At 37.1% G+C, this 144,179-nt stretch overlaps 3 protein-coding genes and 1 long non-coding RNA gene across 5 annotated transcripts; 2 read left to right on the top strand and 2 right to left on the bottom strand.

The window, feature by feature from the left end:
• The first annotated feature begins 7,073 nt into the window (after positions 1 to 7,073).
• On the top strand, positions 7,074 to 23,648 carry ASIC5 (acid sensing ion channel subunit family member 5). Its single transcript, XM_053940372.1, has 10 exons — positions 7,074 to 7,113; positions 9,307 to 9,613; positions 11,490 to 11,721; positions 12,845 to 12,964; positions 13,891 to 14,040; positions 14,598 to 14,745; positions 16,245 to 16,301; positions 18,372 to 18,540; positions 21,904 to 21,995; positions 22,619 to 23,648. Exons 1-10 carry the CDS (start codon positions 7,074 to 7,076, stop codon positions 22,816 to 22,818), a joined length of 1,515 nt encoding a protein of 504 aa, XP_053796347.1. The 3' UTR covers positions 22,819 to 23,648.
• A 12,588-nt stretch (positions 23,649 to 36,236) lies between these two features.
• GUCY1B1 (guanylate cyclase 1 soluble subunit beta 1) lies at positions 36,237 to 78,351 on the bottom strand. Its single transcript, XM_053940371.1, has 14 exons — positions 78,289 to 78,351; positions 77,941 to 78,014; positions 62,238 to 62,338; positions 61,118 to 61,236; positions 56,526 to 56,723; positions 47,708 to 47,938; positions 47,173 to 47,289; positions 46,428 to 46,561; positions 45,529 to 45,726; positions 43,599 to 43,836; positions 42,612 to 42,752; positions 41,311 to 41,465; positions 40,876 to 41,002; positions 36,237 to 37,555 (listed from the first exon to the last, which is right to left on the bottom strand). The coding sequence occupies exons 1-14, from the start codon at positions 78,289 to 78,291 to the stop codon at positions 37,532 to 37,534; spliced, it is 1,860 nt and encodes a 619-aa protein (XP_053796346.1). The 5' UTR covers positions 78,292 to 78,351; the 3' UTR covers positions 36,237 to 37,531.
• On the top strand, positions 71,117 to 74,005 carry LOC128786770 (uncharacterized). The gene is made up of 2 exons (XR_008430467.1): positions 71,117 to 71,166; positions 73,704 to 74,005. It is a non-coding gene; the product is annotated as an uncharacterized LOC128786770 (long non-coding RNA).
• Positions 78,352 to 86,168: 7,817 nt separating the features above from the next.
• GUCY1A1 (guanylate cyclase 1 soluble subunit alpha 1) lies at positions 86,169 to 120,615 on the bottom strand. Of its 2 annotated transcripts, none has more exons than XM_053940351.1 (9): positions 120,547 to 120,615; positions 98,049 to 98,446; positions 95,374 to 95,435; positions 93,715 to 93,773; positions 92,207 to 92,916; positions 90,282 to 90,767; positions 89,617 to 89,760; positions 87,586 to 87,740; positions 86,169 to 86,411 (listed from the first exon to the last, which is right to left on the bottom strand). In XM_053940351.1, the coding sequence occupies exons 2-9, from the start codon at positions 98,295 to 98,297 to the stop codon at positions 86,210 to 86,212; spliced, it is 2,067 nt and encodes a 688-aa protein (XP_053796326.1). In that variant the 5' UTR covers positions 98,298 to 98,446; positions 120,547 to 120,615; the 3' UTR covers positions 86,169 to 86,209. The 2 variants fall into 2 exon arrangements, with proteins under 2 accessions (XP_053796326.1, XP_053796325.1); XM_053940350.1 differs by lacking the exon at positions 120,547 to 120,615 and adding an exon at positions 118,618 to 118,772.
• Between the last annotated feature and the right edge of the window lie 23,564 nt (positions 120,616 to 144,179).

Genomic DNA, 144,179 nt, shown 5'->3' with positions numbered 1-144,179 from the left:
AGGGTTTATCTTGCCATTCCATTCACCTGAAACATCCAGACTGAGCCTGCGTAATGAAATCAAGCTGTTATCTTTTCTCATGGCACAAAGAAAGAAAGAAGGTGAAACTAGTAAAAATAAGGACAGTTGGAAAATATTGAACGTTTAACCTCACAAAATATGTTAATGTGTGTTTTCCTGTGCAGTTTTATTTTCTTTTGTGAAATACAGAGCATTATAAACTTCTGGTGCAATGAACCTTTACGTGGCCTACCCACTAGGCAAAGGACTTTGAAGTATCAGAGCCCTTTTACACTCTGTACTTAACAAAACATTAACTCCCTATTTTGGAAGTAATAGTACCATCAATTCGCTCAGGGTTAGCAAACTCACTTGAAATCTAGCTGGGGATATTGTCTAAGCAACAACTGTACAAACTCCCCTTCCAATTCAGCAACAGACAGGCTTCAGTCAAATAAATCAGCCAGACAAGAGCAATTTAGACAGTTTTTTCCAGTGTTACCAACATGTCAAACTCCTTGTTTAAGGACCTCATAGCTGATTGCTCCCAAAGCTGTAAACTGACCAATTCCTAAAAAACTGGGTAATATTATGGATAATATTCGCATCCATTCATTTAAGAAAATTTAATCTCACACTAGCTGAATTCAGCTCTCTAACCATTGCAACAATAATAGATCTCAAACTCTCCAAGATCAGTGGAAAAAGATATCTTGACGAGGACTTGAAAACCCCTGAAATAAAATCACAGACAATGATTTTCAGACATAGACAAGATCATAGACAAGGTCATTCCTCTTACTGGCTGCCTTCATCTGATCTTGGTAAGGCTTCAAAGTATGTAATGAACTTGGTAGTAAAATAATTTAAGTGGCTTGTATGACCTGATTATGAAACTGTATGTTGGCAGTGTAGATGGTAGCACAGCTTACAAGAGCCCTCAGATTTGGATCAGCTCAGAGCCTTGAACACTGGCATGGCTTCAGACACCCTTAAGAATAAATGTGCTTTTGCCATGCTGCTCAAATTTGGGGGTCACTGTAGGAACCTGATTTTTATTTGAGTGTCCTTTACATCCTGATAGAGATTTATAGCCACTTTGTCATCTCTCCCTACTAGCATGATCATAAACAAGTCTTGATGAAAAAAGTTCTTCAATGTGAATATATCTGAAAGCAAAACATAACCTTAATTTTAAATTATTGTATTGCTTTTTTCTCAAAATGTACCTTCATTTCCCTTTTTCATGTTGAACACTCAAAACCACAAAGAAGCAGATCTAACCACACACATAACTTGCTGCTCATGCTGCAAATGACTGAGCAAGGCTGTGAAAACCAAGAGTGTGTGTGCCCTTGAGCTTTCATTTAGTTATTTGTTAATTTACTTTTAACACGTGAAAGTCAGATAAAAAGCCTTTTTTTCATCACAGAGGACTCTAATCTTCAGCAGACAGTGAGAATGTTCTGTTTTGTGACTGGGCTGAATACAAGACAAAAAACATACAACAGAAAAAAAACCCAAACAACCAAAAAACCAAAAAAAACCCACAGCTTCCTAGAACTCCTCTTTGTGGCCTTCAAATGAACTGTCATGCTTTCATGACCAAGCATGGGAATTGTTAAGCACCCCTCTTAATTCACCTGGCCCCCTTTCTGTTTACCTCCCCTCCTCAGGGGGATGTAGGGTGGCTGGACTGGCTGCAGTAGGGCTCCAGAGCAGAGACAAACTGAACTTACTTGGGCTGAGAGAAGTGATTCACGTGGGCAAAAGGGAGCCTCTCTCCAGCCTGGCTGAGGGAGGCTCAGTGTAAGGCAGAGGTGGCCTGCAGCATGATTTATGGATACAGCCAGAGCCAAGAGTTTGCATGTTCTCACTGTGGAGCTCCCTGTCTGAAACATTATGGTCTGATGAGGACAGGTAAGTAAAACTGACCTACATACTGTATTGAATCAAAAAAAAGTATGAATTGGAAGTGACCTGTTCACCCAAGCCAAATCTCAAGTTTTCCTACATGAAATCACATATGGAGAAGAAAAAGTACACACACAAGTGGTTTGGACAGTGTCACCCATTCTACTGCTCAAACTCTCATCCTGATTACAAAATCATTACAAATCAATTTGTTTGTCTACTGTTTGCTAACTTGAAGACAGAGCTCAGAGAGCTTCTGACTGCAAACAAATGACGCTTGAAGCTTCCCAACACTCTTGTCCAACAGTTGCAGACTAGCAGCTACCCAGCACACATGGCTTCTACCTATGTAACAACGCCTGCAGTGAGTCAAAGATCCAAGTAGGTCATGCCATGCTGAAAAGTTTTAAAGAGAAAGTAAAAGATTTCTTGGGAAGAGCTATTAGAACAAAAGAAACAAACATTAAAAAACAAAACACCATCAGCAAAAAAAAAAAAATCCAAAATAAAACAAAAAACAACCCCAACAAACTAAAAAGCAAGCTTACAGTGCAATAATTTCCCCAGAATATTCATGTAACTTTCAAATTCTGATAGCCCAGTACTTCCTAAGATATCTGTGGTCTTGCATTTTTGTGGATTCTGTGACTTCACAACCTGCAGCAATGAGTTTCACAACTGAAGTACATATCATGTGAAAGAGTATTTCCATGTGCAAGTTTCAAACTTCCTGCCAAATAATCAAGTAATTTTAATTTCTCTTTGGTACTAATTCATGGCTAATGAGAAATAGGTGCACTATACCTTTGTTGTCCCAGTCACCCTGTTCTGCATTTGTGCAGGTTCTGCTGTGACCTTCGTGAGACAAAGTACTCAGAAGGAAAATACCTTTTCTACATACAGATGTTGCATTGTTAATTTCATAAATTTATAGTGATGAAATAATTTTGATAACAAAAACACAACTATAATAGTGAAATACATACAGCAGCTACTCTTTTGGTTGACAAAGTGCAAGTCAAATTGCAGAGGCAAAGCCCCTCTGTGCTGGCTACTCTGCCAACACTGAACAAAAATCACTTCATCACCCAATTTAATAACATAGCAAGAGATAAGTGAATAAAGACACATAAAATGAAGGTGAAGAACAGAAGATAAACTTGCAACCAAAAAGTGTCCTCTGCATGTTTTGTGATTGTCCAAACTGGACTTACCATCTAACTAGCACTTGAAATTCACAGTTGGTTTTAAGAAAACTAAAATTTGGTGACTCCAGGCTAAAGCAAACAAGCTTAAAGTTGATGCAATATTAATAATCCAATCAGACATTTGTACCTAGGGGAGGAACAGAGATCAAGGTCTTGCAAACTACAAACAAAGAGATGAGATAGTGCTGGAAAGATTATTTTTTTTTCTTTCTAAATACTGCATTTGTTCAAATTCTTAGACACAAAGAACTGTGTCATCACTTCCCAGCATACTTTTAACTTCCATTTATGTTTCACACATCCCAGCACAACCTTCTCCCCACTGTCTCTCATTTGTGGCTCAGCAGAATGTAGCAGTATTTCTTTCACATGCTGATAATTTTTGTCTGATAACTATTCCCCAAGTATGGAGAAAATGTTCTTTCACTTCTATTGCCCAAACACCCCGCTTTCATTAATGTAAATGGATCAATGCCAGCCAGAGCTGTAAACTTAGGAGAAACAACATATCTTGAACACATTCCACAGCCTTGTCCCAAGGCAAACCTATCCTCTACTAATGCCTTGCAGCCACACATTGCAGGGTGCAATTCTTTAGTATATAAAGTATATAATTCTTTAGGCTGTTTTTCCCCTCCTGAACACCCCAATCCTGGTTACCTGTCAGGTCCAGTGAAGCACAAACCTGGAACCATAAGCTACTCCCATGCCTCCACGTGGCTCAGCTCGTGCTGCTGTTTACTCCACGGTACAGTTGTCTGGCAAGTGCAAAGGGTTGGTTTAGGATAAACGTGGGTAAAAATGTGCTCATCTCATCCTATTTAGCATTATCATTAATGGATGGGGTGATGGAATAGGTTGTGAACTTCTTAAACTGACAAATGAGAACAGCCTGGAAAGTCTAATAACAGGCTGGCAGATAGGAGCTAGAATTCAAAATGCCCTTAATGCACTGAAATTAATAATGTGCAGCTTCTGTGATGCAAAGAGCAGTACTTTTGAAATTCAGCCGTGATAACCAAACTTGCAAATAAGAAATTCTTTAGGGCAAATCTTATACTGGAATTTTTAAATAGCAACTTTCTACATGGCATGGAATCCCTCATTTCTATCCAGCATCAGAAAGACTTTATCTGCTATATTGTGTCTTGGGCACCACTCTTCAAGACAGATGAAGACAATGTGGAAAGGGTTCAGAAGAGGATGGCAAGAACAACTAATGTTTGATGTAGAAAATATGGCCCCTTAAGAAAGATGGAAAGAATTGACCTGTGTAACCAAGAGAAGATTGTGGATGGAAAAGTGAGAAACACTTTCCTTCCTTCCAAAAGGAAGGGCAATAAGCAACTTCCAGTACACCACAGGATGGGAAAAGCAGTGACCAGATTAAATTATGGCAGTATAACACTGACATAAGAAAACAAAAAGTAAGAAAATTCAAGTATCTTTAAGCATTAGAAAACAATGATGAGAGCTCATGATTTCTCCAGCCAGAACTGATTCCTTGTCAATGTAGAGGCTCAGTGAATCCTCAAACTCTCCTTGAGTACCTTCTGCTGCAGCCCCTTCTGCCCCCCATTGCTGAATCCACTTTGAGTACATGCTTAAAGGAAGGAGCAAGACAATGCTTGCATATACTATTAGTTACCAGCATTCCATGAAATGGCAATGACAATACATTATAACAATCCAGGTAGTGATCACTCCATTGTTTTTTTCCTGTTTTGCCTTTTTCTGCTAATATTTTTGTATGAATTGAGTAAAAGTATTTGTAGTCTGCCATATTAGCAAATACATTACTTCTGTCTTAAAAGTAGATAATATTTGAGATGCTTCTATTAAAAGAAACATCAGAAGCATTAATCTCAAAAAAGCACTTATAGAGGGTCATGCAATGTAATAGGCATTGGAAATAAACACTTTAATATATTCTAAAAAATACAATATTGTCCAAAGAAAGCTAAATATATACCAAATACATACTTGTGTATGCATGAATTTTATCTCAGCAACCCGTAAGAATTCTCAGAAGACATTCTGCTGCAACTAGGCTATAAAGAATTAACTTTATCAGAAACATGTTATCTATTTGTCTCAGGAAATAGCTATGTAGTTACGCTGGCTGCAGCATTACTTGTTAATTTAGCACCATAACATAAGAACTGAACAGCATTTAAGATTGCTTTCAAATAATAGAGTACAAAATTTGCATTATGTGTGAACACAAAAAGTGGTGACCACCTCTGTCAGTACTTGGTTTTCTTAATCTTTACCGCATTAAATATTAGGGAATGTGTGGTTTTAATAACCAGATACATATGCTAGGAATGAGTGGACAGAGCAAGCTGCCTGTGACCAATTTAAAACCTGGAACCTGTTTGTCCAAGCCATTTGGGAAGGATGAACAAACATAAGATGGTTGGTTTTCGCCCCTTAGTGTTTGCTTAAGAATTAACATAAAACAACCATAAAAGAAAGAAATTTTTCAAGATCAATTTCTTATATAAAACACAAGAGGACAACATAAGCCTTGTTCATCTAAAGTATTGCATAAGTATAACAACTCTTTGTAAGGCAGCATCACAATTAAAAAAAAAAGTTCAATCACTTGCTGTATAGAGAGACAAGTAACTTACAATTTGTACTTCTTAATTCTATACATGTAACAGTATAAAAGATGGACATAATTTGTTTTATGAACTCAAGCAACTTGGGCAAGTGGTGTTTTCTGGGTGCTGTGAATTACAGTGGTTTGCATTAATAGGAGTCAATGGATCTGCAGGGCTTGGAAACTGCTCAGCAGAGCATCAGTTGGGCTCAAGTTACAAACATCTTAAAAACTACTTGAATCAACACAAGTGCTGTGCAAAGCTTGCCCTGGCAGAGAGTTCCACCAGTGAGGCAACAGTGACAAATGGAGCTGGGAATTCCAAGCCATAGACTACAGAATCTTGTCAGGAATAATTAAATAGATTTCAGTGCTTTACCTTGTCGCTTGTAGAGTTAACAACACAGCCAGAAAGCAGCAAACAACCAGGCAGTGAGGCACCAAGGATCCAAGCTGACAAACCTGGTAACCCAAAAACTCTGTAAGTGACCAATGGGACAATTACTAAGAGAGGGAAAGAAGTAAAGATATCAGAAAGAGAATGTGAAGTTTGTTTTTTTTTTTCTTATTTTTTTCCTAAAGCCTTAATCAAGTACATCCCAGATTTGAATCGTCTAGTATTTTTATTTGCTTTTATTAGATGTTTGGCTCTTTTCTTGAAATAAATTTCAAACTAGATAATTTTGCGCACTAAAAAAAAAAGCAGCCTCTGTACTTTTGCATAAGGCCTTGCTGGAATGACTGACCCTGCATGTATATTCATCCTTGCCTACAGGGTCACTTCTTAGGAGTAATAGCTCATTTTTGCTGAAATTTCCACAAGAACATGGAATCTAGAGCTGGTTATGAAGACAGCTATTCAAAGTGTGGATGAACTGCATCCTGTTCCTGGTAGAAACCTAGTGAGAAACATTTACTGCCCTCCACACCAGGAAGGGGATCCTTATTTATTTCAAGATAAGCTATTCAGTTCTGAACAGCACAGTATTTTAGCAAAGATCAAAGGCCTTTCTAAAACAAAAGGAAAATATATGAAAGAAATTTGTAAGGTGATGCAATACACAAGTGCACTTGTACTACTATTAGCATAAGTAATTGAAAAGCATATAAATGTGTACATCTGATCCTGTATTCAGAATTATCTTCTCCCTCACATTGCAGACCATTGCAATGTGTTAATAAAAGGCAAAACATAGCAACCCCAGCAGGTAAATTACCCAGTCCCATGTGTCATTGAGAATCACCTCCCATTTAGTGTTCTATAAAAGCCATTACCTAGCAGTGATTGCAGTGGTAAGGCAGCTTCTTATCCATCCCTTCCTTACTGAAATAAGCACAGCCTCATGGATCAGCTCAGGAGAGTCATTCAATCAGATGCCAAAGGTACGTGACTAGGTTTATTAGAGTACTTTACCAAGAGCTTTGTTATTTGTCATCTTGTCCAAAAGTAGCAATGATGTACCTTTTCAAGATACAACAAAGAAGGGAGAGCTCAAAAAAGCTTGCAAAAAATTTTGTATGCTTACTTAAGAAATTTTAAAAGTCTTTAGCTATTGGCCCTCTGTGTATTTAGAATAAAGCTAATACAGTTTTAACTAGGCAATTGCTAAATAGCATTTTCTAAAGAAATCTGGAAGTAGAGTAAGCATCCTTCAAGACATTCACAAAGCAGTGCTAATGAAAGCAGCAGCATGCTATTATTAGATAATCCTACACATTAAAAGCAAAACTTTTAGTGTTTTTCTCAGATGAAATATAATTTTTACTTACTGCTATTTACTGTACTAGATAGTTAGCACAAGAGCTGAAATACAGCTTAGCTTTGTGTTTGCTTAGATTCAAATTACACCTCTGCTGATTAAGATAAGTAAAGTTTTTTGATGGCTCTGGACTTTTATGCAGAGGCGTGCTATCATTCTTATACCTAGCACAGTGCACACAGGAGAAATGAACATTCACAGCACTATCCTTGGAGAAAAGGATCTGACTTGCCTATGATCTCTTGTTGGAGTCTACAGGCAGCAGATGTAGACGTGTTAGGAATGTACTTCTCCCTCTGCTCTTTTTTGGGGAACATGCAAAGAACTCATCCCACTGCCCATGTGCTAGTGAGAGAGAAGCCTACAGCAAAACCAGAAATCTTCTCCATTCCAGCACAATGTACAAAACCACACATGGCTGAACAGATTTGCAGTGGGCTCCAATAGTCACTAGAGCTAGGAGAGAAACTTTTGAACAGTTTTGTAGCAGAAAACTGTCTGATGATAGAACGAGGTCATAGTAAATTACATAACATTGATCAAAGTTCTTACACAGACCTTAAAATAACAACATAAAGTAAATTCTTTCCCTTCAGAAACATTTTGAAATCCAGCACCATCTGGGATTTCATTATCGTGGTCCAGAGGCTGTGGACCAAAGAAACGCCCCAGAGTACTGATGTGGTCACAATGTGGCTGATGTGGCTCTGGCAGATGACTCTTACATCCCTTTGTTCCTTTGCCCAACTGTAACAGCCTCAAGGTACTCAGTCTTAAAAAGGCTGTATTCTCTTCCTACCACATATGCAAACTATTAAACCTAATTTTTGGATAAAAACAGAAGAACGGAAGCATTTAATTGCTGTTAAACACTGATTTAAATAATACATTTTCAGATCTTAATTACTGTCACACAAACTCTCTTCAACTGACTGTTCTTATGGACTTAATGCCAAAATAAAGTAGTGGATAGCAATCCATAAAAGAAGCACTTTGCAAAAAGAGTGATCCAATTATGGTATTGGATACAAGGTACAAAAAAGGTCTAACAAAGTTTCCCTCATTTGGATATTTTGGGAGAGAAAATGATGTTTAAATCCATGTCCAAAAGATTATTCAGCATTAAGCATAGGAAAGTTACTGCAGTTCCAGGTATTTTTACATTTATTATTGTTATAGTCCTTAAACTTAGCTTTAAAAATTGCTTGGTTTGGTTTATTTTAATATCAGTTTATAGAAAACGTAACACAAATGAAAACTAAACCCATCCTATTTCAAAGTTATGGAATCAGACAAGTGTGAACCTAAGAAAATTACATTAGATATTCTTTTGAACCTGTAACATTCTTATCTTGAAAACTTTAACAGTGAAAGAGTGAAATTCTCTTTCATATCATTCCATATCATTCATTTTAAACCTAATTTTATCAGAGCATGTGTGAAGGACCACTCCTTTATGAAGTTGTTGCTGTAAAAATGAGATGTTCAACTTTTCACATAAGCTCACAGCAATGTATGGTTATAGAGCCCTGAGGTATGTCAAAATCCTATCTTTTTCCCAGAAGTGGAACTCCTCTTTTAAATTAAAGTGCTTGAACATCCATGGACTTGAAATACTGCAAGATATACTTTATACTCAGGGCAACACTGAGCCCATCTCTTAGCACACAACTCTTCCATCCTCAGAAGCAAGTTCATTACTTAAAGAGAGAAATTACAATTAAAGGGAAAATTTGCATCAGCATTATGTGGATTCTTTTTTTAAGTGACAATTAAATGCTAATTTTTAAAAAAATAAACTTTGTTCCACATTCAGGAGCACTGGAAAAGATACAATTGTGTTTAACAAAGAAACTGCTGCCAGATTTGGAAGACAGAAGGAAATATCATGAGGAGTTTGCCTCATCCACTTCACTTCATGGCGTGCATAACATTGTCCACACGCAGAGCAAGGCTCGCAGGGCGCTGTGGCTGCTGATAGTCGCAGGCTGCCTTGCCATTGTTGTTTGGCAGATCTGCAGTCGCTTCATCTACTACTTCAGCTGGCCAACCACAACTACAGTGGTGGTTCAGTACATGGAAAAAGTCAAATTCCCCGCTGTGACCTTCTGCAACTTGAACCGGTAAAAATGATGTTTGTTGTTTGCTCTTGAGACACAACCCATCTTTATCTGAAAGTAGTCAGGTTTCACAACCTGTTTGGACAAATCACATAAACCAAGGAAAATATGGCTATGAGGGACATGTCTTCCACACCACCACAGGGTACTTAAAAGAAGATGAAAATACAAGAATCAAGAAAGGGAGGTTGCTTTTATAATCTTCCCCTTCCTTCAGATGACATGATTTTTAAGTTTCACAATAGAAGATGGAATAGAAAAACTCTGGTGGTAGTCTTCTATGTATGAGTGTTGCTTTTCAGTGTAATTAAGGGACAGCCATCGGCCACATTCAAGTTCAAAATAAAAGACAAGTTTAACAAATGATTTTAAATAGAAACCTCATGCAAAGGTAAAAATCTTAGGTAAAACAGATACTCTTTTTTCAAAGGCGCTCAGCTTTTACAGCTCCAGCTGATGTCTGGAGTTTTTTGCAGGAGGAAAGCATTTGGGTTGTTTGGAAATCATGTGTCTAAGCAAGAACTTCACTACAGATTTCTACATTTGAAAACAGTGGACAACATTCAGCGCAGCCACTTCAAAAGTAATTTAGTGAAATTGTGGCCTGATTTTTAGAGCAAAAACATGGTTTAGAAACAGTTTTAGAAACACAGAAAATGTATCTACATTTTTTTTGTTTCCTCAAAAATTAGTAAATTTTCTCATTTCCTACCTTTTGCTGGCAGAATCAGCCAGAAGTCCAAGTCTCAAAGACCTGGAATCATTCTGCTTCCCTATGCCACCTTCTCATTACCTGCATAAAGCTACCCTGGGTTATACCACATGATGTGCACTGCAGACAGAAGTCCCTCTGGTTGCAGTGGGCTGGCTGTTATAGACATGCCTCAGTTCTTGTAACTATAGCAGCAGCACGCTGTAAAGAGTCAGCTACGGAGCACAGTGTTTTTCCATCTAAGAAACAGTTTGCTGCCGTATCCATCTGCCAGTCACGCTGTGCATATCCTCCCCTCCTGTTTTTATTAACTGAGTTTTTTTCATTAGCAGGACAAAGAGGCACAGCACTCCCTTTGTCTTTATTTTTTTTTTGACTCAAATTCAGTTGTGAAGAGCTGTTCCTACTAATCTTCCCTATACTGGGGCATTAAGATCTATTACACAAATTTGTTACATTAATAAATTTTTAAAAATAACTTTATAACTTCTGTAAAACCTTACTTTACTTCAATAAAGAACTTCAATGCTGTACATAAGGAAAGCACCACCAAAGTCTCATCCTGTTTTTGAGACTTTTCAAGTGGATTCAAAGCGTAAAGATCACCTTTGATTTAAACCACTGTGCCACCAGCTCATGGGAAGGTACACTGTCTACAGTGGGGTGTAGTACCTTAGTAAAGCAGGTACATGAGACTACTGCAAATGTGCTTAGAATTCAATTTTCCAAATTAAGGAAGACAGCTTTTTTTCTGAAAGGGACAGCTCTTCTCAGCTCGTTTCCCACACGTAAACACAATTGTTCAGCTTGTCATCGGTTCTGCTAATCTGGTTGTTGGCTTATGTGAATGGTTCATCTGCTCAGGGGATTTGGTTTTTAATGTTTAATAAACAACCACACACAACAGAAACATTGCCTATATGACTGACCAGAATAGCCATGGGAAGGTGTCTATTTGCTGTTTCCAGATATAGAAGATACAATCCTAGAGATAGGGACTATATTGTTTATTCATGTTGTAGAGATCAAACTGCAACCTGTTGGGCAAGAATCAGTAATAGTTTGTGAGTGGACAGCAAATTGTGTTACAGTTTTGTCAAAAGCAGCCTTGAGATCAGTCCTATAACTACAGAATCCCAAGCAATTCTTTCTCCTTCTCACTGACAGGTTTCAAGCTCATGCAGTGAGCAACCTGAAAGTAATTTTTTTAATTTGGAACATTGTATCTGCAATTCTCCAAAAATTTGCTATGGAAGATAAATATTCCCAGGAGTTAAATGATTTCCTTCTTGGGAACAAGAACTTCAGCATCAAAGACTTTACAAGGAAAAATGGGTTTTATCTGAACAGCAGCACATTGCTAGAATGTGATTTTTTTGGAAAGCCATGTTACCCACAGGTAAATATGTTTATTTTATTAAAAAAATAGCACAGAAAGGAAGGGGATATATTCTTATACTCAAGACATCTAGCTTTGCCACCTGCTCCCCTATGTTCCTTTGCAGTCAGAAAATAGAGAACAAAAGTCCTGCTCTAAATTACCCTGAGGGTCTCGATTCTCCCACTGACTACAGAGGCAGCCTGCTGGACTCTGAGCCGTAAGATGGGATTTCAGTTTAAATTGCTCTCTGCCTAATGCCACTTCTGCACAGACAGCAGCCGTTGAAAGCTGTCATACCTCCAGGCTGTATCTAACAGCCTTTTCCATCAGTAGCCTATAATGAAAGACAGTTTGAACGAAGTTTTTTACATGACGTGATTCTGTAGTTTTATTCTTGAGGTCAAGAATATAGACAGCCAGGGTAACAGGAATTTTAATATTGAAAAGAAAATAGCCCATCTTTGGGAATTTTGGACAGCAGCCAAGAAATATGATCATACCATCTTTATATCAATTCTTCCGTAAAGGAATTCCCAACTTAGACAGAAAATATGAACAAAGAATTCAGGTCTATATCCTTTCAGTTTAATCTAGCCTTTAGATATGCTGTAGTTTCTAAAATCGGGCATTAGAGACCTCTCTTAACTGGAAGACACTAGTGCTAAGAACTAAAACTAAAGTACTGAGATGCAGTCATATTAAATTATGAGGTGGTTTCGGGAAAAAATGCAAATATTGTACTTTCATATGTAACATGACATTTAGTTTTGAAACAGTCTTCACTAAGCAGCTAATGGAAAAAAATTTAAAAGTTCTTTTTGAATATACAATTTCTATATAATGTAACAGGTATAGAATAGCACAGGACCTCATAAAATTATTCTGAGCAGCTCATAAGTATTAATAAACAATGTGAAATTTCTCCTTTAAACTTTATTTTCTATAGAAAGGGCTGAAATACTTTTGAATATTTCATCAAAAAGCACTTTTCTGATTGTAATATTGAGCACTTTCGAGGAAAAAATAAAACAGAATAACCCAACAGCAACCCCAGTAGTCCCTTTCTTGCACTGTAATTAACTAAGAAAACTGCAAGTGTTCTTTCTTTCATTTCACTCTTACCTATTTTCCTTTATTGAAGGATTTTGAACATGTTTTCACTGAATATGGAAACTGCTTTACTTTTAATCACAATGATCTTTCAGCAAGAAGAGTGAGTTTGTCTGGAAGAGGCTTACATTTGCTTTTTGATGTCCAGCAGGTACAGCTATCCTAAGGATTATAAGCAATGAATCACATATTAATTTATAAATTAGTGGAGGTTTTTTTTTTGTTTGGTTTGGGATTTTCATTTGATTGGGTTTACACAGGCCTCCAGAATTTCATGCACAAAATTCAAAATCAAGACTATTTCCAAGTGAGAGGGTATTTTAACTGAAATATCCAAATAGAGATTTAAAAGGACAGAATTATTAGTGACTCTGTCCCCAGCTAAGGGGAAGAAGGTTATGAGTGAGCATATACATGCACTGCTCACCCACAACTGAAACACGTCATCAGAAGAGCTATTTAATTTTATACAAGCTGTTCATTTTAATAAAGGGCCCATTAGGGAGGGTTACCTCGTGCCAGTTTCTAAGTAGCACCAAATTTTAGTTACAGCAGCTACAGCAGCTGAATGCCAGCCAAGACCTTTGCACTGTAAATTGTTTCTGACATTAGAATTGTCTTTGACCAACAAAAAGCAGAAAACAGGGAATATCACCTTGTGAGAACAGGGGAAAAAACTAACAGATTGATAAATTACTTAGACATTGGCTTTTGTTCTCTAGGAATTATGAGTCAGGAGTGAAAGGTTCTGAAGAGAATAATGGAAAGTTTAGTGAAATGTGACGGGGAGTTGCAAGTAAAAGGAACAAATCTCCAAGTTAGGAGTAAATGCTCATCTATGACTTCTTCTTTTTAAAACTGGAGGATGACAAAAGGAATAAAAAGGTTAAAAGTTTAATAGCAACTGGAAGGAAACCCACAGAGGTAATGAACAAAGGAAACAATTCAGTTTGCTTCTATACTTTCCTGTAAACTGCCAAAAATTACTAAATAGCATAGTACCACGATAAATATAGCTAAAAGTTCAGATGGCAAGCAAAGCCAAAAACTACTTTAAACATTTTTTTTTTGTGTCAGGACAAATTCACTGACGAACCTACTCTTGGTTATACTGATGCTGGAATAACTTTCGTTATCCATTCACCCCAAGAGCTTCCACGTTTTGATGGTTTAGGTTTACTGACACCAGTGGGGATGCACGCACAGGTCGCAATCCGCCAGCTGAAGGTAAGGACTTGGACATGGACTGGAAGTGGTATTTTTTTACTGTCTCTAATTCTCTTCTGAAGCACTAACAATGAATCAGACATTTTGGAATGTAAAATATTTATTATGCCTTAGTGACTCCAAAAAATAACATTTCCTCCAGACACAAATGAAATTACTGCTGTTTGGGGAGGATATAGTTGATTTTCCTAATTTGTATCTATCAAAGTCAGCCTTTCTTTCCTGTAACTTTGCAACCTCATTGACAAATAATGATAGAATTTCCCTATCAACACATTCTGCTATCATTAAGGGGGTCTCATATTCCTAGTGGAATTCAAGCAGAGCGGAGTACCATTTTACACTAAACTGTCTAATCAGGCCCTACTCTTGCTGTGAGAGAGGGGAGATGAATTTTTAATCCCAAGAGCATGAACTGTAATTGCCTCTAATTAAATCACAATGTTACAGCTTATGTCTTCAACAGGCTTCCTGCAGCACTTTAAAATGTGAAAAAGCAATACCAACGTTTATAACAGACCCAAAAATTTATATCTTTTGTTATTATTACCCTGCAGTCAATTATCCAAGAATATCCATGGGGAGAGTGCAAGCCTGATATAAAGCTTCAGTACCACAAGATTTATAGTACTAATGGATGTTTGCTGGAATGCAAAGCCCGGTACATACAGGACTGGTGTGGCTGTTTGCCATTCATTCTTCCAGGTATTTCTCAGGAGTCTCATCATACCACACACTGATCATCTTCCTGGAAGACCTCACATGTTACTGAATAGCCAAGGAGATAGACCGCATATTTGAGGGAAATCTCCAGTTGATATTAATTAAAATTCCAAGGAAACAAGCAAGATATTTGGTCAAGGCTAGACCTAGCATCTGGGTCATTGTCTATTCTTAGGAGTGTGAGAAGTATGCCTCAGGAGTGTGAGACAGGTCTGTAGTCTTCAGCCTGACTTCCTAAGGAGCTGGAACTAAATCCATAAGAAGGCATACGTTTTCACACATAATCCAGACAACTTACTTTGCAGACAGGTGTTCAGCAACCACAGCAGAAGAGCTTGCTTGAAGACAGAATCTCAGGACTCCCACATGAGCCACAGAAAGAGCCTGGCAGCAGCAAAGGCTCTACAAAAGCCAAAAAGCTGTATGGAGCCTTCTAATCAGCCTCAAATGTGGAGCACCAGGTGCATGCTGTAATATTCCCCTAATGTATCCAGGCTTCTTAATCACTCTAGAAATGTAAAGCAGTAACACTGAGCTCTCACACCTTTTCAGCATTAATGACAATACTGTCACCTAAAGCAAGAGCTGGAACCCAGATCTCTGCTCTTGCACCTCTTTTTTTCACAACTGGTGGGCAAGAAAGCCACTAGACCACAAGAAAAGCCACAAGAAAGCCTGGACTTTCTGACTCATTGTATTTTTTAAATATGCTCAAGCAAGGCAGAATGCTCTTACTAAAGTAGACCCATTAATGTGTAATCTCTAGCCTGTTTGTTTGAGAACCCCTGGGAAAGGAGGTTAGCAGTCTTCTGCAAACTGTCATGGAAAAGAGGTTGCCAAGGCAATTAAGTCTGGGTCTCCCATGCCTGGGGTGACAGCTTTATACAACTTTATACAAGGACAATTACTTAAAGGAGAGCAATGCCTTCTGGAACCATGTGCTAAACTGCTACACAACATTTCCATGTGATGGAAAAAAATTTAAAAATGTTGTGAAACTGAGGCCATCTGAAAATTTTGCTCTAGCTCAGCATACTATTTTACCCCTTGGGTCTCCAAAAAACTCCTGCATGAAGTTCAAAATTTCTGCAGAAACACATGGGATGTAATGTCATATCAAATCCACCTTACTTTGGTTTTTTTTTTTTTTTTTTTTTCATTTCCACTAGGAAAAGCAGAAATTCCTGTCTTTAGCAAGCAAAGAGTGAGCCACAAGCTTACAAGCAGTTCAGGCTGGTGCACATAATGAAGGTGTTTGCTCCAACAGCAGCCTCCTGGCTTGGTCTGTTGTGTCTCTTCAGCCTGTACCCCTCCTGGTGTTGGCAACTGCACTGTGCCCAATTGAATTGATTTCTCAGTTGTGTAATCATTAACGTGAAGTGATGAGCAGGCTTTGATGACATTACATTTCAGTTTAGTACAAATAGAGCTAAGGGTTAGATGGTTAATTGAGGCCCCTAAATCTTGTTATTTATTTTTAGGAAATGGAACAGAATGTGACTTGCTGAAGTTTTACAAATGTGTTTATCCAGCAGTCTGTAAGTAATAACTTCATATTCATGATTTCCAAGCCAATTCCAAATAGTAGACAATTTCAATAATGAAAATCATTTGAAATGGAGTATATCCCAGTTCATTTAATATTCTAAAAACAGAGACCAGACAGAGCATGAAATATATGCCCATTAAAAAACAAACAAACCACACAAAAATACTCAAAAAACAAACAAACCACACAAAAATACTCAAAATTAAGTATAGATATATATATATAATAGAAGAATTCATTTTAGCATTTAAAATGGAAGAACATCCAACTAATCTATTTTCAGTTACCAAGCCACTGGCTAGCATTTTCACATCTTCATGGTATCCTTCTAGATCCAATGTTGTATTCTTTGTGCAAGAAGAGTGAACAGTACAGTAATAACAGGTTTGTTAACAGGTAAAATATAAATCACTGGCTTTAAGGTTTTATAATTTTAAAAGTAAATTATAAATTTTGAAAGCACTTGAAATGCAATTCTTTTCCATAAACAAATAATCTATGCACAGTGGGTATGAAATTTGTAAGTCACTGCAATAGACTGGAAAATACTTAAAATGGTAATCTGGGAAGTAACTATTCATGACCTTCAGAAAGCTTTCTTTTTTAATTGGTTTGATTTCTATTGTGTAACGTGACTCTCTCTGAGTGATTAGTAGACTCAGAAGTTGGTGGGGGGGATTGTTTTGATAAGGTGTGTGCAACATTCAGGCCAGATCTACTACTGTGAACAATTACTCTTTTTCCCTGTAGCGATTTTAAAATGGATTCCACTAAGTTCACATTCTTATATAACCATGATCTTTAAAAGCCTGTCATGAGGGAAGATGTGTATTATTTTGCTTAATAGATATTCAGTGTCAAAGAAACCACAGAGCAATAAACAAAAATGACCCCAAATTCCTCTGAAGGATGGACAGGATTCAGAGCTGGATCCCAGAAGGTTTTGTAGATATATGGTCCCTGGGATTTCATTTTAGGTGCTGACTCTCCTTTGACAGTGTTGGAGAGGTAAGACATCTCATAACAAAAATCTCAAGTAACAGCACACTTACTTATCTGCAGCACCCACTAAGAACATTATTTTAGGAGCTCTAACAGCTGCCTCTCCAGAATAAAATCCACAATCCCAGCATCCCTGGAGACTATTTCAAATCATCAACTAACAGGCTGAGATATCTCCTTCTCTGTGCTTTGCAAAAGTGAGAAGCCCACAAGCAGAGCAAACAGACACAACTTCTGCCACCCCAGAAACAGGACAAATAGAGCATCACAAGCAGATCACAGTACTCATCTCACAGTGATGGCTTATGATTTAGGAAACATTTATGCCTTACAATTTTTCATCCACATTGTTTTTCTCTAGCCTTCCCAGATTTCTGTAACAATTATTTTTTGTAATTCCCTGTTAAAATGAATGGCTCCCCACTTTCATGGCAGCCAGACCTGCAGAATTTTATGACTTGTCTTCAGTATTCGAAGAGACAAAGCTTTCCTTAAGCCTTGTTAGTTGTCTTGGGCCCAATTATCAAATGGCAGGCAGGGGTTAAGGTAAAGTGAACTTAGCTTACCAAGGTTTTTATAGTTATCAGATGATAGCAAACTACAGTTGGAATTGCTCTGGAAGCTGTTTCTGTGCACTGAAATGAGCTTGGCAGGCACTAAGGCATCAAGACCAAGGATTCATACCTAAGAATTTAATTAGAAAAATAGCACAGAATGTGGAAAGTCCTCTGTTGTCTTTTTGTTTAACTGCGGGTGAGAAATAGTAAGCACATAAAGCCCCAATGAAGGCAGAAAGAGGTACTTAGAGGTGCTGTATTTCTTTGGAAAAAGTGAGAAAACTATCTCAACCCTTGTTTCTGTGCACCAGTTTCCCAAATGACAATTGCAAATACTTATTTGATCCTTCAAATCTGGTAAGTATCCACTTTTCCTGGGATAATTAATCCACACATTAATTGAAGACAATTAAAAGTAATATAGTAAGGGTTTTTTTAAGTTTTTAACCTGTGTGTTTTTTTAGAAATAATGCATAAAATTATTTCTTCTGAAATTGCAGATGATATAGAGATAAAAGGATTATGTACAGTAGGAACACACAATTCCACTTGTCCTGCCCCATGTGAAGAAACAGATTATCCTACCACTGTCACCTATTCAAATTTTGGAGGAGAAAAAGCCATAAAATATTTTTCTACAAAACTGAAGAAAAGCTCAGAATACATCAGGTAATCTTGCTTAACACCTTGTCTAAGAAAGAAATTATTGATTCCTTCTAACCATGCTAGCAGAGCATATGATGAAAATATGACCTTAAAAAGCTATTCTTATGTGGGTATTAATAATGTTATCTGTGAGATAACATAATCTCGTGGACAAAACTGGCTAAGATTTATACAAATTCATATCTATATTCACATATATATGTATTATACAGATAGATACGTTATATATATATATATATAAAATATATAGTTAGATACACCTAAGACTGGATAACAAAGAATAGATAATGCAATTACAAAGTAATATTCTCAATTACCTTCTCTCTCACTAATCTCTTATGACAAAGTTTTTTGATCACTGTTTCGATTAGGAATATAATATGTAGGGTTATCAAAGCTATTCACAATCGATCCAGTAGAGAAGACAAATCTTCACGCTTCCACAAATTAAGGCACTGGAAAACCACAAATAGATGCTGTATAAAGCTTTTCTCCTTTTAATCTATTCCCAAAGGAAGTTTTGTAAGTACTGAAGACCTGGGTTTCATTGTAGCAGCAATGCCAAGCATTTAATAATATTTTCTGCTATTAGCAGAAGTCCCTAACACTATTTATGTTATAGAAGTTATTTAGAAAATCTTTGGTACTGCATCAATTCTCACAAGGTAGCAGAAGAGTGAAACAGGATGGTTGTGTGTGACCGAAAGCACTACCCAGAAAAAGGAGGAAGAGAATTTAATACAGTTTCATACACTGAATTGCCTCTTTCTCATAGCCAGAGATGTCAGCAGTACAATTAAGTATTAAGGCAGGTACTACATGAACTCATAGTATATACAACATCAAAATACATTTTTAAACAACTGTAGAATATTTGGTTCATTAAATATCTATGAGTTTCATTGTCTCAGTGACTTTGGTTTTCTCACTTTTGAAGCCATCAGTCTGCAAATGCTGGCATATGTTTATACATGCACAGGAACTATGCAAATCAAAATGGTTGGGTTGGATGGGACCTTTAATGGTCATCTAGCCCAACTGCCCTGCAATGAGCAGGGACATCTTCATCTACATGGGGTTGCTCAGAGCCTTGAATGTTTCCAGGCATGGGTCATTCGCCACCTCTCAGGGCAACCTGTTCCAGTGTTTCACCACCCTTGTTGTAAAACTGCCTTCCTTACACTTAGTCTGAATCTACCCCCTCTTAGTTTACAACCATTACCTCTTGTCCTATATCTACAGGCCCTATTAAAAAGCCTGTTCCAAATGAACATTATGAAAATTAAACCTGTTATATTCAAACAATATTAATCCCTTGAGGACATTTTATCTTCGTTGATTATTTTATTGTCTGTAAACATCATGCACAACTCAGTAATTATTCAATTAAGCAAGGGAACATACGGGAAATTCCCCTGTTACCAGGCCTTAACCAATAGGAATTCTGCCAACATATTAATGAGTACACATTTCAAACTATAAAACATAGAGATGTAATTATTCCTGGAGATGCAAGAAGGAAAAAGTTAAATATTTATCAGATAGTTCTGCTAGCAAATCCATTACAAGGGCAGGGGCCTTACTAACAGAATCTAGGAGAATAAGATTATTTTTATACATTAGTGCTGAGTTTTAGAATTATCACCCAAAGAGATAGAAGTGATGATTTTGTATAAAAATACTTTATTTTCATGAATATTGTTAATGAGCTCTGTCACTGTCAAATGTCACTGTCAAACCAAAAGCCTGTAACTGTTAACCCTTCTGAAGAATCATAGAAGGGTTTGGGTGCGAAGGCACCTTAATGATCTGCATCATCTGATTCTAGCCCCTGTGGGCAGGGATAACACCCTCTACATCAGATTGCTCAAAGCCCCATCCAACCTGGCCTTGAAGACTGCTAAGGATGGGGCATCCACAACTTCTCCGGGCAATCTGTTCCACTGCCTCACCATCCTCACAATAAAGACTTTCTTCTCAATATCTAATCTAAACCTACCCTGTTTCAGTTTAAAGCCATTCCCCCTTGTCCTATCCCTACATGTCCTTGTAAAAAGCCCCTTCTGTGTTTTTTGTAAGCCCCCTTTAAGTACTGGAAAGGCTGCTATATCTCTCCAGAGGCTTCTTTTCCAGGCTGAACAGCCACAAGTCTCTCAGCCTGTCCTAACAGGTGAGGTGCTCCAGCCCTCTGATCACCTTCATGGCCTCCTCTGGACTCTCTCTACATCCTTTTTATGATGGGAGCCCCAGAGCTGGACAAAACGCTCCAGGTGTTCTATTCTGCCCCTCGAGTCACTCCACTTTTGTGGACCTTCCCTCTATGTTCTGGTCACTTTTCTTTTGGTGCAGTCCAGGCTGACTCTGAGGGCTGCAAGTGCACATTGCTGGTTCTTGTTGAGCTTCTCCTCAATGAACACCCCAAGTACCTCCACTTAGGGCTGCTCTCATTCTATTCTCTGTTCAAGCTGTACTTGGGCTTGTGCTTGCCCTGATCCAGGTTCAGTACTTAGCACCTGGCCTTGCTGAACTACGTGAGGTTCACACAGGCTCACCTCTCAAGCCTGTCCAGGTCCCTCTGGACGGCATCCCTTCCCTCCAGCATGTCAGTCACACCCACAGCTTGGTGTCATCGACAAACTCGCTGAAGGAGCCCTCAGTGCCACTGTCCATGTCACTAAAAAGATGTTAAACAGCACTGGTCGAAATATTCTACTTGGACATTGAGCCATTGACATTACGTGTGCAGTCAGTTTTTGTGTCTGTTTGCTTCCAAACTAATTATTTTTATATTCAATTTAAGACTTAGGCAGGGTCTTTCTGTAGACAAGATACCATAAAGAGGAGTTCTTTAGTCAGTCTTGCTTCACAGGTCTTGCTCCAACTGAGATTTACCTACTCTTCCACTTCAGCAGCAGGCAAGAATATAATTAGGTAAGTGAGGCTACTAGCAGAGGGTAGAACTGAACATCCAAGTTTAGGACAAGATTGCTCTGCACAAACATGACAGTTGAAATTAACACAATTAACTATGCAGTTGCACATAATCAAGAATGGTAGGCTACACTTTGCTTGACATTTCCATTCAATTTTTTCTCAGTGACCCTTAAAATATATGAGTCTGCCCCACAGTACAGATCTAGAGCTACCTTTTCAACAGAGCAGGAAGATCTGCTCCTGATAAACTGCTGTTGTTATTACAATTTAGGATTTTCTCCTTCTCTCATTTAGCTGATTTTGATAAAATTCATCTAACTTTTCACTAAAGACACAATCCCTCTCCCTGAACTCAGACCATGCTGACAGATGATGGTAAAAATGAGCAGAACTCCTGACTGTCTCAAGTAAACTCTACGTATTTGTCATTAGGCAAAATCTTGTGCGTATTGAGATTAAATATCATGATCTGAGCTACAAAATAACACAGCAGCAGAAGGCCTTGACTATCTCTGAGTTGCTTGGTAAGTGAATGCTTAGTGTTTATTATTAATAATTAATCTAAAAATAGTAATTGAAAGAAACCACCAGACAACAAAAAACACCCATTTTTAAAATTCTCTCACCTCCTCAGTATGTGGGCTTCTGAACAGGAAGCCGTAATTTTTATACTAGAATAGTAAGGATCATGTTTGTCTTGTGGTAATTTTTGGTACTGTCTCCTGTCATTCCATCAAAGAAGCTGTGGTATGGACAGCAGCTGAGAGTAAGAATTAAGTTTGGCACTAGTTTATGGTTCTGTCACAGACAGGACTGTAAGAACAGTGACATTTTAGGGATTTGGAGAGGAGAGGGAGAACATGAGGATGAGAAGCAAGGGAACAGCTAAAAAGGCATAGAAGCAGTAAATATTTTAAGTATCTGTTTCACAGTAGGATGTCTTGTGTTGTACTTGCTTTATTTGGAATTTTCAAAACCACATTAGTCTTCTTCAGTAAACTTTCTTAAGAATATTAATTCTGTTTTCCTAAAGTGATGGATTATGTATATTGAATTAATGTAACACTTGAGCCTGGCAGGGTTTTGTTTGCTTGCTAGACTAAACCAGATGCTTTGTATGACATATGTTTATTTCCTTCTATTACAGCCGATGTAGGTGGCCAGCTTGGATTGTTTTGTGGTGCCAGTATGATTACAATCATAGAACTGCTAGAGTATATTTTTACTAACTTCTGTTGGATGTGCATCTTTCTTCTTTTGAAAGCTCCTGAAATGCCTCAATGGAACAATCCATCCCAGAACCAACCAACACATAAGGGAAAAAAGAGGGGAATACAAGAATGTTAATGGCTCGTAGAGGTCCAGAACTTACTGATTTCTTTTTAAGATACAAAGGAGACTGTAGAATTTTACACTGCTCCCTTCTCTGCTCTCCTTATTCTCCGTATTATTCCTTAAAATGATTTAACTGTGCTAAACAACTTTAAAGAGTGCATTTCACAAAGTCTCACTTTCCTTCTCATATAAAGAAAAATGCAATCTTTAAATTTTATTTTTAAAAATTATTTTAGAATATCATAGCAAGTGATGCTGACATATGATACAATTTAGCATTCATAACCCAGATTTTATCTTTTGTTTTGAGCGATGAGAAGTAATACACATGCCAAATTATCTCACAGACATTTCTTGACTACCATAAATATGGAACATTGCTATTCTTAAAATGCTGGTTCCTTATTAACAACTCTTCTAGTAGGTTATCATTGTAACATATTCCAGTGAAGAATATGGTAACTTCACCTAGAACAATTAGGAATGTGCCTAATAGCACAAAAATTTACAGTACTATCTGTCTGAAACACATCAAAAAAATCTCATCAGTCTGCCAGCTACTATAGAGAACCACAGGGCATCCAAGTGGATGGCAAGTGAGCAAACATGGGTTGAGTACAGTGTTTAATGTCATGAAAAATGATAATAAAGGCTAAAGGCTTCATCTAAGTCTTACTAAATATGAGTCAGTGTAAGAATTTTGTGGCTTTGGTACTATTTCAGGCTTCCTGAACATTTAATTCTTTAAAAGTGTTCAGAAAAGCTTCTGTCATTTCCTGCATCTGTTTGGGCCTATAGAGCAGTAGTGGTTTAGTCTTATGTTTTTTTTTTTTTTTTTAAGAAGACTGCAGTGATTAAATAAAGTAATAAGTGTATTTACTGAAGAGCCAAGTCCTTAAGGTCTGATATAAAGTAATGAAAATGCTACCATTTGGCCATCACTGGCAACAGCTTCCCTTCAACATAAGCCCTAGGATTTGCAATTCAGAAAACACAGGAAATGGTTTTGCTACCTAGAAAGAGATGCCTTGATTTCTGTCCCCTAACCTTAAGTATAACTCAAAGATTTTTTTTCTCAATTCTTATTTATTCTCCACTTCTGCTGGGACTTCTCCCCCTCACTGTTACCAAGCACAGGCACATTTAGCTCAGCACCCCTATAAAAGGTTATTCTAACCCCACTGTCCAAGGTGTGCATTAGCCAACCCAGAGGAAGAATGGAAAGAACAGAGCAAACATACTGCAGTATTTCTCCAAAAACTTCTCCCAGCCTCAAACAGTTTCTAACTGTGGAATTCTTAAGCCAAAAGAAATTATAGGTTTGGAAGTAGGAACCAGCTATTATCTGACTCGTGGATAAAAAGAAAAGCAGGGTAAAGTTTAAACATAGTAATCAAGCACACCTTGTATTTCAGAGATCAAAGTGTTTTGTAGCTATCAATCACAATGATTTGTTTTGTTTGCTTCTATTAATAAGGGCTAAATAAAATAACATTAGTATTGTAAGGACTAAAGAAAACAAAACTGGTATTGTTTCTGTCCAAAGGTTCACGCGAAATGAAGCACAGAACATGCTAAAAAATCAGCCAAAAAAAGCACCAGTCCCCAGAAAGGGAATGTACTGAAATCTTTGCTTTGTTTAACAAGGCTAAAAAGACTTTTGCTTACTCCACTGACTTCACTGAAATCACTGAAATCACGGCTTGGTTTCAGATTCTTTTAACATACGTGGCAGAAGGAGTTCTGAAGAAAGCACAAAGACTTGTTCTGCCCAAGGTCAAGTGACAGACTTGGATGGTTTTTTTTTTCAGCAATGGTTTGTGATAAGATTATATAAAGCAAATGATTCCCCAGCACAGCTAAATTTAGCAAGTGTGCTGTGCAGCAGAGCAGAAGTAAGGGTGCTTTTGTATTTTGATGTATGACTACTCCTCTATTATGGCAATACAATTTTAAAAAGTGTTAAGGAAATGTCTGGCTTTGCTGACTGGTTGACAATGTCATATCTATAAGGACAGCAGAAGCAAGGTATTTTAACAGTTTGAACAGATCACCTCCGAGTTTAGCATTACTTTGCCACTTATTTATTCAGTTTTCCTTTTCACAAGTGCACATCCATGCTCCAAGTAAACATACTGGCAAGCTTTTCCCATACCAATTGATTCTAAAATGGTAGTCCTAACAATGAAATTAGTTTACATGATTGGGAAGGCCCCCTTGGGCTCCTCCCAAGTCCTTGTATAATTTGCAAAAAGAGATGCAATATAGAATTTTGTAAAAAAAATTAAAAATACATTTTTAAATGCATTCTGCAGAAGTCATTAAACTTTAATGCTCTAGAGAATCTCACACTGTTGCACACATTTTCTGAAAAACAGAGGAAGGCAATCTAGTTATGTGGATAATGACCTGTGTTTGGGAGCTCTAGATATTATAGAATAGTGTTGCATTCACTTATGAATTTTATAAGTATTTTTCATAGAATATTGTTTATATATAAAGTATTATTTATACATAGTATTCATTTTCAACCCCTGGTCAGAGTGTCAGAGCTCCTGGTACAAGGAAGACAGACTTAAACTATCAGAGAACTTGCCATGAGAGAATGGGGTGGGGGAAAGTTGGAGATAGCTAAAGACATGAATCATACCTTTTGACAAGTTTCTTTAGCTCATTTCCCTTCTTTTAACTGTCTCACAAGACTACTATTCAATTTCTATGGCAGACATCTCTAAAGGAGTGTCATAAAGTAAGGAATTATTCAAAAAGAAATTGCATTTTTCCCCAAAAAAAGTTCAGGAAACAGATCTGGCACTTTCTTATTTGGCAAAGCAAAATGTAGAATGTACAGAATGATCTGTACAGAAGGATTTGGAGCAGACTCTCATGGCATAGATGAATTCACTGCAACATTTCACCAGTAGATGCCTCACTTACCTTAGGCTGCTGTTCACAAGGCTTGTCTTGCACAGTTGATTTCTCAGCACTTAGAGAATTTCTCGGTGTAACTGAAGTCAGATTGTTTCCCTCTGGTTAATGATGTATCAGCTGGGGAAATATTTCAAAGGAGCTCCTGACAAACCTGCCATTATTTAGACTGAACTAAGAGACATCATCTTTGCAGCACTATGTTTACATTGATTTCTGAGGAAAACAAACAAAAGTATACAGCCATCCCCACTCTGCATCAAAACAAGCTACCAAGCATTTCTTAAGAAGCATATACAAGCCAGCTATCTAATGTTGCTTAAGAAAGTGTTGGTTAAGGTAAAATAATTATCCTCACCAACTCATTAAGCTGAAACTATGCAGGGCAGGGGGGAAAGTATTTCCCTATATAATTACTCAAGTTTGAAGGTAGTTACCTGTGCCTACACCCTAGCCCGAATACAAGTGTTTGCACTGGGTAAGAATCTGGTACTGGCAAAACTTCAGAGAAGAACTTTTCCTCACCTGAGCAGTACCTCATAGCAACATGAAACAGCCAAGTTTCTCACAAATAAACATTGCCTTACAGTTGCTCAGTACTTTGGAAATCCAAACATCATCATGCAATTCTAAAAACTCCCAGACCAACATAAACCATAGTGTTTCACTCACACTGTCTCTCTAAGTATGAAGTGTTTCCAGAACTTCGTACTTCTGTACACAGAAGTGAATATCCCTTATTAGGCTATAAACATTAGTACATCTTGTCATACTAACTGTATCCAGAGTTAAACACATTTTTGTGTTGGCAGTTGGTGTGCTTAATAAACTCAGGATACAGGAACTATTTACAACTTTGCACCATATTAATTACTTAGTGCAACACTGAAACATGACAGGGTTATAAATGATAAATTCTGTATAGTGAGGATACTGCTGCAGATGCAGGGTTAGCATCACATCTTGTTCATGTTGCATATGGACATCCTGCACTGTTAACCCTCTTGCATTCTGTCCCTTTATCCAGCAGGAGATGCTCACCTCTGTTCTCTCCTCACTAAAAGCAGTCACCACAAGAAGGAAAGCTTCTTTAGAACACAAAAACTTCCAAATGGCTCTTCCCACTACACATGCAATTGATGTTTAAACAGGGAATCCCCACCTATCTTGTCTCAGGACAGAAATGCCCAAGGTGGTGGGCGTTTTGTGGTTATTGGTTTGGTTTGATTATTTTTTAGCATCTTTTGGGATCAGGACTACTTCCACAAAACTAGGAGAAAGAGGTTCACACATGTAGCTATTCCTTCCCAAGTGAAATTCTAAAACGCTTCTATCTCCAGAGAAGAATGTCATTTTGCAACAGGAAGCCTGGTTAAGTGCACATTGAGTTTTGTCTTGCTAATTCTTGGGGGTTACTTTCAAAGAAATAACCCTGAGCTCTAGAAAATTTAGTACCACTTCCAGTACCCTTCAAGGTCCTTAATGGAAAGGATGATTGCTCACATAATAATTGTTAGTGTTTCTGCCTATTTTGTGACACTCAAAGCCACTCTCCCCTTAGCCAGTCATTTTGAGTTAAAGAGATGAGCACTAAATAAATGCAGGCTTGTCCCTTGTGGATATCAATCTCAGCACAGCATTGGGTTCCGTTATCCACTTCTACCTATTTAAGACTTGGCAAACATGTGTGCAAGGCAGGATTGATGATTACACACTTCCTGAGGTACCCCTCACATACTGTGAATCAGCTGAAGATAAGAAATGGGAACAGTTACAACGAGGAATGCTCTCATGCACAAGCTGTAAAAAACGTAGGTTTGTCAGGGCTGCACACATACCACAGAACATGCAAAAACAGTTCATTAAAAATGAAAATTTTCTTCTGCTGTTTTTCAACTGAACCCATATGCCCCCCACAACAATGACTCAATTCTTTTGCAGTTTCTATAACTGATACTCCAAATAACTTTAGCGAAGAATTTTAAAATAACCCCTTTTCCTGAGGTAAACAACAGGTCTTTGTGTACAGTAGCTGCAAAGAAAACATGCTTAGAAGGCCTATTGTGAATCCTGGCTAATAGGACTAGCCCAGGAATATTTCCCTGTTGGTCACCTGGCCTGCTACATTTTTAATCCTGAATCACACCTGAATGTTTCCAGCCCCATTGCATAGGACTCATATTACTTGCTACACACTTTGATCCAGAGTTCAGCTGAAATTTTCCAACCTTAAAATGCCAACAACTTCAGACGATGCCCATGTAAATATACAGTTCACTTATAGATGGTGCATGCTCTAGTCTGGAAGTGCTGCATCACATCTTAATCTTCTCCTGCAATCTGAAGAAATGGAATTTTCTGGGGTTGTTTTAGTCCATACATCTAAGCAATGTATGAATAAAAATGGCAAACAATATCCCACATTAAACAAACAAGGTATGAGAAAAAAAGCCCTATCTGACTGGAGAAATATCAAAAAAGTCTGTTTTAAAACTAATTATAAGAAGCTGCTCACTGTTTAAACATGGAAGTCAAGCAAACAGTAACAAGTAGGAGGAAAAAAAAATTTAAAAAGGCAATACTATTACTAAGAGACCTACATAATTCTAAAAAAAAATACCTGAAGGAAGTGAAGTCATAGAGTACAGTACAGCACCAGATTTTAGAGAATTCATTTATCCTGAAGCAGAAGTTGCTCCTTGTTATTTTTTTTTCCCAGTATTCCAGTTCAGACAAGGACTCTGCTGTGTGAAGTACCTCACAGACCCTGTTTCAAAGGTCCTTCAGCTTTAGAAAACTGTAAGGCACCTGGTTTGCTCCTCAGTTCAAAGCACCTGTGTGTTTGGGAAGCCACTTTACATGGTCAGATAAGTGTGGTTAGGTAGGCAATGGCAATTACCTTTTCTCTCATTCTTACTTCTTGCACAGAAAAGATGTCTCAAAACAAATGGCCTTAATAGTAAGCAGAGAACAGCAAACACGCTGTTATGTGATAGACATGACTCTTCCTGAGCCTCCCTTGTGAAGGCAAACATGTTATGTACCTAGTGTATGAAAAAGGGTGGAGAAACAATGGTTTTGAGTTTTGTGGACAGAACAACTTCCTGTCACACAGTTGTTTTGATGACATCTTTGGGTTTGCTCCAGCAAATACTCACCTACATAAGCTGTGCTGGTGACACTAGCAAATACTGCATGATGAGGTTTATATCTATATTTGGAAACAATCTATTTGTTCTATATTGCTGACACATGGCTGATTCTCACTGGCTGGCATTGCCAGTTTCTGCAGACTCCATGGGAGGTTTTTAGTACAACAAGCCAATAAGAAACTTCTGCCAGAAAACTCTATCTGAAAATCAAGAACATTATTAGCAAATTAGTAATGATATTCAATTCCAAAGATGCATCCAAGGGTGAAAACCACCTCTTTAGGAAACAGGAAGGGGTAGGTTCCAACTGAAAAAGAGAGTATTTCTCGTGATGGTATAGTTCATATCTCTGAGGAAAATCAGGAGGGCTGAGTTGATGTGGTAAGGGAAACACTAGACTTTTGATTTCTCAACCTGTGTGTCTTTCATAATGCCAAACAGGAAATAAACCTTCTAAAGGTATAATCTTCTACTGAGTTCGCACCCAAACCAGCAACAGAATTCAGCTCTTCAGCTCCATTAATTAACCCTTATATAAAACATTCATCACATTTTCACAGTGTAAAGTCAACAAATATAGTTCTGAATTCAACTGCATATTTCTGACATCTTTGCCTTAATAAAGAATATAAACAACTCCACAAATTGATCAGTAATTTACATGATATCAAGACCAGACCTAGGATGCCCTGTAAGGAAAATATGCAACAGCTACTTATCAATATGAATGTCATTAACAAACTCTATGGAATAGTGGTTGAAGCTAGCAAAATTCTCCACTGTTATACAAGGACAAGGTTTGACTATTTTTTTCTTCAGTCTCCCTGTCTTGATTTATAAATACTATGTTTTCTATCTCAAAAGTTTTCTACCTTCAAATAATCAGCAGAAAGATGTTGAGGGTTAATTTCTGAGATTGTTCAGCAATCAGCTGAACAGAATGACTCTCCTGCTGAGAAAGCTACGAGTGGAATGCATTTTTATCATGTATTCTGAATGCATGCATTTGGTTTTGTATTACTAAGAGCAGGTTAATTAAATAAAGCATATATAGGACTTGATAATTAAAATGAATGCACAGTTCACATGCATCAATAGATGAGTATTTGCCCTAAGAAGGTGAAGGACAGCAGATCCAGATCCATAAACCAGAACAATTCTTTTGGCCATGCTTACAGAATCTGCTAGTGTCCAAATTATTTTCCTCTTTTTCTTGTTAGAAATGGAAAAGCAGCAAAATTGCTTGTTACTGTTGTTTCTTTGGATGCTGATGGAAGATAAAGTTCTCAGCAAGGACCTGGGCCTCCAGCACCTTGCCCAGGTCCCCTGCACCCACAGAGCCACACCGCCTCTGCTACAGAGCAAGGCAGGTGCATCCCAAATGCTGCTGCTTGTGCAAGTGTCCAGACAATGAGAGAAGCCCAAAGAGAAGAGGCCTTGTGCTCAGGAAGCAATAAATCTATTTTTCTTCACCTTCCTGATTATTTGCTCCACCTCTCCCTGCAGGAAGGAAAGCACCATAGTTGAAAAAGCCATGGCAGTGCTTAAAGTTATTGCCCAACTAATCTGTGTGCTGGTGGGTGGGACTATTCCTTTCATAGCCTAATTTCCCACTCAGAATCCTATTCCACTGATTACTACTAATTTTTTTTTGCACCAAGCTGTGCACTGATGGAGTTCACCACTTGCATACCAGCCAGAATAAAGCTGCTTTTTGTTTTTCCACAAGCAAGGGGCTTTCCAGCATATGTTCCTTGTTTAGGAGCAGGAGATGTTCCAACCTGACCTAGCGGCTGCAGTTAGTAACTCTAATGACCTGTGGATGGTTTTGAGTAGACTGAACAAGTAAAACGGCTCTGACAAATGCAACTCAAAGTTCAAATCTGCATTACTGAGATGCATAGCAGGGAAAGGAAATTGTTACAGACACAGATGAGGGAAAGAAGCAAGGACTCTTTAATATCAGTCCCTCCAGTTTGTCCACATCCTCATAATTAACAATGGAAGTAGTTTGAAGGCTGCAGAACTGCAGAACAGAATAGAAGCAGATCCAGAGAATTTTGGCATCCTCTAGGTATGAGCAACAGCCTGTAAATAATATATTAGTTCTTCCTGATTTGCAAGTATTTTTAATTCCTATCTTCAATTCAGAGACACTTTCAGTAGCACTTGTCTCAATAGAACTTTCCCTGTGTATTTATCAGAGAGCTGCAGAGAAAATGAACATAAGGTACAGAAAAAGATGCGTAAAATTGCCTACACTGCATCAGGAGTGATACTGTTGGTCAGCAGAAACTCCTAGCAGAAAAGTGAGCACTCTACAACAGAAGCCACTCCTAAGGTGCTGATGAGGTCTTTCAATTAATTAACAGACCAGATAAAATTTTTTGCAGCAGTGTTACACTTGCCACAGGCTTCCACATTCATGGGGGCAATAAAATCAGTCACTATGCAAGCAGAAATGACCCAATAATCTTTGTATGAGAAATTATACATGAATGATGAATTTGAGTGTTTATAAAGACTTGTCAGTGTAGTGTCTTTGGCTTGTAATTCTTAAATAGTTAAAACAAACTATCTCTTCAAATATACCTACGTTGGAACAACCTTTAGTTATTTCTAGGATGCTTTCCTTCTAAGAGCCTCATGTAAATGTAGCTATAGGAAAGCTGGGTGCTGCTTGGGCAAAGTTGAACTCCTTTTCTTGAACTAACTCCTTTTCTTCTGAAGTAACAACACTGTTGTTAAATAATCCTTACCAAAATGTTACCAAATATCTGTGCCATTGTAACCATGTCTTATGTTATATGTTGGAATATTATATCTTCATTTAAAATTGTAGATTATGTTACATGCCTTTTACACGAGAGATGTTACAATACAAAGTACTGACACATCCATTAGAGAAAAAACACCTGATTTGTGTACTCCTGAACTAAAATGTAATGAGCTACGTGATGTATGGATTTTGGATAGCATCAATAGCACCAGTAATACATGAAACAACCATAAATATTGGACTGACTTTTGAAGTCCAAAGCAGAGTCAGCAGAAAAGAAGGAAAAGGCTTTTGATTTTCTTCAGGGTGCCAGGGGCAGTCAAGGGTAAGGTGAAAATGTAGCACTTAGTAAAAACAAAACCAATGAACTAAAAGGATGGACAGTGTTCCTTGACAGCTATGCAGCATGGCTTGGAAAATAAGGTTCATGTGAAAATTGAGATTGAGTCTCTCATAGAGATAGAAATGTTATCATTAACCCAGCACTTTTGCCCAGATAGCCTCTCCTTTCAGACTTACAAAATGAGCAATGGAAGGAAACAATTGCTTTCAAAACTAAATACTTATCTATATAAAAAATTGATCTTTCTTTTCTTCCAGTGATGAAAGCAAAACAGTAGTTATTTCCATGGTCTTCCTTTGGAGAATTGAGTACCTCAAGAAAGCAAGTTCTTCCAACAGCTGCTGACTTTAGAATTTGCAGTCTGTACATCACTCATGACACTCTATGCAAGAGCGTGCAGCACTCACATGTGTGCGTGTGTATATATACACATGCATCTATAAAGCCTGCAGGGTAGGATGATGTGGGAAAGGCTGTGTGAAAAGGCATGAATACTTATTTTGTGGGCAAGTTTCTTATCCTCTAGATCATTACAAAATTGCCAAGAAACACATATATAAAGTGACAGAAAGTGAGGCTTGGATTTCTTGTACAGGTAACTGAAGCTCTGAATGCTTCAGTATGCTCTCTGTGGTAAAAGGATACTTACACTTCAACGTCCTTATATGTCTGTTTTGTTTTTTTTAATTATGTTGTTTCTGAACACTTTGTGTAGGAAAGCTTACATTTATTAAGTTGACTTGCACAAAATATCTGAAAATAATAAGGCATAACAAGCTGTCTTTTCTTTCTAGGAACCTTGCACACAGTGTTTAGGACTTGTAAGAAATACATGTGCATTTCTTCACTTAATACACTGCATATTTCAGTGTGATTTATGAAGGTGGTTTATTTTTCATACACTTCATTAGAGCGCTATGCTCATACTGACACAGGGGCTGAAGGCAGCAATACTGAACTCAGAATTTTACTCCTCATCTGAAAACTATGGCCTTGTAGTTTTTGTCGTAGGTTTTGTTTGGTTTTATTTTTAAACAAAGGCTCAAGGACTATTGGCTTAATTGGTCTCCAGTTCAGGATTATGATTAACACCAGCTAGGAACTGTGAACATTTTCAGCCTTTTGTTGGGGCTCAGCTATGTTCTGTCATTTTAATCACAGCTCAGTTTTTAGAGCTCTAGACAGGAGAGCACATTTATCAAAGTGTAAAATCAGTTTTTAAAAGCTAGAATGACCCAAACAACCTACAATATAAATAGGCACACAGGTTTCCTGCCAGAGCTGCCTAACATATGAACAAATAGATCCTCAGCACACAAAACTGCTGCCCTTGAAAGCACAGCTATCCTGTGGTGTTGAATCTGTATTAGGTGCATAATCACCTCTGGAAAACAATGCCAATCTGAATGCTGGATATGGGGAATAGTCTGGGACAAAACTTTTATAACAGAGATCACACATGTTCATCCCAGAATAATAATCACAATATTGTTTTCACATTCCACTGTTGTCATTATCTCCAAAATAGTTACATTGGCAAAAAGTCCCATTGATTATGATGAAACTGAACATTAGCCTTTTCCTGTTAATAAGAAAAAATGAATTGATAGAGACAGCATGTGTTGTTGCAGTTTTTCCAAACTGTCACCTAAAGTCAGACAGACATCTAAAGAACAGTAGAAAAAACCACAGTGCCTTGTATGTGCAGCTATAGATTAGGGAATGGAACCTCTTTTTTGTTTTTTGGTTTTTTTTTATTTTTTACAGTAGTGTTAGCACAGCTATTTACTGGCTTATTACTTGCTTCCCCCCATCCCCGCCCCATGGTCAGGTCAGTGCATGAAATAACAAGAGTTTCAGACTATCTTCCCCATGAAAGAAAGGATCTTGTTATAATAAAAAATAAAATCTTGTTAAAATAAAACAGGACTATAAGTCCAGTAACTTCCCTTTACTTGGATAGGATAAGCCAACACAGTGACTGGCAGAATTAATTTACAATTGCCCAAAAGATCCCATTTGTACCAGCATGCTGACTGCCTGGATAACTTGAATACTAAATTCTCTTCAAATTCTCATAGTGCTAGAATCCAATGACCCAATTATTTCCTTTTTTTTTTTTAAATAATATTTGATGGCTCTAGAAATGCATGGAATAACTATTTTACAGTTTGTAACAATACAGTTAAGTGTTGACCTGTCTACATGGTGAATGAAAAACACATTTTAGGATACAGATGCCTCAGGTTTTGCTCTGGCTTCATGAATACAGGTGATGCTGACAAGGCCATAGACATTGCAGAGTACAAGAATAGTAGAGCATGACTGCCTGCATCACATTAATGTATTAGCATTAGATTTTACTAGAAGCAAAGGTCCTGGGGCCTCCAGCACCACCCAGCTTTTATGCATATCAGATACTAGCATATCCCTTCCTATTTCCTTCTTGTGCCTATGTTTGTCTTTCAAAATTGAGCTTGGAACCAATCAGACATGATTTGCACTACCACCTTATACACTGGAACCAAGCCATAAAAAAAAAAAAAAAAAAAAACACTCACATAACTTTATTGGTTTTGTCTTCATGTGTCCCTCCTGGAGGATGTCCTTTACAGAGAATCACAGTTTGGAAAACAACTCTTAAGACCATCGAGTCCAACTGTTAACTTAGCACTGCTGTGTTCACTGCTAAACCACATTCCCAGGTGGGGAATGAATTCCACATTCCTTTTGAACACTTCCAGGGATGGTGATTCCACCACATCCCTGGGCAGCTTGTTCCAGTGCCTGACAACCCTCTCAGTAAACACATTTTTGTGACAATCCTGTAAGCAGATATCCAAATGAGCATCATATCCATTGTTTATCATTCTGTTTAAAAAGAAATCAAACATGAAGTTATGTCCTCAAAGGTCGTTGCTACCAAGGACTGAACCAGCACTTTGGAAGCCAACTGCAGTGCCCACTTTAAGACAGCAGTAGTGTCACAGAGTGCCCTGCACAGCCAAAGCACAAACACCACCGAAAATCAATTTCCCTTGCCTGTCTGATTTCAAAGGAATGTATAAGATCCAGGAGATTCCAAACAACTAAGCATTCCATAATTTGCGATTTCATGGCTGATCTCCCCTTTTTTCTCCTTGTTCCAGTTTTTCTTTCTTAAACAAAAAATACCAGAATAAAATATATCCATTTATAAAGACTTTTGAAACAGACTTTGGTGATTACTCTGCCTCATGTTTCAGATAGAGCTTCTATTGAAAAAGCAAATCACTACAGTTAAATAAAAGAGGCAGTAGAACAGACATAAAAGAACTAAATACCTGCAGAAGTGTTGAACTGTTAGCTGAGAGTAATATTTAACCAAACTATAAATTTAGTAGTTGAATGCAGCATTTAAGTGAAGACCAGTTTTAGTAACAGAAGTGGTTAAGTGCTTAACTTGTACTGAGATAAAAAGCTCTTACATGAACACAATATGAGCTATTATTCTATGCTTTAAGAAACTGGTTATGTTACAAAGTAGCTTAATGGGAACTTTAATATTTTGAAATTATTAAGAAGATACAATATAAACCCAGAACATTATTTAACTTTTCTGGCACACTTTCTTCCATCAGCTTGAAGTGTGATACAGAGCTTCAGTTTCTTCAGAAGCGTTTGCATATGAATTATATCAATACACAACCACAGCTGTCACAATTCCATGTCTTTCAAAGTCACCATAAAGTTCTTGTAAGCTTGAACAACTTGATCAATCCAAATTGCTGCTGTGTACCTCTCTGAGAGAGGGCAACTGATGATGTCTTGGGATGTGTTGCTGTCCAGCAGTGAGATGATGGGGAAGGAAGTATGAGGTTTCCTCTCTCCATTTCCCATTGCTAAAGCTTGGGTTGCTGATATACATCCTGCTCAAAGCATACAGTTAATAATGTTTGATTGTTAAATATTGCCCAAGGGCTTCAAAGGAAGGTTTTATGCATTTTTGTCACCTCATCTACTATTTTTGAAGCATTAACCTCAACATTCTGAACACTACTTTAATTTGAAGATGTGATCCATTAACCTTAATATGTGAGACACTTGGACATTTGCAAACATTGTAACAAATGCCTCAACAATTTATTTAAATATGAACTGCAAATTATTTAATGGAGAAAATACTTATTTTGTATCAAACAATGAAATAAAGATTTCTACAAAAAGAAAATCACAAGATTTCTAGAAGTCCGTGGAAAAAATAATTTATTGCAATTTCTTTTGCACATTAACATGAAACATTTATACATACATATTCTGTGCTAATAAGATATACTAGATATAGACAATTTTTATACACAAAGTAATTCCACTATTCTATTTTATAATGCAAATATTCAGAAATGATCAGTCAGATAAGAACAGATACTATTCACATGAAATTGCTCTATATATTAAAGTTATGGAAGGGCTATGCATCTGAAAACTTGTCCACTTTTACTAACTGTATCAGCTGATGAAACACACTGTATCCCTTTCCAAGCTTTACATCCCTTAATTATGTCATGATGCCTAGAATATTACCAGGTCCTCTCAAGGAATAAAATAAGATCACTTCTGAAATGAGAGAGACCAAACCAAAAGGCAAGCACGTCAACCATGTCCCAGCAGCATGCCTTCCAATTCCAGGGGCTACATCAGATGAGAATGAATGCACTACGAGTGGTCTAAAATTGTCCAGCAATCTATTATTAATATGACAATTTAATTAGTTTATATAAATCAATGAGAAACACATTGCAAGTGAACAGCATTTCAGTAGAAGTACATTGGCACATGCTTCAAATGGCAGTATCAGAAAAACAGCTGCCCCCTTCCAATACAGAAGATGTTTATAGTGTCCACAAAGGAAAAATGCAGGATGACATCAAATGAGAAACCTTTTTCTAACCAGGAATTTACAGAGCATTAAGTGTTATTCACAAAATGAATGAGAAGCATGGTAATAGCAGAACGAAATCTGATACCATTTATGCGATAATTTTCGTAATGCTGCTTTAGGTTTTTTTTTTAATGTAGTTCCTTAGGTTCATTGTTCTGCCTATCAACTGAAATACCTATCTTTCAAGAAATGTCATCAATTCACATAACCACAGTACTTCAGAGATGAAGATGAAGATGTGAAGCATCAGATTGAAGTGGTTAGTTGTGGCGTGCATACTAGATGGTTTCATTCAATATTATCTGGTGGTAGGAATGGTCACGACTGACATGCAAAAATGCATATCAAAAAAAAGGAAAGCTTGAAATACACGCTCATAGCAGAGATATAACAGTACCAAACAATAAGGACAAAAAATTAGCAAGCAAGCCCGGAGAAAAATGGTAAGTATGACTTCAGGAGTAGGGCAAAGGACAATGGTATTGCACATGGCAATGGGAGATATAATGTGAAAGAACATCCATAACATAACCTTACTGCCTGGCACCCTATTTGGAGACAGTATTGCACCCTATTCAGCGTCCTCTTCCTCTTCCCTCAGCTCAGAAACCATCTTGCTTTGTTTCCTTGAGAGCATGCAAGCAGAATTGGAGAAGTAAGGAATTTTCTTTGAAGTAACAACATGGTGGGTTAATGCAGTGACAAAATACATTTTACAACTTGCAACCAGTATCAGTAAATAATAAAAATTTAAAAAAACAAAAAGCATAGGTAGCGCATGTATTTCTTTTATATGTCTTGTATGTAGGAATGAAACAATTCCTACATGCCCTGGTGAACTACCAGCTCTGCCTGAGATATTTCAATTTGTTCCCACCAGCAATGTGGGAACAGGGCAGAAGAGAAAGATATTAAAAACTGCAGAGGGAGTAAAGTTGCAGTCATACATCTGAGGCTCTTGGCAAGATTTATTTTTTACAACAAATCTGTTTCTTAAAAGAGAAAGTTCAGCTGAACCTCTGTTAAAATAATGACGATGGTAATAATTAATTTTATGCAAACAAGCAGATGCAAAGTGAATAATTGGTCACAGTTGCTTTGTTCTATGTATTTCTAATCCAATTCTACTTATTGCTGTACTGGTATCATGGAAGAGACACCAGAGAAAAAAAGTGAAGGAGCAGCACTCCAAACCAACACTTATTCTTGAAAATTAGGTCTTTCTCAGAAGTAACTGCTGCTCATGGGGACTGATATTAGAGATGTCAACCCAGGAATCAAGTTTGAGGCATGCTGAGCTGCTTCAGCCCTATCATTTTCTACCAGTCTAGTAGAGAAACAGCTTATTTTTAGCCTTGGTTTCACATCTCTTATGGCATCTGTAAACATTTTGTCCTTTTTCCTCACCATGTCCTTATTACTGGTCTTCAGAGTAAAATATCCTGATAGATTTGTAAATGCTGAGCTAATAACTCTCCAATGGATATAATGAAAAGAAAAATAAATCACTAATGTGCATCAATCCTAATTGAAGATATTGGAGGTAGAAAACTTCACAGTAAAAGCATAATTAGCAAGAGTATCTTCAGGATGATTTAAAAAATATTTTCATGCTTACTTCTATATGCCACTTCTTGCAATATTCTGGAGTGACCTTTCAGGAAGTTTACTATAAAGTTTCTGAATATATTTAAACATGCCCTTATTTATTGTTATGTACAGTCCCCCTGTACAATAAGTGGCACTGCAAAAAATAATACATTAGCATTCTGAAAAAAAATTCTGGAAAGAAAACCAAAACTACATGTCTGTATAAAACAAAGTGATTAAAGTTTAAAGTGATAAAACATACAAAGTTGGTTATCTGATTTCTGCTTTTGGATTCAAACAATTATGCACAGCCTATAAAGTGCCAGAAAAAAACATGAAGAGTATGTTCACAGGAGAAATAGTTCAGAAAATCTTAAAGAAATTTCTTTTGTGCATCTTTTGTGTATGGACAGATGAAATTGTGCAAGCAGTGGAAAAGAATCAAAAGGTTAGAGGAATATATTCTTTCACTTTTCAAAATCACTTCTGACAAAATGATTAGCAGTTCACATCATCACATCAGTGTATTTTTCTATTCTCCTATGCTCCCAAACTTAGTACAATTTAGAAGAGATACCTCTCTTGGGAGAAGTCCTTCTGTCTCTAAGAATTACAACTATAACTGAATTTCAGAATTAACAAAAACTAACAAAATTAGAAAGGCTTCTTCAGTGTGCTTAAACTGTGAGTCTTAAGTGCTCCTGAAAACCAGGCTCACAGTATCTCTCAGTCAGGTTTATTCCTGCCCCCATGTCTCCCTCTACAAAGCTCAATAATTGGAGAACAGTATCAGCAAATGTCTCTCAGGACTGCTGTGAGGATTAACAAAACCAGCTGTTGTACAATATCTCTGAAAATCTTAAACTACCTGAACCTTATATTCATATTAAACATCTGTTAGGCTAAAACAAAGAAAATACCCACCTGACTCAGTACCTCTCTGAAATTTACATTTAAAATTATAATTTACCTTAATACAAATGATCAGACATTTATAAGGCAGAAAAAAAAGTGAAAGGTGTTTAATTAAAATGTATTTTAAATACAACAATAGATTTGAAATAATGGTAGCCATGTGAAGTTATAGTTATCTTACTGTAGAATAAGAATATAAAAGTATTCTCAAAAGTGGCACCCAGAATATAATTGTAAGTAATATATATTAAAATACAGAAATAAATGCAGAGCTAAAGTACAGGGGGTTAATACTGGGAGTTACCATTAAAAAGTCAATATTCATATACTTGAATGGTAATAAATACATATTTATAAAAATATACTTAAGTGGTAATAAATCTGGATTAGATCTCCTAAAAAGCCTAAACAGTTTAACAGCCTAAGTTACATTTTCAGAAGTACATGAGCATTCAGACACATAATTAATTTCCTCTGACTTACAAGAATTATTTCAGCCAAGGTGACGGATGACTTTCATTATTTTAGTCAAGGGTGTTTTTAAGATTAAATACTTATCAGAAAACTCATTCTTTTTATATTGTTTCAGGGCAAAATTTAAGCTGTGTAAATTACTTTTAACTTTTTTTTCCTTCCTGTTGACATGTTGGATGGAATGTATGCAACTGCTCAGCTATGGCAAAGCAGCTGGCATACTGTAACCTCATTGTCTAAGTTTGTAGCACACTTTGAGTCTAGATTTCATTGGCTTTTACTGAAATTCTGGATAATATATGCCCAGAATTCTGAAACTGAGCCATAAGCTTAAAGGTCCCTCAGTGCTTGAAGAGCTTTACCCCACCTCATTTTGAGAAGACAACTTAGGCTGATATGTTATTTACAAGAAGTAGTTTTCACCCTGTGTATTTCTAAAGCGGGGCCTCTGCCATGCAGCAGTCTCTGAACAAGCAGGTGCCATCTGGGGTTAAGAGACCACCATACACATCGTGAACCTGCTTGCAAATAGTTGCTTGACTGTTGCCTAAATATTTGAAAGCACATTTTTTCACTCACTGCAAGAAAGCAAATGGCAAATTTTGAAGTGCTGATAACCAGACATGTCAGCTAAACAGAAACTGACATTATATTGCAAAATCTAGTACAGTGCAGAAATCTGTAAGAGGGAGATATAAATATTTAAACACTTGGCATTCCCTCAAGGACTTTTTGAAATCAAAAGTACTCTTTCAGAAACTGCACAAACTGCAAAGACAAATAATCAGGGATTTTCAAGTACTGTCAAGATAATAAATGTGTTAATGAAAGAGTGTTGCACAAAACTCTTCATTTTTTTTCTATGGAACATTTAGTTTTGCAAATGTAAATGGATCTCCGTGGTTTAGATTAAATTTTTAATGCTTATGTTTGGAAAAAAACAAAATTACACTCTAGTTACTCATACCTCTGTCTCTGTACTCTTTCTGGACAAAAACCAAACCTGCATTGGCTCTTTTTTGCCCTTCATAGAAACTGGACCTCTGTACTCCAGGTGGAACTGAGGATCTGAATTTTCTGGTGCCATAAGACACCTGAAATTGAAAGACAAAACATGTAAATGAATGGACCTTGCATGCATGCCACACACTATGTAAAATATTAAACATGCTACATGTATGTGAACAGACTATTAAAAGATTCAACTCTATCATTATTATATGTGCAGACCAATAACTGTATATTATAATGCAGTTTGCCATACAGTTTCATGAGAACTCACATACTTCAATAATGGTTGCAGGAGGACTGTCACTTTCAACTCCAAAAAAACTTTTATGTTATGCTGACAAAGTGATTTATTTTAAGATGTCAATACCAATAAAAATAATACATCACTCACCTGTAAGTATATTCAGAGACATTGATCTTCCCCTTTTCTCCAGTAGTTTCTGTTCTGCTTGTAAGATTGACTGTATTTCCAAAGAGACAGTACCGTGGCATCCTTTGACCTATGACACCTGTGACTACCTCACCAGTATGGATTCCTATGGTTATCTTTAGAGAGAAAAAATTAAGTTTGATTACTCAAAAGTAATGTAACTAATCTGATGCCTCTGACTAAACACAGGCAAAATGCCACTTAAATCTACTAGACTTTATTTTTCCAAAATGCTACTCCTGCTTCTTCAAAGCTTTGCATTTTTTGGGTTTTGTGACTTCTTTGTTTTTTAAGTTTAGTACAGTGTCGTGCCTCTGCCCTCCACATGAACAATCAGACTCTGTAATTTTCCAGCATGCACCCTGCTGTTATTATGTACTGTGAAAATAAAAAAAGAGGTGGACAGGGAGGCATACTCTGCAGGTTTGTGTTTAATGAGTGCTCAGAAGGTGCAGAAAAAGATGTCATGGTTCAAGAAAAAAGATGTTTCTCAAAGGAAAAATCATGGTATTTTGTATTCAGAAGGTCAAGAACAGAGGTCTGGAGAAGCTCATTCTTGTAGCACGTTACAGTTACTGTAAAGCCCCAAATCAAACCTTCTCGCTGCTTTGCTCTGTGATAAAGTGAAGTACACAGCTCTAAGCTAGGCGACAGAACAGCAGCATTCGTGTAAATAGAAATACACATTGCACGCGTTAATAGTTTTCTGCTCACAGCCTGCTGGTGAGGACAGTCAGTGCTGCTTGCCCAGGTCTCTGTCAGTGCTACATCTCCAGAAAGTCCCACAATGAGTGAAATTCCACTAATATACACTGGTGTCAGTAATCATTGCTGTACCTGTCTATGGACCTGTAACTCTTTTTTTTTCATGCAATAATGTCTCATTCTGACATGAGGATCTGAGGCGTGATCAAAAATATCAAGGAGGGAGTATTATTTTTCTGCTCCTTGAGTTGAAGAAGACTCAACAGATTGTATTTGATGCACAATAGGAATTTATTGATTATATTGAAATTATCAAAATACAGACATAAATGATGTGGACTTAAATGAGTCCTTTACCTTTTAAAGCACAATAAGCATTTTAAGGTCTGGGAACTGCACATGTCACAGCTACATGTGACTTCTCATATTATTTGTCTCAAAATCTAACAAGAAAAAAGCCCATCCCTTGCATGGACTGGGACTAGAGCATTATCTTATTTCGAAACATTATCATGCTGTCAAAGAATGGTTTTTCATTCAAGCCCACATTTACTAACCTGTACAGGCTCACCATCTACTTGAACTTGGCCTGCTATTTCCATCATATCCAAAGCCAGGTGGCAGATAGATCGTGCATGATGCATGCAAGGCTCTGGTAGACCACTCACTGTCATATACTTGTCCCCAACTGTTTCCACCTATCAAGACAGATATTTTTCAATTACTTCATTATTATGGTTTTTAGAGTACTAGAATTGATGTAGTGCTTCAAGACTGCTTCTCCTTTAAAAGAGTTCCCTTTCCCTTTCATTCAAATCACCCTAATTACTGTCATCTCTCTTGTTTTTGAAGGGAATTTATTGCAAACCCACAATGTAGCAGCTTACAATGACTGTGATTGTGTAAACCTGAGTCTTTCTTTTGGTGTCTTGTGAATGAAACTGAGCTCTATGTTTGTTCTGACTTACACCCTTAATTCACATGGTACAGGACATAAAATTCAGTTCTAGCAAAATCTAGGAATGATCTTCATAGATACAAACACACAAGCAAACACATGTACATATATATGGGATGCATATGAATCTATCTCTGTACCTTCCTGCTACCAGCCACATTTGCAACTGCACCTCACTCCTGAAGTGAATGGAGGAATGAAATTCACACTGAGTAACTGAATAGTAAGTTGTATACTAGGAGACCCAGGAATAGAATTGAAAAACTTAAAGCACAAGGTCAGAAGAACCACAAATGGCTTGTGTAAGTTCCCATCTGCTAAATGTGGAAGTATATTTATATGACCACCTAATGGGTGACTGCAGAAATCATGATGAGAACTTAGCACTTTATGTTCCTTCAGACATTTAGAGATAACCAACATACTCTTCTGTAGCTATCTAATATCAGGTAACACAGTTCAGACTGAGAACATTAAGTTTTTTTTTTTTTTTAAAGCCTAAAATCCAATAAGACTGGAAAAGACTGACACCATAGTAAATTATAGAAATGTAACAGATTAGATCCTTTAAAAATCTTATGCTTACCTTATAAACAAATGGATTCCTTCGTGAATCAGTCAGAATGTCAAATCTTGTGTAAAGATCATTTAAAAGATTGACAATTTTCATGGCTCCCTCTCCAGAGGCATGTTTGCTACAAAAGGCATTGAATCCCACAATGCCACTGAAAAGAATGGTGACGTTGTCGTAGCGCTTGGCTGGAACAGGACGCTTATGTCTCAGCTCATTTGCCACTGATGGTGGCAGAACAGAGTACAGCAACCTACACAGGTAAGGAAAGCAAGGCAAAAGTAAAACAGAGAGAATCTAGAGAAGGATGTTTACAGCAGCACTGTTTATATATTAACTTCCTACCCCCCACAGGGTTTATACCATACTCCCACCATCAACAAGCAATAGAAAAGGTGTTTACTGAAGAATATGTTATTTGGAAAACAGAACTGAACTACATCAGCATACCATTTCGAACACATTAATACATCTAAATTATCAACAAAATGAGACATGTATTACTAATTCTTCTGACATGATTTGTTAATAGTGTCTTGGATAATTTTTACTTTTTTCTGCCACATCCTCAGCTCATATAATATGGTTTTGCTCACAGAACCATAAAAACTGCAAAAAAGACCATGAAGAGATCAGTTTTCTATCTCTGATCAATTCATGCATTTCTAAATGCTTCCTATCTATTGTGCATGCTGCTTTTAGGGTCTACAGTGTCTTTTTTTTTTAATGAATAGTTTATATAATGTATTAACACTTGTTCATATTATAAATTATGCAAATCAAATCCAATCACACACACAGAAATTCACCTTATTCTTATGTGTCTTCCTTCAACTATCTAACTCCTGTCTTAACGTCCATTTCCCTCCTGAAGATCTCTGACTGTTTCACAAATCTTGAACATCATTTTGTACAGAGCCTCCTGCACAAACCCTCATTAGTTGTATTTTTCGCAAGTTCACTACTTGAGTTATAATTAGTGAATACTTTTGGCACATCATACAGTAACTGACACTATCTTTTCCAGCAGCTGCCATGAAGGCTAGAATTCCTGAAGATAAAATGTCTTTATAAAGGAAGCCAACAGGAATGAAGAGGAAGAAAATACTTCTTAGGCTTTGTTTTCTCTGGTTCTCCTGTCCATCCCTTTCAAGTATTTTTAAAATAATTTCCATTACTCCATTACAGAAAAAATGTATCTGTCAATAGAATTAATACAGAGATGGGACTGTGTTTTATAAACAAGAGTCAATCATGAACTCCATGCTACTTTTCACACGAGCTTTTGTTTAATTTGCCAGTCGTTGTTGAGCTGAAATGCCACAGACTAACGACATTTGAATTTGACTTTATAGTTATCTGTAGAACTGGATTTGGGGCCCAATGCACACATACTGTTATGTGTTATTTTTATGTACTTATATCTAGATAAACCCAAATTCATTCCTACAAATAACTATTACATCGAATTCGTATCATTAAGCTATTGCAAAGTTTCAGCTCTACACAAACTGTTTTCAAGGTTTATAAGATACTGTTTTTCTATTCTATTATACTGTGCCAGAAAGACAAAAGTTGGTTTACTGAACTCTGTCATATAACAGCACTTGGGCATTCATCAAATTCACCTTCGCTACAGTGACTGCATGGAAGTTTCCAAAATTTTAGGTAATTCACAAGTAAAAATGAATTGTCAGCTCATTTTTTATAACTTTTCTTGTCAGGGAGGGAGTTATCAAAACATCTAGGCATATAATGGCCTAGACTGTAGGTGACATTTGACAATCTAAATAAAGAAATACCCTATTAAATGTTCTTTCTTGACTCCAAAATTACCAGTCCTGATTGTCTCTGATATTCCTTACAAGATTCTGTTATTCTTTAAAGAAGGTAGCTATAAATAATATGTTGCTTTTTCAGCTCAAAATTGGGATTTGGTTCTTACGTGTCTGTCTTTTTCTTTTCATCTTCCAGTGCACGCAGTGTGTGCTGCAATCTGTCAGTGAGGATCTCAAGCTCCTGGGTCAGTTTATATTCCTCTCGAAACTGCTCTCCCAAAAGAACCAGATCACGGGTAGCATCATGCAATGGAATATCACTCAGATATAAACCTCTTCTGGTTAAATCATCCAAGTTCATCACACTGCAAAGCAGAGAAATATACAATAATATGGGTAAAATTAAACTTGTCAAAGGAGCATTTAAAACTCAAACAGCAGTCTGCTGAATAACAGTAGGAAGATGAAGCTTCTGAATTTGTGATGAGCTGTACAACATACCCCTTCTATGAAACACCTTATTTGTGATCATTCATTTAACCCACAGCTCTTGATTTTTGTGTTTAAATACAGAATTCTCACGAAGAGTTCCATGAGCATATCAAATGTACGTATTTCAGCACAAAGTGAGATTATGTAAAGAATCTTTCCATTCAATCCTCCACTCCAACCACTTCTTTATCACCCATCTATTACATTAAAACTACTGCAAAAATCCATGAATCCACATAGAAAACCAAACCATTGTCACATTTCTTAGGATTCTCTGAGTAAAAAACAAAAGATAAAACTTGTTAAAAAAATGGAATATAAGGAATAATCAATTGTACAAACTGGGCCAGGGCAAGCCAATGTTTATATGGCTTGCTCTGGCCATATAAATACTCAGTCAAGTTCCAATGTTTAAATGCTCCTACCTCTTTTAGTATAAACACATACAAACTAATTAAATCAATACTCGAACCAATGCTACCAATACTCTGTAGTACTACTCTCATAAGTGGCCTTAAAATTAGTAACTGTAAAATGAAAATCAATATTATAGAACTCTCTAGGTTTGAAGTACCTTGGTGAACAAAGAAAGAGAATGCTGTCTGCTTCAGGCAAGTAGATCATTTGCCCTTTCAGGCGTAAGCAGCTGATTTCTGTGCCAGTCAGTTCATCTTCACACTCCAACTTTTCCACATCCAAAAGCCCCTCCTGGTGATGAAAAGCCACCACTGTGTAAGGGCAATGGTGTTCTTAACAATAGTTTTGACAATAGTATTGCCTGTTCTGTGAAGTTCTGTCTGTGCCTGGAACCATCTCGAAGAAAACACCCTGGTTTCTCTCAGGTACAGTTTTCTTTAAATAAACAGGCTCCTTGATGTAGTACGTATTACTCTACACACTGCATCTGTTCATATCACCTGTCTTGTCTCCTGCCCTCTTTAGAGAACAGGACACAGACCTTTGTATGAACATACGGGTCCAAGCAAGAACACATTTCATATTTGTCTCCCATACTCTTATGAAGAAAAGTAAATGTAATTACCTCTCTACATTTGCTTTGATACAACACCATAAACTAGACTGGCCCCTTGCAGAGAAAGCATCAGACATGAAGTGCATTTACTTCACCATTCCTATAAAACATTCTGCTTAACAGCTACTCACAAATTTATACCTGTTATTCTCTCTTGGCTCAAGACTCAAAAAGGTCTGAGCATACTACAGAGAATTTTCTATGAAGACCTCTGAGCTTTCTGCACTTCTTATCTCTGCAAAGCACACTTCCTTAATGAAAAGCTGGGAAAATATTCTCTAGTTACCTTAGTCCTCAGTACGAAGACTGTATTGATATGGGAGAGGATCCCATGGAAGCTAATATCAATATGAGGCCGGACCAAGGAGAAAACTGACAACAGACTGCAATTTCCTGGCTGCAGCTAGAATATTAAAAAACAGAAAAAAAAAAAAAAAACAACCTGTTATGCTTTATAATAAAAAAATACATAGAGCAATTATATTCCATTTTCTTAGATGACAATACTGAATAGAAGAGAATATATACTTTATGCATATCTCCATTGAATCACAAGGTTTTTAAATTATTCTCTTACTCCATATGGATATGACCATAATGTTATGGATATGACCGTAACGAACAAAGCTGTTGTAAAATTAGGTTATTTTCAAGTCCTTTTTCTAACAAGAGAAGTACAATTTAGTAAATATTATACAATTACATTGGAATGCTGTTTAGACAGAGAATCCTAAATCTGTTTTATTCATCTCTATATTAACCTGTGAAGCATCTATCACTATGAATTTTCTATGGCTATCCATGCATAAGAATTATCTAACCTGTGGAAGGACTCTGTATATAGCATTGCCACATTGTGTGACCACCAGGTCTCTGTCAAATATGATGTGGAAAGGAAATGCCTTGCAGAAAGTATAGGGACTGATGCGAGACTCTTGGGTACCATTTTCTTCAAATCTGTCAAGGTCCTCATAGTAGTCCTCTTCTTTAGATTCTTTCTCTTCAATTAAAAATTGAATATGGTCACACTCTTCATTTCTCTGTTGAATAACCTAGAGAAATTAAGAAAAAATGAAAAACTGAAAATTCTGCTACTCATTAGTAACTGGAGTGCTACTATGGAGACAGGAATGTATTTAGAGGAGAAAGATAAATTCAAGAATCATATTCACATCTTGAAAAATACTGTATTCTAATAAGAATTTCTGATTTCATACTCTTTGTAATTCCAGGTGAATAATTATGCCTTTGCTTAGCTACAGTTGCTCTCTGCAAGAGTAACATATTGAAGATCACCCAAATACAATTTATTAAGCCTGAGTGAAATGCAAATCCTGAAATGAGGGGTCAAGGCTCAAGTGGTGCTTGCTTTTGCTGGTGCTTGCCAGAAAACAAGGTGGCCCCTTCCTCTGAAATGAACCTGTGTGAGCCTTGAATCACACAGAACCCTTGAACCCTTATTTTGATCAAAGCTGTTTGTAAGGTCTATAACACAACAGCAAATAGTGCTGACTGTTTAGTGATGACTAAATAGTGCTAAGACGGTGGGCATATCACTGACAGCAAGAAGGAAAATGCATGGAGCACATGTAGGATATACAGTCCTTATACATTCCAGTAGACTGCAAGATCAGAGCCAACAGACAAAGCCAAAAGCAATTACAATCTTCTCTGTGCTGTATTCCATATTAAAGGAAATGACAACAAACTAGAATCATCTACATCAGTGGAATATCAAAAAGGTGTCCTTAACACAGCATCACACTCTTCAGTAATTTTACTCAAGTTAGTAAAAAATATGAAATTAATAGGGATTATTTTGTTGCAGTGAGAGTCATGTATGGCAATATAATTTATGCTAATAACTAGTAGAATAACATCATTTACCCTGAGAAGCCAAATTTACCTCTTTTCAAACTTAATTAGACTTAATGATTGGAAAAGAACCATTCTATTTACATGGTATTGTTTAACAGCAATTTTCTGGAACATGTTCCACCTGATTCTACTTTCATGTTGACTCTGATCCTAAAGTCACTGAAGCAAGAAAAAAGAATTCTTAAAATTTCTAAAGCATCCTTATTTTGCCTTTTACACATAGTTTTAACCACAGAAATTAACAGTTACAATTTGAAAAGAAAACAGATATGCACAAACACTGAAACTGATCCCTAAGATGTTAAGTTTATTAAATATTTGATCTCCAGAACTGCCAAAAATAGAACTTGATGGGCTAGGGAGTGCTGATGCCTTTATTTGTTCCTATACAAATGAAGGAGTGTAAAACAACAAAACAGTATTTTATTGTTAAATGATGATTAATTTAAGGTGTTCTTTGATCTACAAATTGACAGCTCATTTGAAGGAAAGAGTGGCTTTTCTGGAGGACAGCGTGGAGGAAGAGCCTGATTTAGGTGCTCTATAGCTGTGTGCTGCATTATTCTTCTCCTTCTATTGCTTATGTAAGTAACTTAGAGAAAGATCAGCCTACTAAATTTATCAGCTAATGTAGGTACCCAAGGTTGGATGTACAAACAAATTCAAATGTTGATGATGAGAAAATCTAACTGCCTCAAGAAACTGTAGTGGTAATCCATATGCCAGTGTGTGACAAAGATAAGTGAGAAATTATGACCTAATAAGGGGTAGGCCTCAGAAAAAATAAATGGTGGTCATCTGAGGAAAACACATTAAGTGGGTTTGTCTAGGAGAATGGAACATAGTAGATGAACACCTAGTTTTCCTCTGAATTTAAAGGTTTTCCACATCTTCCTTTTAAATCATTATCCCTGAAATTTTGAGAGGCTGTGGTCATATTGAAGATTATCAGAAGGCAGTTAAGAGTCTTAGTTCTTACTTTCTATCACTCATGCACACTCCCACAGATTTTATTTTAATAGTACTGCTATTGTGGCCAGAGATAGTTGAGATTACGCACAGAAACCTTTTTCAAATTGCGAAGATTTATCTCTAGAACTGATCTATGCTTCCAGATCATTTCCAATCTTGGATCTTACTTCAAAGTGTTGCTCTTGCCACAAATGGAAAAAAAAAAAAAAAAAAAAAAGACCTGCATATTTTTGGATGAAAACTTTCTGAATTCAGAAAAAGCTGACTTTAAAGAAGCTAATAATTTTTAAGGAAATGTTCATATTAACAACACATCACTTTCCAGAGATATTATCTCCTTATAGCCATGTTACTCACTGCACAATAGTATTCTGTTACCAACCTGTACTTACAGACTTTTTTCTGCTACAATGCAGCACTTAACAGGTTCCTTTTAATAACTTCTCATTTTATTTCATTTATTAGAGATGAAAGATGCATGAGTAAACAAAACTCAGGCTTAGATTAAAAAAAAATCACCTATAAATATAGAACTGCTACATGCTTCAAGACATCTAGCTAGTTTGAGCCATGACCCTCTTGAGATCCTACAAGCTCACACAGTGACAAAGTCAGTCCTCACACATGCTGTGCTATTTTCCTAACCTTTATAGATTAGAACTGTGCCAGTAACAGTGAAAAGCTGCAAATTTCCAAAGCATCTTCAAGTTCATTTGAAAAACTATTTTTGATCAGACTCCAGGGCATCTAGAAATGCTTGCTGTATTAGTGCAACATGTTAGTGCAGTAAATGAGCACCAGGCCAAACACATGGACATGTGTCAGACCTACAAGATAGACACAGCACCAGCAGCACATTCCTGGTAAACATGATATGCTGTGGACATGGCTGATTTATGCAATTTTATTCTGATCATTCATGCACAGACACTTATTAACAGATGCTTTAATCATACCCCTCTCCAGGCAACAAAAACTACTGAAGCATCCCTAATTAACTTCCCAATGGGTATGCAATTTCATGATGTCTTTTCTGCTCACACAACTTACAAACTATCCAATCTTCCTATCTCATTACATCATCCACCTTGTCAGCAAATTCACCTTAAGCACCTTATGTCAACATAAGATGTTAAATTCTGCTCCTTCACCCTTGTACCTATAGATCCAACCTAACTGGCCAGATATTTGTCTGGTGTGAGGACCTGCCCTAGATACTCTGCTAAGTTTAAGTAGAATAGAACTTATCTACTGTTTCATTCTGCAAGCAAAGTTTGCAAGCCACACAATTTCAGTATCATTTAAATATTGTTGAAGAAGCCTCTGATAAATGCTTGGCAAATCAAAGTTCAGTCACAAAGCAACAAAGCCAGCAATCAAGTCTAATTCTTCCTCCCCCTGCAGTCTTAGCTGGTGAAGTGACATCAGTTCACAATGTCTAAGTGCTCAATCACCATAGTAACTGCAGTTAAAACTGAAGGGAGAAATCACTCTCTTGGTTTCAAAGAGAATATATAACATCTAACTGCTAACCTGCCTGTACCTTTCAGGAGATGTAGCTTCAGAGTGTTTTCTTGCCTAATCAAGGGAAAAGTCACACCAATATTTCAGGGAATGACAATTCAGAAAAAAAGTTATTTTAAAATGAGTGTGGTTTAATGTATTTTGTGAGCTTCACATAAGATATTAAATCAAGAAGTATTGCTGTGATACAGAATATATAATGAGCACATGCTATCTGTTAAGCTGTCACTGATGTGTCTACAAGACTCAGTTCTGTAGATCTGCGCATATCCCCAGGACACACTCAGTATTTCAGCATGGCAGGATAGAATGTCCTTGGACAGGGCTCTTTTTTGATGAGATTGTGAAAATTAATACAAAAACAGGGGGGTTTTGCCCTTTAAAAGTCTATACAGGATGAAATTTTTGATGTCTTCTGATCAAAACTGACTGTGCAACGCTGCTTAACAAAGTTCACTGTAACTGTTTTCAGAATGATCCCAAGACAAAGGAGTTCACTGCGGAAATGGCAGTGGAAAACTTTCAGTTTTGCATGCCCAAAGATAGAACCATGGAGATATCTGTCCCTGGCAGCTGGTTTTGGTGCAGACTGTCTCACTTCACCAAACCACTGTGCCTGGAGATAGTGAAGTTTACAGTTGCCCCAGTGCTAAAATTAGAGGCTGATCATGCTCCATGACTTACTTATCTTCACACACAGTTAGCATTGTAATGTGTGGACCAGTACTGCTTGTCTTCCATGACAAGTACCCAAGTAGTTTTTAGATCAGCTCTCCAGCTGGTCACATCTTCACTTTGTTTTTTCATACTGCCATTAGTAAGCCTGAAATTTCCATCTTGTCAAGGATCTCCCCTCTTCTTTTCTCATTTTATATTGTAAAACATCTTCCCTATGTAAAAGATTTTGATAGTCTGCCCTCAAATAACAGAACTGCAGAAGTCTGCTCTCCCAAATTTTTGGGCTTTGCTGGATTACGTACAACACTTTTAGTTGACCCATACCATTAGTAGGCTTGAGGGAATCCCTGTCCTGACTTCACCTTCAGAGGTCACCCTCATTTATATGCAAACAACCTCTGACAAGCGAAGCAAGAGAAGGCATAGCCAGTAGGCTGCTAACAGAGATCTCATGCCAAAGTTTGTCACCAGTATTATGATGATTTTTTAGTTCTCATACTGAGACTGGCAGAACATGAACATTCTTAGTGCATACACAAAGTCACCAACAATTTTTGAGACAATACCTGCTGCAAAAATGATTTTGTCTTAGTTCTATTTGCTAAAAATGGATTACCATATCAGAGAAGATAATGCAAATTGGATTTGAACTAATTAATCAATTAATATCAACTTGGGCTTTCCTGAACTATTCAACCGGAATTTTGAATCCAAGCTCAAACTGGTTTCCTTTCAGTGCTAATAACATCTAACAGAAAGAAAATTACACTTCCCCTCCACACCCCGTCCCCTCTTTCCTTCTGCACACACATACTCTATGTGTTAAAAGAGAATGTACACTTCCTGAAGGACACCATTCTGGAAAAAGGAAGCCCTACTTTATTTCAGAAGATGTATGGTTTTAGACACACACATATATATATATGCACACACAAGATTGGTCTGTGTGAGACTGAAGAAAGGTGACAAAATTCAAACTTTTTTCCTATTCAGCTATGTCTCCACCCAAAGAAACAATGTGAGACAAAACAAGAACAATAGTTCTTTAATATTTTGTTTCCCCTTGTGATCATTAGCTGGTTTTCTCTGCAGATTGAGGAAGGTGATCCTTCCCCTCTCCTCAACACTGGAAAGGCCACGCCTGGAGTGCTGTGTCCAGCTGTGGGCTCCTCAGTACAAAAGAGTTACAGAGCTACGAGACAAAGTCCAGTTCCTCTAAGGAGAGCTGCTAAGATGATCAAGGCAGTGGAGCATCTCTCAGAAGAGGAAAGGCTGAGACAGCCAGGACTGTTCAGCCTGGAGAATGGATGGCTCAGCAGGATCTCATCCATGCACACACATACCTGAAGGGAGGGTGAAGAGAGGATGGAGCCAGGCTCTTTTCAGTGGTGTCCAGTGACCAGACAAGAGGCAATGGGCACAAACTGAAACACAGGAGGTGTTGTCTGAACATCAGGAAACACTTTTCTACTGTGAGAGAGATGTAGCACTGGCACCTGTTGTCCAAAGAATTTGCAGTCTCCATCCCTAGAGATGTCTGAGCATGGCCCAGAACAATTGGCCCTAGGTGGCCAGGCATGAGCAGGTGAGGTTGAACAAAATGACCTCCAGAAGTTCCTTCCAACCTCAGCTATTCTGTAACCCATGAAACAAAATCTAACCACTTAATGAAACAAAACCAGCATCATCAAAAGCAATTATCTCTGCTACCACCTGTACAGAGACTTGTAATATATTAGACAAATTCAGCCAAAGTTTCATGAAAATACAGAATTAGAAGCATGTATTTTCTCAAGCAGATTTATATAAGCATTTGTTCAGAACAGATGGAGAAGAAAAGCGGATAACAAAGTATTAAACATCAAATTGCAGATATCAACATTATACTAATATAAAGAGAACTGCAGAACTTACTAAGTCAGTCCTGTGTTGGACTGTTATGTAAGTGGTTTGGATAAAAAAATTTGAAAGGACAACTCAGAAATCTCTTTTTGCAAGTCAGAAGATGACTCCCGTAATAACACTGGAATCTTTGAGCTAGGCACTGAAGTTTTCATCAGATTCAAAAAAAAGCCCCATTCTTCCTTAAGCAAAATTCTAACAGGTTCAAACCAAAAATTTTACAGTAGAGGCACCAATTGGTCCACAAAACCTGAAGGAATTAAAAACAATTCCATTGTTTTTCTGTGCTGTGCTGTTTCAAACAACACATTGCTAACAGACTAAAATGCAAAAGCATTAATTCACTAATTATGAGGCAAAGAATGGAGATGAAAGAAGTTGGTCTATTTTATCTCCTAGTCTCAATATTTTGGATCGTAGAGCCACCTAGTTATTACAATGCTAGACTTTACTTTAAAACCTTCACTCCATACCATTCATGATTAATATCTGACCTGTGTAGTAATGGAGGAAGACTTTCAATGTCTGTGGATAAGCTGCAAATTTCAGCACTCTCACATTAGAGAATAAATTCTCCCCTTATCTATCACTGAAGTTTCTGAGTACCTGTGGAGTACAGCAGTGTGTCATGTCCTAGAGATGTCAAGACATAGGCTTTATTAATCAGGAGAGGCATGAAAATGTTCAGGGTTAAGGGTACATGACTTTCTAACAGGGAAAAGTTTAAAACTGGGGTAACAGACAAAATAAAACAATATACACTTTCTTCAGTTTAGAGGTTAATACTGTTTTTAGGCACCTATGTGCTTCTACCTCAGACAGCCTAGAAGAATAGTGTAGATTTAAATTAGACTTTGCATTCATTTACAGTAGGTTTGACTAATACTATTAAGTATCTATTTACTTACAGTAAAACTGTAAAATTTCCAGAAAAGCCTAAAACAGTCAAATTAAAATAAGAAGTAAATACATAATAAATATTTAAACCTCTTTAGAACATATATTATTTGTGAGAAGTTCTAGATGGATATTAATACCATTTTCTCAGCAAAGTAATCTTCAGAATGAGAGGACAGTTTATCAAAGTTTGTGCTGCTAGCTGCTTTGGACAACGCAGATTTCTCCTCTACCCCATGGATCACTTTTGCATCTGTGTGGACCTCTGAGAGACAGAACACTAAACCACCTAAAGGAATATATGAAGGTAAAAAAAGTCAAAAAAAAAACCCTGCTGTTTTGAACCCAGCTCATTTCCTCAGTATAGTTTATTTTATAACTTGACACGAGTTGGAAGGCACAGCCAAACAAGCTGCTGTAGGACAAGCCTGAGCACTGAGAGAACAGGGACTGCTTAAGTTGCCTGTGCTACCAAAAGAAGTGCTTGTCAAGTGACAGCTTCAGCACTTTTGCAGCCAACTTTCCAACACAGTCCTCGTCTGTCTCAACACTTCAAATAAACAGGGATCTAAGAAGAGGATTGTTTTGATTGTGTTGTATCCTTCTGTATCTGATTACTAACACCTGCTGCAGAAGTTTGAACTTTGGTTTTCTACAAAATAGAATCTACACAAGGACACAAGTATATCACTACACTATACACAACTAGACATCTACTATAAACCTGAGCTAGCTTAGAACAGGAAACCTAAAAGGCAAATACTCCTATTCAGCAGTAAAAATATCTTTGTCATTGGACTACTTGCAAATCTTTTACCTGAGCAAGGTCATGCTTTGTGGTGAAATAATGAAAGGATTTTCTCAACAAGCATTCAATGAAACTGTGCTAGAAATGTAGTATGATTAGGGAATATTTAAGAAACCCAAAGAATGATTGGTGTATCTGCTTAGGTTCTTTTCGACTTGATGAAAAAAAAATTTATATCAGTTTCAATATTTCTAATAGAAAAAAGCTTTCATTTTTTGTTTCTCCCCCCACATATATCTACACCTTGGACCAAATTCTGATTTTATAGTACTACATATACAAGACCTGATCAATTAATTCTTTCTGTTGCTCTGTATGGGCAAAGAAGAAGCCTCTTTCTCATTTCACAAGCGACCGAGCAATCATGTCATTACATAAACTTTGTTACTGAGAAACATTTTTTTTCACTTCTGGGGCTCTAGGTACATATCCAGTCACTTCCATGCAATGACAGCAAGAAACCCACAAACATATCTTTTTCCTGGGAAGAACCTGGCATGCTGGCTGGGAGGAAAACACTGCTTGCTGCCCAGGCTTCATCAATGCACATCAGCCTCACAGTCTGCACACAGATGAACAATATAGGACAAAGAAGAAATGTCCATGTTCTCAGAGAACACAGTAGACAGTACAAAATATATGCCAAACATAAAATAAAAGGGGGGAAAAAGCATCCCAAATGTGCCAGTATCTAAATTCTTTACGTGTCCTCTTTACAATCCTTTTCTGAATGAGGGGATATTGTTCTGTACTGTTCCAGTCAGGTCTGCCTGCCAATAAGAGCTGGCCTTCTCAGCACATGGCTGTGTCCTTCAAGCAACACAAATGATGATGACTCTTCCCGAGAGTCAGTACTGATGCCACTTCTTCACAGAAGACAGCAACAGTGAAAATTACTGTTTGCCATAACTTCACTTCTGGTTTTCTTGTTTTTTTCTATTGATATAAATTTTCAATGAGTATATAGCTTCAGACATTACCTTCATATCTATTTCTGTACCATGGATCTGTTGAGCTACTGTTTTGATGATTCCAATTACAATATCCTGCAGACCTTCTCTTTCTGAATAATAGTGCAGAATGAGTCCCTTCCCCTTCTCCGCGTCCGTGCATCTAAAGGAAGGAGCTCGCATACCCGGGTAAATAGTAGCGAGGTGGTCATGCAAAGCATCCAAGTTCTGGAAGAAGAAATTAAAAACGTTATTATAAGGCATTCACTTACTATTTATGAAGAAAATAGGCACATATTTTGTCCAATCTGAACATCCCCTGTCTCCTACTGCTCATACTTCTACACATTTGCCTTATTCTCTGCAGAACTGCCATCACAGTAGGTTTTTCAGGTAGCCCGAAATGTTCTATCTTACCATGGCAACATTTGAACAATGAATGGCATAAAAATTAGAACTATTATAAATTACTCCAGATAGTAAGAAGTCGTGCTTGCTTATGCTGTGTTTTGAAACATTCAGATGATTAAAGACCTTCTGTATGTTTCTCAGTCTGGTACCTCATCCAGTTTCATTCCTTCCAATTCTAGTCTCTATAATCTCCTCTTCAGATATTAATTCAGAAGCCAAATACAAATAAGCATGTCTGAATAAACATAAATCTTTGTCCTTATTATCAGTGAAAAAGCCTAGTTCTGACAACATAAAAATCAAGCTTACAGGGCCTGACAAAGTTCAAATTTTAAAGTAAAGATTTAAATGCTTGAAAGACCAAACTCAAATATATCTTTTCTTTTGACAATAATTGAAAAACTCCACAAAATAAACAGAAAAAGCACAGCTGCTGTAATAATTTATCCAAAAAAGTTGTTCAAGGAATGGAAGAGATTTTTCTCCCCTGCTATTTTCCCAGATATCTCATGTATTTAACTTTCAATTTTAACCAGACAAATTCTGATCTGGAGAGGAAAGCTGAATTATAAACTGATAGGCATACCTAATCAGGACATTAAAGAGAACAGTGAGATCAAAATCACACTGAAAACACAACACTAGATTCAGCTTTGACTGTGGAGCAATTATCAAGGATCCAAGTTGCTATTTACTGCAAATTTAACATAGAAAGAGAAACCTAGTTTGCAGGATAGAGTTGCAACCCAGAATTTTTATTTATGCTGTAAAATTCATACAACTCCTTTCATCTTAAGTCCGGAACATTACTGCATATTTTAAATGTTGTTCTCTCACTGCCCTGCTACCACCAGGCTTTGCATATTGTTTTCTGCCAACATAGGAAGTGAAGTGAAAATATTTTCAGTGTGCTGTCTGGGAAATTCTCCACCTTTCATGAGCATCTGTCGATCATCAAATTTGTGGAGGCATATTGAACTTGATTTCATGTGAGCTGTGAAGTGCTTGAACAGCTGCCTTTTCTCTTGGAGACCTCCAGACAAAATGACACTCTTAGCAATGAATTCCGTGGGATGCACTTAGCCTGGAATTTCCTCCTTCAGTTTTTCAGCTTGTTTCCAATTCATATTTTTGTTGCTATATCAACATCTCCAAATTAGAAAATGAAGAGGCAACAATCTGGGTGTCAATTCATTCCAGCTGTTGGTGGGCATTGACAAAAAAACATAAGGCTTGAAGGCAAATTCTGTAAGAACTTTGCAGGGTTTAAGACAATGAAATTGGAGGAGACAGCTTTGAAAGTGTGGATGAGAAAAGAGCAAGAGAGATGATTGGCTCTGAAAGATTGCCCCACCATCTCCTTCAATGGATGCAGAACTGCAGTTTCATTAGATATGCTTCAGAAACAGATGGGATATATTGACCTTTTGGAGAAAAACTCTTAGGGAGATACATGGGAAAAGACTTTCAGAAATCTTCCAGTTACACAGTCACCAGCTGAAGAATTTCAAACATGGAACAGCCAATGTCAAGGACAGAATTTTTGTAAAATGGTTGTCTAAGTATTAACATTTAAATCTGCCACAAGTGTGACTAACAACTGGTCATAGCCCCATTCTGCAAAACCACTTTGCCACCCTTCCACTCATTTATGGCTGACTCTGTCAAAGCAGTGTCACAGGTGAAGTCCATGTGATAGGTCTTTCAGTTTTTACTCTCTAATATTCCAGAGTGGGGGACTTACAGCTCACTGTATTCAAAATATCACTCTGACACATAGTCAAGGAGTAGACATGTTTTTCCAGATCATGGAGCTGAAATCACTCCTAGACCTAGACACTGTCATTGTTACTCCTTACTCCTACTTCTTTGTTGTGTTCGATCCATTCTAAATTGATATTGCAGATTCTGAAAGAATGAATGTCTTTTTTTTCTTGTTTGTTCACCTGCTGTGAGCCAGAGGTGAGGACAGGTATAGTTTATAATAAGCTAAGAGCTCTCCCTGAATTTTTGGCTCCTAGACCACTCAGATGTGTGCCAGAGCTTGTGCTGGGACCCAAGAACAGTTCCAGAGCTATGAGGAACAGTGATCAGCTCCATGAGGAAACACAAGGGAATCTCCAAGCAAGAACAAGCAGTCATACTAAATGGGGCTGATCCTGGTCTGCCTAAAAGTGAGAGTTGTGATTGGCACCTGAAATACAAAGACATGCTGTTCAGTGCTATGTGGTACACAGCACCTGGAGACTTATCTAAAAGAGGAGTTAATCCCCTGAATTTTAATGCACTGCAAGTACGAAAGTCTAAATAGCCATGTAAACAATTCCTTAAATGAGAGAACTAGCCACTTTAATTTTCATTCAACAGAAGGCTACTAAACTAAACATAAAAGCACACTTTGGGTTTCTTAGGAAGTACCTTTTTTCACATTGCTTCTCTTTGGCACAGTGTCTTTTAACATGATTTGCAAATTTTCCATGCTTGTGTTTTTCTCATAAAGTATAAACATTTGATTTAGTTGCCCTTTTTATTTTCCTCTTTCATGAAACTTGAAGTACCTGTGTTTCAACTATGAATAAACTAAATTTTCTTGTGATGTCAAAGGAAATGGAACATAAATGTGAGATTTATTTTCATATATTTTAAAAAACTGCAGTTCTCAATTATTTTATATATTTCCTGGACTCAGTATACATTTCAAGAAGCACCTTTTGGAACTCTATTAAGTATTTTAAGAATCTGAGAAAAGCTGGGGACATTAAACCCAGCCTAACTAATTAAACCTAATTAAACCTATTCTTGTAACAGGTATATAGAGTAGTTTCCTGACCTAATACGACTGCTGGAAGATACAAAAATAATAAATCACAGCTAATGTTGATTTTCCATTGCAATAAAAAGCTAAAAAGTACACTTCTGGCACAGCTACATTAGTCCTGTTAACATTTAGAGAATCATATAATAGCCAATGTCATCTGTTAACACTGAAATTCAAACAAAGCAACTTAAAATACTGTCATTAGAAGAATATAAATATAAGCTGTTTCCACTTTTATAGATATTTGGTGTGCATAACAAACATGTCCAGTCCTTCCACCAGCACATGTGGTAAGGAATGAAAAGAGAAGTATATCATATGGAAAAGGGCATGAGGGAAGGCAAATAGAATCTGTATTTCTGGCCCATACATGAGTAACCAAAGTGATGATGCAATGGGCCAGCTATATCTTCTTTTTTTCCCTCCCCTATTCTTGCTCAACCTCAACTTCAGTACATAAGTTACCTTTAGTAATTACTTTTATCCGAAGGCTTGCTTTGAGAGCAGCCTGTGAATGAAGCTATGAAATATAAAGGATGTCACATCCCATAGTGGTTTATAGATCACTCATGGTATGCAGATACTGGAACATCCACATACCCTGTTCTGCCCAGCAACTACAATTCATGGGATTTGTACAAGTCCGGGTTGGCTGCATCTAGGATGCTCTAGAATTATGCAGACTTTGAGGCAGTGAGACACACAAGTAAATATTCAAGTAATCCAGCAAATTATGATTCTGCTCTTTCCCTTAATGCTGGAGAGATTTTAATGGTACAGATGACAAGAGGCTGCTATATATTCAGAGAAAATCAAATTTTAATAGTCAGGTTTTGGGCACTCTCCAATTCAATTCTTTTAACTTCATTACAGTACAGAGTTGTTTCAAAGAGTGATGTAGATCACAAATATTAAATACAAAGTGCTTACAGAAGTGATTAATTTTCAGGTGACAGAAAAGGCCATTTTCCCACACCTAGAAATAACACTCTGGAGAAGATCCTACATTTCTTCCATGCTATTAAAGAATCATTTTCATTTTGTTTGTGTTTATAGTGCAGTATCATACTGTTCTGCAGTATCCCACCCTCAGTTCATGGATGAAGGATAACATCTTAAGAGATAAGCTGTTATGAGCCCTAGCTCTGTACATAACCTGCTATTGGAAATATCCAGTACTTATAATGAGAGATAATAGAAGAAATATCATAAAACCTGAAGATCACATTTTCTGTTACGATAAAGTAAGTCCACTTAACACAGACCACCCCTGCAATCTGTTGCATATAAATACTCCTGTTCCAAATTTCTCTTTGGAATTTCAATTTAAATTTCTGTTGACAGGGCCACAATTCTATCTGGTATCTGAAACAATTTTGCACAAAATTCTTACCTGCAAAAACTCTCTGACATTTGAGCCCAAGACACGTAGAATTGTATCATACCCAGATTCTTGACAAAACACAAAAAACATCTTCCCAAACATTTGAAGAATTTCCCCAGCATTTAAATCTAGTTAAAACAGGAAAATATGATTCAGTCCAAACACTGTATTTCATGCACTTACTTATTTCTTTACTCTTGTATTCATTAACAAGAAAGACAGTACCTAAACACTACCCAGACCCAGTAGGTCAAGAACAGAGCAAGATTCAGGGTTCATATGCCAAATAGAGAGTATGCAATACAGGAATTTAATTAAAGATTTACCAATTACTATTATTATTTCACCACATTGTACATTTCACAGATGTATAGCATTTAGATTTTGATACAGAAAAATGAATCACTTCTTGAAAATAAAGGAACTTGGTTGTTAGTAGTGCTCGCCTCAGCAGAGTTAATTCCAATTTACAATAGCATGAAACCACATCAGCTGCTCCAATTCAACATTACTACAGTCATCAGTCTTACAGATTCTTGGCTAATTACTGATGCAGAACAATTTCATACCACACTTGGGTCTGCAGATAAAATAATGCTGATGGGCATAATTCTACCTTTTAAATTCCAGACCAGAGCTGCAATGATTGAAAATGAATGAACCCAAATCAATGGCTGATATGCAATTAAATGAAATGTGTCCATGCCACAAGCATTTCTGTGACTCAGCACTGTTCTTCAGCAGAGATCAGGGATTCATTCATTCATTCATTTATTCATTCACTGCTCTTGCAGCAGTGGTTGAAACTTGCAGTTGCAGCAGGACATTGTTACTTCATGACTGCTTGTTACACTGCCCATGTTGTGTGGATGAGGTATATTCCTTCAGCTTAAGGTGGAATACTTTGGAAATAAAAATAATTGCAAGCAATAAAAGCAGTAATTTTTTTTTAGAGAAATAAAGAAATACAATTCTCTCTCCTAAGATTTAAAAAAAATTCTCTGACTAATACTCCATTTTTACTTCCCCTGTGCTAAATCCTGTTCCTCTCTGCTACACAGATTCGGAGGGCAGGAGGGTATTACCTTTTTTGTGATGAATGGGTAAAGAAGATACCTGCGTTACTTACTAAGGACCTTGCTTGCAGCTGCAACGAGGTCATAGGTTTTGGAATCATCATAAATTATTCTGACCAGAAACTGTCCCTCTTCATCCAGCTGTGCCTCCTTCCTAAAAAGAAAATAGAATAAAATCTTTTTGCTTGAGGGAAAAGCACCATATGGATAAAAGTCTTTTAAAACAAAGAAATTTGTATAGTTATTTAAGACAGAAACTTAGAAATAAATTTGTTCCATAGCCATTAGTGTTGCCAGTCATTAGTGTACAATATAAATATTTCGGACCACAAGTGTTCTGAAAAGAATAATTAGCTACAAGAAAATAAACATGATTTTTCAGTACAGAGCCTCAAAGAGATAATAAAGACACAATTTGCATTTTAAAATAAGAGACTATCTAATAATGCAGCCCATGATGGGCTCTTTAAACACTTTTTGCTTTTTCATTCCATCACATTTTAATTACACTTTATTTACAAAAGGCATGGGATGTTTCTAACAACCATTTGCACATAAATCCAAAGAGGAATTTAAAATACAGATGCAGGTAGCAAATCAAGTATCTTTTTTTTAGAATTCTCATGCCAAGCAGATAGGAAGAAAAAGGATGCTAGGATTTTGCAAGGCATTCTCACATTGCACGTTGATTCTCACATGTAAAGTGTCACCACTTAGCTAAAGCACAATAAAAATATACATTTCTTCACTAAAGGAAACAACTCTCTACCCCAGTTTTAAGACAAGAATCATATATATATCCTGTGCACACTTACACTAAGTAAAAAACCAAAACAAAATGACTGCTTTGTTTTTTGGGTCCTTTACTATTCTCTTCAACTTGAACATCAAGTAAGCAGCTTGTCCAAAAGGCAGGACAAATCTGTAGGCTATATTTTTTTACTGAGGAAAACAAGTTCATCCCCCCAGACAATGAATGAACTGCCTTCCAAGCTTTGCACTTGGCACAAGCGAGTTACTAGGGAGGACCCACAAGTGACTTCCTCCCTGTTTTACCCTGACTGCACAGCACAGGAGCCAGGCCACTGGTGCTGCAGGAGTCCCAGCTCTTGGGAGGGGGACAGGGAGCACCTCCATGGGCAGGCAGATCCCAGGACACTGAAGAGGCAGCTGCCCACGTGGTTGGTCCTGCTGTGCACAGAGCATGCGAATGGACATGGCCCCGTCTCTGCCCAGTTTCATGTAAAGCAGTATTCTGTATTTGCTCTTATTTGCCTTGCAAATTTTCCTTCAGCAAATGAGGAGATGTGCAGAGAGGCCTGCTGTGTTCCCTGATGAAGTCGTGCCCTGTTTGTTGAAGTCCTCATCTGGAAAATGAGCACAGCCTCCTTTCTCAGTATGTTTTTTAAAATAGGTGCTCACCTCCTGTGGTTGTTGCCTACTATGACTCTCTATAGAGACAGTGTGCTTTGCAGAAATAATAACGAAAGAGGAGGTATTTGTAAGTACTCATGCTCTAATTGATGTACTTAGAATATATTTTGGCTCAGCAAAACTAATATGATCAGGCATCATTAGTATATTTGCAGGTGGACAGTCATAGCTACCTCATTAAAAAGAAATTATACCCTTTCATCTAAATGTATCTCTATGCTGCAGTGCATTTCAGGAAGTCAAAAGAAAGGCAAAGAGACAGTAAAGCCTTGAAGTGAATTACTGAATCACATCTTACATCACACCACAAAAAAAAAAAAAATGAGTACACGGTGTTGCTCTTCAGAAAAATACCCTTATAATTAGAAAAACTATAAAAACTGCAGATTATGAGGTGGGTTCTTAAAAAAAGCTAAGCACAAGGGATGCAAATCAAGACATTCCTCAACTTGGTAGTAGGATAATTATTTCTCTAATGCACAAATTAAAGAGGACAATGAGTTAACAATTTATTAGTACCATGGTAATGAAGAGTTTTTACCAGAGTATGACAGATAAATTGAGTAAATACAAAGAAATGCTCTTTGAGATACAGCTCAAACCTACAAACCAATATTTCTAACTTCTGAATTTCTCTTGGTCACCAGAGGAATTATAAAGACCTACAAAAAGTAAAATTCTAAATCTACTATGTAAAATCCTGCATACCCTTTTACATCAAACACTTTCTCTCCATTATCATAACAAAAACACATATAAATTAAAACCAAATTCTTTGACTGTAACTCAGGTTTTAATTTCCTAAAGTGGTGTCATTGATTTTAAAAGTTAATTAATACAAAATAATAATGCCTGCAGAACAAATCAAGCATTTACAGATGTAGTGGAATTATCAATCCATAGAAACAGAAACATTTCCTGAGGTACTCAAAGGGGAGAGGTCTGAGAATTAAGTACTCTTGTTGATCTTAAAACTGGAAGGACTGATTCCAATCTCTTATGGCAGTATACCATTGACCTAAGTGAAATCACTTGTCATATAACCCTCCAGTTTGTAATCACCAGTCTTTGATAATCTGTTCACTTAATGGATATCTGGAACCCATTATTTTCTTTTTCCTCTTCATCTTCCTCTAATCTTGCTTCTCACATTCTTCCCACTGTCCAAAAATTACACAACATTGTTTTTATATTTCAAAAATATATTATTTATTAATAACTGAAGTATAGTAACTGTTAGATGACATAAACATTTTTATATTCTAAGAATGATGAAATGAAAACAAGCTAAGCAATTTTCCTAAAGAAATTTGACAAGGCTATACGGGAGGTGTGACTAAGTATGCTTCATAATTCCACCTAAATGAAACATCATTCTCTATCCAATGACATGAAAAATATTATAATAACCTTAATTAAGCAGGGTCTTAAACAGGAGGAGAGGTGGAGTTGTTAGTGGGAAGTGATGTCTTGAAACATAAGAGATCAGTCAGGGACAAAAAGGTAAAGTTTACATCTCCTAAGAACAAAACTGAAATGAATATGAGAAAAGAAAACCATTTTGATTCTTTGGTTCCCATAACATGGTATATAACTACAAGCCAGCTACAGTTTGGAGGGATGTTTGCAAAGGGTGAACAAACTTTCCCACATCTCAGATCCATGCTGTGCTTTCTTTTAGTCTCTCTGATCAGAGCCAAACCACAAAGGATAATACAAGCATCTGGAAAAGCAATGAACATCCTCAAAAATACTACATACTTACACAGTCCAGTAGACACAGCTTTTCTGTGTGAGAATTTTCTCTATGAAAAACTGACCCAGTTTGATGATATTGGTATCTCCTTCAAAACTTCTTGCATTTCTTTCCAACTACATTGACTGGAACTTTTCCTGTTTACTTCTCTGTGCCAAGCCACGCTTCCTTTTTTCTTATTTTATTTGTCTTTAGTTTACTTTGTCAAAGTTCTTCTTCAATATCTACAATTTCTTTGAGGCACCACTTTTTAAAATCACCACTGGTTATTTCAGTTATTTCAGCCAATTCCATTTAGTTATTTTAAATATTTTTTCCTAGTTTACTCTAGATGCTTTGGATCACTCAGCAGCCATCTTCTCTGTAGCCTTACTGATGTATTTCCCATTTAAAATATTTTTAAATTGAGCAAAATTTTCTAGAAAATTTGTCAAAGTAAATATTTATTCCTGGAGGGGATTACACTTCTCAGTTAAAACCATGCAGGCAAAAGTTTCTTTGCTTGTTCTACATATATGGCAAGTATCATGACAATGGCTAATCTAAGTCTGTGTCGAAAGATAAACTGCTTTTTTAAGATGCATGCTTGAAAATCACTAAATTTCAGAACTTTCTTCTTCCTTTCCAAATCTTCTTCCTTTCCCTTCCTTCTCCATACCTCTGAGATCTCTTGTGCTGGTAGATCCCAGCAATTTAGATAGGTGTTGAGCTGAAATAAAATTCAGTTAGTTATCTGTTTTTCTGTATTATTTTTCTGCTAGATGAATTTCCCCATCTGCTCCATCACCTGTTCACAGAAGTTGCTCTGCATACAGACAACATGTAGGCAGAGTGATTGTGGACAGGCTTCTGAAGCCCTTGTGCTTCCCTCAGTAATCTAACAGCAGTGAGAGCTTCCAAAAGTCCTTCTCTCTGAAATACTACTCTTAAGACTAAATGTGATGGGAAAATGCTGCTGTGAGTTTATCCAAAATGGCCACTGCAAAGTGAAAGCAATCCTATTTTTTTAGAGGCACTGGTTGTTCAGCCAGTCCACAAAATAGCAGGGCCTCTAATGAATTTTTCTGAGAGAGTATCACAGCTACCAGCACCAGAGGGGCTGACCATGACTGACCTCCAGCAGCCCAGGGAACAGGGCAGTGTCATTCAGGTGAATACCTAAAATTGTTTCCCCATGGCTGCAGTTTTCCCACCTAATTACCTGACCCTACCTGATTTCTCAAAGCTGCCTGCACTTACACTAAGAAAATGGTTTTATAACACGGGTGATAGCAAGAAATATATGATAGTGTCATAATTATTGTTAAGAGTGAGACTGCTTTGTCAGCTTTGCAGAGCTGCTGTGATCAGCTGTCCATCAACTGTAATTCCTTACATTTGTATTTGGCTGACCACATTTCAGAGAAAATTTCATAATCCATAGCTTTAAAAAATCAAACAAACAAAAAAAAAAAAAAAAACAAAAAACAAACAAACAAAAAAAAAAAAAAACAAAAAAAAAAAAACAAAAAAAAAACACCCACCAGAAAAAAAAAAAAAAAAAAAAGTGGCATTTCTCTTGAAATGTTTTGCTGCAATCTTAAGTTACAGTTTTTGACCAGATAAAATTGTGGGAGGAATCTAATGTTCTAATGTTTTCTGCAGACTGTGATGTTTGATCACAAAGACATTAACAGCAATCACACGTTGGTAGCTTTCTTAAGAACTTAACTGGAAATGAGCCAAAAGCAACAAGCTCTGGCAAATTCCCAAGCCCTGCTTATTTCTTTAGTGAAGAAGCAGTATTACAGTAGCAAATTCTAACTTTTATATGGCTGCACTTTCAAAATAAGTTTCAAGTCAAATAGAACAGAATTTGCAATTAATGTCTCATTTACATTCATAGAGACAAAATAAGTGTAGGTTTTGCTCCCCTGTAAATTTATGCTCAAAATGTTAAAACACCCCAGGATTTTAATGTTCTTCCCAAACTGATTCCTGTCACACAAAATGTGATATTTCATGGTTCAAAACTTACATCCCATGACATGCCTGCCCTAACTTCTACACTCTGGCAGCCCTTTTTATTTACTCTAGACTAATTCTGAATGATTACATAGAGCTATTTCAATTGTGGGAAACAAAGATTCCAGCACAGACTTTTCTAAAGTGCTTTTGTTTTCCTCCAGAATGTTTCTATTATCCAGGTTAATGTGAGGCAGTTTACTTGGGCAAGAGAAGAACTTTAACCATTGCACCATGGAAAATAAAAGCTATACAAAGGATATTTTTCACATAAAGATTTGGCCTTGAAATCAGTGGAAAAATTCCTATTGAATAGATCAAAGCAGGATCAAATCTTAAAGCAGCCTTTCCTCCATCAGTCGTGGTAACACCGCCAAAACTGCAGTTGATTTAGCAGCACAAAACAGCATTACAGGTGATACATCTGTGTACAATGGTCCCTTTGAAAATCTTTCCTATTGTGCAACTAGTTGAGTATTTGTAAACACACTACTAATGTTCAAAGGTGATGTTAATAATTCACAGAAATGGCTGAAATGCTGTGTGGACAAACATTCTGAGAAAAACTATTCTTAAAATCAGAACAGATCCTGCACTTCAGATTTTTAAACCATAGGATGCACACATTTTTATTACTCATAGAGGTTCGATGTAGAAAGGATTTCCTTTGCCATCACTGGAGATTTTACAGACAACACAGCTGGGCAAGATGTTGCATCAGGCTGATCTTACTTATATATAGCCCATTCTGCCAAAGTGAGTTTTAACGCAGTTTTGCAGTCAGACTGTAGTATTTAAAGTGAATTTGCATAAGTCATACTCAAGAAGGCTACTGCTAACAAAACTTTCCTTTTCCTTTTCAGTCATACTTGCTATCCTGCCTCTGTAGCCAGTCAAAAAGCTGGAATCTTATAGAAGAAGAACCCTTTCCATTTGCATGCAGCAAATACTGACAAAGAATATGGTAGAAGACTGCATGGAGCAATTACTTTGCATCCTGAAGATGCATAGGCTTCTCTGTGATATAACATTATTACTTAGAAGCTGCTGGTGTTGCTTTAAGAGATCATCCAGTGCCCCAAAAGCACCACTGGATCTTTTCCTACCAAAACTCAGCCCAAAGTGTGCGCGCTGGGCGTGTCACCTTGAACACACCAAAAACAGCAGCTGGTTCCAAGACTACCTCCAGGACTTCTTCCATGACATGTATTGTTTCTGCTGGGACTTTTGCCACCATTGTGCTTCAGTATTCTTGGTGTACCAAGGATGGAAAAGTGCTCGTTAAATTGAAGAGATCAGTCAAAACAATCTTAATGACAAAATAACTCTACCGCACTTAGAAACACAGCATGGTTCTGATCTCACTGATAGGAGCAAGTCAAGTTGAATTCCGTTCCAAGAGTAGCACTCTTAAACAGGATTACATGGGTCAGAACTAAAGATGGTATCTGTGAACCCAGAATCATTGCCTTTGCATCTCATTTACACTAAAATGGCAAACTCACTGCTCATATTACTTCAAAGACAGTTGTTTTTTTCAAAATGCTTCCCATCTTTTTTTCATGTATTTCACAAAGATGCTTTACTAAAAGTTATTAAAAATATTGAGCCACTATTCCGAAAAGGAAAAAAGAAAATAGACTGATACATGTTTTGGATGGTCCAAAGATATTTTAAAATACCCAGCTGGGAAGAACATAAATTATATTAAGTTACAAGATTAAATAAAAATGGGAATCTGTCCAGGAAAATGATGTTCTGGGTAAAATAAATAGGTGTATTTATAGACTTCACAGTTCTGAGCTATTTCCCAGTTTTACAGGCTGGATACAAGAGTGTTTAATGTAGGTTTTCAAAACAAGATAATACTAGAAGATACAGTTAACAAAAGTACGAGTTCCTTGCTGCTACTACAAACACTTAAAATATTATTAAAAATATAAAGCCAGAATTATTTTGCTTCCTTTTACGTAAGTGAAATAAAAAGAATGGTATTTACAAAATACTCTTTCATGCATTTCATTAACAAGAGTGAATTATGTGTTTCTAACACCTGTTATCCTGGCACATCTAAAAGCACTTAATTCTGGGAAAACTGCAAAGTACCTGAGAGATACTGCAAGAACACTTACACCAAGTTTCATAACATGCCAGTATTTCCTTTTAGCCAACCCTTTCCCAGAGGAATTAAATAATTTGGCATCCACTTAGTTTAACTCCTGACCTTCAAGCAGGTCCTTCCGCTGTGAGGAACTGAAAGAGCAAAGTGTTCTGACCCTATGAAGCTTGTAAATATTAACCTCCCTACCCAGGAAGAATCATCTAGCAAGCATCACTTAAAAAATATATATATAAAATACTGATTAGAACTTTGGAATAGTATGAAATAAGGACTTTAAAATAGAAACAAAAATAAATGTTACTTTCTGGATAGAAACTCAATAATGTTAAAAGGGCTATGGATTAAAAAGAAATCATCTATTGCCATTTCACCACTAATGGCTTTCCAAAGTGTCTTTCTCATATCTATTTGTAGGCAATCTGTATTTTTTTCAAAATTGTTGAGATTGGTCAAACAGAACATTGCCTTCAGCACTGGGTAAACCCACATGGTACTGAAAAAGGCAGCAAAACCTCCATTTTCTTGCTTTTTAACAGATCACTGAAATTATTTACAACTGAGAACGACATGCTCCAAAATAATAATGGATTCAAAACCTAAACTCTAGTGAAATAGTCAATTTTTTTCACCAGTGTTCATCATGACAAGACAGTTAAAATAATTAACACAGTACGTCTGCAAACCTTTGAGCATGAAGGAATCAGTAAGTTCAAGTAAACTGTAAAGCAAGCATTCGTTACAATAATTAGTTGTGGGCTGGGAAAGGGAAATACTGAGCAAACCTCCAGCAGTTCAGCAAAGAAGGAAAAAAGATTCACAGGGACTGACTGCCACCACTGCATGTGACAGGTGTGCGTGTCTATGTGGTGAACTCCATAACTCACCTGCTCACCACCCAGAATTCTACAGTTCCTAGGGGGAGAAGCACAGAAAAAAAGAACAGGAAAGCCAAAATTTTGATGGGAGAAATCCCAAATGCTTTAATAGGATAAATAAAAAGGCTTTAATAGGATAAAATAAAATTGAAGTGTGAGACACACCAAAACCTACACATAGAAATTTACAAGGAGGTTGGCACCAAGGTTCTCCTGCAAATCAACTCCTTGACAAGAAATACCAAAGATAATTGGAAGGCTTTTCACTTGCTTCAACTACAGCTGATTATTAACTGAAGTGCCCCACCTCACATTTTGTACAGATATTTGATTCTTATTTCTTATTTCCTGTTCAGTTTGCATTTTTATTGTCCAGGCCACATGGTGATTATGTAGACATAATATGCACATACACATAAGCATGCACATCAATATTTATTTGCATATGTACCTATATACACAAATAGATTTTCTCCAAAAACTTTACATTCTAAGCTGATGATTAACCAAGTTCTCTCCTACCAGAAGTGAAGCTGTTATCACTGCAGACAGACTATTACTGGTGGTTTTTTTTTTGGTTTTTTTTTTTTTTTGGTTTTTTTTTTTTTTTTTTAGTTTAGTGAAAGCAGGAAAGATGGACTCAGGTCCACTCAGCAACATTAGAGCAGTTTGCTCCAAGCAACATTTCCCTGTCTGTTCCCGAGCCTGTATGACACAACATCCCAGCCACACCCATGAGCCCACAAAACCTGCTCCTTTTCCTCCAGGCTTCCAGCTCCCTCAGTACTGGGGTGAGATCCTACTCCACTAATGTGCAACTATTTCATGTTTTATTTTATCCCATTCCTCAATATATAACCTCAGGCTTGATTTACAGCAGTTTTCAAATCCAGTTCTGAAGAGAGAATTATTCCTTTCTAATAAGTCTTCCTGTGGAATTGATCTCCACTAATTGCATGCAGAAGCATAAATTAGCTCTCCAAAAATCTCATGAGGCTAATTATACCATTTCCATTTAAAATAGGCAAGAAGACCACAGATCAAAAAGGTTTCATTCAATTAGGGTGCCCAGTATATGATGAGTGGTTCTGGTTTTTTAAGATACTAAGCACTTTTTATGCTGAAAACACAACTTTCATGGACTTTACAGCCTACCAGCATCAGACCTACAAAGTATCTAAATTCCCACTAATCTTAGGAACTTACTATTGCAACTTAAAAGAGTCTTTCACTAGAGCTGTTGTGCATATTTTTCTAGGTTTCTGAAAAGGCAAACTACATGATAGTAGGAGTGATTACTACATCTAAACACTGTGCTAAGCAATAGCAGTAGGCCAAAATCTTGATTCTCACAGGATTTGTCAACAAATATAAGTTGTGTTTTGATATATCAGTAAAAAGAAAAAAACATCTCTGACAAAGAAAGATGCTGTCTGGACCCACCATACAGACACAGAAAGCCAAGCTAGGGCCTTCATTCTGCAGCTAGAGAAGTTTTTTATTATTTTCTTTGTTTAAGCAGCATAAAAACGGACAATTTTTGCTGTGGGAAATTCCCAGGAAACAATGCAATCCCAATCCACCTCCTGTAAAAAAATGTAAAATGTTTTCTTAAAGGCATTTAGTATTTATTTTATACTATTTATTTATATAATTTACTATTTTAGAATAATACATTCTAGGCATATTACAAATATAATTAATCAGAATTGCACACCCTGTCAACGAGTTTCTAATTATCTAAATGCTAGGGAAATCAGGGGAGTACCATTTTTAGATAGGTAAATGAACAAAAGCATCTATCTTTCCTGACTTAAGCGAGCAACCTACATCACTACTAATAAACCTAACTGCTAGGAATGCCTTTGAAAATTTACCCAACAATATGTACTGTTAAATCACCCAGATTTCACTGCAAAATCCACACCAAGTCACTAGTCTGACCTATGTTAACCTTCACCAACAGGATGTAGAAGTTTCTGTCTGTTTAGTTTAGTTTCCATTCAGGCCCTGCAGTTTCTTTCATGTCCCCAAATGGTACAGTCTTCCACCACTTCAACTGAACCCAATTTGAAACTGAGCAGAGCTTTCCACTTTCCTTTTCCACATTGCACCAGGCCAATTACTCAATCCTCAGTGTTTCACCATTTTAACCATGAGATTTACAGGAAAAAAAACTTTTAAGAGCCTGGAGCCTTGGTAGGTGATAATCTGTGAAACTTGGGAAACGAAAGTTTCCTTCCTCCTAGGACAAGCAATTGATTTTTGCTCTTCTATAATGGGTACTTCCAGACCACTGGGTCCCTGTAAAGACTGTGCTGCCCAGAAAGCTCCCCAGACCTGGAGTCCTGGCATTTAAAAGTGAGGACAGCACATGCCATCCTAACCCCTCCAAAGGACAAAACCAGGCAAAGGCAGGAGAAGATGCCTTAATTCTACATTAAGCACTGAGCACTAGGGATGTAAGGCTATTACTTGATTTATATGTCCCCATGCTAAGGTACAGATAGCAAAGGGGTAAAAAACATTTTTTTTTTCTACTGTGCAAGTTTGAACACTTTTCCAGAATCAAATAAAAATAGACCTCTATGTAGCTGCTTTTAGCAAACACTGAGTTTCAACTTCCACTCTAGTTTTTCACTAGAAAACACTACATGTTTTTGTGGGGACTTCTACCATAAAAACAGAAGGAAGATGAAGACTGTGGCTGACTGGCTGTGCCATTTAATTTCCCAAATCTAGATATTTCATATACCTGTGTGGGAAAAATACTAATTAACTCTATGGGATTGTGATGAAGCATTTTAATGTATTTATTAGATTTCTGAGTTCTCATTCATTTTCTTGGCAGTATGTTTGAAAATGTCACAATTTGAGCATCTAACCTGACCTCAATTCAGATTTAGGAGCCCGTGGGAAAATCCTGTATTCATTTAATCAAACACAGAGGAATAGTGTTGGGAAACACAGGAAAAAAGTCTCTGTACGTATTCCCTGCTGACAACATTGCTCTAGCTCCCACATATTGACCTGGAGCTGTTTCAAGAAGACATCCCTGTCAATGCTTGTAAAACAACTAAACCCTTAGAACTGCTGAATGGAGTGATCAGAATTTCACATACATTGGCTGTTCTGCTCAACCATAAGTGATACCTGTTGCAGAAGAGAGAGCCAGATTTTATGGCATCAGCCTCTTTTAAAAATGTACTATCACACACATAAAAATATGCCCACCATAGAAACATACTAGGGAATACAATTTTTTGAGCCCTGGAAATTTTTATTTATTTTGACAATATGAGTAATTTCTCTGCATTGTTTTGGACAGGTACATGGACAGTAATTCCACGTGCACTACTTACAATCGTATGCACATGCTACCATATCAGCCAGCAGTATAAATTTGGCCTTAAACAGACATGAGCGCAGACTTTCATGTATGTGGGAATGGCCAGGCCTGACAACTTTGAGTTTATGTTGGCTGCAGAGGACTTGAAGATATCTAATGCCAAAGGAATCTTGAGAACCACCCCTGAGAACCAGCCATTGCAACTGTGGCCACACAATCTAAACCAGACCTCTGGATAGAACAAGTACAAAATAAAGGATTTGGAATAGGTTTTCTCTTAAGTATGGAAGGAACAAATGAAAAGTGTTTTCTCAGCGAAAGTGTGGTTTACAGTTCTAGGTCAACTGTTTATTTACTAGTAACTCTTTGTAGAGCTAGTGAAGTGCTGATCAAAGGAGTCTGCCTCCATTGCACTGCAGGTCCTAAGTCTCCCCTTCCAAGGACTGAAACAGTGAATGACAATCAGCAGTGCACGTGCAGCTTACAACTGCCAGTAAGCAAAAGAAAAGACTATAGTCAATCATCTTCACTTTCCACCAAGAAAAATCTGCTGCAGAATTCAGCAACTACAGAAGGACTTTCCTCTCACTGCCTCTTACTCATCCAGCTTTGCTAAATCCCTCTAATGATTCCAGGGCTTCATCATAAAAACCCTGTTCACTAGTTCAAATTCTCAATTCTGCAAGTGGCAGTCAGAGAAAACCCTACGGAGAAGTAAATTTTTGAGACTTTGCTGTTGAGAAAATTAATAAAGCCTTCATAAATCAAGATTAACTTTCATTACTTATATGCCAGCTTTCTTAGTCTTATTTTAAATTCAGCCTATTTGGGATCAGAGTGCTGGTTCAGAAATAGAAGGTTTTGAACCATTTTGTGTGTCAAGCATTTTAATTCTAGTTCTTAAGGAAAGCCAAGCCCTATATTGAAGTATATTCTGTAAGTTTTCCATGAACTTAGTGCCTTATTATATGATGTGTAAAAGACTCTCTTGTTCAGTTATGCTTTTTTTTTAAAGTGGGTGAAAATAACATGGAGGCTAAGTTTCCCACGAATTCCACTCTGGGCCATTAAAAAACAGTGTGAATCTTTTTCTGAGAGATCATGGTTTTACAGTAATGCTGAAAAATGAACAAAAGGACAGACATGGAGACTTGAACATCATTCTAACTCAGGTAACAGTAAGTGACGACACTGGAAACACCATTCTTGTAAGAGCATCATATTCAACTATTTGTGTACCCAAATCCTCTATGTAAGAACTTCATTCAATGCCACTTCTGACTGAACAAGCTACAAAAGAGTTTCCATGTTTCAGATGGAGAATACCCTTTCAATTCAGCATTTAACTTTTTTAACTGCACTTTTTCTGAAGAATGACCATATTTCATTACTTCAGTTTATTTAGTTCTATGTTTTCTTTTCCATTCTGTCAATATTAAGTACAAATTCACCTGCTGGCATTTGAGAATCACTAAGCAATCATAACCCACCACTCTGCAATGCTGATTCACATCTTCTGTGGTGACTTCAGAGAGAACAAAATAGCAGTATGTGATCAGCTCAGCATTGAAAAAAAACAAAATCAAGAAAGCTTAGATAAGAAATTTTGTACTGAACTACCCAGAGGCCTCTCTACTTCACAAAAATGCTGAAGTTCTATTGCAAATTCAACCTCACTAACAGTGAAAAGTTCCTCTTGGGTTTTTTTGAAACAGCCAAGAACTGTTGACTTCAATAATTATTTCTCCAGTCATCTGTGATTCAGCTGCTTCAATTCAGCATGCCACAACACTGTCATATACTTTCTTGCTGTTTCCTAAATGATTAACAGTTCTAACAAAAAAAGCCTTTGCAAGAAGTTTGTATTTGCTTATAAAAGATAAAACATCCAAGCTTTTCCTCAACATCACTTGGCTACCAGTTGACACTACCATTCCCTAAATCAACACCACTAAAATGTGTTCCAGCAAGGGTTGGTTTACTGGTTTCTGAACTCTAGGATACACTGAGAAATCCTGCTGAATACCCCATGGTGACCAATTTCACATAAGGAGCTATGGCAGCTGTTGCAAATACATTGGCTCCTTCTTGGAGATCACATTCCAATCTTCTGCTGGGTAGTGTCGTGCTGGTTTCCTTCCAGAGAGCCATCTTCTTGGGAGCTAACAGCAGGGGCTGTTACCTGCTGGGCTGCTACAAATGTTTTTCATTTGAAACATAAATGTTTCTTATTTGAAAAGCAGAAACAGGATGTACCAGCTTCCTGAATTATCACATCTGACCTTAGAAAAGTAATTTGTATATTTCTATTAAATGTCTCCAAATGTTACATGAGTAATATTCCTCATGGGCTTTAGTTATCTACAGTATTCTATCAGGTGTTTCCAAAATCTAAAGAGATAAGATGCATCAGGAATTATGGCTGTGTTCTGACAGTCTGCAGCATGGTCTTACACTAGAAGATGAAACTCTGTATCTTCTCTGATGGATTGATCTTAAGTACAAATAAATATTCAAATACATATTTAAGGCATCTTGGTAAGGAATGCCATGGCAAGAAAGAGTGAATATCATATTTTATACATATTTTTATTTATTTATTTTAATTTTCATGGAAAATGATGTATGCATCAGTATTTTATCACCTTTTAAGTAACATATGTCACTAAAAAAATCAAAGCAGGAATTCAAAATAGATCACTGTGTTTAGAAATGTTTAGTATGTAAAGAAAATAAATGCCACACTTATAGCACAAAACTCTGTGGTATACATTAGAAGTTCATCTGTGCCATGCACAGAACTGTATTTGCAAACAGTAATTTACAGAGCACCTGTCAGGGGTCAATAGAACAATGAATGCCTACTGAACCACAACTGTGGACTCACCTTTGGTCATTTTAAAGACTTGGCTAGACAAAAGTCATGGCTGAGCCCTGATCTAGTGCCAGTAGCCATCCAGGTTGGAACAGAAACTAGACTAGATGACCTCCAGAGGCCCCTTCCAGAGAACATTTCTGTGATTCTCTGATTTCATGGTACTGTGCAAGGTTACCATATTCTTAACAAATGGTTTTATGAATATGTAATGGTAACAAAAATCTCACAATCAAAATTGGCCTTTTGAGTTGTATTAAGACAACAGCAATATATTATAAAATCAACATCAACACTAACATATTAAAATAAATAAAACACAGGGATACAGAAGGCATCCAGTTGAAAGAGGATCACTTTCTCCAAGCTGGATAATCGACTTCTGCCTTATCAAGAGATCATATTAAACCATTTATTCTGACCACATGTTGCCTAAAGCCTGATGAAGTAAGCCTACAACTCTGTAAGCTTTTATGCCCTTTTAAAAATGTTTGTTGTAGTTTTATTCAGTGACTCATACTACTATTTTTAAGGTAAACATAATTATGTTTGCACACTAATTTAAAACTTTTAGTGCAATCTCACAACTGATCAAAGGTTTAAAGTGAAGGCAGTCAGCTCCTTAGAAAAATGTTATACCACCATAAAAGCAAGGGCCGGGCACAAGAAACCAGGTTCAAGAAATGAAGCCAAAATCCATTCTTCTACTTATATCCTTATGTATATTTCTCTTTAATAATCAGTGTCTGTTTTCATTTCGAGCTGAGGACATTACCAAAATCTGACACTATTTTTAGACAGTGTTTATTAAATAAACAGCGTATCTTAATTCCTTCAGGGATGCAAAGGGATGCAACTGTTGCACGGTTCACCTGATTGATGGACAGGACTTCTGCCCCATACTCCATATAATGGAGGGAAGCTCGGGGATCAATGCCACCCCCGCTGCGGCTCCTGGACACGGGGGAAGATGGAACAAGGCGGGTCTTGGAGGCGTTACGGGAGGCCGCGAGCGGGACGAGGTGCGGCAGGAGCCGCGCTGGTCTTGTCACGGCTGGGAGCCGCGTCCTGGGTGCCTCTGCCGGCCGCAGAGCTGCGGGTACCGCTGCCGGTGGCGCTGCCAGCCCCTGCCGGCCCGCGGACCCGCCCGGCACCGGCAAACGGGGCGCTGGTACCCCCGGTACCCGGCCGGCCCCAGCTCCCGGCCCTGCGCGCCCCCGCGGACAGGCGCGCACACAGACACACATGCACACACGGACGCACATGCACACACAGACACACGGACGCACATGCACACACAGACACACGGACGGACGCGCACAAACACGCGCAGTCACTTACTTGATGTCCTCCCAGACGGCGGGGCCGTAGTTGCGGATGACGAGCAGCTCCAGGGCGTGATTGACGAAGCCGTACTGCGGGGCAGGACGAGGCGGTGGCACGGTCAGGCACCGGGCGGCAGGGGAGCCCTTTCCCCCGCCCCGCAGCATCCCACCCCACCCTTCCCATCACCCCGCCGGGAAGCGACCCCACCGAAACATCACCCATCTTCCCCCGAAACAAAGGGCTGGGGCCCTGCTTCCCGCTTCCCAAGGGGATTCAGCCCTTTCCCTCCCACCGCGGGCCCGGGGCCGGGCAGCGCGGACGCGCCCCGGCCCCGGGCAGGGCGGGCGGCCCGGCGGAGCTCACCATGGTGCCGCCGCCGCCGCCGCCGCCGCCGCCGCCAGCAGAGGATGGGCCCGGCTGCCTCCCCCGGCCGCCGCCGCCCCGAGTGGCACCCGCCGGCAGCCAATGGCGAGCGCGACCGCTGCCCGAGGGGCCAATGGCGGGCGCGGCCGCCGCGCTTTCGTCCAATCAGAGGCGGAGGCGGGGCTGCGGGAGCCGAGGGCCGCGCGGGGGCCGCGGCCGGGGCTGAGGGGCGGCCGCTGCCCGTCCCCGGCCCGGGGCCGGTGTTGGTCCCGGAGTCCGGAACGTTCCTGCTCGTACCCCTCTTGCTCGTAGTGCTTGGGTGGGAACCTGTAGGGCTTTTCCCTGTGCAGCGGTTGCCTTCGCAACAATGCTTCAGTTGTTTCTTGTACCGATGCAACCACTCAGTTTTTAGAAAAATGTCCCCAAAAAAGGGAAGAATCTGAGCGACAAAGTGATCCCAGACATTTCTGCTCCTGTGCATTCATATCTCAAAGGCCAGTGACGTTAAAAGCATAATAATGCTTTCAGTAATGGGTTTTTTGTGTGTTTTTGAGTCCTTCCAGGTGTCAGTGTGAATAAATACAGCGTTGTATCATAACCTACGGAACGCGGATTCTTAGAGGGTTCTCTAAGTAAGGTACGACCCTTACAGCAGGAGGTTTGGAGCACAGGCAATATGCCAAGGCCAGTCTGGAAATAGCACACTCTAACATATATTATCATATACAAGGAATAAAAAGAGATAATACAGCACTGTATAGTTTAAAGTCCTTTGTATGATCAAAAGACCTGGCCCCAGTGTATGAAATAAAAAATCTAAGGGGGCCACCAACTCTTTTAAACTTGTTTAAGAAGAATCAAAACATATTAAAATGTAATTAGTTTGTCTAGGAGGACAAGGGGATGAGTACCTAGTGTAGTAGCTCTTGGCCAGAAAGCTTGCTACATGAAGCCATAAACACTAGTCAGACCAGATGGAATCTAAATGTAGGCGAAATTACACAAGTTCGGGCCTTAGTAAAATAGTGCAAAATAAGTTTGAACTGTTCACACAGTTCTTGAAAAAAATATGAAGCATTGATGTTGGAAATTCCATGTAAATAAGTTAAAAAATGGTGGCATGCAAAATCTTTTGAAATTTCAGCTACTGCCTAGTAAACTTGAATCTGTGTTAAGAGCTTTTAAAAATTCTAGTAAGTGTGGACACTAATGGATGGGCATTAGAAATTTGGCAAAATCATCTCAGTAGACATTCTAAGAACAGCAGAAACAAACTCTACTTTTAGGTCATGTAGGCATAGTAATCAATTCTGTTTAACACAGTCCAAATGTACTAGGAAAACCAATTTTAATTCTTTTAAAAGAATGACCAAGAACAAAAGCTTTGATATAACCAGTTAAAATCATACAAGTAATATGTTAATTTTGAAGGGAGAAGGAAAATATTTAGATAAATTAACCAAACTATTCCAAACTACTGGTTGAATATCTCTGTGTAGAAGACCAAACAAAAACTGAAGAGATTCAAATCTCTAAAAATCTCTTCAATTTCCAGGAAACTAGCAACAGAAATAATGTTATCAAATCATACTGTTGGAACCAGACCAAAAGCTGTGCTTTGCTGTAGCTAAAGAGGGGTTGTCACCAATTAACTAAGATTTGAACACATCAGGTCACTATCTACTTTTTTTTTTTTTTGGTAGGAAGTACATTTTGGGAAAATGGGAAATCCTACCATACAAATGTTATAGTTGCATACATCTTTGTGTGCCTACTGCTGGCAATGAAAAGACAACACCTGGAACTTTTTCCCTCCAGTGTGGTTAGTCTTCTTCAAGCACTTTTAAAACAGTTTTGAGGATACAAATGTCAAGGAATTCCTGGCAGCATGTCCCAGGCAGGAAACAAGTTGACTGTATGGAGAATAGGTGTAAAAAACCATTCTCATTCTTCACAGGTTTCAAGGGAATCCATTTTGTATATGGGGTAAGCCCTCATGCTCATGAAGCATTAGAGAGATTATATGGAATTATTTTTGGTTATGGTTTTCAGAAGGTGGATTATCTGGTGATTTTGTATATCTGAGTGACACTTTTTTGAAAGTGCCGAGATCTACAAGAGTCAAAATTGCCTTAGATAAATATAAAATTGCCTTCTGATTTGGTTCAGGCTTGGTAGGTTGCATTTACAGGCTGTTCTTGTGATTAACCCATTATAATACAAATGGAAGTTCTAATCAAGGTGAGATTTGTAAAATGTGAAGTGAAAACAGCATGGTCAGAGTAAAAGCAGGCAGTGATTGATTTTGTTCTCTAAAACAGGGGTCTCCTGTTGAAAGTTTGGAAGATGCTGAATTAAAGAATTCAGCCAAGTGATTTTCTGAGAAGGACAGGGCTCCATTCCAGACACCTGCTCAGTCAAGACTGTCTGGAAGTCTTAGGCAAGAAGATTTCTTTCATCTGAAGGAGAGGCTTGAAGTCAATAAGATAAATGTCAAACTAAGCTGTTAATACTGAGCTGTGTTTCCAAGGCCCAGCCATGCCAGTATCAGGACTGTTATGCCACATGCATTATGCACGTCACACAAATATTTAGACTGTATCTGATGCACTTCCATAAAATCTTCAGCTTATTCTGCTATAGCACACAATTACATTCCCATTTGGGGACCCTCATGCACTAGGTACGTGTTATACATGTTTTATTTTAACATGTTTCTTCCTGATTTGAGATGCTGACTTCATCTGGAAATTCTTGGTGAGATTCATGAAAGCAAAAAGTAGCATAGGATCTTTTTATACTGTGTGAAAGGGCAGTTGCTGAGACAGTAACATTCAGCTCAGTATGGTTTGTGTTAATGCGCAAGCACTATAAAACAAAGGAAGTATTTTAATAAGTTGCATTTTTACTTTGGACTTTGTTTTAAAGTTTATTTTGTTCCTGAAGTCCTGAATAAAAAGACTGCCTAATATGGTACTGCTGGATTCCACTTACTGAAGATGGAGTTACTCTACTGACATGGACTGAACTATAGGTATTTCTAGTTATGGTCTGAGAGCTGACTTTTGGAATTGTCATAACAATACTTCTCAGGTGCAGAAACACCCTCTTAAGTTCAATTCAGCATGATTCATTATTTCTACTATACCACTATACAGTGTTCCCCTATACCATTACAATAATTTTTCAGTCCTAATATTGACAAGCTGTTCTGTAATGCAGTAACGTGTACATTTGAGAAGCAGAGCTCCATTGCATCCTTCTGTTAGAGGAATGTAATCTTAGCCATGCAGAGTGAACTAATCATATGTTCAAAATTTTCCCAACATCATCTGCAGTCAGTGGAAAAAGACTTTTGTTTGTTTTCACGTGCTTGTAGTCCAAAGCCCCTGTGAATGCCTTTGTCCTTGATGCTTCTTTGGCAGGTTTTGCTTGGGCTGAAAAATCAGAAGAGTGGAAGTGTTTCTGTGTCTGAATCCAGCCCTTTTCACATCCTTGGGATGCTACTGTATGTATTCTTTCGGTTATTTCCCACTACGTGCTGCTGTGTGTGCAGGAGATGCATTTGCTGTAATGGCACAAAAAATTGTAATTTTGTACTGCTCAAAAAATAGAAGCAATTTTAGCCCAGATCTTCAAAGGCCATCTTATAACGAGGCTGCAAAGCAATGTGCTCATTTACATTTATATTAGGAAACCACTGGCTTGACTTTGCTTTCAGCATCAAAAGTATGCCGAACCAGATGAGACACACAACTTTATAAGGTTGTTTACTTCATTTCAGAGTCTTTCACAGTTTATTCTTTCTTTGACTGGCTTTCCAGATTATGTTCCACCCTAACTGCATATTTAACATTCAGATCCTAATGCTTGTGCTCTGGAGAGTATGTATCTTTAAACTGTTGCATCTGGATGTAGCAAAGGTTCCAGACTCATTGATTATCTTTCTTCTTTTATTTGTGTTTCAGTATCAGAGCAATGCTCAGTAACCTAAGACAGTGGCTTTTACTCTCCCTCCATGCTCTGCGGAAAAGGACTGCCAGTGAACATATGCAGGCGGGATTGGAAAATTTTAAATTAAAAACAAACAAACAAACCAACCTTATATCTGATTTTTTTCTTCCCATGCAGTTGTAAGCAGCCACACAATCAGAGGTGGTTTTAGTAGTCTTAAAAGACTGTTATGGCGCACACCTTGCAGACTTTAGAGGCAGAAAAGCAAGTCTTAGCTCTCATTTCCGAAAGTTAAATTTGGTTTCTGCCAAGCTGACTAAAGATAAACTGGAGCAGAGCTTTGAAAGCAACTCAGTACCTTGTACACTCTGTGGCAAACAGCCACAAAAGTCATTGCTGTTGCAGGAAGCAAATCTCCCACCACTTTTGCAGAACAATGGGCAGGCATTAAAAAAATGTTAGCAAATGGAGTGGCCTCCTAGGTTGTAGGATGGGTGGGGTTTGAAAAAGGGTCCCCTTGCCAAGATTCAACAGCAATTCCCTTAATTCTCATGGCCTTTAGTTGGAAATACTAAATGGCCATGATTTTGCCCCCTGTACTATTAATTGCAGCTGTTTCTGGAAAGATTGCAAAAGAAAATGATGGAAGAAATAAACTGGGTTTGGGGGAGGTCTGAATTCTGCCTTCACAAGTTTTCCCAGGAAGAAGTAGATCTGTCCCAGGGGCTCAATTATCTATTTGCTTCACTGTTCTGTCAGTTTCCGTGACTCCCTTTGCTCTGCTTTTGCACAGTAGTTCAGAGAGAAAGAAAGCATCAGCTCCACACTAATTGCACTTCCTCTGACACCAACAATGCAAATTTTTTCTGACATCCTCTTGAAATCTTATCAGGTCATGCCTGAATGAAATAAAATTAATTTAATTCTTTTGGTATAGCTTTCACTTTAGCTATGTCAGTGTTAAGATTCAAAGGACCCACTTTTTATTTTAAGGGCCATTTACACTTCTTTGGCAAAGAAACTGCAGGGATAAGAATCTATCTTCCATCACGTAGTGTAAGTGTGAACAGGAATCAGCCACACAGAATCTTCATGAACTAATAAAATAAATTTCACACATAACAAAACTGTTTCTGGACATAATACTAAGGTATTTTTATATTCATATAAATAGCATTGCATAGTCTTTGAAAATTTTCACAATATCATACACTATACTACAGAAGAGATCAACTTAAAACCAATTCTGTTATTTTCTTCCAAAATGTTCCAGTATTGCATCAGTTAAATTGCCTTCCTTCTGTTTATCTCAACAATTTGCCTATTAGCTTTCTGATTCCTTTTTTTCAATTTAACTGAAATGATTAGTTAAAAGGTGAAAGGAATATTTTAGATCTAAGTGAAAAGATCAATTAAAATATTAGTCCCTCATTAAATACATATTTATTCAGCAAAAGAATTTAAACAGAGGAACAGCTTCAGTGAGACCTAAATTCTTAAATTATGTTTAAAGCTAAATGGACTTATGGGGGGTTTATTGCAGAACAGGTCTGAACATGAGTACATTTTAAAGCACTTTCATGAATCTTTGTCTTATATATGTGCCTAAATCCTATTTACTTCACTGAGACTCAAGCATGTTGCATTCTGTGTACACTAAAGCACCTTATCAGAATTCTTCCCGGAAGGCTGTCACCTAAGGAAGGTTACCAAGACCTGCCATGATGAATATTCTATCTAATGACAGATTTATATGGAATTTGGCTTTGAGCATGGGCCTCATCCGGTCAGGAATAGTTGTCTTCTAGGGACAAAAGGAAATTCCCTCCTAAGCGTACTTCCCATTTGGTAGATCTGAGAAATACATCCTTTTTATTTAAAAGTCTATTTATTCCTTAACAGAGATGGATAGATTCATACTGACCTCAGTGATTTCTGGTTTAATAACATAAACCTACTGAACTGTCAGGAGTCAAATACTCCCCTATCTTCTATATCCAGGGGTACCTACATGGGACTGCTAGTAACCTCTGGGTATTTCTCTCAACAGAATAGAACTGTCCGACCAATATATTGGAAAGATCAGTCTCCATGATTTGCACAGTTCTTGTTTCCTTGAAACACTGTGGTCTAAAGTGTTAAAAATACACGTGCCTGAATATATATAAATATACATATATATATATATATATATATATATATATATATATATGTATGTATGTATGTATGTATGTATATCTCTGGTGTGTGCAATACAGATGTGTTCATTTGTAATACACAGATTTTCTGGTTCCATTTTTGTGCCACAGAACTATTTCTAAGCATCTTGGATGGATATAGTAGACCTGAAGAAGGATTCAATGGTTCAAGTTTTGTTCAAATGCTCCTTACAGGAAGTCTGAATTGAAATATGGCTTTAAAACACCCTTAATTCTAGTCTCTTCTAAGGTCTTTTCCCAAGATTCTGATGCTACATGTATGAATTTCTACTAAAACCTAGTAGGATAAAATGGTTTATTGAGCTTCAGAATGCACCAGTCAAGATCAGAAAATTAACACAATAGCACCTTAGTCTAATGTAATTCCTCCCTGTAAATATTAAGAGACCAAAATCTGATTTAGTGGCAAGTGGTTTGAAGAGACTTTTATGGCTTGATATGCCAAACCCCAGGATCAGAAGAGGTCAGAATAACAATACCTGATACAAATGGGAGTAGTAGTAGAGGTGCAGTTCTCCAGCCTGCAGTTGGAATCAAACTGTACAGCACAGAGGAATTTCTGGGCAGATGGATCTGCTACTTAAGAGTGGCAAAATCCTAAACTCAGAACTCTTAACTAACTCTATTCTGTCAGTTCTACAGGCAAAGCCTTCAGAATTCTCCCCTCATGTTCCATCAGCCATAACAGAAAAACTTGGACTGTAGTAATATTAATCTTTGTAAATGTGTTCAGATGTTTAAAAGCATCTCTGTTCACCTGATAATTCCCCTGACAACTTCAGAGCGAGCATGCGATGGGCATTTCCATAGCACCTCACACCCACATTGCATTCTCAAATAAGGATCAGAGCTTTAAGCTGTTCTGCTTCCATTCCATACAGTCTGACTGGAATTCCATTTCTAAGCAAACATTCCAAAGCACATTTTATTACACTTCTGTTAAAACATTTCAAATTTAAATGCCAACAAAAAGAAAACATTTATTGCTGTAATATATAATAACAAGTGGATATTATTATTTTTAAGTACTTTAAAAACCCTAAGAACTAAAATAGTTTTATGATTACAGAGATGTTAGTATGTGATTATACAGTGTTTTAATCTATATTAATTTTATACACAAAATAAAGTTCATGAAACAGTAAGCAGCAATTCTGCTATGCATGTGTATTAGCTACAATTATCAGCCTGATCCAGAAAATGCTGAGCACCCTCATACTTTGACCAGTCAGTGTGAGAAGATGGTCAGCAGCCTTCTAGGATGGGGCCCAAATGATGCACTGCAAGGAGTATGTGATGGCAATGACAATATTTTAATGGACATTTTTTTAATGGAATTTCTAAGAAAATACATTTTCATAGTCATTGATAAGCACCAGCTCACAACACTGCATGTGGCCGCATCACTTGCACATTACATTTCCTGACAAACTGCATATACAATACATCTAGAATTCTCAGTATAGAGAGAACTGTAGCACTTACAAATTACCACAGAGAAAATACAGTTTATAGTAGCATTTCCAACAGTGACGTTGCAACATTACTTTAGCAGTTATGTTCCTTATGCAAAGGAGAAATAAAAAGTAGTCAGTGACATACTTCCTGAAATTTTAATACTGGCTTTCAGGTGTTAACAATCTAAAGTGCTTTCATGTTTCATAAAATTTTCAATTTATACCAAAAAAAAAAAAAAAAAAACCAACAAATATTTATAAATTTATTCTATACATTTGTGAATGTACAATTTAGTCTATTCCTGTTTCCTCACCAAAAAAATTGGCATTGCCATCTCCCAAATCTCTCTTTTGAAACCAAGTCTGTGAGTTTGTTCCTTGAATATAAGCATCCAGAAAATAGCAAATTCCAGGAATATCACTTGGAAAATTTGGTGGAAGCTCCTCCCTTGAGCGCGGTGTGAACACAAAACCTGGGTATTCCTTTAACAACCTAAAACAAAAATGAATCGTCTCAATTAAAAAGGAGTCACTAAGAAGTGCAGATATTCAATAATTCTTCATGTATGTCAGAGAGAATCCAATTTAATTTTTATAGTTATTTACTGGAAATATAAAAAATAATGTTTATGTGGTAACCTTGATAACATATTAACTTGTGCATCAATGCAAATAACAGCACCTCTTCTTTTTTTGTCTTGTCAATGTTTTGCATGTAGGTGCTATGTTTGTTGTAACTATTTTCAAAAATTATTTAATGCTGAAAGCTAGCTCACATCCATCCACACATCAAATGCATCATAATTAGTATTTCAAATAAGGGAATACTGTGAACCTTATTAATTAAATTATTCAGACCCTCTTGTCAATTCTAATATTATTTGCTTTTTCACAGGTTGAAACAGAAACTGCTAATCTGTAGGGATAAATGTTGGTAACTTGTACCAAAGCTTTCAAACAATTACTGCAATATACAGGAGTTGTGCAAGGTGCCAAAATGTTATCCATGTGTCTTTAGAATTGGTGAATAAATCAAAATTAAAAAAAAAAAAAACACCAAACAAAAAGGAAGTTAACACCTCATACACTCAAAAAAAAAAAAAAAAAAAAAAAGAAACTCCACAACAATAGCTTACCCATTAATCAAACTGCCTTTTTTTCTAGGGGTATGATTCAAAATGATTTTCCATATGAGTGGAATGGAAAAACAATCACTGTTGGCCAGCACTGCTTATGTTGACATACATAAGCACTGGTGATGCTAATGCTCTCTGTTTTCAGAGTGCATGATCAAAAGGGTTACTTTCTCTGTGCTCTAATACCTGTGCTACGTTTTCTAAATCACCTATCCAAGATCATCTAAAGCTTGGCACCGTCTATGTCACATAACACATGCTGCAGGGGATGTCAGGAAAGATCTTGTGCCAAATTCTCTGTCTGATGCTGGATGCAGAACCTTGCCACGAGGCATCAGATATGTGGCAGTGGGTACAAGCTGAGTAGGAACAACAGACTACAATCCAGCCTACTGTGAGGGTAGCAAATCTTCCTTAAAAAGTAAAAATAACTTATAATTTTGCTTATTTTACCCAGCCAAAAAACAACAGGAATATAAAAGACTGCTACAATAACTACTGCAGGTGGACATTTTACATACTGCACTGTACCTGTAAGTTGTTGGGCTGACATTTATTTTTCTAGGTATACTGCAAGATTCAAACTTATTGGCAAGGGTCACATTATTTCCAAAAAGGCAATAACGAGGCATTTTAACCCCAACAACTCCAGCAAAGACGGATCCAGAATGAAGGCCAATACGCATCTTTAAACAAAAGAAAGAAAACAGCATTATTAGGTAAAATAGAATTGGTAAAGTCAAGTTTATAAATTATTCTTCATTTAAAATAAAAGAAATAAAGAAAGAGCTACTAAAATAAACAGGGCTAGTAGAGTCTCCTTAAAATAACTGTACGCTGGTCATTACTGCTCATGGAGAGGGAACTAGATGAAGTTTATCTTGTGCTACATTTTTAGTCAATAATCCTACCATATCAAAATATGACTATGAATTGCAGTGAACTTAGCTCATACTCAGATTTTTGACTCTTACTTAGCCGCTGCTGCTTTCTGTGGTTATTTTGGGTGGGTTTTTTTTGAGCTATGTTCTTTCTCTCATGTGCATTATACATGTGTAGAGGTGTTTTCTTCAGAATAGCATTCTGCCTAAATAATGGCATGATGTCAGAAAGCTTGCATGTCTACTCTGCATACTACTCTTTACATATCAAGAGAGTATCATACCATTATGAAGAAGCTGCAATTTCTAACTTTGAGTGTAAAAGCAGAAAAACCTGCAACAAAACCAAAATCCACCCACATTGTAAAGATGGCTGAAATACGTTCATCAAAATGCAACTCTGAATCAAAGTATGCCATTTGCAGTCACACCATTTTTCTTGGCAATTGATACGTTAAATGACAGCAGATTTTGTGACAAATTTATTGCTTTGCACAATAGCCAATGTTTTAATGAAGCATTTAATTAAAATAGATGCCTGCTTTCATTAAAATTAGACAGTTTCCTTCTAAGAAGCTTCTTTTAGGTACTAACACAATAGAACTTTTTTATCTTAATTTTAAAATAATTTTAAAAATGTAGTAGTAGCATTTGCATGTAAATTATACACTTGTTATAATTTTGCCAAGATGTTTCCAGGTTTTTTAAGTGTAACTTAATTTGATACTGCAAAATACAAAAAGAACAACATTTATTTATAATACAATACATATTGTATTATTTATTTATAATACAATACTACTGTTCTCTGTGATAAATGTGAAGCATATAATCCTTTTAATAACCATTTTCTTTGTCTTGGAATACAAGTATTCCTTAATCTAAAATTAAAAAAAAAAAACCACCAAACCAAAACCATTAAGCTTCCTGGAGGAACAAATGAACAGATAAATGTTAAAAATTAGCAAATGAAAGACATAATGAACTGAAACTCCTCTATTAAAATAATAGGATGCCATTCCAGGCCATTTGAACTACGTTGAAGGCCCACATCATTTTTCATGCACACAGTACTTTCTTTTTCTTTCTCAGTAAGAGATAATCCTATATGAAAATTTCAGTACATGTGTAAGTTCTCACTGAAAGAAGCCATAAATACAATTACCACTGAATTTAACAGTTGCTTTGACAGCATTAACACCATTATCTTATGATATCTGACTGTGAAACAAGAACAGCAATGGAATCCTCTAAAGATGTGTGGATTACTACAATCAGAATGTCTTTGGGCATTCATATTCATAGCTTCTGCGTCAAAAGACTTGGAAGTCTAATTTGGAAAGAGGATTAGTCATTTCCTTAGAAAAGAGACTATTCCATGCCACTGACAGTTTTATTGCTACTGAGACAAGAACTGCAGCATGTCAGATTGCACCTACTGACTTCACTGCATTTGTCTTTTGGGTTGATTTTCAGATCTCTTTTTCACCTTTACCGCTCCACAAAACTCTCATCCACAGATCTAAAAAGGTTATCTTCTCCAGCCACAGTCACTTGATTCCCCAAATTCTCTAAGTTAATGCAATGATGTGAAATTTCCTTGAGCCAAAATCCCAGAAAGCAACTAAACAAGCAAAAAAAACCACAGTTTAACCAAATAAAATACATTAAAATATATGACCTTGATAGGCTCTCCATGGGGAGACACCACCTCGTCTGACAGTTCCATCATCTTCAGGGCCATCAGTGCTATTTGAACAGCATGTGTTTCACTTTCTTTGTGTAAGCCTCCAGCAACACAGTAGGCATCTCCAATAGTCTCAACCTAAAACAGGCATATTTGTTCCTTACTCTTAGACTGTTTGATAAATATAAAAGAACAGCCTAACTTCAGTAAGAATTGTAGCCAGATACAATTAATGACCAAGCCTTAGTTTTTCTGCAAAATTATTTAAGTACTGGACAAATCCTGCAGTATCATGCAAAAAAAAAGTTGCACAACTTTTATTTATTGCTGGGCATAATTCTAAAATATTTTTCTTTTTTCATTTACTATCAGGCACCCCCAGCTACATTAAACACCTGTTTACTCCAGAGTCACAGCAGTGTCATTGAAATTAATTTTTGAAATTAACTCTTAAGTTTTGATGGGTTTCTTTCTTGGCTGAATAAACAACTGTTCGTTTTGACTTTCTTTTGTTTGTTTTGTTTTGAAATTTATTTTGTCTTTCTATTGAAAATGGTTTATGGGAAAATAATTTTTGGACCTCTATAATCTTCTGTCCCATTTAGTCTTAATTTCCTTTCCTGCCCCAGAATCCCAAAGAAAAGCAATGAACTGTGTACCTTGTAGACATCTAGCTCTCCACATTGGTAATCAAAGCGAGTATAAAGCTCATTAAGCATGGTGATAACCTGCATAGGTGAGCATTGGGAACAGATGGCAGTGAATCCAACAATGTCAGAAAAAAGCATTGTGACATTATTAAATTTCTTGGCTTGTACAACTTGTCCCTGCCACAGCTGCTGAGCAACCTCTCCAGGAAAAATTGAAAACAGAAGATCTACAGTCTTCTTCTTCTCTTCTTCAAGTGCTTGATGGGCCTGCTCAAGGGTTGCTTTTAGCTTTCCTAACCTCTTCTTCAGTCCATCCTGGGCTCTGGCCTGCTCTCCTATCAGAACAACATCTCTTAAAGCATTGTGAATGGGAATATCAGAGAGGTACAATCCACGTCCTGTAAAATCTTCTAGTCTGTCCACACAGGGAGATCCCAAGAATAGAATGGCACTGGATTCAAAAATATAGATCATTTGGCCTTTAAGATCCATTACCTGAAACAATTAAAGAAACAAGAATTCATGCAAAACATGCATGGCAGTGGTCTAGAAGCAAGAAGTTTTAGAGAAAATACATCTTGCTAAAATGTAAGAAAATCAAGACTGGTCCATAGTCCTTACATTTTTATTTGGTTGCTTAGAGAAAACATGGGTTGCTGAATTACAGAGCCATCAAGTAAGTTCATTTTTATTCAGTCCTCTAGTACAAGAGGACCCCAACTTAAGGATAAACACCTAATTATGTCTGAGTATCAGTTTATCTTAGGGAGAAAAGAAAACCAAAAAGAATAATTTTGTGTATTTTCAGCAATTGATAAAATGTGTTACTACAGTGGCCTCTCAATTTCTGCTAATAACTAGTTCATGCACCACTTTCTCTATAAGATAAAGTGGGAAAATCTGCTTCAGTTTTATCATAGGATGCTGCAATTTAAAATTAAAGGCAGAAATGGCAGGAATATCCAATTTTAATAGTCTAAAAAAGAAAAATATTTTGTGTGAAGTGTTTTTACATCCCTTCTGTAGTCAGTTCTGTAATGTGAAAGGTGCTGCAGAGCTTAGCTTAACACAGCTCTAAAAGACCACTTTTTAAATAAAATCTATTCCTTACTAATACACATTTGAATATGCAAGTACATGCAAAATCAAAGCTGACTCTACTACCCCTTGTAACAATTCTAGTGCAGAAATGGATCTGAAATGAAGTAGGTACAGCTTTTAAAAGTAGCTACATTAGTAAGTGGGTAAAACTCTTTAACCATCCTTCATTTAAGTTTTTGGAGTGTTGAGTCTGAGTTAGTAATTCATCTTGGAGTGCCTCAGGTATAAAAACTGGAATTCAGCTGGGACCAGGAATGAATATAAACAATCATTGAATACTCAGTGTTCTTTGCTGTCCCAGGTCATTTGTCACAGACCCAGCTTCAGCAAAGATAGTTGTAATCCTATCAGCTGAAACTAAGTGGAACCTTTGGTGATTGTATCTGATGAAAACATCGGAGTATCAAATATACCAAAACACCAAAGGCTGAATGAGCACAGAAAACATCTGTTTATTTTCCCCAAACCTAGAGCTGTTCCCAAATGACTCAGGGGCACATTGTTAAATGTTTTCCTGCTACTGTCTTTGTCCTGAAGATGCCCTTATTCTCAGCAGCATGGCATATCTCTGGCTTTATCTCAGTATTTCAAATTATTGAAATAAAATCAAATTTGTAGTCATATTTTACTTCTGCATAAGTCCTAAAGCAGAGTTTTGACTGAACATTGACTTCAGAATCTGAATTACATTGACTAATTAAATCATTATTATACAGTTGTATCAGATGTTCAGATGTAGAAAATTCAAAGTGCACTGTGTTTTGTGGCTATTTTAACCCCATCTGAAGAAAACAAATTCCTCATAGAAGTAATGGTGATAAAAAGTCTCTTACCATGGATGGTTTCGTATCAGTATTATCCCATCTTCTAACTCGTACAGTAAACTGCATATTTAGCATGGTCATTATTGCACTAAAAGTGCAGCTTACTTTGGGGGTAAGAATTTCGAAATACTCTTCAAAATTTGGCTTAGCTTGAAATTCTCTCCTGGTCAAAAGTCTTCTTATCCCATTTCCAATTTGAAGAACCGACATATCCTTGTCAAACATAAAATGAAATGGGAAAGTCTTACAGAACACAGAGGCAGGAATCACAAGTGAAGACTGTGGTTTACATGGAGATAAGGAAGGTTTTGCACTTTTGACTTGTATAGAATACAGCAAATAAGGCTGATTAGCAAATTCAGTGCAGTCATTATGGAAACAAGGAGGCATGAGCATCACTTCCACCTCAGTTTCATACAAAATATGAGCTGCTGCTTTAATGATACCAGGTATAATAAGACTTGTGATTTTTTTAGGAAAGAAATAATAAACATTTAAGAAGTCCTGATCTTTCTCCAGGCATAATATGGAGGCATCTTCAAGTCTGTCCTTTTTTCCTGCTTCTTGGCTGTGGCCACTCTGCTTCAGCAGAGTAGTGAAACTATTCAAGAAGTCCTTTAGGGTGCCTCCAATAACCCCTAATATGTGTTCATCCTCTTCATAGCATATTTTGAATAGCTCTTCACCAAGAGATTCCCGTAGAGACTCCACGGGAACACCTGCACAGAACCACATTTCAGTCAGAACTGCAGTCATCATCCTGAATCACAGGCTAACCTCCACACCTTTTTCCAAAACAATCAATATCCTTCCCTGAAGCAGCATTGACACCTGAGGGCAGTCTCATTTAGGAGTCCTGGAAACAAGGCCTGGAAATGGGGGGACAATTGATTGTAGTTTAGAAAGACCCAAGATTCAGTGTTCTTTGTAGAGATGTAGACAAAATGGATGCAAGTTTTGGCACAAGATTTAACTCAGCTCCCATAATTTGATATAAAGGAGTAAAATAAGTTTTAAAACTAACATACAAATAAAATAGGATCTGCAGATATAAGTACTATGCGTAATCCAGTACATTAAATGACCCTGGGAATATTCTGGAGCACTGAGGCCAATTGGCACTAAATGGCTCTCATCTTTGCTAGTAAATTTGTTTTACCCAGATAGCTGCATGCAAACTGACTGTTGGAAATGTTCCATTTCTCCAACTGTTACTGGGAATCCTTTGAAAAAGTATTGTCTCTCACAATGTCTCTCACTGTGTGCCTGGACCAGTTTAATTGTACAGAAGACCATATTTCAGTTCCAGGAAATGTTAATGTACATCTATTACAGATGTAGCCACAGTTACATATTACAAATTATAGAGTTCTCTTCTGACACACAGCAGACTTCAGAATATGAAGTAGCGTAATAATAACAAGACTAATTTCTATATAAAAAGAAATATATATATATATATATAGAATAGATACTCTATTTATTTATATATATATTATTAAACAAGCTTAAATTACCTGCTGCATTAGCATGATCACTGATTATTTTTTCAAAATCGTCTCTGTCACCAGTTTTTCTGCAAAGATCATAAAAATATAATAAAACTCCTAAATTATCAAGATAAATGTGGTAAAGACAATAAGTACAGAAGTTACCTACCTTGTCTTTAAAGTGTATAGACCCAGTTCTGCTGATCAAATAGGAAGTTTTTAATTAATTCAAAAGGGGGTCTTGGTAGGATCTTAGATTATCCTGTGCATTTCTGGTAAATTAAAAGTTTTGGTAGTCCGAACTCCAATTATGGATTTTGGTCGAATGCTATTGCCTGTCATTGTAGCAGTCCCGGTTTTTTGTTTGGTTTCTGTTTCTTTCTTGAAGCCAAAACTACATTTCCTAACATATTGTAAAATATAATTGGAATTTATATTCAAGCATTTTTTGGAATTACAGTGCATTCAATTCAAAAGAGGTGAGAATGTGTTTCTGCTTAGAGAGGAAATACAAATAACAACTATTAACCACAAAATTACTTGTTCATTGGTAGTAATGCAGATATTGACACAATACTGCAGCCCTCTGAGTTCTCTGAGGACAATAAATGTCAAACTGAATGTTTGACTCCAAGTTATGAGAACAACATATAGTTTAGATAACCTTCATATAAGCATTAAACTCCTGATACATGCCTTCTGAATGTATCACTTGGAATATCATAGGTATATTTACATGCAAAAGCAACACAGACATTTAGATTTGTTTTACATTGGCATTATTGCCTCCTTCAGAATATCACAGTAATTTTTTCTTTTCAACTAATACTCCAGCGAAGCAACACATAATTAGAGAATAGGAAAACATTCATAGCAATAAGCCAGTCAGCAATTGCAAAGCACATCTGACCCGCTATCTTTGGTTCAGTCAATGTATGTGAAGTGCTTTAAAAATATCAAGTATAATTTAAAAGAGACACTGCAATTATCTATTCTTATCATGGTGAGCAACAGTGTAGTTTCCAACTTGATTATTTTACTTCACTTCAGAAAGCAGATTTAAACTGATGGGCTTATTTTTTCAGTAAACTGAAAACATTATTCAATAAACTGAATCCTCAGTGTATCATAAGATTCTAAGAAATTCTTACTCTATACAAGGCTCAAATGATTAATATTGGATTAGTACTAAGAAATGCTGAAAATTGAGCTGAGTTCCTCAGAAACAGAAACCAGAACCCAAATGAGCTCAGGAAAACATCCAAGTCGGTATCTGTAGTGTATGAGTGTTCATGGTATCAGAAACCAAATTCTTTTGTATAATACTAATTGTATTTCAAACTCTTTCCCTGGGATCTTAGAAACACTGGGCTAGATCCATATACAACCTATCTATTGTTCCATCTATGCCAAGCAGTCTCCAAGCTCTTCCAAAGTCCTTGCCTGCTTTGCTTCCCTGTACAATTTGCCCATTAAGTCAACTTTGTGAGTGATGTAAATATTTGTGAATATTTTAAAATAAACTAAATCATCACTAGCTTACATTACATGAAATGTTACACACCAATTTGACAAGATAATTGAATATAAATTCCAGAAGTCTTGACTCCCAGTCACCACCCTGTTCCTCTGTCTGAAAAACATTTTTGCAGTGAAATTAGTTACAAACCCATTACACTTACATACCTGGTTTCTTTAATTCTGTGTTTTGCAAGTGTTCTCTGCAGTGCAAGATTTAGCCTTTCAAACTGGGGGAAAAAATAAGTATGTCATATGTATCGATGTCATTGATGAATATTTAATCATGAGATACATTTCTATACACAGAATTACTTTGCCATCCTTGGGACTAACATCTTTTTTTCAAAACAGTATTGTTGTTAGAAACAGCATGTCACTTCTGTGGTTATGGGATTTACTTTATGTTTATCTCTTCAGCTCCAGTACCACTGCAATTAATACCCTCAGTCCTTGTGCACCAGTGGTAATGTATTTTAAAAACAGTGATGTTCTTTAGCTCCAAATTTTCAGATGACAATAAAGACAGTGCTGCTAAGAAGTAAGTATAACCAACACAGCTCTCTATTATTACAAATCCCACCCCCCAAAAAAACACAACGTACCATGAATACAAAATTATTTTAAAGAAAAGAATAATTTTTGCTGTGTATGCCATGACATCCTCCAGATGAAAATCTAGTCATTGTAGACAGCCTTTATGAAAGGATTCTCTAATAAAAGAAACTTTAGAGCATAACAAATATTTGCCTTAAAATACTTCAATCCCATGATTCCATATCCCTTCTGCAGTTCCTGACTGGAACAGATGGAACATTTTCCAAATATGCGTATTTCAAATTGTTAGGGCCAGTAAAGCTGTCATATGTATGTAGTCTCTGATATTCAAAACCCAAAATTCCCACACAGACAGGGTCATAGAATACTACTATACTGGCATGACAGAATTCAGCTGTGAGGCTTTTCTTTGGTTCTCATTCCCTGAAAAAACTAGCAGCTTTTACTGCATCTTATACTTTTTGTATTTCCAGGAGAAAAGTTTGCACAAGCAAAGAAAATATCACTTGAAATAAAGGCATATTCTGGAAATGTTTTTTCAAGGAAAAATCTAACATGAATTAGATAAAGATATACATATCTATGTATATATACCATATATCATGTATATGAACACAACATAAATTACATCTGTGTAGAAACTGATACACTAAGTGGAATGCCATCCAATCCATTACTTATAAATTAGCAAAGTTCTTCATATTTCTGTAAATAAAGAAGCAAATTAAACAACAACATGCACTACATTATATCCCAAATTTAATCAAAAAGTTATGTGGATGCATTTTGTCCTGGACTTCCATGCATAGCTCACTGTCTCCATGAGAAGTTCACATTTCAAATTAATGATGCAGCCCCGTTTTGGAGCTTCCAGTTGGAAGGAAGATGATGTTACTCAACGACATTTAAGTAAGGCAAATTTTCTAATCAATGAAAAATATGTTTCTAAACAAGCAAAGCCTGTTTATGGAAAAATAGGAAGATGCTTAGGGCTTGACCCCAAATCAGCATGAGAACAGACTTGGACAAAGTTCTGATGCATATGACTTGAATAATTGTAAATAGTAACAATGATAACCTTGAATTTCAGTGGTTCCTAGGGTACATAGTCATAATATCTTCACTTTGCCAAGCTTTGTCCCAGATGATGAACTAGCCCATCATAATTATGTTATAGGCAACTGCATACATTTATACCACTCTTTAAAGAGAAAGAAACTACCAGTTATTAAAAATCCCACCAACAACTATACTAGAACTATACTAGAAAAGCAATATAGCAATCATGACACTCTGGAAAGGGTGCTTTGCCAGTTCATTTTTGGGTTACAAGTCTTTTCCTTTATAAATTTAGAGATCAGTTTAAAGGTTTAAAGGGATGCATTCCATCTGTATAAATGCAGCAGAGGTGAAAAGGAGTTTTTCAAAATTTAATTATTTAGAGGTTTAGTGAATAGGTAATAGATGAAGAGCTGCATAACCAGATCTGCAAATAGATTTAACAGAACTCTAGCACTTTAAGTAAGGTACACTGAATGTCCAAGTAATGGAATTGCAATTAAATGAGTGTACAGAATTGTCCATTTGCTATTTGTAGTCCCGCTATGTCAGTCAGTTCCTTCAAACCTCCCACTGAATTTGAGACAAGGCCAAGAGTTGGATGTTACAGAGCTGCATTTTTCATGTTATTTTTACAGAAATAAACCATGGTATTCATCTCCACTCAAGCAAACCTGGGCCTGTTTTCAGTTAAGTTGAGCAGAGACATAAGAATATTTTTGTGGTAAATACGAAGAGTAATGGTTTTAAAAATAGTATGACAGGAGGTTAGTATCACAGCAGATGGAAACATCTATTTTAATTTTTTTGTGATAATGACTAATGCAGTTAGCAGTTTGGATTCAGTTAGGTGAACTGATGCGATGACCACATAATTTACATAATTAGATAACAAGGTAAAATTGCTATTACTATATCTCTAAGTTAAAAAAATGGTACAAAAATAGATGGATTTAAAAAGATCGATTAAAAAGATTAGTGGAAAGTTGCAAATACAAGGCAAAAATAAGGCAAATACAGTGGAAGGAATGGTGTGTACAACACAGATTGTGGCAAAATTATGTCCAGAAGGAATGGAAGTGGATTTAAACTACGGAGAACTACATAAGAACAGAAACTTTTAAGTCAAAGCAACTTTCTTAGGGATTACATCTAAAGGCAGGCATAGAATGTTTTTTTTTAAATTTATCATTAAATGCTATGAAAGTTTTTTAGTATCTATTTACCTCAGGAAAGATTAGTTTGCAGATGCTTTCCGTTAGTGTGTGCAGATACACTCTACTTCTGCTCGTTTTCCTTTGTGGAAGGTTTCCTTGACCATCTTTTTCATGGACTTCTTTGCAGATGGGCAAAGCTGCTCTAGAGCTGTTTTCTGTGCAGTCCTTGTCATGTTCCTCAGGAATGTGACCTTGAGTCAGTAAGGAGAAAGGACATTCTCCTGTGATCTTCAAGTCTTTCAGTTTTGTACAGAACATACTGTACGAAGTCTCTCTCTTGAGATTAGGAGTACTTAGCTCTATGTTTACTAACAAGAGCAGAAGATGCCAGAATAATAAGTTGATAAGGCAACCACTGTGGAAGGTTATTGGTAGCTATAAATCACCACAGGAAAAATTTTCTTCCCCTACAAAACAAGAAAGAAAAAAACAATTACAAACATTTATTTTCTCTTTTAAATTCCAATGATGAGCTGGTTTTATCTTAAGTACATTAAAATTATGGCTTTTTGAAGACTTAGCTCAGGAAAGCACTTAGTCTCGTCCCATTTTAAGCATGCAATATCTACTGACTTCAGTGTTTCAGGTAACTCAAGCTGCGTGGATGGTTAAGTTTTGTATGAGTTGGGACTCAAGTGATTAAGGCAGAGGACTCATCTTACCCGACACATATTTGGTCACATTGATGGGTGAGGTTTCTGAAAGTGTGGAATTCCAATGAGGAAACATTTTTGATTTTTTAAAAGTAACTATTAAAAACTATCTAATGTGGCACAATGAAACAGATTAGTTATGGATGCTTAAATCTAAATTTACTCGATGTCCAAGAGATCCTTTATGTAACAGAGAAACATATGACTTAAGTTAGTGTGTGTACTTAAACGGTAAACCATCCAAGACCAAAGGTTAGAGTCTCTTGTAAAAACAACTGACTGGTGACAACTCACATCTTGGAAATTTGACCACACAACTGCAGTTGCTTGGAAACACTAAGGGATTTTTATGCTTTTGAAGGTGGTATTTTCCAAACAACACATTAAACTTTTAATTTTAATAATGGTTCCATTTGTTACAGGGCCAAAGCCCAGCTAGAACTTAAATCTGACTACTGCTGTAAAACACAAAAATGTTTTTACAAATACATCAGCAACAAAAGGAGGGCTAAGGAGAATCTCCATCCTTTACTGCATGCAGGAGGAAACATAGTGGCAAAGGACGAGGAAAAGGCTGAAGTACTCAGTGTCTTCTTTGCCTCAGTCTTTAATAGTGAGAACAGTTGCTCTCAGAACACTAAGACCCTGTGCTGGAAGAGAGAGACAGAGAGCAGAATAATGGTCCTATAAAACAGGAGAAAATGGTCAGTGACCAGCTACACAATTTAATATACACAAGTCCATGGGGCCAGATGGGATTCACCCATCCCAAGGGTCTAAAGGCAACTGGCAGGAGAGCTCACCAAACCATCTTCCATTATTTACTAGCAGTCTTGGCTAATTGGGCAGGTCCCAGTTGACAGGAGGTCAGTTAAGATAATGTCCATCCACAAGAAGTCAGAGGGAGGATACCACCTGACAGCCTGACTTCAGTCAGGCTCAGTCAGCCAGGGGAGGTCATGGAGCAGATCATCCTGAGTACCATCACACAACACAACACATGCAGGACAACCAGGGGATCAGGCACAGCCAGCATGGGTTTAGGAAAGGCAGGACCTGCCTAACAAGTCTGGTCTCCTTCTATGACAAGGTGACCTGCTTAGTGAATGAAGGAAAAAGATAAAGTCTACCTAGACTCAGTTAAAGACTTTGACACCATTTCCCACAACATTCTGGAGAAACTGGCTGATCATGGCTTTCACAAGCATACCCTTTGCCAAGAACTGGCTGGATGATCAAGCCCAGAGAGTACTGGTGAATGGAGTTACATCCACTTGGCAGCCAGTCACTAGTGGGGTTCCCCAGGGCTCAGTACTGGGGCCAGACCTGGTTAATATCTTTATCAATGACCTGGACAAGGAGATTGAGATCATCCTCAGTCAGTCTGCAGGCAGCACAAAGATGGTGGGAATGTTGATCTGCTGCAGAGGGATCTGGACAGGATGGATCTATGCACTGAAGCAAAGCATAAGAGGTGTAACAAGCAAAGTGATTGCTCCTGCCCTTGGATCACACTAGCCCCATGCAGTGCTGCAGGCTGAGGGAGAGTGACTGGAAAATTGCCTGGCAGAAAAGGACCAGGTGCTAGGCATGCTGGTCAACAGCAACTGAATACAAGCCAGCATGTGCCCAGGTGGCCAAGAAGGCCAATGGTATCCTAGCCTGGATCAGCAATAGTGTGGCCAGCACGACCAGGACAGTGATTGTCCTCCTGTACTCAGCACTAGTGAGATCACACCTTAAACCCTGCATTGAGTTCTGGGCCCCTCACTACAAGAAGGACAAAGAGGAGCTGGAGCATGTCCAGAGAAGGGTAACAGAGCTGGGGAAGGATCTAGGGTTCAAGTTTTATGAGGAGCAACTCGGGAAGCTGGGTGTGCTTATCCTAAAGAAAACAGGGCTCAGCCAAGACCAAACTGCTTCTAAAAGGAGGATGTAGCAAGCTGAGGATCAGTCTCTTCTCTCTGGTAACAAGTGTCAAAGAAGAACCAGCCTCCAGTTTTAACAAGGGAGGTTTAGACTAGATATTAAGAAACATTTATTCAAAGAAAGGGTGCTCAAAAATTGGAACAGGCTGTGCAGGGAAGCAGTAGAATCATCATCCTTGGAGGTATTTAAAAGACGTGTAGATGTGGCACTTAGGGACATGGTTTAGTGAATATGATTTATTTCAGTTAGACAGTCTGAAAAAGGCTCTTTCTTTCATTTTCTATTGACTGTATCTCATTGAATCAGATCCTCTCATCCTCATATAATACTCTTTAAAAATAATCCTCAAGAGCTTTTGGTGAGTCTGGAAGCAATTAAGTATTACATTTTTCTCTCTGGAGATACAACAACTACTTCTCTCGAAGGCACTACAGCTTTAATAAGAGACTGTGCTCTACACCATTTGTTCTTGCCCCTGAGACACCCTAAGGGCATTTGGGGTCACATGGCAACTGTATCAGGGTTAAAAATAACTAATTCCCTGATACAGGTTATCAGCTGCTGCTTTTGAAACAGCTGGAATGAATGGCACAGCAGAGGAATGCTGCAAACACAGCACAAATGGCACGGATAAAAGGAGAAATAGGCAGGAGATACTTTGATTGGAGCTGCTGCTGAAAAAAAATATGTGGCAGAAAAGCCCCTTTTAAAGTATGTTGTAATACTGATGGTGTCAGGCCAGGCTCTAGGGCACATCTATCAAAATTAACATCTTATTTTAAGAATCAATAAACACAATGCTAAGAACAAGAGGCTGAAGAATGTTTACATAACATTTTATATTTCTGATTTCAGTTTTTACACAGAAACTCATTTGTTTCTTCTGCATGGACATCAGCAATACTTCATTTTTTTATTGCTGAATAACACTGGGTAGCAAATAAGGCAGTGAAAAATTTAAAGCAAGAACCATACTCCAAATACATAAATATACATAATACTTTATACTGTGAGTGTTATTATAGATAGATATTTTTATTCAGAAACCATTACATACCCAATATTACTACAATGAAAAAGAAAAGCAGAAAAGAACCATATTTTATGTAGTTGGACTGATGTGTGTACTGACGTTAAACACACATATATACATGCACAATTGTCAAACCTAAAAGAAATTATGACTCTGACGGATCTTACATTTATAGTCACATGCTTTGCTGGATTTGGGCCTTAAATTTCAAGATAAATTTTGAATTTATTAAATAACTACTAAAATTTCTCAAGTATATCAGCAGTTTGAAAGGAAAAAAAGACTCTGAAATATATTTTTGTAAAAGAATGTAGAATTAAACATTTTAAACATCTCCCAGGGAATGCAACACTGCAAATGCATATGCTGCTATTTAAACAGACTTAAGAAAAAGTTTCTCAGTGAATAGTGTAAGAGTGAATTAATGGCTAAATTAGACAGCAACAAATATGTACTGCATTTGCACTAACCTAAGAAAAAGAAACTGAATACATTGGTAATTACAATTACCAATGAGTTTTCAGTTTCTTTGGATGTTTTTTCCTGTGAATAAATTATTTCTCCATTTTTAGAAAACAAAAATCTGGAAGTATTTAGAGTTCACTTCCACGCTAGCATATTGAATTTTAACTAAATCACATTTATTGTGATAGGAAAAATATCCAGTTAGAATCAGTTCAGTAAATGAAGTGATGCCATTGTTTTACACCTGAAGTCTCCAGAAGCTGCCAAGTGGGAAGAAGAGGTCCCAGAAGATGGTCATGAAGACTTTTTCAGGGGCAAAATGGGCACTAATGTGAAGATCCCTGAGTTGACAAAGCTGCTGGACATGCAGCTACTGTGTCTGCAGCTTCTTTTTGTGATGCCACCCTGTGTGCAGCAGGACACCAACATTCAGCCTCGTCCTGCCCTGGTGGGGACTGGAATCTTTGCCCTTGATCTGAGCACTACTTTGGGCTCCTGCCAGTTGCTATTTTTATGAACACATCATAATTGATTTGGAAGAACGTGGATATCCATGATATTTCTAGCAATAATACTGTTGTACAAAACCAATCAGATCTTTAAAGTCCAAATAATGAAGACACAGTGCATAAAGAAAGTTTTCTGAATAACCATTTTCTAAGCATCCTCAAGTTCTTGTTTTCCCAGAAACAAACTGTATGGTTCTTTGATAACAGAGATCCCAGATCAAAACCATTATCAATTTAACAGGTATAACAATTTTCAAGCAGTGGTCTTCCTGACCTCTGCAATGACAAAACTCCCTAAATCACATCTTTAAATAAACAAAGTGGAGAACCTATTTCCCTGACACTTTAGAGGATTCAAATACTGAAAAATCCCTCTGTCTTCTTTAATTAAAAGATCAAGTTTGCATCTGGTATCCTAAGTGCATCTTGCACTTAATTTAAGTAATGTTCAGAAAAAAGTCTATTGCATTACAGGAAAATCTGTCTCACTCAAATGGTAATTAGACAGTGGTATTAAAGGTCTGACAAGAGAAAGATAATGAATCCCCAGTGTAGAGATTACAGAAGGAATTTCAGCAGTATGATGGACCTTAAAAAGGTATGAGAAAGATAATAACCACGCATCACAGGTTAACTCAAACATCTGCAGATGTGTTTCAGGAATGAGGAAATACCAGCCCTCCCACTGTTCACCATGTCTTTAGACATTTTGTGACCATAACAAAAAAAAAAAAAAAAAAAAAAAAAAAAAAAAGAAAAAAAAAAAAAGAAACATGAAAATATTTTCTGTTTTTGATTCCTCTCCAAACATGGTTTGAGAGAGCTCATCCCAGGGGAGCAGCAGTGTCTAATGTGAATTCTCCATCTCTGCCATATTAATTGATGCTGTTGTTACCTTGGGAAACAAATTGAAAATTAAAATTAAATAATCTGCTGTGAGATCAAACTACAAGCAACCAATTTATTTAGTGTCTGACTGAGTACAACATGGCACTGTGCCACTCAGAAAAATGAAGATGACTTTACATAGTATAGTCACAGCTGCAGAATAACTTAACAGTGCTCAAAATGCTCTGTACAAACATTTCATTCTAAGTTTACATCTATATATGTCTCACAGTCAAAAATGCATTCGTCTATGTTTATTTTTACTATCTGCTTCTGAATATTTCCTTTATTATAACATGTCATGCAATACAGATCAATGAATCAATCATACAGTAAAATCCCTAATATTAACACAGCCATTTATAAAAACTAAGCAATACCACTTATCAACAGTAGTTAAAGGTGGTTTATAATCTTAATTTATGGACATGGCACAAAAATTAAAAGCAACATTAAATACTTTTCTCTTATGAAGAGTCCATCACTCAGAGTAAGACAGAATATGGTATGATGGTATGTAATATTTAAATTTTAAACCATACGCATCACTTTGTTAGGTGAACTGCTGCATGTTGAGCAATAATTTAAAAAATAGTCTGTTTTGCAGCAGTCAAAAGATATCACTGACTGAATCTAACTTTCGCTAGTATGAGAGTGATTGCAGCACTCCACAGAAGCAGCTGCTAACTTCTGCCTTTATGTAAGAAAGGGGTTTGCTATTCTCACTCAGGTCTAATCTCTGTGGGGTTCAGAAATCATTGTCTTTTGCCCCTTGCCAGTCAGTGCCTCCGAAGAGAGCAAGGCAGGAACTGCTCTTTTTATGCATGGGCAAAACACAACCAGCTTCTAGTGGGACAGGTTAGGAACCAGCACCCTCCCTATCAGTAGCAGCTCAATTCTGTTTCAGCTCCTGAGTCTATCAGCTGACAAACACAGCTAAAATAACTAAATATTATAATTTTGTCTTAGTAATACTAAGTACAATATCTGTATATTATTTTTTCTACTTCAAGTTCTGTGGGTAGCAACAAAATCAAAGCCCTGGTAATTGGTCCGTTTCCAAGGATTTTAAGGCTGCTTCTAAAATACTAAGACGAAAACACCTCAAATCCACATCAGTATATAAGCTCATATTTTAAGAAGTCAAAGCAAGTATTTATTAGTCTTACTAAATCCTGTACAAATAAGTTAACCTTTCATTGTTTGCTTCATTGTTAGTTTAAACATGTCCTGAGTACATACACCTTCAAAGCATTAATTTGTTTGGATATTGCAAAACCAAGGAGTTGAGGTCTAGAAACCTCTTAATACACGTGACCTTTCAATCCTAAATCATTACCACCTTGTGTAGACATGGGCTTCACTTAATTTACAAAGTAGTACTTTTCTTTCCTGAAAGATTCTAGCTTTTTCACAGTACATATTTCTGCTACCTGAGCAAAGGCAATAACTTTGAAAAGGTCGTTATCCCCTTGATGAAAAGGTCGTTATCCCCTCTACAGATCAAGAAAAGACATGATATGGAACAGTGGACTTCACAATAATTTACCGGTGCCCAAGAAATTACTAGAATCAGCAATCTCAAATTCCATTCCAGTTCTCAAAATTAATATGCTTTGCCAGGCATTAACTTTCCTGCTTGTTCAGCCAAAATTTCCACCCTTCTTTTTTTTAAGCCAATTCTCTTTCTGATCTGCCTTTACCTCAGAGCCCTTTAAGAGTAGTCTTTTACCATTTTTGCTTCAAACCACTAAAATTGCCATTGTGTGCTGTGCAAGACCAGTTCAAGTGTTTTCACCCTCTGTTTAGTGCTATTTCTGATACAAGTAGAGACAAAATTTTCCTGTAAGTCACAGCATACCTTTGATAATAAGGAAATACCACAGCACACCACAGAACTTACTGAATTAATGGAATTACAGTGATTGCCAAACAAAGTAAAAGATAGTAAAGCAGCTATGATAAAATAATACAAATCACCAATCAATCATTGTTTTAACTGTCCAAATTTTTTAGTAAATCCAAGTTCAGTGTTGTAATTCATCCCAGTGACTGTCCTATATGACTATATGTCTGCTTAGGGCAAGTTAAAAATTTAGACCTTGCTTACAAGAAATGTTTCTCCCCACATAATGTGGAATTTCCTCACCTTTCTACCTTTTTTTCTGTATAAATTGTTTTAAGAAGCAGAGAAACACAATCAAGCTCCAAGTTGAATAGATTGCGATTTGCAACATTAGACAGCTACCAAGCCAGGAAATGAAGAAAATAATTACCTTTGTTTTCTGGGAAAAAAAACCCCAAGTTATCTACTTTTCTATCTTGTCATCTGTCTTGAAAATAAGCTTCACAGAATACATGTCGACTTCAAAACTACTAATATGTCTTATTTTAAGGTCACGAGATGGACATTTCTGCTACTTTAAAATGTTAGCATTTATGTAATAACACCAAACACTATATCTTAATACTGAAGCTAATGTTATTGAATACAGGGCAAAACCCTCATTTTAAAGTATCACTGAATTTCTTATACTGGTTTTGTGACTGACTCATTTCCCTGTAATACTCTGAAACCAGTCCCTGGATCCAAATATGCCCCTGGGAGAAGCCCAGACTCCAGATGTGAAAGTTATATTGCAGCCACATCTCTGGTTTCAATTAAAAGCTCAGGGGGAACCTTAATTACTACACCCATGTTTTGGCATATAGCTAAAGGAAGAACTGATTCCCAAATGCTGCTGATAAAATACATATTTGCCATTTTAAGTATCACATTAAGTACTTTCGTAGGGTAAATATTTTCCTATGCTAGGACCAAATAACAGGGAGGCATGCTGAGAAGGCAGCGTGGGAAAAATATTATTTTCCTGTGAGTCAAAACCTCTGTGAAAACACTCCCCAGCAAGCCCAGCAGGCAGGCTCACAGCACCTCTGCTGCCTCTGTCACACGCTCAGGATGAGAAGGCAGCTCTCGACTGCGGCACATCCGCACCCCCTGGCCCGCAGCATGGCTGGAACCCCAGCTGAGCAACTCCCAATGGAGATACCCCGAGCCACAGCCCCCTTGCACTGCAGGAGCGCTGGAGCTGCACTGCTCATGGCCATTTTCACTGAGGCAGAGATAAAGATACCTCAACAAAACATAGAAACCTGCTGTATGTAACCATGATGCATTATTCAGGTTTTGAGCTTCAATTTGTTTTTGCTTTTTTGAGAAATCCCAATACGGAACTGACATAACTGATGAGACCTCGAGTGATCCGAGTGCCCAGATGAGGAAGCATTTGAAGGAGAGGAGCTGCTGCAGTGAAAGCAAGCAATCCAAAGCGTCTGGAAATTATTCTCACGCTTTAAAGGAATGTATTTTTAAATATAGCATAATCTATATTTGTAGTCCCTGAAAGTACAATACTTCCATAAAACTTGAAAGAGAAAAGCTGTGAAAAATAAATTTATGTCTTCTTTTCAAGAATTAAAACTCATCCTGAGGACATGCAGTGGTCGTGACAGTCTGCAGGAGTTATATGTAAAGATCAAAGTGTTGCCCATAGCCAGTGGAATTTAATTAGAATCCACAAAAGGAAAAGCACTGACGGTCTAGAACATGAAGTCATTGTTAATTGTTGTGCTTACTGATTCCTTCCAAATACCTACTTACAGCTCAATCTCACAAATTTAGCAATGCATAGCATGTTACTCATTTAGCTTGACCTTTAACTTTACATGTCTGCAAAATCTGATTTGTGTTTATTTCATAGATAAAAAATGCTTTTAAGGAGTAAATAAACTAAAAAATAATAGTAATTATTTTGTGATAAAAGTGAAATCTAGTAACCTTTGTCCTATATCCTTAGTGAAATCTTTAGCTAGTATTCACAACTTAGCCAGCATTGCTGCATCTCTTTTTTTAATAAATGAAACAACAGTTTAACAACTCCAAATTTCTAAAGCATGAAGTTTCTTCTCGTTTGAGTATCATGGTCTGGATTAACGGTGAAGCATCTTTCAGCAATGATAAAAAATTTCCCCTACTTCTTGAAAGACACTTATCTTGCTGAGATTTGTACCTGCACATATTCTTGCTGAAGTTGATGTAACTGTTTACAGAACTGACACACAGGTTTGCACAAATATTATTTCCCCAAAGACACTGGAGCACAGTAGAGCAATATAAGACATTGACTGTAGTGTCTACAGACAGTGCATATAGTTAAATATTCCCTTTGTGTTCACAGCTTTAAGTTATAATGAACAGCAAGTTCTATAAATAAAATTACTGAAAGTATTATAAATAAAAGTATTAAAAGTTTCCATGGACTCCACAGATCTTAGAAAAGTGTCTGAAAACTAGGTCTGTTGAAAGAAGTGTTTCATTAGCAGATTTCAGTTGCAGAGTTCTCTGACTGGGTATTTGCCACCTGTCACTTCTCTTTACAATGTCTAAAAGATCATTTTCATGCTGAAAATCACTGACAACTACCTTTCATATTTATTCATAGCTAAGCACTCATGCCAACTCCTGTTGAAGTCAACAGCAGGTTTCTGGATATAGCAGGAATAGGATTAATCCTAAAAGGTCTGTCACTGCTGTCACTGAAATACTGATTTTCATGTTTTCTTATTTTTGAACCAAAATATGACCATGGCTTTTAAATGTTGGGTTTTTGCAGCTAAGTGTGCAGATTCAATAATCACAGAACTGAGGTCATTTGAGATTACAGAAAGGTTAAAAACTATGCATGGGAAGGTAATAACAGGAACTTCTAATTGTTTGTCCTGCAGCATTGAGGTTATGTCCTTGTACTTCTTCTAAAAAAACATGTTGATTGAAGATATGTAATCAACCCAAATAGATGGCTGAAGGGGTGTTTTCATAGCCATCATACAGATACTGATTCTGCTTTAGGTAGGTCCCTGCAAAAAAAAAGCATTTTTTTGAACAATTTCCCAATTGTTCTCTTCCATGGTATTTGCAGAGCAGGACCAAGAGGCACCTTCCTTTTTGATTAAATGCCTATATATGGTTTCTGCTACAAAACATGTTTAAAAATAATTGGAATTGCTGATTTAGCCCATGTGCACTGTAAATTAGCACCTTCCTTTTTTATTTCACTGATTGGCCTGTCATTTTGCACACAATGGTACAGGCACATATAGTTATTCATAGCCCACCTCTTTCAAAATCTGCTCTTCTAAAAAAGATTTGAGTACACAAAAGCAGTGCCTCTTACCTTTGAAAAGATTATCAGCACATCCAGAGAGACTGAAAGCTCTAGGAATACATTACAATACCAATTTGAGTATCTTGTTTAGGTGCTTTCTAATACTCTTCTGCAAAATACAGCAGATATTAATTTAAAGCAGAGAAAGCTAGGTAAATATATGAATTTATATTGTCCTTAAAAACACAAGCTTCCTTTTTCACTAAAATGATGAAGCTAAGTAAAGGTGAAAGCTTTTGTGAAATATTGAGCTTGCACGTGTGGTATTAAGAGAAATTAATCTTGTTAATCACAACAAATAAGCACTTAATGACTAACATTAACCTGTTGTTAGTGTATACCATGTGTGTAATAAAACTAAAGATTAAATAAATCCAGAATCAGATTTTGGCTTCCTGTTGAATGTTCAATTTGAGACGCTTGTTATTGTCTCCAGTGCAATTGCTGAAGTTACCACAGCTATTCCTCTTTCAAATCCTTCCGTTCCATTTATTCAACATTTCTTTTAAGCATGTGAATGAAATCAAATTGCACAGAGTGTTTTTCAGATTACTTTTGCACAGAAAAAGTCAGCACATGTAAATGAGAGCAGCAGGGAGAAGGAATGCAAGATTAACTCAGAGAGAACTGCCATGTTCACTACGTATTCTGTAATATCTTCCCCTTGGCTCTGGTGGCAGCTTGAGGTAAAGAGTGAGGGGAAAATGTGGCCCTATGGAAAAGTAAGATGAAAATATTTATGGGAGATTCAGCTTTGACATATCTAAATCATAGCAAGGCTATTGAGATGTAGAATTGTGAGCTCCTTTATAAAGAAACTTCTCAAGTCATTAAAATGTAGCTTCCTGTTTTAATAATAGACACAGTGAAAATCAGAAAATCATTGAGGTATTGATCATGACACCAAGGAAAAGATTTATAATGCTACATTTCCAAACCCTCACTAGTGATAGACAATAAAAAAAAAGACACATCCTTATAGCTAAAACATATCAAATAGTAGAAGCCTTGGTCAGTGCTGCTCCTCCAGTTAGAACAGATACATTTAGAAAGACTTAGCATATTTCAAGCTATGCATTATAGAGATTCAAGTACATTAGCTGTTGAACTGCAGCCTCTTGTAACAATACCAAAGTTGAATATTCAAAGAGAACAAAAATAATACCATCCAGTTTTTTGAAACTCTGTTTCAGTTTTGGATATTTTTGTGCCAAAATGCTGGTTACAGACTGGCACAGAAATAGATGCTTAGCTTGCAGTGCTTGCAAATTCCACTGAAATTCACCAATTTCTGTGGCAGATGAACAGAGATTCAACAGATAAAGAGATACTGAAGAATGGAAATCCAAGAAAAGGTTAACAAAGAACAGTTCAGAAACTTTGATCAGATGCATCAATCGCCAGCTTCTAATTCAAGGTACAAATTCAGGGTTTAATTATTGAGGCAAATTAAATGTATTTTAACCATAATTCTTCTGGTGCTTTTTTGTGACTTTTTGTGCAAGGTCCTCAGGTCTTTCTCTCATTGGGTAAATAGAGATATTGTGCATTGCATGAACCACAGGGTAATCTTCCTGGAGTTATTCTAGGCAGGGTACCTAGAATCACCCACATTTCTTCACTTCACAACCCGTATGACTGCACTGGCTGCAACGATGTCAACATCACAGTATTCTTACTGAAGTCTGAAAGATCAGAGCTTGTCTCCATTTCTCAGATTTCAGTTTTCCTATTTTTTCTAATTTATTTTGCAGTATGTACTGTTCTGTATTATGTGAAAGATAAAACAAAGGGAGATACAGACAGAATAAAGGATCAAGGAGGAAAGAACAGAAGAAAACCTATAAAAGAACACGAAGACCAAAAAATCTATAATGAATAAGGAAAACACGACCAATAGAGCAAAACTATCTGTGATGGAATGGACAGTTTTCTTACTGATAAAGTGCTTTCTCTCTACTACAAATCCACTGAAGTTTGGTAGGTTCTTATGCAAATAATTTTTCTGTAACCTGTCAGTATAGCCTATAGAACATGCTGACATGCTAATTCCATGGAGCTTTCCAGCAGTATTTTAGATTTTAGGAGAATTTTTTGTTTGCTGTTTCTGTGTTTCAACCAACTCTCCTGGCTATGTATTACTCACTGATGCACAATTAAGGAAGGACACGTGTTCATTATTTTGATTTGGCCATCAAGATTCAATTTCTAGTTTCACTGGTTTGCTGCACTAGCACCTATTGGGAGGTTGCGAATGACATACCTTGTTTTGCAGCATTGTTTAATGAGGCTGCCCTGTGTTAATAAAAAAGAAAAAACTTCCCATGTTGTTTTCTAGTATTTTGTTTTAGATGGCATTGATTTGGAACATAAAGGCTAGAGGTCCATTGTTACTGATTTAAGTTTTCATTTCATGATTTTACATTTTTAAAGGATATTTCACTTGTCTTTTATAATATGTCTATAAGGAATCTCTTTTCTCTCTCCATCAGGCCTTCTAAAATACCAGTTCCTGCTGCACATGTATCTGAGATCCCAGGACAGAAGCATTACTTACCTGGCTTCCTTCAAGGCCCTGACCTGCATTCCAGTGAGGCAGCATGGAAGTGCACTGGTGCCAGCAATCACCCATAAACACAAGCAGACCTTCCCCCTGTTCTTAGTTCAAGGTGTGGCAATTTAAGATTCACTGCTGGGAGGCTTTCAGTCCCCAGGCAAAATGAGCACAGAACACAGCTGAGCATCTTGGTCTGGAGGATCTCCCAAAAAGGAGTAACAGCCAAAGAAAAGTAGCAACAGAGTAATCTCAGATTACATTGTTGAGAACCCAAACCAAAATCAAATGTTATTGATAAACATCTTTGTCTCAATACTTCAGCTACCCAGAGACCTAAGGCTCACTTGAAGTGCAGGGGCTGTACCACACCAAAGGTCCTTCAAGTACAATTTCCCACCAAAATGTTAATGAATAACATACAAATTCTGTATATGCTATTTTTTAAATCTGTAAAATGGAAATACACCACTGAGCACCTGTTTTCTTTCATTATATTAAGAAATTATGTTCATTTCAAAAATGGAGCCATATAACAGGATGTCTCCAACTTGCTGTGTTGCATACTAGTTCTGTGAATAACAGCTCCAAGCAGCAAAGAACACAGTTCAGTTGTTTCAGAGGTGAAAGAGCAGAGCAACTGGCCAGTGAACTGTGGCAGAAAACCTAAAAATGAACCAAAATAAAATTCCAGTCATATCAAGTGCATATGTACTCAGAGGAGTACATCAAATAGGTTTTGAATGTCATTTGAATATTATCTTCAAGATATATGCTCCTTTACCTGGATAGTTAAAATTATTGTTCACTGGACCCTTGAAAAAAGAAATCATGTAACAAATAATGGGTTTCACCTCTGCACTTGTTTACGTGCACAGAAAGAGGATGCTACGTGGCAAGTTCCCCCTTTTCCGAGGGAGTAAAGGCTGTGAAGCCATGAGAATAGCTGGGCAGAGGGAGGGAATGAGATGCACAACTTCCTGGAGGATGCAAACCAGAGACTTAAGTTTAAGGATAAAGAAAGGTAGTATCTCCTTCACAAGGAATTTCCTGCCAAGCTGAAGGCAACATTTTTTAAGCATTTGGCATTCTAGAGCATTTTGAAGCACCACAAATCTTGCAGAGTGCATTCTCAACAGGTAAAAATAACACAGGGAGGAAAGAAAGTCTGCTGCACTGCGTATAGTCTTCCTTTATATAGGGTCAAAAATATTTGACATTTCTGCTTACACTTTAGGTGGTGTGGAAAATACAAAACATTTATTTTAAATACTTGTACCTGACAAGCTTTAATGAGACACAAGCACTAACTTTACAAGTATCTTGTGACAATGGAGAAATTAAATTCTCACATTATCACAAGTGTCTTTGCAGCGTATTCATGTTGTAAACCTTTGCTCTGGGTTTTCAATTCTGTTTATAACAGGCATCTAAATCCCATGATGCCCACACTATGTTAAACTGACATTAGGATTGCATTCCTAAGTAATGAAGCTTCGTTGCTAAAAGACAGAGTGCCAAACCTAAGTTTAAAGATTGGAATGCATTTACTAATATTTTACTAAAGATCATGAGTGTTTTCCATTACTGTAGTGTAACAGTTGGGAAAGAAAACTCTGATTATTTGTCATATAAACCCATATAACTGCCTTTTTTGGCATATTTATTCCAGCATTACAATATAACTTTCAACAGTGGCAATATAATCTATTTTTTTAACACATTAACCCCATTAGATGCTTTTCTGCCACCACCACTCTCTTATTTCAGTTTATCATCTTATTTTACCATATACCAATTTACTGCTAACAAAATTCTGCCCACAGCACATGCAGGGATAGATATTCTGATTCGGTTTTTGCTAAGGGTAAATCATAACCCTGTATCCTATCAGCAGTCCTTGCTTTTCACTGTTTCAAAGCCTATTTGAAAAGATACTTTTTCCTTTTAACTCCCCTCTATCGTTTGAACCCATTTTTGCTTAGAACTTACTATGACTTAGAAGTGCAAATAATTTTCAACGAGAAACTCAAAGGAAGATATCATGAAACCACATTTCATATATTAAGCAACCATTAAAGCCAGTTTTTACTGACATTTCTAAGTGCCAGTCTCTAATATACGAGAATAGTCAGTGACATGATGCCCACCCACCTCTATCTTATGCATGGTATAGCTACACACTTTAAACTGTGACTAGCCATGACTCTGTTGATTCTAAAATTTACTATTACCATGGTCAATGACTTTTTCCACATACAGATGACAATCATGCTGCCTCCCCCACAGATCTGGAGCATGTGACATACAGAGCTAAGTGTGAACCTGCTTGAAGCTGATACTAATTTTCAGATCAGCAGCAGATTTTCAGTGTCACAGTACAAATGTGGTCTCTGCCTCGTGAGCACATCAAAAGTGCCTAACGTGAGATGAAGGACTGGTCTCCTCTGTGTTATTTCATTGCCACCACACAACCAGACGTTTTTGTCTGCAAAGGGAAATATTTCATTACCTTTCAACATTCATGAAGGTCTCACTATTTAGTCAGCAAGATCACTTCAAGTGAAAATTCTTGCAGAACTTTTGTTTACACTTAAATACTGGTATTTAACCTTCTATGAGGTCATCCTTGGGCAGGTTGCTTAGCAGAGAAATAAATAGTGCCACTGATACCCTGCATTCTGCTCTCTCTCTCTCTCTCTCTGTTGCTGTTGGTAGGCCTATAAGTTGCTTATTTTAACCCAGAAGGCTCCAGTTAAGAGCAGGGCCATACAGAAATACACAGCAAAAGATGATGTCTGACCTGAAGGGTTTGCCATCTGAACAGCTAAGACAGAAAAATGGGAAATGAAAGGAGCATAACAATGGCTCCTTTATAAGTGGGGAAATAAGGCATGCTGGAGATCATAAAAGGAAGACAGCAGCCAAGCTAAGAAGTGAATCCAGATGTCTTAGAACAAGTTAAGAGATTGCCCAAGTTTGTTGGGCAGTTTAGTAGATCTGAGTGATTTAGAAAAGTCATGTTTGACCTTATAAAAATTGGCAGCCAGATTTTAAAAGAAACAATGGGATGAAAACACTTTACACAGTAAAATTCTAATAGATTTTGCAGATAGGATTCATAAAAGGATGCAGGTGCTAAGTATACAAGCAGAACAAAGAAGGTATCCTCACACTAAATCTTCATGGCTAACACACAGCAGGTTTAATGTCATTCTGTTATTTCTGAAGGGTTCATAATTCCTTAAAGGAAATGCATTTCCCCTTGGCTGGTTTTTAATATCATGCAATTTGTTTGGGAACTTTAACTGTATAAAAATAAGCATTTAATTCAATCTATAATTAATTGTAATTATTTCTGTCACAATTTTTGAGAAAAAAAAAATCAGCTCTTCATTGACCAAAAGCTTTGCTAAGTTAGTTAAGCCACAAGACTCTCTCCCTTCATACCATTCTTCCCATGGGGAAATTCTAAAATCCTACCTCTAAATATGCCTTGTGAATTCTATAGACTAATGGCTCCATTTTCATTAAAATTTCAGAAATTTACCTGTCTGCCAAAGATTTTTCTCCTCATGAAGGCAAATGGTTTTGCACTTCTAGCTTGCCAGTGCAAAGAGACAAGAGACAGCAATGAACACCATTTTGGCAAAAACAACAAAAAGGAGATTTAAAGTTAGATTGATACATGCTTTCTCTGAAGACATGGAAATTTTGCCATTTTTAGCAGTTCTATTTAAAACAGGAACTGCAATGAGTATTTCAGGGTCCTGGATGCCAGCAGTCAGGACTAGGGAGAAACAGAGCTATTCGTGTAAGCAGACACCCCTCCCTATTAACCAGAAGGCAGCACCTGAGTATATTGTCTTGTGTTTTCAAATCATAGAAATCATTATGAGCAAACATAAAATCCCAAATTTTCCCAATAACAAACTAGAAATATTGCTGAGGTGTTCCTCTGTATTCAGGCTTTTACTAATGCTCTTTTGTGTGTGAAGAGTTTCTGTATTTGCCGAGGAGGTCAATCAGCTTTCCCTGAACAATTTTTGCCAGTCTGCATCTGTATCAAGTGCCAAGTGAAATGCAAGGTTAAAACGAAATTAAACACACATTTACTTTGGTCAGCATTAGCAAGGCAGTCATTACTGCACAACACACTTCTGTCTAATATACTATTGAGAAACTTGTTTCTGTGCTATTATTTATTAAAAGTGGAGAGTTTAACAGCAACTACTGTATGCAGAAACCACAAGTTTTACTGCACTCTCTGGAATCAGTGACATTCAAGAATTCCACCATGAGGATTCCCCAAAATACATTTTCCCCAAAAGCATGATGTATTTTTGTGCTGAATAACTCAGAACTGGGCTGAGGAACAGATTCGCTTCATAAATGTATGTTTCTTTCAATTTTCATTTGTGAAGGGGAAAATAGTCAAAGAATTCTAGCATTCAGCCTTCTAACAAGAAATTTTAACTTTATTCACAGGGAGGCAATTGGATGACTTCCATGGGATATTCCCTGCAGCTCTCTAATACAAATAGCTGTCCAAGGGCTAGATTCCATGATGCTCGATAACATCTTTGGAAGTGGTTGCAGTCTCCTCCAAAATGATACATGTCCTGTTTCTAGATTACAACTGCACATTAAAGCTTTCTTCCTGAGCCACTGCATGGCTGACCTATTTTCTATATGGACTTAGCTGAAACAATCAATGGGCATAGCCATGCGTGAAGTGCAAGGCATAGCCAAACCATTCCAAGGGAGGGTTCCAGACAGCTCCATGGCCCACAGCCTCCCACAGGAGTGCAAGTCTCCAGGCATCTCTCCAGGCGTTTCTCCCCTTGCCTTAGGGCAGAGAAAAAGTGGCCTTGTCACTCAAACAGGGACAGCACATCATACTGTTCACAGGCAGATACATATGCATAGGAAGTAGAGACAGGGGCTCTCATGAAAGAAATACTCTCTCAGAAATAACACATAAGGTCACAGCTTGGTTAGTGTGGTTAATGCCCTCCCTGAAAGGAATTACCCTTCTGAGGTTGACTTGCACAAGGGGGTTCATTTGAATGCTTCTGCTAGCAGGGCACCATTCTCTTGGAACAGCTACTTAGAGTGTGAATAGTGAATATGCAAGAAGAAAATCAATTCACAATTGACTTTAAGTAATACAAAGGAACTAATTTAAAGAATCAGTGCAGTAAAATCAAGAATAACATGTACCACAATACTGCCAAGTTCAAGCAGCTGGAAGAGTGCTTAAAAGTAGCACTAAAGGTCTGAACCATGGAAGGGGGCATTTTAATCAAATGAGAATGCCAGTTAAATACAATTAATCTCAATTAAATCTGAAAGCAATAATATTCTTAGCAAGGGCATCTATTCCACATAACAAAACTATCATATAATAGGAAACATGAATGAAAAACCAATGGAAGTGAATATCACAAAATATTATGCTCTGATAGGGTGGGATTCTCCTAAAGACTAAAGGCTGTGGAGGCCCTGAAGCTCATAGAGGTGCCTGGGGTCTGAATCAATGAACAGGACATGGTGAGGCCTCTCTGTGGTGAAGTAAAATTAATCTGTAGGGATCGTATTTGCTCTGGCTTAGGTCACAAAGCAGCAGAACTGAAATGTGCACTCCTACAAAAAGGGAGTAGATGTCAGCTTGCTCTCGACACCACATCTACAAAAATAAATATCCTGTGTGGTGAGCCACTTCCTAGCACTGACCTACAGCTGCCATCACCCGATTAGGACAACCAAAAAAATGGAACAGCATATCACCAAATGAGCTGCAGTCAGTACCTATGGCACAAGTAAAAGGCTTAACTATAGATATTAACATGGTTTTTTCAGTTGTCTCAAAGCACGTGAATCTATAAGCAAAAACCTTATACAAAATCCACTTTTTCTAGCAAATTTTGCTGCCTTTATTAGTAAAAATTAATTTGTTGTTTATACCATAGCTAGAAGCCTTAGTCAATTTAAGCACATGCTTAAAACCTATTGTAATTTTAAAATTAAATAGATACTAACATTCTGCCCTGAAGTGTTGCTTTGTTGAATGAAAACCAATGCCTTGAGCTGACTTAAAAATATAACATGTTTAATGATAAACTTGAATCTCTACTTGTCATACAACTATTCATGGAAGACATACTGAATATACATCATACATATAGCCATACAATATACAAACATCATACAGCCACATCTCAAATGGTGAAGACATCCTAGAAAGAATATTCAAAGTAATGTCAAATATGAGATTTGACCCTAATTTAATTTTAAATGCTAAAAATCATAATTGCAATGGCAAACATCTACATAAATGCAGTAATTTTTAAGACACATAGACAATAAAAGTCTTTAAACAGTAAATAGTACAAAAACTGCAAGGAATCCCAACAAAGAAACTCTAATGGCAGCTCTCCAATGGCCCAAATTTCATTTGTTAATAAAATGTGCAATCTGAAATGTAATGATTTCTAAACAACATTACAACAAAATACTTTAAACCATGCCCTGTATTTTCCAAGACTTTTTAAAATAAGATTTTTTTTTACCTATACAAAACTTGTCTTAAATGATTAAGCTTTTATAAAAAAAATTTGAAACCTCTTGCTAGTCTACAGAGTCAATACAAAATACAGCCAGTACCTCCTTACACATCTTTCCTTGCAGATAATTTAGAACATAGCATATGCTTGCTTAGATTACTGAAGTGCTTGGTTTTTAGTTTTGGGGGATTTTTAAAAGTACAATACTATTTACAGGATTTTTTGTTAACAACTCTTTTCAGTTAAAAGGAAAATAGCTGTGTTTGCTACAAATTCTATCTTGGCTTCTTGGATTACTTATTTTGAGTCTTAGTTTTTTTTTTTTTTTTTTTTTTAGAATTTTAAACAGATGGCATTCATACTCATAATAGCATGGATATTTTATCTTTTATGGCATGAGGTAACCAGGTTTTGACTGCTACTGATATTTGGCATATTAGATTTTATTATCAACTCTTACTTATGTTTTGATTTCACTATGGGATCTGTTTTGAAACAAACTGTCATAGAAGGCTAAGGACAGATTTTTTTTTTTAAAGAAAGCATTAATCCCAATAAGACAAATATACTCAACCTGAGTACTTACTTTTATGGACCTTGACTTCTCATTTTTAGTGTTTTATTAAAAAATTTTATTCATTTAAGTGAGTACTCAGCAAGTGAACCAGTGGAAGAGAGGACAGCAAGACCTCGGTGAGACATTTTATTGGTGTCAAAAAGGGTAAAAAAAAACCACTGTAGAACTAAATTCATTACCTTCTCCTCCAATGTTTGCCTCATGATCTTGCATTGTCATGACTCATAATAGCTGCAAGGTACATATTTCCCCAGAAAAAGGAAGTACAACCAGGAAATCTGAATATGTGCTTTCCTTCTCTCTCCTTCCATATTTTTCCTGTCTGCTTTGAATAAGCATGATTTCAGCAAATGCTTTTTTTTTTTTTCACTGCTACAGTACTCCTCATGCTTCCTTACAATCACCTGGTTCATTTAAGGTTCTTGCTACTGGCAAAGCAAAGAGAACAGTCATCAGAACGTATGGCCATATGTAGCACCCCAGCGCAACACAATCCAAGCAAGAAACTTCTCTACAATTCTCTTCCCTCCAAAAGGAACATTTGTAACACATTTGCATACATTCTCTGGATGCCTGAATTGCTTATCTTCTCTGATTAATTATGTAAAATGGTCTGTTACAGGAATCTCTTCCCAGTACAGCCTGTCATCACCTTTTGTTCCTGACCCTAGAAAAGTAGTAGACCCGTTCATTTGATTTAACATGTATGTTTCCTTATGACTACTTTTGTAGTTTGGAAACAAATCATCTTAATTCTAACTACAAGAAAAGGGAGTGGCTCCACTGGGTGTTTTGTCTTTGGAAAAATTCTAAGATTAGACTACTTCCAAAGAAGTAAAACACTTTGTTCTATTCATACAAATATAATCAAACTCTTACATTTGTTATGAAAATATTCCTCTGTTACATTATTCTGTAGCTCTGTATTCTCAGACCTAAAAATGGAAAAGCCGAGTGAATAAAAATTTTGGTTTTCCTACTAGTATTCCAAATAGCAAATGTCTGACCATTTCTTTAGACCAACCCACATGCAGCACAGTGTAACCTGTAGTCCAGTGGAAGTGAAAAGCCCAAATACAGCATTACAGACACACTGCATCCTTGCTTATGACTTCTTCCCTGTAAAATCATCCTTCGAACTTAGAAAGCCATCTTACTACAGCCCCAGAATAAGTGACCAGCTCTGAAAATAAAGCCATTTTAGAATCAGCATTAGATCAAGCTTGAGACATAAGATGTTTAATAGATGTATAAAAGCACTCCTTTATAAACGAGAGAAAAAGTTTTTAAGTTTCTCATGATTATAGACTGTGATGATTTTATAAAGGAAATACTAAACGTAGGCTAGTTATGCCCACTAAGCTTTAGCCACAGAAACAAACCTATTCACTCAGAAAAGGGATTAGGAGCCTAAAGTCTTGAAGAAATGGAAAGAAGAGGAAGAAAATTGACTGAAGAACTGCTAATCATCATGAATGCAACACAGTTTGGGGGCTCATTTATTCTTCCTAGGAAAAAAAAATAATTGGAATAGCAGATGCAGAGATGAAGTTATTGTTAGAGCAGCAAGTATGTGATGAAATATCAGGCTGATGTCTAATTCATGAGGTGGAATGGTAGAAATTGCTCTGAAAACCGGGTAAGAAACCTTACCTAAGCATAACGCAGTAACATCAGCCTGAATGGCTTTAATTAGCTTGACGAGCATCAGCAATTCGCGAATTCTTAGAAAGCCTCACAATGCACAAAGGCCGCCGGAGTACCGCTCGTGGCTGGAGCCCTCAGCGGGCTCCAAGAGCGCTTCCAGCCCCGAATCGATCCCTGTTTCGCTCACGCCCATGTCTGGCTGGGGGTACGGCGCACACGGGGCTCGGGGCGCTCACGGGAAAGGGCTTCCCGCGCCCCCCGCCCGCTGCCGGGGCTCAGCACCGATCACCGCCCGGCCGGAGCGAGCCCCGGCCCCGGCCGCGCCCCGCGGTCCCGGCCGGGCGCCCCGTCCCAGCGCTGTCCAGGGTCCCCGCCGCCCCTCTCCGCGCCCCGGGCGCCGCTCGCTCGCTCCCTCCCTCCCTCCCTGCCTGCCTGCCTGCCTGCCTGCCTCCGTCACTCACCATGGCGCGGGGTGCCCGCGGCCGCAGCCCCGCCGAGGGGCTCTGGGCAGGCGCCGCTGCCGCTCCCCGGCGCCGCCAAGGTGTATTTGGGGAGCGGGCGCGGCGCGGCGGCGGCGGGGCCGGGCGGGAGGGGCCTCCCCGCGGGCCCAATCAGGGCGGCGGCGGGGCGGGGGCGGCGGCCGGGGGCGGCGCGATGGCCGTGCCGGAGCCGTGCCGGAGCCGTGCCGGAGCCGTGCCTGTCTTGCCGAGCGCCGCCGGAGCGGAGCGGCGCCTGCACGGGATCGCCCGAGGCGCGGGGCGCCGGGGGCTGCGAGCGGAGCGCGGGCTCCCCGCTGCCCCCCGCCCCGCCAGTGCCCCCTCGCCTGGCGGCCCCCACGGGTTTAGGCTTCGAGAAATGTCAGGCTGCGCAGTCGGTCGCTCCTGTCTGCGGCTCCGCGCGGGTAGAACCTGTGTCACGGGGGCAAGGCGCTGTGGTTACTGACGTCTTTTCCACACCAGTATCCTTCCACGTACCCTTCTGTTCGAAAACGTGTGCTGCCATATTTGTTTTATTCGCATTTTCTCTACCATGGCTTATATTTACTTGTTGGGAGTGATATTCCGTGCGATGTGTGATATTTACCTTTTTTACTGTAGCCCTGGAGTACTACTATTTAAGCTCATACCTAAGCAATGAAAGAAGGGAAACGCCTCTCCAGATAAGCACAGAAAAAAGAATTGTTTACAGAACATCAGCAAATCAGATGGCCAACTTCAATTTAGAGAACAAATTCATAAAACGTTCCTTGTAGAGCGTTGCCCAGGTCTGAAATTGTGCTCTTCATTCTTGCATGCCACCAGAATGATAAGTCAACAAATTTTAAATCATTACTAAGGCATTTTCATGGTATTTTCACTGGATGGAACCAATGGATAGTTTTTGGAAGCCCAGGAGGATAAATTATTTTGTCAGGCTTGGACAATTAACAGTGACTGAGTTCACAGGAGGAACAGTTGCCTTATCAAGTAACATGTAAGCAAAAAGAAAATTTCACCAGGAAAAGCAGCTGTCTTAAGCTGAAGGATGAGTTTGGAGGAGCACCATGCCTACACAGCAAGAAAAGAGGGGTATTATTTCTTGTTGCTCACTGACTATTGTACCTTAATAAGCTTGTGTGGAAGCAAGTGTCAAAATCAACCAAAACAAAAGGGGCACATCTCCAAGTGGTTTTGAACAAACCAACTTTATGCAAGAGAGGTGATCAAGCTTAAGGTGTGAATGTTTTGTTGCCTCCCTGACTGTCAGAACTGAAAGATGGTTTAATAAATATATCTGCTTCACACCATGCTTCCCTGCCTGCCATGTTAAAAGAAGAGAAATCTGTTAGCTAAAAAAGTGATTAATTCCTTCAGCCACCAGTTAGTCAACTGAAAATAATCTGCCAAGGCCCAATTTGTTGCCATTTCTGAAGTCATTGACAAGCAATATGAAACTTGTGATAAATAGCATAGGACATTGTGTGCCTCATAAAACTACTGTATTAATAGGTAATGCATTGATGCAGTGTCTTGCCTTCAAAAACAAAAATTAGTCTCAAGGAAAGGTGTGGCCCTGCTAATGTTTGCCTTCATTTACAAACTACCCTAACTCTCGCTTTTCAGTCTCCCTTTTCTTGCCTCAGGAACCAGACATTTCTGGGAAAAAAAGTAGAAACATCTTCTGAGCAACTGATATAAGTGAATTCCATTATCAGGTTTCTGTATCAAAAGGAGTAAGAGCTTCTGTTGCACAGAGAATTCCTCTTCCAGGATGTGCCATGCAAATTTAGATATGATGATCACTGCAGTGTAAACCGGCTGTGACCAGAGTGCCAAACACTGGACAAGAACAGTGAATGTGGACATTTGGTGAGGAGCTGAATCATCAGTACACAAAGATCTCCCACAGTTCTTGGAAAGCCACTGTTCATCCCTGTCATTTGTTATGTGTGTACTAGCAATGACTTGCAAACTTGCACCAAATAAAACAAAGAACATGCTCAGGAATAGGATCTTTGCAGTGAGTATTTGAAAGAAGAGAAGAGTATTTCAAGTTATATTAATTGAAGTATTAGTACAAGGCAGTATTCATTTTACTTTAGTAATTGGAAAATTAGTTCTCCAAACAAAATTAGATGAGATAAATTCCTTCCATAAAATTCATAAGAACCTAAAATACCAAAAAAGATATCACATTTTATTTAAGTAACACTTACGTCACACTTAAAAATGGCAACATTTTCTTAATTTTCTTCTATAAAGTTCTTTTTTTTTTACCAATAAGATGGAAAGATTGTATTATATATAATGGTGCTAAGATATATGTATAATCAAATATAAGGGCATCATAATCCAGAGCATAATTAACACTCCTAAACTGCCATTTACTGACATCTGCTGTATTTAATTCAAGTTCTCAAATCAGATGTCTTCAAAGAAGCACCTCTCAAATGTATCATCTCCCCCATGGCAACTGAAATTTCTGAAAATACAGAAAGCTGCAGCCCAGAGCTGTAGTGCTGAGCAGCTGATGGCTCAGCCTGGATGGCTTCAGGCACCAGCACCATGGGGCTGGAGATGCTAGCAGATAACAGAATGGCAGAAAGAATGAGGTTGGAAGTTACCTCTGGACTTGAGCTAATCCAACCCTGCTGCTCACAGCAGGGTGAACTAGAACACATTGTTCAGCATGGTGTCCAGCCAAATTTCTAGTGTCTTCAAGGATGAAGACTCCACAACATCTTTAAACATCACATTACAGTGTTTGACAACATTCACAGCAAAAAGAAAAGAAAAGAAAAAAAAAAAAAGTAGTTATTTTCCTATATTTAAAAGGAATTTCCTGTATTTCAGTTTGTGAAATACACATCTTCCTGTCTTTACACAGGATGCCACTGGGAAGAGTCCATCTCCCTGTTCTTTTCTCTTCCATTAGATATTTATACCTGTGGATAAGATCTCCAGGAGCCTCCCTTTCCTTAGTCTGAACAGTCACAGCTGTCTCCTCTCCTTGTACATCAGATGCTGCTGTCCCTTAACCATTTTAGCAGCCCTTTGCTGCATTTGCTGCAGTAAGTCCATGTCTCTCCCTCGTCCTGGGGAGCCCAGGCTTAGACCCAGAAATTCAGATTCTTCACCAGTACTCAGTGGAGGGGAAGCATTACCTCCTGCCACCTGCTGGCTGTGCTCTCCCTAATGCAGCCCATGTAATGTTTATGGCAGCCTAAAATGATCCTATTTGCATTTATCATTGCCACTAGGAATTGCACTGCTGCAGATGTGCAGTGCTCCAGGTAGAAGTCAGTTTGGCTGTAGTGCTCATTTGTGTTTTTGCTTGTGAAGTCAATCTGGTCAATCAGAGTCCTCATGGATTCCCTGGCTCAGTTCACATCTATTTGGAGAATTATTAAACCAATAATAAATGGGTTATGTGGCTGTGCTGTGCATCTTTTTTCAAGGCATGGAAATGTTTGGCTTTGTAGATTTGATATTTTTTTTCCCATGTTTCTTGTTTGTGATTGTAATTTCTACCCCACTGTGTAATGACACATTTTCAGGATTGCCATGTAATGGTGTTTGTTGGAGTCTCCCATGAGAAACACATTACCTTTCCACTCCAGTGCAGAGGAGATGCACACAACACATAAAGGTGACATGGCACTAGGAATCCATGGCACTAGTAATCAAATTGGGATTTATACAACAGGAAATGAGAATTAAGCTTCATGATGGATGAAAATTTCAAAAACTTAAAAAACTCTGTATCATTTACTGTGCCTTTTTAAGAGCCTTCTAAGATCAATCTAGATGCCAAAAGGTGTGATGCCAGCTGAAGAGTTAATTTAATCTTGTACTATCTAAAAAGCATCTGAACTGAGATTAATTGTGGGGTTCTGATACCTCTGCCACCTGGTTAGTATTCTTTTATTGATTCATCTGTTCTTGCTATAGGAAGTTAAAAACACTGTGGAAGACCTACTACCACAGATGTGTCTAAAGGCATCTTACCAAATTACATCAAATTCAGAAGAGTTTTCAGTGATTTATCCACATCTAACTCAGTATGTCCCTTTCTGGAAAATGTTAAATCCTCACCGTTAGAAATCACTCTTACTTAAGGGTCATCAATTCCTTCTTTGGGAACATGTCTCATGCTGTTTGAAAATATATCAAAAGGGTACCAATGTTAGATGTTTTGCCTTCAGTCTTTTTCACTGAAAGACTCACTTTTCAAATAGTACCTGTCACTTTCTCACAGTTATTCAGCCATGATCAATCAGATCTGAGTATGAGGATTAATGTCTGTAGTTTCAACAAAGAAAGTTTTGCACAGTTTCTTCTGTGCAAAGTCTTCTTCTTTTTCTTCTTCTTCTTCTTCTTCTTCTTCTTCTTCTTCTTCTTCTTCTTCTTCTTCTTCTTCTTCTTCTTCTTCTTCTTCTTCAAGTCTGCCTTGAAGAAGAGTTTTTTCAATGAATTAATAAAAGCACAGGTTCCCTCCTCTTTCATGGACTTCATACACCTGCAAGCAAGCTGTCCTGGTACACAAACTTTCAGAGGATCAAAAGGATTTTTTTGTTTCTCTTGCAAGTTTTCTTGGTAAACTGCTGTTTCCTGGAGGGCAGATTAGATTTACTATGTGTGTTCTAACACTGTGTCTGTATCTTGTGTACAGAAATACAATTTTGTGAAGTTCTCACAATAAATTACCATGGAGGGTCACAAGGATGTTACAAAAGTTGTAACAGCAGTGACAGATAAATAGGATTCTCAGTTTTCATTTTCATTGGAAGACAGAGGCAGTCAGACTTCCTGTGGAAACATCTTCCAGCTGGATTTGCTTTCTTGCCCAAAATTCTTATTTTTAGTTGAAAGATGGGTGTAATGCTTGTTTGTACTGACCGAGTATTAATACCTCTTTTTAGGCAAGGAAGCAGTGATATTTGGCCAGATGATAAAATTATTTCATTTATGAAGTCCTATTTAGGAAATTATCAATTTTAAATACAAGCTCCATCTTGGGTAATTGAAAAAAATCTTTGCATCCTCCTCTAATTTAAATTGTTATGGCATCCTTCCTGTTCTGAGTGAGTTGTTATGAAATCTTTGTCCTGTGTTGTACTAAACATTGGCTATGCTTAAGATGTTTGATCCTGAATAACTTTTCAGTTCCCTGCTGCAGGTGTATGACCTGGCAACACCCTGACTTTGTCATGGACGAGCTCTGCAAATGGATTCTTTCCCACTGTGGCTTAATTTCCATTAAAGAAAGCCTAGGCAGGCAGGCAGGCAGGCTGGCAAGCAGGAAAGCAGCTGCAGAGCGCTTCGAAAGGGAGCATGAAGCTCAGGGAATTAGGAGTGCAGGGAGAAAACATCATAAAGTGCATGTATGCTGCAACACATTTTAGCCTTTTTCACATTTTATAATCACATTAGGGAATTGATTCCTGCATGCATAAGAATTCAAATCTAGCAAAAGTTTTGGTATTTCTTCATAAGTAAGCTCAGTTTTGGGAAATGTTTGATTTATATACTGTAGTCCACTGCTGTGGACTTTCTCTGCTACCCTTTCTTCGCAGTCTCTGAATATGAGCTTAATTCAGCTGTTAAAATTATGTGAGAAGAAAAAAACTGTGCACAAATTGGTAGTCACATCTGAAGCATTCAAATTATATGCTATTTTAGCAATATTGAAAATAAGTTCAAGTATAATTCTTGTGTATAAAAGTAGTTCTCATTCAATATTTCAGTCTCTGATATTCTAAATTAGAATAAAGTTTTGTAATCATGTAATTATAAAGATTGCTCATTTGCTTTTTGTTAAGAAGGTTCTGTTTGCATTGTGTTAAGTATGATGGATTCCAGCCATTTTTTACTTGTTTGGATGTTGTGAGAAGACAAATATATGCTAACATCCTAGTTCCTATACATATTCTCTCTCAATTTTCTATAGAAATTATTGCTCATGAAAATATTCTTGAACAAGCTCAGTACAATCCTCTTTTAGATACTGTTATGCAAACATCTGGATCTACCCTTGATTTTGTGAGGAACTATTGTGAGTAGTTAAAGGGACACTATTCTGGAAATCCTATTGTGTCAAAAGAAGATGGAATACAGTACTGTATTTTCATCACTGGAAAAGTAAGAACATTTGCAAATAAAATTAGTTTGACCTCTGCTTTACAAATGTTGGTTTGTGTAGTTAAATATTTCTCTTTTATTCTAATTACTTGCCATGTCAAATGCTTACTGATGGCAAACCAGTATTGTAGGTACGGGTTTCTTCTTTTCAGTTTTTATTCCTGGATAATTTTGTTTGCAACTTCTTTGCATGGTCTGCACAGAGTTAAAATATAATGGGCTACTTACAGAGCAAAGTCAGAATCTAGCTCTTAGCAGTTGCTACTGAATTCTGGAAATTTTGAATAGGCTCATCATACTGCTAAAAACTGATTGGAGTTGGCTTTCTAATTCATCATAAAAAAGCCTGCAATGCCTTTCCCCCACTGCCCTATTAAACTTTGTTGTTTGATGTTAGTAAATGCAAATAAATACTAAGCTACAGTGACCTCATTAATCTCAAGTTATCTAGTCAGACAAATCATGACTAGATTATGAGAAACTAGCTCAAAATTCATAGGGAGAAAAAAAAATCCGTGTTTTTCATGTTGGAACTTCATTTTGTTTTTTGAGGGTTTTTTGTTTGTTTGTTTGTATGTGAGTTTTTAAGGAAAAATAAAAAAATACCAAAGAAGGAACCTCTTTCTTACAGGACTTACAGGACTACACATATGCAGGCAGTTCTATTTTCTTCTCTGGGACCACTCAAACAAATGGAGACTGCACTGTTAAGGAGCTTTCTATATTCCTTTTATTCCTCCTTCCTGTCAGTCAGATCTTTTTTTTTTTTTTTTCTCCTTTTTACTTTCCTGCTCCTCACCCCCATTCCCTTTTTACATTTTTTTTTTGTGGTTTGTTTTTTTTGTTTTGTTTTGTTTTTTTTTTTTTTTTTTTTTTTTTTTTTTTTTTTTTTTTGTTCCTTGTACTTCCTCTTTTTTATTGCTTTTTAATTTCCTTCTGCCTTCCCTGGTAAGGAATAAAACATTTATTGTGGGGAGATAGAAATGGACTGGCTTACAGAGAACTGACACAGGGACTGCCCCTCCCACCTCTCTTCACAGCAGAAGTAGAGCACTTCTTATGAAATAACACCAGCAAAGAGGTATTCCAATAATCTTTGTGAAGCCCAGTGCATTGTGTGAGCTGAGCACTGGTGGTGTAAGAACAACCACATATTAACTAGCTTAAGACTGACTATAGATGAAAGTGTATTATCACCTGAATTTGACATATTATGCATATTTAGCATTGGTTTCCTACAAAATAAAATGTTGATTTCTCACTGCCTCCCCCCCCCCCAAATATATGGGTGTCTTTTTGTCATTCCTAAACTTCCTACAGTAATTTTTTTCTACATCTTGGCAGAAACCTTCTATTTTATGTTAAATGAGAACATTTGTCATTATCCCTTCACCTCTCACTTGTATTCATAACAAAGAATTAGTTCCTTGCAGAGCATATTGTCCTATAATGAGCCTGACATTCCTTTTGTTCTGTAGACCTTTCCATGGAATAAGTCTATGAGTAGATTCTTTGTATTAAATCAGTACAAAGTAGCATGCTCTCAGTTTTGAATAGCTAAATATGATAATAAGACAACAAAAGAATGAAATCTGAAATTGACTTAACACAATGACTAGAAACAGACTAAGAAAAAGGAAAAAGAAACCAAGTTCTGAAAAGCCAGCAAAAAAGCTACCTGGCAAAAGAAGAAAATATATGTAATAATAAAAAAATTTGTGAATTTCATAAAAGAGAAGCACCACTGAGTGATTTTATTCTTTTGCCCCAGAATTTCCAAGTCCATGCATATTAGTTGTTCTATGAAAATTTCCACTGCTAGATTACCAAGTGCCACTGCTCTTGTTGCCAGATAGGCATTAATAACTATGTACCTCCACTGCCTAGGCTTGTTCTGTCCAAACTAACACTCATAAAGTTGATGGGGAGGAATTAAAAAACTCCAAAAGTGTTTTTTGATTTTGCTATTCCTATAATAACTAATTTATGGAAAAGGTCTTTAAAGTTAGAGCTCTGCGATAGAGGAGTTTTGCACAGCTGGATCATGCATCCTTAAAACTGAAGTAAAAACATCTTTCAGCCAGCAGAGTAAAAGACATTCTTCCTCAAAGAGTAAAGATCATATGCTCTTGTTAGCCTCCTCACTTCCCCTAGGACCTATCCAGTATCACTAGGTTTAACATGATTTTCTTGAGGTAGTTCCTTAGGTGGAAAGATATTAAGAAAGCAGAGTCTAAAGTACATTTTAATATGTTTGTAATAATTTCAAATTACTTACTTAACATTAGTGACCAAAAACCCACAAAGCACATGCATGCTTTTGCAGACACATGCACCAATGCTCACTGTCCTCCTACACACCCACATGCTGCCATCAGCATCACCCATGACATTTCCTGTAATAGAACCACAGCTTCTTTACCATGAGTCTGAATTAAAAATAAACAAACAAACAAAAAATTATTTACTTTAAAACCTGTTTTAAAAGTGAAAATGTGAATGATGGGAAAACCCTTTGATGGGTATTCAGGAAGGGGTTGTTCTGTTTCCAGTTGCTAATATTCCCTCTAAGGAAATGAGCATGCTTCAAAGCTATCACGGGCAGCATCACTGTGTACTAAGTTATTTACAAAGCTATGGATTTTTCAGTTAGAAAAGAACTATATAAATATCACTGTAGCTTAACTAGTATCATTTGTAGGTGGTATATTAGAGATTGTCTCTTTATAAAAGCTTTTCTAACCTCAGAAGTGTCTTTCATTATTTTTCCTGATTAAGAAAAGCACAAATACCCCCCACAAAACAAACTATCAAAAGCCAAGGGAAAAACAAAAAGAAAACAAAAAAATATAAAAATCATTTTATAGTCCTGGTCTGTCTGTCCTGGTCTCCTTCAGTTTGATTTTTCAGTCAAAAGACTAAAATAGACTTTGTTAATAACCCTGTCCAACATGCATCCAAATAAGGAAGAATTTGCAGGACCAGGGAGAAAAGATTCAAAAGATTCCTTACCTGCCTTTCTTTCTAAAAAAATTGCTTAATTTAGTAAGCTTTAGAATGAAACATAACTTCACAGGTTCTGGAGGTGATGGTACATCTGTTTGAATAGCTGCAACAACATGACCTTGTCAGTGATTTAATTTTTATTTTTTCTGGTTTCAATATATAATTGAATTGCAAATTGAATTAAGCCATAAATGTTTCATTGCACTGAAATCTAAAAATGCATATGTCTTGAATGCTATTAGTCAAAATAATAAAAAAAAAATCTGGATTTTCTAAAAGGGATTGTTCTGATAAAAAAAAAAATTTGCTTGTTTTGGTATACAGAATGGCCACAATTTATGCTGTTGGTCTGAAATGTTTGGACCTGGTTCTCTTGCAAAAGAGATTTTTGTATTGTTTGGTTTAGATTGTATACTGAAATAGCTGAAACCAAAGATGTTCTAAAGTAGTTTGAGAATTTTTATGTACTTCTTTTTTACCCAGGTATTCTATGCTTTATTTATACTCTTTGGTTGCATTTTTAAGTTGTTTGTAACTACTCTGTGAATTTTCCTAGTTAACATCTGATTGAACTAGGCCAGCCAACCTTACAAGCCAGCCTACTTGGGTGTGATGGAAGCATGTCTACAATCAGATTATAATTTAAATACTATATTCCCAGTACTTACCAACACTCAAGAAAAAGCCTGACAAAATCTGCTCTTCCTGTTTGTATAGCATACACTTAGCCAAGCTCTTGTTTCTTTACTAACATGTACAGATAGACAATTCTGTTTCTGGACAAGTCCACAATGGATGGATTATTTATAACAGCTTCTAAATATTCATGGGTAAAAATATTATCTACTTACTGCATTCATGAATGAGCTGAAAATCTGAATATTTACCATAATCATCCTTTTTTCCTATCAGCCACAGCTTTAGAATTGCCAAAACTGAGGTGTTGTTGCATTTCTTCCTTTCTTTCAATCTTAATATTGTCAAAGAACTGACAATAACAAAAAGATCTCAAGGTTAGACAACTCCTATGCATAGGAATTCTAAGCAAGGGTCAACTTCCCTCCATCTGCTTTAATTCTGTTTCAGTTTTATGAATCACCTCAATGCATAAACTGCTGCTGTCCCACAGGTGGTTTTGTCATTTGTGACACGAAAGAGCCTCTTCTTAATATCAGAAAAACAGGTGTTGGTGTCCTGTTGTAGAAATACATGGGAGACTTCTGAAATAGGTTAGTAGAGTAGGCTGTGGTGTGCAGCTGGGTACCAGCCTCTCTTTGAGGGTCTGTAATGCAACTGCTGGAATGACTCACTGGCTTCAGGAGGAATCTCAAAGCATCCAAATGGACCTTCCTGCCCTGGATCCAAGCATGGCACTGACATTCATTCTCAGTAACACCAAGGATTCCTCCCTGGTCTACTCACAAACATGGAGTTTAATGTAGCATTTCAAGAGTTTGTTAGTGAAGGAGGCCAATACAAGTCTCTCCCACCAAGCCAGGCTACTGCAAAGCTCTTCATTGAAGCTTCTGTAGGATTAGAAGAGCTAATTGTTGTAGCTATCAAGTATATTATCTCTTAGTATGCCATTCATTAATAAAAGAACTTTGAATTTCAAATAGTTATTATATTAAATCAACAAGAAATTTATTTTAAAGAGCATGATAAATTTTCTGAAATTATTCATATTGTCTTTTTGCAGGTAATTCATCTTGCCCATATTGCAGGCTGAAAGAAAAACAATAAAATCACAAACCACTGAAAGTTTAGCAATAAGTGTTGTTTATAGGGCATGTGCCTGCTGATATCTGAAATTTAAAAACTTTGTATCTTACCTATAGAGAATACTAGGTTTTATGGAAACTACTGATTACCTAATATGTGACTCATAGCTTAGGTTTCTGTTAAGTAACAGAAATTTTTATCCAGTAGAATCTTTATTTTCACTGGTATACCAGAACAAAAAAAGTATAATTGTCAGAGCTTTGGCTGAATTTAAATGGACACAGATTTACTAGAAGCAGAAAAAGTAGAAATTAAACAGAACTGACAGAAAATGGGAAGTGTGAAAAGGAGGGAGGAGAAGAAACAATTCTGATTATTTTTAGTTCTACTCTTTGATCTCCTCTATTGACTCTGTCAAAGATCACCAGTGGAAAAATTATGTATAAAATCTCACAGAAAGAAGAAAGCAAATATAGGTTAAATATAGATACAATGTATAAAGGAGATTTATTGTAATTTTTGCTCCCTGCTGTAGTTTAGCACATAGATAGACATATTTTGAAATGTTTTTGAGAAATGGCTGCTTAATACAGTTTTATGGTCACTGAACTTCTTACATATTAGAAAAGCTCCATCTCTAACCTCCTGAGGAAATGGCACATAGGCAACTACTTTTTAAACATGATTAGGGAAATACACTCACTTGTGTCATGAAAGTTTAGGAAATGCAGTTGTGTATTTAGGACAAATCCTGTTTTTTTTACAATGCAGCGGATTGATCATCTGATTGTGACTGCCTCACCCCTGGCTGCTCTGTTTCCCTTTTACCCTCCCTTGCCTTGGACCTCTCAAGGCTTCCCCCCACCAGAGGAACCGTCTCCTCCTCCAATCCACATCTTCACAGACATCTCTCTTCTCAGCTTATCTGGGTGAAAGACTAATGTTCTTCTCCCTTATTTCCTCTAAAGAAGTAGGATACAACATGACAACAGTATCATGTATTGCAATATCATGCATCACATTGTGTCTCAGGTTACAAGTAAAGCATTTTTTCCATATGAATTCTGTTTTTCCAAAAGGTGATTCTCTGTGTTTTACTCTCATATGCACAGACTTGGAGCGATGTTTACATTTCTTTTATGCATGAGAATAAATATGCACATTGTAATGCGCTTTTGTCTATGTAAAGGAATGTTTCACAGGACTGAATGTAGCTTATCTTATGCAATGGATTGACAGGCATTGTCTAAAGCAATTTAACTTTCCTGTCCCTAGATGATACCAGAAAAATTAATTTATTTGCTGCTTCAAAGGACATATTTTTACTTCTGCAGTCCTTAATGTAGATAAACCCTTGCTTTTATCATATGAAGTGGAATAACTTGAAACATATTTGAAGTACATATGCTGATATTGCTTAGCATTTTGTAAATGAACTGTATACACGAATGTACAATGTAATATTTCTGATGTGACGTGTAGGAGTGGCTATTGAGAGCTATAGCACAGGATGAGCCGTGTCACCATCAAATGCTCACCCTGGCTGCTGTTTCATTTCTGCAGCTTTAGGTCCTTAGAAACTTTGCATCCATTTTCCTGGCCTCAGCTCAGGTAATGACACTACATACTGAAAATAATAAAGACTGACCATTCATTTGTGTTGATCTCTCTCAGGCAGTTCTTCTGGGCATGGCAGGCACATGGAATGCAGTGTATATAACATATCACTTATTACTTACATCTGGCTTTTTTGGAACAAAAAATGAAATTTCTGGTACATTAAAAAGGCTGCTGCTTATGGACTAAGCTCATGTTAGTAGCCCAGCTTCACACTCAGCTATCATTATCACTATATCCAAAAGCAAGAAGTGTAGAAAGCTGAGATGCAAAACTCTCTTCACACTACTGGAATGCTGGCTTCAAGGACAGTCATGACATACACAGATAAGGCAGATGTAAGGCAACATGTAAATTCAATATCTACTCTCACTATTTGATTTCTACTGGATGACATTTTTCATTCACTTCAGTAGTGCTACTCCTCAGATAGATGGATGCTACACAAGAAAGATTATCTCTTAAATAATAAATATATATTTATTCAACAGCTATGTTTTAGCTTTTTAACTTTAAATATTAAGGGGAAAAGTTTACAAATGCTTTGCTACAAAGCAAAATTGAATTTTAATTATTTTGACTATTTAATATATTGTCTCTATGCAAACTTGTGAAAACAAATTTGTGCCATTCAAATTTCTTTTTTTTGTTTATTGATTTATTGATATGTCAGTTAACATGCATTTTTTATGCCTGTAAAATGTTGATGAGTAGAGAAAGAAATATTAGTCTCCAATTTCCATAGATCTTATTAGGAGTTGAAGTTAAGGATTTCTAAGATTAACCCTTTCTTCTTCAGGTAGTCTTATCTCTTATCCCTAATCTCAGTGCTGGTACTCTTAAAATCCCCTTTTCATGCTGTCCACATCTCCACAAAACATGACCTGACATTGAAGGAGTATCCCTATCATATTGCCTGATGCAAAGCTCTAGAGCTTCATATAAAGACCTTTCCATATAAACACCTTTCCATGTAAACAAATATTAAGTACCTTTTGAAGCCTTGTATTGGAAAAAAAAACCAAAAAAAAAAAAAAAAAACCCAAAAAAAAAAAAAAAACCCAAAAAAAAAAAAAAACCCCAAAAAAAAAAACCAAAAAAAAAACACCTTGACTTCTTGACCTGTTTAGTAACAGGAGGGGACATCCTCCTTGCACCAGGTGTTAATACAGCTCTGTCAGGCACTCGATGAACCTGAGACTGCTGGTTTCAGTTCTGTACAAAGCTACAGTCAGCTGGAGCTTCTTCATTTGCCATGCTTGAACAGGCTCAATGTTGTTAACTCCTGCCCTGTGGAAACTGATGTCAGTGATACCAGGATGAGACCTCTGTATTAGTATAGACCTGGACAACACAGGTGAAAGATGGAGAAAAGAAAACAAGGAACTTATTTTCCCTTTTTTTTTTTTTGATAGATCAGTCAAATCTGATTATTTTAATCATTATTTATCATAATTTCACCAATTTTGAGCTGCTTTGGCATTTGTACAGGTGCTGTATGTGTTTCCAAGACCTATAAAATCTAACTGCCCTTGCATAGGGGATCTGACATAAACTGTTTCCAGCTTCAAATCACACTTGGCAGCTGGGATATACACTCCAAATTTCTATCCCTTCTGGGGGATAAGGGGAGCTATAAGCCCCCTAATCAGTGCTCTGAGAGATATCCCTGCCCTGCCAACAGCGAAAGCCAAAAACTTCCTTTGGCCAAAATGTCATCATTGTCAGCTGGCTGTCTCTGCATCTTCCTATATTGCTGTGCTTGCTAAAATAAGTAAGAGTAAGTTATGTAAGCTTCCCCTTTACTAAAACTATGAAACCTAAAAATAAAGGATTTGTTCGTAAGGTTTTTAAGATCCCTGTCTAGAAGGCAATAAATTTCCTGTTTCTCCCAAGAAAGTTGTTTCGGCTGCCCCAAAATGGCAGAAGAACCCAGTGTACAACGAACAGAAGGAGACTGTCAGTCTGAATTCTTGGGTCCTAAGAACTATGCCAACTTGACAGCCTGTGTTATCCTCTGCTTCCTCACTACACTTGTGCTTCTCTCCCTTTTCCAGGTAGAGGAAATTAATTAGGGGGAGGAGTGAAAAATAAGAACAGAGTTTCACATAAAATTTCAAAAGAGTAAGTTGCCACCAGTGTTATATTCTCCTCCTCTTTTGAGCATTGCAAAGTATTAAAGAGAGCATTCATAAAAGGTATTTATTTCTAAGGAAGGAAGAAAGAAAAGGACAAAAGATAGGAAATACTGTGTTAGTGTTTGTGACTGTTATGCATTCTCTAATTCTTCAAGGAGTTTGAGTTAAAAATGGAGGCTTTTATTTCCTTCCCTCAGAACAATGGAAAAATCTTTTGCCATTCTGGTAAACCTGTATGAGATAAAAGCAAGAAAGAAATAAAAGAATTTCACTTCCTTGAGTACTTGGGTCCATTTGGGGACTCTAGTTTTTATTATATAACAGCGGGGGAAAATATATATATTGTAATAGAAATCTTTTAGTTCACAATGTTTTCTTTCTTTCTTTCTTTCTTTCTTTCTTTCTTTCTTTCTTTTTCTTTCTTTCTTTCTTTCTTTCTTTCTTTCTTTCTTTCTTTCTTTCTTTCTTTCTTTCTTTCTTTCTTTCTTTCTTTCTTTCTTTCTTTCTTTCTTTCTTTCTTTTTCTTTCTATGAATAAATTTCATGCTACAAGGCAAAGTAAAAAGTGAAAGCAATAGGTTTCCTTCTATGTTCCAGTGACATAGTAAAATAAGCCTTACTGTTTATCCTTCTTACATCCTTCTGAAACAAATCTTTATTAATTCTCTGTTTGAAATAGAACACAATGTGTGTCCTCATAATGGGCCATATCCTGCTATCAATATTTTAACAGATCCCCCATGGACTGTAATGTGGAGTCCGCTAAAAAATTGATGGCACCATTATGCTCAACTGCAAGTATATTTATAATTAAATTATTTTTCTTTGAATTCATTCAAATTTCTGTCTATGAGAAATTAAAGTGCCCTGGTTAAACTAATTAATTGTAAACACATTGTGTTGTGTTTATTCTGGTAATGTTTGCTTCAGTCTGAAAACCTGTCAGAATTATTCATGCTTTCCTGCTATGGATTAACACACAAAAGTTCAGCAGCTTAGTACGGATTCCAAAGACAAATTACAGCAAAAGTAATATGCTCTGATTATAGGAAGCAATTGTAATAACTAAGTATAATATATGTACAAATCGAGCCTTGTTGAATAAAGCTGCATAAAAGAGAGGAAGGTAGGTTAGAAATTGCAGAACAGTAAACTTACTGAAATAGAAGAATTTATGAAAAATTCCTATTTTTGGCCTTCTGACTTCCATCAAGGTTCAGAGAGCTGAAATAAAGTATATGAAGTTTCAGCAAATAATATAGAATCTCCACTGAAGAAGTATGTGCTTTAGAAAATAAATCTCCATGCCATTTTAAATTTAAACAAACAAATTTATTGCAAAATATATACTGCAATTTATTTAAGGGGGAAGACTTTCCAAAATAAGAGAGAGATTAGGGTTCTGGGTTGTATTACATTGGACTAAGCCTTTTAGCTGCTGTTTTCCTTTATTAACTGCCTGAATTTCTTATTTCTGAGTATTTTGCACCACTGAGATATGGAATTAATGAATTGTTAGCTGAATTTGAGCCCGTTCAGTCTTTCTTTATGTTGTCTTTGTTTCTCTTGGTAGCTTTTTGAGGTTTTCTTTCCTTCCCTTCCTTTGGTGCTTTGCAGCTCTTGGAAATCTTTTAATTTACTCATTTCACAAACCACCTGGAAGATAAGTCTTGGTAACTATCAATGCACAAGATGATCAAAAGCTTTATGAATATGATACTTTTAATTTTTTTTTCATCATGTGTGCTAGATAAAATTTAGTCTTTTAGACTTTCACACTGCATAAATACATATATAAATCTTTTTCAATTTTTTGAGTGTTCAGAAACAGTGTATCATTAGAGTAGATGCATACATCTATAAATAGGGTTTTTATGGCTAGATTTTTCTGCGTCTGTCTGAAAGTTTTTTCAGCCCATAACAAAAAGCAGGACAAGCCAACTGAGCAAAATAGAAGAATAGGAAGAACATCACCTCTAAAATACTGAGTATCTCTCACACAAACAATAGTGGGGTGGAGCATTCTAGGTAACTTGATTTTAAACAGAAAATCTCTTCTTTCCACAAAGTTTCTGACAGGAATGGAAAATGGCAGTTTATGAATGACAGTTTTTTTGTAATCAGAATGGAAAACTGCTCCATCACAGCCTCCTTTCTTTACCATATTTAAGCTGGACCTTGATATCCCTTCTTGGGTGCAGCAGGAGAACATGCACAGAATTCCTTTTTATGCTGCAGTGCATTCAAATCATTATTCAGTAAATATTGCTGGAAGGATCTGTTGCAGTGACAACATTCAGTTTTGCTATTGTTCATCCATAATGTGACAATCTATGTATACAAATCCATTGGGCATGTGTTTTGTCAAGGTTCTTACTCCCAAAATCAGATTTAACTTTTCTATGGAAACTAGCCTACTAATTTATGAGACAACAGGAGTCAAGCTAATTCTTCTCATCTGTATTTCTCAGCAGTAAATCAAAATAAACATACAAGTTTAGGAACTGTTTCTCTTGCTTTTTGCAGCTCTGCAGGACCAGTGTTTTCCGAGTTAGTTGCTTCATGAATTCTTTGGTCTTGCAAACCAGGGAAGACACACAGAAGCTTAAAATGGTTTCGTATTTATGTATAGAGTTTATAAATATCTGTATATGTGCTTATGTATTGAAAATTATTTAACCCATTTAGGCCAGGTTATAAATGAACCCTGTTTTCAACAAATTAAAGGATCCAATATCCCATAGTAGATGAAAGCTCTCTCTTTTTACAACTGCACAAATGTCAGCTGCTCAAAATGGGCAGAATGACTAAAGGATAATTCTCTGTTCCCCACCGTGGTGCATGAGAAGTGCTGCACTGTGGGTGGTGTACTCTTGCCATGTATTTTTGGGCCACCAGTATGAGACATACCACTCAGAAGATTACAAAAATATTTGCATCAATGTCTTTTTATGGAGTCTTTATCTTTATATAGCTCTTTCAGTCTGCTGCTTGGTGTAAACCTGCAATATGAGAAAATACCTTGAAAAAGCTAAAAAAAAAAAAAAAAAAACACCACCAAAATTAAATTTACACAACACAGTGAGGGTGAACATGCCCAGTCTGGTTTGTTTATAATTATTTTCAGCAGATCTGCTTACAAGTGCTATATGCTGATATGTCTCATTGGTAAGAGACACCACAGTAAGAAACACAACATGCAGGATTTTTCATAACAGAGGAAAACTTTTCATAAAATAGAGGACGATTTTTCATAAAAGAGAATTGAACTTAGCATAGTCCCATTTGCATCTTTACAGCTTAAAGATGAACTTGGTGTTTATGCTGTGACACAATGTTAAATCAACAGATAAAAAAAAATTAATTGTAGTTTCAAGGCTGATGCACCAGTGTTTGTTATTGTTGAGACACAGATTTTTTACATGTGTAAATTTTGCACTAACATCATGAAATTGATTGAGGATGATCTTTAATGCTATTTAGGAACATTTAGGGATAGTATACATTTCACATAAACTATTAGACTTCTTATCTTTAGTAAAGGCTGTAAGTTTCTGGAATAAAGCTGATCCTACTAGCTGCATGATGCTAAACCACGCTTCAGTATCATTTAAATGAACCATAATTACAGTTGCAGTTGAATCCCAACACCTGCCTTAGCTGATTACAGTAAAAAAATCAACAAATAAGCATAGCTTCAAAGGAATAAAATTAAACCTACCAAATCCCTATGACTGCTCCAGCAAAGCTGTGGAAAACAGATTAGAAAAGAGGTCAGTGAGATATGTTGTGAGGCAGACAATATAACATTCCTTTTGTATTACATGATAGAGCAGAGAAGCTTTAAAGCATGAGCTTTAAACTGGTAGTTCAGCTGGTATTGAATTGTCCTTGACTGGAGTAACACCAAGAAAACAGGTTTTGCATCTCTCCTGCTCCTCTATCTCAAATATGTACAGGTTGACATAACCTACAATCTTCTGAAGCCATCATGTACACACCATGTAGAGTTAGAAGAGGGCACAAGGAATGCATCCAAGTTTCCTGTATTTCCTACCTCCTGAGATTTATTTTTGCCTGTTTGAAGCAAAATTACATGCTTCAGATGTGGATGAAGTAGAAAGAATCGTATTCTTGTAATTGTTATGAGAGTACTGTCAAGCATTCTTGTAATTGTTATAAGAGAGTTAACACTAGTGTTATCTAGCACGCAATGTTAATTTATTGATAGCAGTACATTTATCTTTTAATGCACCAGTCTAGCAAACACTGTGGATTTTATCAAGACAGTACTTTTTTTTTTAAGAATCTGATAAAGATTCTGCATATCAATCATGTCTTAAATTGTCAGCTCTTATTCTAAACTTAACATTCAAGCAACATAGCAAAACCACCTTTGTTCTGAACTCAGTGGGATGTGAAATGCCAGCATAGTAGAAAAATACCATTTCTTCATGTAGAAACAGACCATCAGACCATCAAAGATGTCAGGATTAATATGAAGTGGGCTGTCAGAAGTACTATCTGCACTGAAAAAGCAGATAAACAGATTTCAAAATGGGAGTTAAATGCTTTTCCATTTAAAGAATTAAAGACCAACTATAAGTTCATTTCTGTGTCAGGGGTAAAAACTATGCCATCTGGTAGGACAAGGAAGTTTTCAGGCTCTAGTCACAGTGAGTGCAGTTGGCTCTGCTGAAGACTGTCTATACTGCACATTGCAGTACAATGTAGAATTTCCAGAGTTATATATAAAAGGAGGACCTTGAGTACTGGGAGGAATAAAGCCACATTAGTTAAGATTTCTGTTTGGATTAATACATACTGCTTTTCATCATAGGATTTGTGTACTAAAATTCCAATTGGATTATCTTCAATGGAAATGTTGCTATAGTGCTTCTAGTTTCCAATCTAGTGCCAGCGTGACTCTGTGCTGGGATATCTTGAACCTGATTTCATAGGCAAAATTAATACAGATCATCATCTTGAGTATGTGCTACTCCAGTTATGTAAGAGTCAACTTATTTACACACTAGTAATCTGAAGAAGTCACAAATCCAGACTGAGGATGTTGCAGAGGAATTGCCAAGGCACCATCTCATGGGAACTATTAGCCTTTCCTGCTCACAAGAAAAAAAAAGTGTGAAAAGCACACTTTTGTGCTTCCAAAGATATTGAAAAACTGGAGTATAAAGCCGCCAGAACATTTGGCAGGCTGGAGCATATAGTGTGAAAAGCTGATAGACCTTAATTTGTTCAGTCTGGAGAAGAGGAGGCTTATGGGGGTCTCACTGGTTTCTTTATTACTTCATGGATGTCTATACAAGAGATGGAGCCAGAATCTTCACAGTGCAGACTGCAAAAAGTGTCAAGATAGCAGAAATAAACTTCATCAAGGTCATCAAACACAAGATAGTGAAAGGAAAAAACTCCTCACAGTGAGTGTGGTCAAAAGTTTTAAATTAGATGTGATCATCTAGGGTAGTATATCCCATCTGCATGTTTTATATGTAAACTATGTGAACAGTTGCTATAGTGTCTCAATTCCATTAATAGACTTTCTCCTACCAGAATGTAAAGATGAATTATTAAAATGCCCCATAAGTATCACCAGTAGCTGAAAAATAGCTATGTATATCATGAATATTTAGAACTCTTATCCTATATTTTAATAAAAATATATGTTTTTTTTGGTTTTCCTAAGGATGATTTGATTTGAAAAAATACTGTCGAAACAGAAGGTGTTGCAAGTAATTTCTTTTGAAATACAAAGGTTTTTAGTACAAAGTATTTATCCACAAACTGGTTTGAAAGCTTTTTTCTGTTTTTTAAGTTGTCATAGAGCCAAATTCTGCTTTCAGTGTGAAGCATGTGGATACACTGGAGTCAGCATATATCAAGTCATTGAAAGTTTATAAACTTATAATGTTACAATTTGGTTCAAACTTTTTAGCACTTCTGACTAGAATTTTTCAACAAATTATTAAATAATCTCAACACAAAGCTTTATTCTAACTGCTTTTTGATGTATTTTGTAGAGCAGCTGACTGGTGCTCAGCCTGTAACAGTAATGAGTGGCTGACTTTGCAGTATGATCAGCAACCATTGTTTTTTTTGAAATAAAAGGCCCCTTGGGCTCAGTCTTGCAAAGTGCACAGTATTCTGGCTTCACTTCTGCCAACTTGGTCAACACATACATGATATTAAACATCTGAGTCAGCTCCCAAAAATAATGAGATTTCACTTGCATTCAAAGACAAACACACACTAAAATGTCTCTCTGAGCACAGCACACACCATCCCACAGGACTGGCTTTCTACCTTATGTGATTATGCATGAGCATCAACTTGTCAGCTGCTCTACTCAACCACAGTTTTACTCTCAGCAGAAAGGCTGACAGCAGCTTGGGAAATTTGCGTTATAACACGTGTCAAGAATTTGTGTTATTGTTTGCTAAGAGAATGAAAGAGGTCATACCCACAGTTGATACTGATGTGCAAGCACGATCGATTGTCTGTATTGTAGATTCATACAGCACTGATCAAGTCAGAGGGTGTTTCCTGCAGGTTAACAGCTAGGTGATAGTCCAAGCCCATTTACAGTTACAGTGAGAAAGATAAGTTTGATAGTGTTGCAGCTACAGTGCTAGAAATACTTGCTATCCAGAGCAATGCTTGAAAACAGAAACTCTGTGGTTGAATACTCTCTCACAGCCAAAGAGCGAAGACTGCTGTCCAGTGAAGATGCAGTCAGATCCTTCTTCCCTGGAATACATATATATACAAGCCATGGTTTTTGGTGCTTTTACAGAGCTACAACTTGTTTTACCTCAGTTTTATCTTTTATTTAGGACATGAATGACTGCATCAGACCAAAACAGGCTACTTGGGCTCAAGTAACATAAGGTCTTTTACTGTCATATTACTTGCTGCTCTTATTGCAAGTTTTAAAAATGAACCACATCATTACTTTTCCTCAGTTTATTCTATAAACCAACCTCAACTTCAAATACAATGATGTTGAAAGAACCATGCAGAACCTGCTTTATCATCAGGTGTTTCCAACAGGCATTGCAAAGATTTAGAATATTTTACTGGCATTACTGAAATTTGTGTAGCTGATGAAAAATAGATGATGTGAGCTGCTGCAGTACAGGGTGCCTTTCTGTCCTACCCTGCAAGGGCTGGCTGGATGTCCTACAGTAAGGGTGAGGGTTGCTGTGCACACTCCTCCTTTAGTACATTGGCCAGGGCATGCTTCCTGAGGGTACATTATAAATGTGTTTTCAAATTTGAAGAGCATGGTGATGAATTAGAATATACACTACAGAAGAGGGTGCTGACTCTAAGTTAGCAAGTCACAGACCTTTGCTGCTGACTCCACCATCCATTAAGAAAATGCTTGATCTCTCTCTCTCTCACATGACATTTCAGAGTACACTGTGGGAAAGAGAAGTTCCAATTGAAATTCAAGCCAAGTAAAACAGAAGAGAAAAATGCATTCTGAACTGAAAAACTGAGTTAGAGGTTTGCGTAGATGGAAGGGGCTCCAAAGGGTCAAACTTTTGAAATCCTTCATACAGTTTGACAAATAACTAAAAATAACAATGAACTTAAAATTTCCATTTTACTTTTTTAACTTTCGCAATTCTGGTACAGTTTAGGATATTTACCACTGTTTAAAATAAATAACTTGTCCATAATACGATTAAAAAGAAAATAAAACAAACTTCCAACAACCCACCTTAAGTCACTTGGTTAAGAAAACAGTGTACTTACTTATTTAAATGTAATATATATAATTTTTTTGAACATTTTAATATCCCCAAGTACATTTCTGTGCCTATAGCTATATAAATAGCTAATAATATAATAGCTATATTATAATACATATTAGCTAATAAATACAATAAATATTTAGCTAATAATAGCTAAATAGCAATCTAATATCTATTCTAGGCTATTGCTGTGTCTGTAGTGGATACTGATAACAGAATTTCAGAACAATTATAGAATATCACCAAATTAGCTGGAATACACACACTGAGTTGTCTGAGACAAGCTACTTAATAAATCTGTAGGAAATTTCATGGTGATTGCTAAAAATCTGCAAGGGGAAACACTATAACACATTTGTGGCAATGAGACATATTGAATGATGTACTTTCTGAATATTTTTTCTTGTTTCACAGCTTTTATTTACATTGACTAATTGTGCATCAGGCCTCAGAGATGGCAAAATGAAAAAAAATATTGACAGATCCCCTGGTCATGTAGCTAATAGATGACATGCACAAGCATTAAGAAATAGGACATCTATAATTATTTTAATTTGCTTATATACCGAATTTAAAACAGAAAAATATGGCTGGATAGGAAATCTGAGTCTGCTAGTGTTCATTAGGGTTGCAAGTTCAAGGGCGGTTATTGCGTCTTATTCTTTATTTGCCAAGAAGTGTTGGACCAAATGATCTTTGAGGCATCTTCCAACCTGTGATTCTGTTTCTATCATATAATTTTCTATCAGTATATGGCTCATGTCAGAATACCCCTGGCCTTGAAATGAGTTGGTCTTTGTTTACACTGACAGCTATGACTGACCTGAAAATCTTCCTCAAATCCATATTCAAAGATCATTAATATAGGAACTCCTCCACAGTGCTCCTGGGAAACCCTGTGGTATCAGGTAAACAACATTCCTATTTGTCAAATTTTTACAGTTTATGTGTTAGACTTTACTGAAGTGCAGGATGTTTTTAAGTATTAACATAACAGTTCAGTCTTGCAGCACTTCTCTTCCCTGCCCCTTCTCAAAGCTGTTTTAAGTGGACACAACTTGGAAAGGGAAAGGAGCCACCCACCCTCAGACTGATCAATGAAAGACTCTCACCATAAGAGTTTAACCAGATCACAAAAAGGATAAGGGGCCTGGAGCACATCTCTTAGGAGGAAACCTGAGGGGGCTGGGCCTGTTCAGCCTTGAGAAGAGATC

Source organism: Vidua chalybeata, chromosome 4 (genome assembly GCF_026979565.1).
Source record: "Vidua chalybeata isolate OUT-0048 chromosome 4, bVidCha1 merged haplotype, whole genome shotgun sequence".
In the NCBI taxonomy this organism is placed as follows: Eukaryota; Metazoa; Chordata; class Aves; order Passeriformes; family Viduidae; genus Vidua; species Vidua chalybeata.
This window is presented reverse-complemented; position numbering and strand designations above follow the sequence as displayed.

What these genes read in the sequence shown, in the direction of transcription:
- ASIC5 (XM_053940372.1), top strand. Translation starts at nt 7,074, where the DNA reads ATGGATCAGCTCAGGAGAGTCATTCAATCAGATGCCAAAG. An exon ending in GAAAGCCATGTTACCCACAG is followed by an intron (nt 11,722 to 12,844) that starts GTAAATATGTTT and finishes CCTTTATTGAAG; the next exon opens with GATTTTGAACATGTTTTCAC. An exon ending in TGCTTTTTGATGTCCAGCAG is followed by an intron (nt 12,965 to 13,890) that starts GTACAGCTATCC and finishes TTTTTGTGTCAG; the next exon opens with GACAAATTCACTGACGAACC.
- GUCY1B1 (XM_053940371.1), bottom strand. An exon ending in TATACAGAGTCCTTCCACAG is followed by an intron (nt 47,290 to 47,707) that starts GTTAGATAATTC and finishes TTAATATTCTAG; the next exon opens with CTGCAGCCAGGAAATTGCAG. An exon ending in TAGATGGTGAGCCTGTACAG is followed by an intron (nt 41,466 to 42,611) that starts GTTAGTAAATGT and finishes TTCTCTCTAAAG; the next exon opens with ATAACCATAGGAATCCATAC.
- GUCY1A1 (XM_053940351.1), bottom strand. Translation starts at nt 98,297, where the DNA reads ATGTTCTGTACAAAACTGAAAGACTTGAAGATCACAGGAGAATGTCCT. An exon ending in GCAAACTAATCTTTCCTGAG is followed by an intron (nt 95,436 to 98,048) that starts GTAAATAGATAC and finishes TTTTTCCCCCAG; the next exon opens with TTTGAAAGGCTAAATCTTGC. An exon ending in CACAGAATTAAAGAAACCAG is followed by an intron (nt 93,774 to 95,373) that starts GTATGTAAGTGT and finishes TGATCTTTGCAG; the next exon opens with AAAAACTGGTGACAGAGACG.